Here is a 138,411-nt window from a genome sequence, read left to right as displayed (position 1 = left end):
CTTTGTAATTAATTATTTTCATAACTTTTAAGAAATAGAATTTAAATAACAGTATTATTTTTTTAATTTACAATTTAACATTAAATAATATATTGAAACTGTAATAACTTGATCAAATAAACATTTGAAAATTTTGAATAAATGAGATTTATTGAAGCCCATATAATATGTTGGACCGTTGAGGGTGAAGTTAAACCGGGCGCTACAACTCTCGAGACGTGGAAAATTGACAACCGCCGGATTAAAGAATCTAACGGATCTAAAATCGGTTCGGTTTCGGGGGTTTGGTCGTAATATATGTTGGTTAAATGTATCCGTTAGAAAATTATTGCTTAACAAAGACGCAACGGATACATAAACAAAAGCAGAGGATCTCTCTCCCTTCTTCGACGATTTGTTCATGCGGGGGAACTGGTGAGATTCTTAGATTAGTAAGTTCTTTTATTTCGATCTGTATATCGTGAATTTGTTTCTATTTTGTTCTTCATCTTGGTTAGGGTTTGCGATTCGATCGGTTGGGTTTCGTCATCCTCTTTGCGATTTTCGATCTAGGGTTTCAATTTTACTTAATCGTTCCTTATTATATTTGTTGTAGTGATGTTGATATCTACAAGGAAGCGGGTGAAACCGTCGTTGAGGTATATGATCTCTTTGTAAAGTTTGATTGTGATTTTCGATTATTTGTGAGATTCGAGTTCTAAGTGTTGTTTGCACCGTATAAGTAAATATTGTCTCTCACTTGTTTCTTTCTTTCAGAAGCCATAACAACTGAAGATAAATTTGAATCTGTGAGTCAACCAACAAAACAGTTAAGCTCTCTTTTACTTTTCTCTTTTACTGGTTAAGTTTTTTTTTTTGGTTTATTGTTTTGTTGATTCAACAACAAAACTCACCTTTTGATAACGATTTTTCAAAGCTTGCTGCCGATTCTTACCTTTTGTTTTACTTTTTTTTTTGTTTACAACAACAGAGACTGTGATTGTACCCACGGCTTGCCAAATAAAGTCTTTCGACAGACAGAGGGACTAAGAAACGTTGGAATGATCAAAACGACCCACGACTTGCCAAAATAAAGTCTTTAGACAAAGACTAAGAAACGTGGGATGGATTAAACGACCCACGGCTAAAAAAGGTTGGATGGATTAAACGACCCACATGCTTGCCCAAAAAAAGTTAATAGACAGAGACAGAGACTATGAATGGTTGGATGGATTAAACGACCCACGGCTTACAAGAAAGTCTTTAAACATATAAAATACAATGAATATATCGATGGATAAAACTGACAAACGGTACACCGTAAAGTCCTTAGACAAAGACTTTGAATTACACTTATCAAAAAAAAAAAAAAAAGACTTTGAACACTCGGCTTGTAATGACTTCGAGTTACCCACAACTTATAAAGTCTTTAAACAATGATTTGAGTTACCCTCTGTCTTTGTTGGTGGTAGTGCATGTCTAAGCAAAGGATGTTTGGGGGTTGTATACGATACTTTAGTTACCCACGGCTTAAGAAAACAATAAACGGCTGAAGAAAAGACTTTAGACCGAGACTGATTATACCCATGGCTTCGCTATGAAACGTTTGGATGGGTCAAACGACCCACGTCTTACCAAACAGTCTTTAGACAGACAATGAATTTTTGGATTGATAGAAGGACCAACGGCTTACAAGAACATCTTTAGACAGAGAAAGGCAATGCATATATTGATGTATAAAACGACAAAGTACGGTAGACTCTAGAGAAAGACTGTGAGTTACTCACGGCTTATAAAGTTTTTAAATAAAGACCATAACTCAGAAACAGTCTATAAAGAGTCTTCAGACAATATCCACCCACGGCTTATGAAAAGTTTTAAGACAGAGACTTTTGACTTGCTTGCTTGCTACACACGGCTTTTGAAAAGTAGCTAACAACGACTGAGTTTAAAACGACTAATAAAACAAGAATACTACCCACGACTTTATCAGAAGTCTTTAGACAAAGACTAAATCTTGACAATATTACCACTACGCACGGCTTTAAAGAGGGCTTCTAGACGAAGAAGCAACTTTGGACAAAACTACTACCCACGGCTAAGACTGAATCTAGACAAACCTACTACTACTACCCACGGCTTTATCAAAGTCATTAGACAAATTAGACTGTGAATCTTAAAACAGACGAAGACTAGGGGTTGGTTTTGGACTTATTGGATGTAATGAAAAAAGTCTTAGTCAAAGTGTAAATGCTGCTATACCAGTTACCCACGGCTTCAAAAGAAGTTTATAGATAAATCCTATCAACTGGTTTTTAAGTTGTTGGATGGACAAAACGACCAACAACTTGAATGATACCATGTATTTGGGAGTCGGTTGGTGCCATTTGTGGCTTGTCTTGTTTCTCCTAGGAGGATTCATGAGAGGCTTTCTCTGTAACTCCTCTGTTCTTGATATGAACTGTGAAAGCGACCACCGGTTTAGAGAGAGGTCAAAGGCAAAACCTATTTACTTGTTGAATGGAAAAGGCTACCCAGCGGCTTAGAAAAGTCCTACACAAAGACATTATGGTTGTTTTGAGTTTTTGTACGGTAAACAAGACCAACAGGCTTTAAAGAAGACTTAAAACAAAGACTCTCCGAATCTTTACAAATACCACAAGGCTTGAAAAGAGTTGCATGAATCAAAATCAGACTCCTTACTTCAACGGCTTAAACCTCGATAACAAGGGTTTAGAGAGGATGCAAAGTAGCTTGCGCAAGTACAGTTTTTCAGTTTTAATTATAAGAGAAAGTGCAAAAGTGAGACCGTGTGGCCTTTTTTTTTTTTGAAGCAATCTAAACGCACACAAAGGTTGCTGCACACTTGAAGACATCCTGAATAATGTTAATGCAGAATAAGATAAGCTCTCAAGTAAGAAGAAACATGCTGGTCCTCTGAGTAGCGCAGGAGAACTCTTTTATCTCTTCTTTTCAGCCTTGATCAAAAACTGGATATAGAGACGGACTCCTGCTGAAACACAGCAATGCCCTCTTACGAGCTCTTCGATGTTTCCTTGAAGATGCGAGGTAGAATCTCATGTGCGCCTATATCTAGAGCTTGAGGTTCCCTGTAATCAAAATCCCACAAAAAAGTTTTAATCCCAGGAAGGATACAACAGCTCATTGCAAAAACCAAGAAGAGGGTAAGTTTGAGAGAAGGAGGAACCTGCAAAACGTTTGACCCTTTTCTTTGGTGCTAGGAATGAACCAAACACTTCGAATACAAGGAGACTCAAACTGAACAAAGATCCCATCGTTTTGTCCCAGTTTCCACTTCCTTGAGCCTTGACCTTTCCACACCTGCGGATAAGATATACTACTCTTTGCTGTTACTAAGCAAGCAGCTTTGGAGAAGGAGTCTTCTGCGTATTGCCTCAGATACGTAAAGCAGTTACTGTGTGTGTTTGGTGACTCAAAAGCCTGTCAAAGAAACAAAACAGTTTTAGCAGACAAAACAAATAGTCACGTAGAAGGACTCTTGGCTCATGTCCTTCATACTACCTTATCGATGTTGACTACTGGTGCGTACTTATCGGTTTGCGTTTTCTCATTGTCAAGAAGGAAATAGACTCTAGTATCGACTCTAGATGTCTCGTGCCACGACTTCACAGCTGTTTCCATAGTCTCAGCAAGAAAAGAAAACATCTCTTTCCAACACTCTTCAGCTCCATAGTTTGCAGACTGCACAAGTAAGGAGACAGTTAAATTTCTAAGAATCTGAGCCGAATATGCAGCGAGGAAGGTTAGTAAACAGAAACGAACCAATTCAGATTTAAAGCTCTCGAGATGCTTAGCCATGTTGACATTAGATCTCAAACTCTCCAGCTCTTGAGCTCTCTGTTTCTCCTTGTGCAACTGGCCGAGCCTCTTGATCTTTCTTGAAACTTCTGCGCTTTGTGGATTGTGCTTCAGAGCCATTTCAAATGCAGACAAGGCCTGTCACAATCATCAAAAAAGAGATCTTAACTACCATATGATCAGAATGGAAAAGGTAATGAAAAAGAAGTAAAACAAGAGAGAGAGAAAAAAAAGATCACATCTTGGTATTTTTCCATGGCTTCAAGCACAGAACCTTTCCTGAAGTACCCCTGAAGAAGGTAGATAGGACATATTATGAGTAAAACAAACTCATTTTCATTAAACTCAAGTCATAATGTACAAGTCCGGGTTTATTATATACAAACTAGACCAGGGACTAGACACAATGAATCAAAGACTAAAAGTGACAAATGAATACAAGTATATGTATTGATATTATATGTTACTGTGGAAGAGATAGAGCACAAAAGACAGAAACAAAACATTGTCTTGTTTGGAGTTTACCTTCTCCCATTGAGGGTTGAGTTTGATGGTAGTCTCAGCAACAGCTAAGGCTTTGCTAAGCTTAACTAGACTCAAAAATGCAGCAGCTCGGTTACTGCAACGTACATTAGTAGTCTGCTCAGCTCGATAAACTTTTAATACACTTTAAAGTCTGCTCATTAGTAGTCTACTCTGAGCAAAAAGCCCTCAACTTTAATGCCATTAAAGATCAAACAATTCAAGGTACAAAAAGCCTCTCTTTACAGGTCCTTAACATGTCACAAGAGAACAAAAGAGAAAAAAAAAAGATCTTCAACTCAAATTGAAGGAAACTCATCAAAGCCCAACAACTAGATTCACACAGATGATGGAGGAAGTTATCATCTTTGATTGAAAAGTTAAACTCGTGCCTGTAGAGAGTAGCGTTAGAAGGATCGAGCTTGATGGCTTGAGTATAGAGAGCTGCGGCTTTAAGGTAGTTCCCAGCTTTGAAGAACTCATTCCCTTTTTCTTTTAGAGATTTCTCCGATTCTCCACCATTAGACCCTGATTCCACTACTCTCTCCGCCTTTATCACTGTTTTCCAGGTTTGTGAGAAAGCTAAATAAACATGAATCGAAGAGAAATCTTGCAACTTTTGTTCTTGTTAGGGTTTATACTTTATAGAGTGGCGAAGACGGATGAAAACAAGTTAAGAGTCGTTAAATGTCCCCATCCGGTCCAGATGGTTTGGTCCGGAGATTGGATAATGTTCTTTTTTCGATAAATCAGGTCCGGTCTGGTTTGTTTAACTCTTAACCGATTGAACAGACCGGTTCTTATTTTGGTCAAATCAGTCTTAAAACGGACCGAGACGGGGACGGTTAGCAATCCCACTGCAGCTATTAGGCCTAGCAGCTATCAACGATTCTGGGCCTCTATGAATGGGCTCAAATGTCAACTATTAAAGCAAAATTGGGTCTCACCACGAGTTCAACAAACAGTTATAATCATAGATCTAAAAATCATCGGTTTACTGCATCTATGCCGCTGCTGCAGATCGGTTCTAATCGAAATAACTTTCATAAATTCCAACCTATACGATGCAAATTGATTTAAACTATTTTAAAACAGTTTAAATTGTTTTAAACCGGTTCAAATCGATATAAAATCCAATATCCATACGAAAATATATTAGTTGATTTGTGAGATGGTGATTCAACTTGAAGCTACAAGAAGAAGCTTGAAGGTTGAAGCATGAAGAGGTCAGTTTTAGCTGTTGTGACACAGGGAGTTAGTGTCTTTACTTGGCAGGGAAGATGATTACTCTTGGTGAAACTGATGGTGGAATCAGTGGTATAGAAACCTATGGTAAAGGAAATTGGTTTCTAGTTTACGTGACCGGGTAATACGTCAACCTAGATATGGCGTTGCTGGTTATATGGAAATCTTGACATGAAGCTTCAAGAAGGTTAAGGTTTTGCTTAAAAGGTTCCAAAGCAATGCTCAGGTGTTTTTCAGGAAGCTTCGGAATGTTTTCTTAGACGTCCACAGAAGTTGGTTCGTAAGCATCCGAAGCAATTGAGGTGGTAGCAGAATTATTGTTCTGAATGGTCAACGTTCAGTGACAAGGAAGAGTCGAGATGTCAAGGAGATATATCAAGTGCAGTCATTCACTTGGTGGATCTTCTGGTTTAAGCGAATTTGTTGCAGTGGCTGCAAAGATATTGAGTGTGTGTCATGAGTCTGAGACACATTATCAAGTATTACAACATGATTAAAGATTGAGACAGTGATGATTATCTCTTAAGGTGGAGCTAAGTCAGAAAAATATATGAAGCTTTGAATGATTCAAGCTTCAGGTGGAGTTTCTGCAAGTAAATGAACTACAAAGCTACCTAGTAGAAGTTTGGTCGCAGGTGGAGTAGTGAACTCAGGCGGATGCAGAAATCAGGATGGCTAGTTCACGGAGGGTAACAGTTAAAAGGGAATCACTGGTTTTTTCAATAGGCTTCTTGAAGACAGAGATCCAAGGTCAAGGAAAAGATGTCTACAAGGTTCAGTCACAGGTTGGTTTCGTCAGAGATAAAAGTGGAGGCTGCTCAGGTCTGGTGGAGTGATTGATGGTGGTGGGGACATCTGGTGGTCAGTTGCAGGTATCTCAAATGTCAATGAGATGGTGGTTAAGTATCTGAGATGAGGGCACATTGAAAGAGGCTGGTTGCAGAGTTTGCAAGGACAGTTTCAGGAGCATCGATGAAAGGGTTTCAATGTTGAGACTGAAGGTTAAAGAAGTTCTGGTCATCTCAGAGAAGTTGAGCAACTGAAAGGCATTCATGATTGAATGGAAATGCAGAGAAGTCAAACTGCATTTGGGTAAAGAACAAGTGAGGTCTACTTGTGTCTTTGGAGCATCACAGTAAGGTTCTCATCTCAGGAATGACAGAGAAGTATTCACGTGAGGTTTATAGATACTAAGGCATGCTTGAAGAATGAAGATAAATCAGAATGAGGTACTGATTGGGTCTGTGAGATAGAATGTGATGCAAACACCAAGTCTGGTGTGATTTCTCATACAAGTAAGGGTGTGAGAGGGTGGCACAGAAGAGAAAAGATATCAGGGTTCTAGAGGAGATGTCTTGAGTCTGATGCACAGAGAAGTCTCAGGAGCACTACAAGAGGCTGTTAGTGTGAGACGTGGTTGAAAGGAGAAATCAGCAGTGAGGTTTCAGCTGTTGATAAGTTTCTGTTGGAAGTTGCCTAAGCGAGAATTGCATCCAGAGTCAGTCTAGCAGAGTTAACAGTTAGATGATGGGTTCATTGTACTGATGGTGGTACAAAGGGTTCGCAGCAAGTATGACGCAGAAGGGTTTTTTGAACAAGGTTAAGCAGAGATAATTGCTTCCAAAGTCTTTCTAGCGAGGTGGAGTTAGACTGCGTGTTCTATTGAAAACAATAGCGGAGCAGAGTGATGCTTAAGAGTTTCAAACAGATCACTGTAAATTCAATCTCAGGCTTGAATTAAACTGACATATTGTTAGTTGAGATTGTTTTGCAGGTATGAATCAAGGATTGCTTCAGGTTGAAGCATGTGTATATTACAAGAAACCTATTACGAAAATATATTAGTTGATTCTTACCAAAAACAATATTTAGTTGATTCCAAGAAACCTATTACAAAAATGAAGTATATGCTTAAAAGCCATGTCATCCTATACAAAACGTCCTTACAGTTGTGTAACTAAAGACACACTGTCAGAGGACTTCAGGAGAGGGCTCTCTTGACTCTATTATACATTTTAGTATATTTTTATACAAGTAAATCATATTATTTGGAACAAAAACACCTAACGTGAGGCTTAAGCAACTGAGATGCATCTACGGTGCCCTACATTTCTTCTCATCTTCTGTCGCTTAGTCTCTTCTCTCCACACGTTACCAATATCTTGAGCTATATTAACAGCATCTGCAGATGCTCCGGCCAACCCTTTCCTCGTGAATCCGGCCGCATATAAACCCGACTTCCCTTTCCAAGCTTGTGGAAACGGCGATTTTGGGAAGCCACTTTTCGAAAAGAACTCACTTTCCTGAAGCCAAGAAGGGACGTTGCTGCGATAGCCGGTGGCCAGAACCACCGCGTCAATGTCTAGCTTCTGACCATCTACTAGCTCCACGTGTCTTCGTGAGAACCGTTTGATCGCAGGGACGATTCCTACGTTGCCGGACTTTATCTTCTCTAGAGCACCGATGTCGAGAACCGGGGTCTTTCCCGTCTTGCTTTTGAGCTCCATTGGGCCTACGCTGGGCCTTTTAAGCCCGTAGTTTGTTAAGCTACCTAGAACCAACCATGATAAAATCAGTAAAAGCTTGTCTACGAGCCATAGAGGCAGCCACTTCATCAACATCACTGAGATTCCGAATGTTGACTTTCCCATAACTTCTCTAGGTAATACATGAACCTGGTCGCGTTAAGAAACACAAGAACATGGTTAGCTTAATGTTTCAAACATTATTATATAGTTTGTAAGAATATAAATAAATAAATAAATATTTTTTGTATTTGTTTTTGCTTACCGAGCTACGAACGACCATGGAAGTAATAGCATTGTGATTAGCAAGATCAAGAGACACTTCCATGCCAGAGTTTCCACATCCCACGACAAGAACTCTCTTCCCTCTAAATTTTTCACCGGACTTATACTCACAAGCGTGAATCACTTCTCCGTTGAACTCCGTCTTAAGCCCATTAATCTCGGGCACAACACGTTCGGCGTTTTCTCCCGTCGCCACAACCAACCACCTGCAAATATACTCCATCTCCTCTCCAGCAGCAGTCGTCCTAACCCGCCACAACCCGCTCGTTTCATCAAACCGAGCAGACTCGACGGATTTATTAAACTCCGGTTTAATATCGAAATGATTTGCGTAGGACTCAAGGTAATCGATGAACTGTCGTTTTGTCGGGTATTCAGGGTAGTGATCCGGGAAGGGCATTTTAGGTAATTGGCAAAACTTCTTGGGCAAGTGAAGCTTGAGTCTGTCGTAAGTACGTTTTTGCCATAGTGAAGCTATGCAGTCTGATCTTTCGACCACAACGAATGGGACTCCTTGATCACGAAGACAAGCTGCTGTAGCTAATCCGGATGGACCGGCTCCGACGATAACCGGACCGTTGACCCATATACACCTACGGTCTGATACATATTCTTCACGTGCCATTAGGCTAAACATATTCTCCATTTTTGAAGTGAGTTTGAGCAAATAATGTTTGGGGTGGGTTTTGAGCGATTTGAAAGTATAGGTAGTGAAGTTTGAATGTTTTTGTTGTTGTTGTTGTATGAAAAATGTGATCTATTGGTTTGGATTTGGAGGGAGATAGAGGTGTGTATTTATAGGAGTCGATTTATGATGAGAATGCATGTGGTTTGCGTCTTCTTAGGACTGATTATTTTTATCAGTGAATAACTTGTATGCGATATTTTATTCAAGACCTAACTTTTGTCATATGCTTTTGCTTAAAATGCGAATACCTGACATTATTTATTACCCTTTTCAATAAAATTATTCGATTCTCTTATTGTATTATGTGTGACTTAGAATATAGTATCTCACCAAATTAATCAAATTTTCCCCGTCTTTGTTTATATTTGCGGCTGATAGTTTAATTGATCACCTCGCGATCTGATTATTGGTTCTTGATGTTGATTCACATCAATTTCTATTCTAAAATTTACTTGAAATTTAGCTATGTGAAAGAGTAATAATTAAATTGAAGACTGGACCAAAAGATAAATGAGTGATAGATGTGTGTACTGAACTGCTGAACGTTTGGCCCAGTCCATGAGCTTTGCTCTGATTATTCTTCCGCAAATAAAATTGACGAGTTTATATATATGCATGGCACAATACATACGGTAACGGTACTCATATAACGTAGTAGTACTTTTCACTCGTGCTTGTTATTTAAATGGTTTGTTATGTTGATGGGATCATGGGAACGGAGTTTGAAAACCGAGGTATACATGTATTTCAGAAGAAATCTGGTTTAAAATTTACTGGTTATGAAATGTATATATAATCCAATGCGTCGAAAACATGCGAAGAACTAATCAACTTATAGTGAAATTTTAGACCAAAAAAAAAAAACTTATAGTGAAATTAAACTAACCCTTCAAAGGGATTATATAGATAATAATTAAGAGTCTTTTATGGCTCCATTGATTTTCTTTTATCTATTTCTTTATAAACTCTTTATATTATGCCAAAAGAAAATCTATATGTTTTCCACTACATAGTACATACATCTATGATCTATTAGAATATTTCATATGTTTCGAAAAGATATATATTTTATAGTTTTCACATTTTTTAAGAAAATACAGAAAATTTGATAATTGATATATTATTTTATGTGTTTAGTTATTTTCTAAGATTTTTAACCAATTAAAATTCAATAAACATAATTAATGTGTTTGGAATTTACAATTTGCTATTATTATATATATTGAAAATATAAAATATAGATTTTTTTAGAAACAATTATTTTTTAAATATGAATTATTCTGAAACTTAAGGAGTACATTATAATCTTTTTAAATTAATATCTTTATAAACTAATATAATTTTATAGTCTCAAATTGAATTTTTGGTTCAATTAATATTTTGATAAACTAATAATTTCTATAAATTAATAAAAAATTATAGTTTTGGTGTAATGCCAACACTATTAATTTATAGAGGTGAAAGTAGTTCGCAATTGCAAAAAGAAGAAAATTGTTGTGAGTGTGTATTATTAATGTCGAATATAAACTCCTTATATAGGGAGTTACAATGTCTGAAACCCTAATGGGCCAGTTACAAGATGGACCACTAATGGGCTAAAGCCTACTAAGTATCTTTTGGATAAACATCCATCTGAACAGTCGGTTCATAACACTTCCCCTGGATGTTGAATCCATCTTGAGTTCGCCAGATACCAAATTCTTTTTGGGCTCGTGATACATTTTACCAATTACTTGGTGTTGCCTCATTAAAACCTTACCAGGAAAACCCAGTGGGACAAAACCATAGTGAAGGAAAAAGAGTACAACATGTATCACTTCCCCTGATTTGTACCTCCGTATATGCTTCTGAGGTTGGCGCATGAGTAGACTGGTGGGAACTCCATGGGAGCCAAGACTCTAAGCTGGTCTTCTAATGTGCACGTCCTGGACTGATAGGAAGGTCTCATGGACGTGGTGTTGATGTAAAGGAGCTGGCTGACATGTCTTTGGTTGGACTTGTACTTCTTTATCTTTGTTTCCAACGTGTGCATACTGCTTGTTTGAGATCTATCCATGTATAGATCCAATGTTATAACTTGTATCATAATCAAAAACAAAACCAAGCAAACACATCTTTGGGTTTGGTTAGTATAAAATAATCTCAAACATAATAAAAGGATATTTCAATCCTGTCCCATTGCCTTTATATTTGGACATAGCTTAAGCTTAGTTCAAAACTCATGTTCGTATGTGTATAACAAACACATCAAGGCAATGCGCCAATGGCACCTTTGGCAAGGGACATGTATGGTTTTATTTCCAATGCCTCATGGTTTGATCATTTAACAACATATATGATCATACTGCACTTTGAAATTATTTAGATGTATAGTACTAAGTTTAAACTTAACAATAGTTTCACTTGTGAATATTTACATCCGGATGTGCATTGAGTCTTTTCTAGACCAAGGAAATATGTCTCTGTCCAATCTAGGATCAAAGGATCCGTGACCTATCTTAGGTGGTCTCGTGACCATGTTCCTTCTTAGAACAAAGTGGGTCAGTACTTGGACCAAGTGAAAACATTCGACCATGAGTCTTGCATTGGATTGTATACGGACTAAGGCACAACTTTCTTGTCGTCCTTATGACCAAATGGGTCTATGTACAGATATAGGGACTATGGACTATGTTACCATACAATGGGGCGAGCCATAGACTTTATAGTAAGCATTTAGGGTCAATGAACCTTATAGACTTTACATAATGGTTCACGCCTATCGTTTTTTTGACATCTTTATGTATGCCTTATCGATGCACAAGGATTTCATCTTTAAGTATATTTAAGATACTTACTTTGTAGTCCCAAACAATCTTTGTTTGTCCCAAATTTAATCTTTCCCAAAACATTCATTTCAATGCTTTCTTTAGATAGTCTTTTGGGAAGTGTCTCCAGAAGTTCTTAGGATATTTTCTTTAGATCAAAATATTCATGTATACTCTAGTTCTCGAAAACTTTGTTGCTTTAGACAACTCTATATCCTCTGAGACTTATATATATTATCCAGTGGACTTATATAATTAGGCGGTTTACATCCTTGAACCGCAAGTATAAGTTTTTCTTTCTTATGTGCCAGACTTATCTAGGAATCTTAATGTTTGTTGCATCCACCATAAGGAACTTATCTCCTTATAATTGATTCCTGGTCTTTGTGAGATCCTTGTGCATATGGTCGTGCCTTATACTTGGCTATCTCACCATGTTTGATTTCTTTTACTCACAAAGAATCATTGTCCAACTGGTTTTCTATCTAGAGGTGTCCGAACTATAGGACCAAAACCTCTCTTTCTTAACTCCACGTCTTCTTATCCATTTGATCTTAATCTCATGTTGAATGCATTCATCTATGGATGTGGGTCTCATGATCCTCATTGATCTCATGATCTTTAAGTGCTACATTGTGCATTGTATATTGTTAACTTCGAGTACTCGTTTGTTCCTTTTGTGTCCTAGACATGACATAACTTTATTGAGGTTTTATTATGACCTTTAATACCCTGAAGCTTGGCGTCCCAAGCATCATTAGGTACCTTAGGTACAACCATATCTTATGGTTTCCTCATCCGTGGCCACGGCTTTTAGGTTTGTCCATCTTTGGATCGACTATGTCTAGGAGTCCCTCATCCACGGTTTCATTTGCACCTTTCTATATTTATCCGAGGGATCTTATCTTTAGAACTTATTAATCTAACTTGTTTAGATTCAGTAGCAACTTGATTGTGTTCTATTGAACATCAAATCTTACTTGGTGCATTCATAGCTGGTAGAAATGACTTAGTCATTCTATTCGGGTCAGGAATCTGGCAACTGTATTAAGCTAGCTTTTGTATAAACTTTATGGACTTCTAGAACTCATTCTAGAGTCTGAGGATCTTGCCAATATAAGGATGTTTTGATTCCATATAATTTTCTATTATCCAGCTTCCCTTTAATGTTGGATGTTCGGATTCACTGAGGTGACTATCCGTGTACCTAGGCTTTAAACAACTTGTCCGTGGATAGCTCAAGGTATTTAGAAACGTGGGGAACTTATATAAAAACATATCCAACATCTATTCCCATCCTCTCATCTTATATTTCTATGGTGGAGCGATATAATTTATAAGTGGCACTTCTTTATGTGCTAAGATGAGGTGTGTCTGGCCTTTGACCCGTTTCAATCAATGGGATGGGTATCAATATTCATTTCTGTGTGTGTATGTCCATGTAGAATAAAATGTGGGTTTTTTATTATTATCCTTCCCCCATGGACATATCATACATTCTTAAAATACTTTTAGAATGTGAATCATGTAAAGATATGTAGCCTTTTTAGGTGATTTTTCTTTCTGTTCTTGTCCTTTCATTATGAATATTCGTGTCCTCATTGAGTCATGAGATGTTTTTCTACATTCTCTATGATCATATAATTTTAATCAAACCCTTTGGGACGTGAGCACTTTAATCTATATTCACTTGGACGTTTTGAAGTAACATGTTTTCCTTTATCCTTAGTTTTTAATCTGAATGGGATAAGTCTATCTTTATTCTTGTGAACTCTTTGATGTTTCAATATTGTGTATGTCCATGTTACATGGAGTGATTAACACTTACCCCCATGGACATATCATATTTGGATACTTTTAGATGTGAGTTCACTTAGCTTTTACCAAGACTTGTAGTCTTTGCCATCATACAATCTTCTTTTGGGTGGTTTCTCTTTAAGGAAAAACTTTGTTTCTTTTACCCATGGATTCATTATGAAACTATTCATTCATCAATTCTTGAGTCTTTCACTTATAATAATGATTATTGTACACGTCCTCTCTTTGTGTACATAGCCTCAAATGTGAATACAATGCACACGACCTCTATATTGTACACTCCTCTCTTTGTGTACCTTTGAGGCAATAGGATATTTGATCGTGGATTTTGTGTCTTAAGATGTCTGTGGTTTGATCCACTGTACATCATAAGGGTATTCACATGAATGGACGTTTTGTTTATGATATAAAAGCTTTTATTTATTGATTCTTTCAAAGATAGCAACCAAAGGAAGTGAATAATGTTTAAAAGGAAAATAATAAGGTGTGAAATAACTAAGTAAGAACACTAAGGGCTTGATGTCGAGTCAACATGTCTTACTCCATATGGTGATCTATTCTCTTATGCTTTGTTGGATCATCCTTTCTTGTGATCCATACGATCACACTTGTCATGATCCATGAGAACATCTTTGACAATTTTCCTTCATCTTTCTGAACCATCTTAGCTTTTCTTTTAAAGCTTTGCTGATAAAGAGTAGCTAGATACTTAGGAGTTCTGCATCTCTTAGCCAAATGGTTGTCCATTCCACAATTATTGCACAACTTAGACCATCCCCCATGTCCATATCCTCTCTTGACACGGTTGGTTTCTAGATCAGCCCTTTCGGCTGGTAGTGCATTAGCTGGTGGTAATGGAGTTGGCCTCGTAAACTCTCTTTCACTACTGTTCATTAGCAATTCATGATTTTGCTCAGCTTGCAACAATCTTGCTATTAAAGATGTATAGGTAGTGAAGCCCATTTCTCTATATTATTGTAGTAACAATAAGTTGGTAGGGTGAAAGGTGGAGAATGTCTTTTCCAACATATCTTCATCAGTCACTACCTCACCACATAGTTTCATTTCGAAAACTATTCTGAGTAGTGCAAAGTTATATTCTCCCACAGATTTATAGTCTCAGAATCTGAGGTTTATCCATTTTCGTAAAGTTTTGGTATGTATAACCTCTTGAATATAATTTCTATTATCTAGATTTGTCCAAAGCTTCGAGGGATCATCGGTCAGATGTAGACTTTTGAGTTTTTCACAAATATGATGGCGAGTGTTCAGGAGTTCTCTTGCGATGCTATCATCTGTTATGCATTCACTGAGTTTATTAGACTCAAGTGTGGTTTTAATATCTTGTGCCCATTGCACATATTACAAGTTGTTTTCTCCTGAGATTATGATGGAGGAATTCGACATCTGAAATATTTAGTGTTTCATAGCTTAGACCTTAGTAATATGTTCTGAGGAACTGATTTTAAAATCTAATTTTAGAGAAGTTTTCCATAAAATTCTATAAAATGGAAATTCCAGAAAAATAAATTTCTATAAAAATGGAAACTTTCTAAAAATGGAAACTTTCTAAAAAATGGAAACTTTCTATTTTTGATTTGGTCTATCAACCAAAATAGGGTTTATAATATCGATTGGTTTAGGGATTTATAAACTGATTTGGTTTAATGTTTTCACAATTCAGATTTGGTTTTTTTTTATAAGTTTCATAAACCAGTTTAGATTAGGGTTTAATAGTCGGATATGGTTTAGAGGGTTTCATAATCCGATTCGGTTTGGGGTTTTATACAAGTTTTAAAATTTCATGAACTTTAGGGTTTGTTTATTAAACAAATTTATTATATCAAATCTAGCAACCTAATGATTCAATCAACCAGGGTATACGAGTTCTCTAAAGTTCTAATCTCAACCTCGAACATTTTTATAAAAATCGGATAATTCAAACAATTAGGGTTTCATGACTTACCTTTGGATTAACTCGATCTGCTCCTTAGTTTCTTTGGAAATATTAACATGATCTTACTGGGATCTTTTGTTTTCCTTAAACAAATTTATCAAAAAAATAGTTAGTAAGATTAAAAATAATCGGCTGTAAACAAAACTATAGAGAAAAGTTTGCAGCCTTAGGTTTATTTCTGGTTTTGACGGCGCGGCTTGTAGCTATCGTAGAGAACGCGTCTGATCACGGATTGAGGTGAGGTCTGCGGCGTTGGATTCTCCTCTTCAATAGCTTCAAATTGATATATCGCACGTCTTCTGGATCGTTACGGTTTGGGAGAACGATCGATTTGAAGTTGAGTCAAAATTAGGGTTCTTGTGCAATTGACGGCGCGCACTAAAATAGAGTTTGGCGGGGCGCCTAAGATCTGATCGACGCGAGGTTTTCGGCTATGGATTCTCCTCTTCAAGATCTTCAATTTGGTATGTCGCACGTCGTTTGGATCGTTATGGTTTGAGAGAACGATCGATTTGAAGTTGCGTCAAAATTAGGGTTCTTGAGTAATTGACGGCGCGTACTAAAACAGAGCGTGCCGGCGCATCTGAGATCGGATCCTCGCGAGGTTAGCGGCGCTGGCTTCGTCTCGTCGATATCTTCAGATTGATAGGTGGTTCGCCGTCTAGGTCGTTACGGTTAGGGAGATATGACTGTTTTAAGATGCGGCTAGTTTTTAAGGTTTTTGGTGACCTACGAATTTTGCTAGGGTTTTGAGCTTAACTCGTGCTGATAACGTGTTGTGAGTGTGTATTATTAATGTTGAATATGAACTCCTTATATAGGGAGTTACAATGTCTGAAACCCTAATGGGCCAGTTACAAGATGGACCACTAATGGGCTAAAGCCTACTAAGTATCTTTTGGATAAACATCCATATGAACAGTCGGTTCATAACAAAAATAGTTTTATGAGTTGTTACTGCGACCTAATTGTGTTTTTCTTTTGCCAACCAATGTATATATATCCACATAAATAATCCCACTGGTTCATTATTATTACTAACCTAATAGAATCATTTAATGTCTTTCACGTTAATCATTGGTCATATGAATCCACGTGGCACATCATGCTCACAAATACTCAAACACGTGGAGAGTTTTGGCCTAATCTAAACTTCTCCGCCGACTAACTAATCACATCAAATCAAAATGCAACTTTCTTAATTTTAAATACCATTCTTATTATTGCGATTTTCTTTTTATAGTTTCTCTTTTGTTTTTTTCTGTTTTTTTTATTGCTCTTTTGGTACTTTCAAGTTTCATATTAGTTTCTTTTAAGCTCGTCACAGAATATATATATATCTTTTATTTCTAGAGGGAATAGTTTCTTTTCAAAAGGTTTACCAAGGGGAATAGTTGGAAGTTTATTGCTTCCTTTCTCAATTTGTTAAGATTTAGTGGATGTTAATAATAAAAAGAAATGCCACTTCCATGTAATACATTAAATTGATCGAAGACTTTCGTTGGAAAAACTAAAATAAATTTGGCACTCATTCCCTAAATGCGAATTTACTATTTATTTTATCACATAAACAATAAATACGCATATACTATAATATTAAGGTTATAAAATTTTCTTTGAATTCCCAAACTTTGCAATACATATAATAATGTTATGGAGTCTGAGAGGAGATAGTTTTTTCTCTCTCTAAATTTTTCCTCTAACCTCTTTCTAGTTTTCTCAGGTGATAAACGCATTTCCGGCTGGCGGAGTGGCGTCCTTTGTCACTGCCGGTCCGGCTTAAGTTTTCTCTATTTTCTGTTTGTGTATACGCGGTGAGAGAGATGGATTTTGCTATCTCTCCGTTTAGTAGGTTATAGTTTCGACTCCGGGGCGGAGGGTTTCAGATAAACCGCCGTCGCTGGCTTTTGACTCCGGGGAGTGGAGGATTGTTTCAACCTCGCACCGCCGGCTTGTGTTTGGAGTTTGATTGGGTGAACGGCTCTGTTTTCAGTTTCACGGCGTGGCTAGCCATGGATGAGATCTCGACAGGCGATGGAGCTCTCCACTGGGTGATGCTACGGTGAGAAAGACGGAGGCTGTTGTTGTGGTGCTGTGATCTCGCTTCTGGTGGTTTGCGATGAAACGTCGGCGATTTCCGTTCCCGTCGGTGGTTTCTCGAAGCGTCGAAGCGGTGGAGTTGAAGGGAGCAACGAGACACGTGTCTCCCCTGTCGGTGGGATGACACACGTGGAGCGCAGAGATCCAGTGGGTGGATTCTGTGTAGGTTAATGTGGGCCTTGTTCGGTGAGCCTTTCGTTTGGGACTGTTGGGCTTCGACCTAATTATAGATCCCAGTGTGTTTTGCCCTTTCTTGGCTTTATGTATTTCGAATGAGCTTTTACCTTTTAATAATATTATCTTAGTGGAAAAAAACATATAATAATGTTATGGGAAGTACAAGTATATATGCATGCATGGATGTAATCCACTAACTTCAAATTAGAGAATAAGATGGAAAAATATTTATGGGAAATTGAAATATAGATATGTGCATGAACCTGTTTTCCCATTAGCTACTAAGTTATTAATAGGTTTAGTTAGAGCTTTTTTGGGGTAAGGTTTAATTAGAGACCAACGTTGAATTGGTCTAGTGATAAAAGAATTGCGGTTGGAAAGAATTATTTACAAAGTTTGGATTTTCGGTAAAGAAGTAAAATGATCTTTTCTTTACCAAGAAAAGGTTTAGTTAGAGTTCCATTCATTTTACACGTTTCCATATTTTTCATATAACGAGAAGTTTTTGTTTGTTTGTAGAAAAACATCTTTTCTCAACAAAAAAAAAGAATGTAGAAAAGCATCTCGCTATGATTTTGTTACGGTTTTATATAATTTAGATCAACATTTCACGCTATACAAATATGAATCTCTCTTGTTGCATTCATAAACATAACCAAACCATGTCACTATTTTGTTTAGTGATGAATTTTGTTTACAAATCAAAATGTTATATGAGGCAAAGTATTTACTAAATTAACCATGTTTTACTGTTGACTTTTTCTCGAATCTGTTTTGTTTTTAGTGAGGACTTTTTCTTTACGAAATCCACTAATCGATTTATATGGATTAGTAATGGGGGTTTCTATAGAAGTATTAGGCTGGATTGAATTTATTAGAGTGTATAATACATCATTTATACTGTGTACAAGAGGTATATACTAGAACTTAGACAATGACTTAAGCGCCCTTAATTACATTAGTTTTACCCACGAAATTGTCATAAACTTTTTTAAAATTCGTTATTTTAACGCTGGAAATATTATGCTATTACAAGCTATGAGAAATATTCTATAGCCGACAATTCTACCTGATAAGAAATATGATAAATAATCAAAATTATTGTCATTTACTTCCTCCGTTTTATATTAAGTGTCGTTGTAGAGAAAAAATTTTACGGCAAAATAAGTTTCGTTTTAGTATTTCAATGTAAAGTTTATTAATTTTATTCTTCTGTTTATTTTCTATTAGTTGAAATATAAGTAGGTATATGGATAATGATGGTTTTATATTGGAAATATACAAATTAAATGATTTATTAATCTGTGTGTAGAAATCTAAAATGAAATTTAATATGAAACATAAGGAATATGTTTTAAAAAATGTCATCAGTTATGAAAATTAGTAGCATAATTTATTTGTTTGGAAGCTAGCGAGGTTCGAGAATATGGGAATGGGATCAAGTGGACGTAAACTATGAATATCACATAAAAGGTAGACGTGAACTCGAATTAGTGGAGAACTTAATTAACTAAATATATAAACATTTGTCACATAGCTTTTTTTTGTCATTGTCACATAGCTTTATCTAATTATATCTATAACAATTTTTTCTATATAATCAAATATATATATATAGACAAAAAAAACTATACATTTTTTAGATTTTGTTTCCGAAAACGAAGTAGATACATCTACATGATCTCTTACATACATCGTTACACTTTGGCATGGCATAACATTTTAAATGCGAATGATCAGATATACCAACAGAACATTATCTTGATCAAATTTATCTAGAACATACATATAATTATTATATATGTCATAATATTGTTGCATAATGATTTGAAAAGCATAAGAGTACTATTAATAATGTTTTTTTTGCTTAAACTATTAATAATGTTTGAATACATAAAATTATTGTTCTTTAGTTTTCGGTTAGGTTCAGTGATCGTCGTTTCCCTATAAAGGGACCCTCGTAGATACTCCAAAAGGCTCTATTATTGATCGTTGTGCAAAATATTTATAGTTTCTTTTTTTTTGAAACCCAAATATTTATAGTTTCTTTCATTCTTATACTAAACCTATATAATAACACAAACATGGTGGATTTTCTTTTAACAAAATTAATCAGGTGGATTTATCAAAATTGCAACAAGGACATATACTATATAATTAAGATAATATGTTCACATGGCTCCTACCCAAAAGCTGCCCATCACAGTGTTTATATATTGTTAGTACAGTGTTTATATATTGTTAGTTATTAAGAATACCAGTATAAGAAATGAGACATGAAAATATAAAGTTACTGAAATCCAACTAAATATCCATTTTATAAAGTCCTCTCCAAATCTTATGTTGAGAAGATGACTCTTACTAGGAAACGATTGAGAAATTATTATTATGGAAATTAGAGTTGGAGTCGTTAAGTAATAATGTAGGAAGTTTAGCGTAATGCATGATTGCATGTGACGTGATCGATCTATCATAAATTTTGCCTTAACCACTGCTCGGATTCCTCAACTACAAAGTCAAACTTGTTTCTTATACATGTATTTTACAAATCGATACATCTAGATCATGTGTTTTCGGTTATATAATACACCTATTTTTTTTCTTCAAAAATAATGCACCTAATTGTGTCAGAGTAGTTTAAGTTAACTGTTTGTAGTAGTTGCATTTTTTTTTTTTTGAAAAAAGGCTAGTTGCATTTTCGATCAAGTTAGTAATCTATATATTATGTTTCATGTAATATGTTACATTGATCTAAAATCAATAAAGTTAAAAAATTAATAAAGTTAAGATGTTATAATCTTATATATACTTTTAAATATTTTGTAACATGAATTGATTTTATTTTAATTAATGTATTTTATATTATTAAGATAAGTTATGTATGGGAAATTTCGAGTATATCTTTTTAGTATACTCTACTATAATATAATATTATATAATACACAATTATATACTATTCCCTCCGTTTCAAATTATATGTCGTTCTAGAGCAAAATTTTTGTTTCAAAATAAGTGTCGTTTTCGGTTTTCAATGCAAAATTTATTGAAAATATTCTCTATTCTATTTTTATATTGGTCGATGTGTATTGGTAATAGTATTTTTATTTTGGAAATATGTAAAATTAAATGTTTTCTTAATCTGTGTGTAAAGACTTAGAACGACAAATAATATGAAACGGAGGGAGTATGAGTGATAGTTTCCATCTTTATTTTTTTCTGAACATAGTTTCCATCTTTAGTTCATATACATAGAGTGAGAAAATGAAAATATATTACATATATTTAAATCATAGTCTTTCGGTTAATCATTTAAATGGAGCACACTCTTTTGGAACATGACAAAATATTTGCTTAAATGTGCTTATCTAGACTAATTTTGAATTAATTGATTTGGTTTCTTAATTTCTTGCATTAAATTGTATTCTTTGTAAGTTAGTTCATGTTTGTCAACTGTTAATTAATTAAGTATTCAATCAATAAATAAACCACACACATTATTAACAGAAGCACAAAACACATGAGACCACATGAAATTACGATTTTTAAAAGGTAAGAGAATAACAATATACTACTTACTATATCTATATGTTGCAATAATGACCCGTTATGCATGGTTAGCGTTGTAACTTGTAACCGGCTGGTCAAAATTAGGATTATTAAACTGAGTGGTCAGTCAAAGCAGATAGTCGCAAAATTATAACATCACACACATTGTTCTCTGACTAATTAATTTTAAAGATAACATAACTAATGCAAGAAATTAAGAAACGGTATTACCAGAATCCCAAAATTGCCACACATGTATTTTTAAAATCGTCAAGCATATCACATGATATGACCTATCATACACATAATTGATGCATTGCCACAAATTTACTTTAGTATTCTATCTATTTTATAAATAACGTTATTTTGATATTTCTTGTTAAATAAATAATATTACTTTAAAATTTCAAAATAATTTGTATTTATTTTATATGTAATATTAATTGTTATTGAGAAATTCCATAAATAGTCATATAAACTTATATTCCTAAGATTAACTAATCTGTTGTCAAAAAAAAAGAAAAAAATTAACTAATCTAAACTTATGGCTTAGAATTAAAGAGTAAAGTTTTGAGAATAAAGTTTCAAATTAAAAAAGATAAATATTTAAAATTAAAAATTTTAAAATAAAAAAACTATTTTATAAAAAGTTATTTTGATGATAAAACTTAAAAATGATTATTTGAAAGAATTACGTATTATTATTTACATTTTATAATTCAGAATTATCTGTGAAATTTAGGTCCAACTAATTAATTTTCTGAGAGTTTATATATCGGTGTTAGATAGATCTATTTGCTCGTAAAAAAAATTAAATATCTATACATCAGACCACACCCATGGATATATTTGGGATGGTGGACTTCAAATCCAAAACGTTTAATATTACTTATTTAATTCACTGATCTTATAAATAATTTTGAATATGAATATTATTAATTAAATATGTGTAACTAATAAAACTATAAATGTATTTCAGTTATTTTATAAAAAGTGTTAAAATGCCACTATTTATGAAATATAACTAATTTTGGTGCTCTGAGGTGGTCACAATAGTCGCAGCTGAGCACAGGCCATAAATGAACAAGTCAATAGTTAGGCCCATTTACAAGTAAATGACATTATAGTTACATACTTACATCTATTTTTGTTTGTATACCCATAAATGTATTACTGGACCAATATTTGGGTAAGTGATCCATGGCTGTGCCCATTTCTAAAGTAAAGACTGAAAGAGATTTATTTTTCTTGTTTCTTTGCAAAACAAGAAATATCAATGACATCGGTTAATTTGTTAACCCCAATCTTCTACAGACTACACTCCAAACTGAATCAATGATATCTAATAATCTTCAGTGTGAAAGCAGTAAGGAACTAAGGATGTTAGTTTCATAGTTGAAAAGTTCGTCTGGACTTTTTCTGAAGTTAACTTATTGGGTTAGCAATCAAACAAACTATATTATAACTTTAAGCTGTTGTAAAATGAAAATTAATAAGGAGTATGTAAGAAATACATATATTGTACGGAAACATTTAGACAAAGTTGAAGCCATTTGAAATATCATATTGAAAACGAAACAAGTTGTAGAAATGGGTCAACGTCATATTCAAGGCAGAAAAAGACCGAGATAAGTGACCTATAATACAACCTTATGGAATGTTTGAGATGATAAGGACATTCTTTTTTGGGATTATGATTATCGTATAAGATCAGGATGTCAATAGGTAGGAAAGCAACGATCTGAATTTGCCAACTCGACAAAGAATAATCAAAAATTTGGATGAAGTTTCTCTTTCAGTGTGTTAAAAACAACAGTTGTAATTTGGTCCTCATGGTCCCCAATTAAACATGTGAATTCATAACAAAATAATACAAATATTCCCTTTTGATGTGATAAGGTTAGGTGCAAGTACTAACTCGTGGTTCCTAACTCGGTTTGGACCGACACACCAATGGCCAGTGGAAGTTAATACTACTCCCTCCGTTTCAAATTATATGTCGTTCTAGAGAAAATTTTTTGTTTCAAAATAAGTGTCGTTTTCGGTTTTCAATGCAAAATTTATTGACAATATTCTCTTTTCTATTTTTCTATTGGTTGATACATGGTTAAGTGTATTGGTAATAGTGTTTTTATTTTGGAAAGATGTAAAATTAAATGTTTTTTTAATCTGTGTGCATAAGGTTAAAACGACATATAATATGAAACGGAGGGAGTATTATTCATGATAAGTTAATGATACAAACATTTCACATTCGTTGGCAGTGGCATTATATCTTCTTGGATAATTAGGAGCCACGCTGCTATCTTTTTCTAGATAATAAGATTGACACTGAATCACTGATTTTTTGAGAGAACATAAAAATATTTCAAAATCATTTTTGTAAATTTCACCAGTGTTACTGAAATTCCCAAAGTAATTAAACAGAGAAGTTAACTAAAACATGAGACAAAAAAATGTAACAAACATCTAAGGAAAAACACAAACAAGAGTAAACTAGTAACAAATGGGTAGGTAGGTACTCTCCAAAAAACCCCAACATGAAAATTAAGACAAACACCACCTCATCAGAAAGGTGAAGGAGGAACTTCAATGGTGGTTCCAGCTTGAATCTGACCCCAACCTATCAAACGCCAATGCTTCTCCACACGCCTGCTCAGAGCCACTTTCTCTCCTTTGCTCGTGCACACCGGTGCGGTCAGTTGCAGCTTAGCCAGATCGTTCTTAACTCCCACAACTTTGGCTCCAGTGGACATGGAACCGATGTTGAGCATCAGAATCTCTCCCTTTGTTAGCTTTGACACTTTTCCTTGCTTCTCTGATCCCTTTGTTCTCACTCCCAACAGTCGCCTTAGAAGAAAGAAGTTCACCTACAAGTTTTTTTTACATTAACCAAATTAACTAACCTTACCACCACACAAGAGAGTAAGAGATCCCATCATGAGTTGTTTATACCTCGAGCTCGACAAAGACATCAGGAAGGGAACCGATTTCACCAAGGACTTGACCCACCAAACGATCAGCACGAGTAAGAGTAGGGTCCATTGTTGTTCCAACTCCAATTAGACCTCCAGGAACAGCAAACTGAAGCTCGTTCTGTTCCGCGTAGAGTGAAATGATGCGGGAGTAAATTGGAGTGCATTTTGGGTTGCCACGCTCGTCTTTCACAACAATTCCAGGTCGGATTTCAATCAATTGGTTCACTTTCAATACACCCTACAAATAAATAAAAAATGTACATGTACTGTGATCTGTCTTTGTGGAAGTATATGTACCATACAAAGAGATAATATGCAAACACAAGTAAGTTGTACTTGAGAGAGAGAGAGATACCCGGAGGATACTTCCACCTGCAACTCCACCTTTAATATCATCAACCTCAAACCCAGGTTTGTTGACATCAAAAGACCGAATCACTATCATATTTGGTGGCGACACAAAATTCCTCTTAGGGATTGGGATCTTCTTGACAATGTACTCGCACACAACATCGATGTTGTATTTCAATTGAGCCGACACTGGGACGATTGGGGCACCATCTGCGACAGTGTTCTGCAAACAGGATGTGATGAAAATATGAGTACCGACTTCCCCAAAACCCTATTCCTTATAGCTAAACCAAGAGATCCATAAGAGATAAAAAAGAATCGAACCATTATAAATTTCTGAATGGCCTCGTGCTGGTTGATGGCAACGTTTTCTTGGATAAGATCAATCTTGTTCTGAAGGATGATGATATGCTTGAGTTGCATAATTTCGACAGCAGCAAGATGCTCGGATGTCTGTGGTTGCGGACAAGTTTCATTTGCAGCGATGAGAAGCAGTGCACCATCCATGATGGCTGCTCCGTTAAGCATAGTCGCCATGAGAATATCGTGTCCCTGAAGAATAGAACACCAAGATCATCAACAAGAATAAAGCCAAGGGTGGGGAAAATCTTATACTTCTTCATTAGCCCTCCCTCTTTAATTCCAGGACCCAAAAGTATGTAGGTGGAGTACAACATTCGTACCAAATAAAAGATCACTGACATAAGAAAGTACTATACTTTGAGAGATATCACTAAAGAAGAATGAAGAGAAGCATAAAACTCATCATACCGGGCAATCAACAAAAGACACATGCCTCAATAGTTTCATCTTAGCGTTCTCAAACCCAGGGACATCACAGTTCGGGCTGTCTTCCTTTCCACTTCCATACGCCCTAGAGTAACAAATACGTTATTAAGACTCTCAAACTCAAGTTTATATTAGAAGATTAAAAGAAAAAAAGAAACAATTGTGCAAGCAAAGAACTCACTTGTAGCACATTGGTCTAGGGCATTTCTCATCCTCGCATTTGTAAATCTTGGCATTCGCATAACCAAGCTTAATAGTGATATTACGCTCCAATTCGTTCTTGAAACGGACAGTCTGCACAAGAGCAGGAAACCATACAAATGGAAAATGGTATACATCAACTGCTCTACTAACTTCAAAAAGATGAATCGAATTGGTTGGAAAAAAAAAGAAGAGAAAATGGATAATAAAATCACCTGGACACCAGAAATAGCTTTGACAACAGTGGACTTCCCGTGAGCGACATGCCCAATGGTTCCTGAGATATAACACTTACACAATCTTAGCTTCTACTATGCCCCAATGGTAAGTAAACACACACAAGGAGAAAGTTTAAACAAAACTAAAAAAAAAAGCCTTGCTATGTAGGCAAAGAGTTTTACCAATGTTGATAGTAGCCTGGCGAGAGATGACCTCAGGAGATAACGGGTGAAGCACAGTCACATCCAATTTACTCAGATCTTGCTCCGCCAACCCCTTGCTCCTCGACATTTTCAGACGCCTTGATAACGTTTACTCTCTCCTGCTCCAATACAAGATTCAATCAGAAGCGAAATCAATCACGCGAACGAAGAAATTAGGGTTTTACCAGATCAATCCGTAACATAAACATCAAAAACCAATTGGATTCCAAATCTAAGACTAATCTAGGTGAAGCTTCTACGGAGAAAAGGAATCTCGCGACTTAAATTTTATCCCTGAGAAGATGTGATTGGAGATCGAGACGAACCTGAGTAAGAAAGCGGCGCAGGTAGAGGATGAAGAAGACGACGAAGAAGAAGATAACAGATGGTGGTGGTGCTTAAGGTTTCTACTAGGGTTGTTGCTTTTCTATTTTTCTTTTTCCTCTTATATAATTATTATTTTTTATTAATAATCGACAGATATTAATATTTCTTATATAGCCCCTGGTCAGAAATATTAATTACCAATTGGAACGCTATTTTAGTTTCTATTAATCATATCCACCATGTGAAACCACAAAGATATATTTGATGAAAATGCTAATTTCTACTACTCCCTTACTGAAAAGCAATTAGAGAGATTTTACAAATATAAATTCTTCTGTACAACAGCAAAAAAAAAAAACATTATGTAGTCACTCTACATTCATTCAACTTATTAAAACTTGAGTGAATCTAAAAAGAAGTAAACATGTAATATATTGAGGTATAAAAAGCAAAAAAAAACTCTGAAGTGAGGTCAAAAATAACAAATGAACGAATTGGTGAAAATCACAGAGGTTTTTGCAAGAAACAAACCCCACCAAACAAGTGGAAAATCTACACTTTGTTCCCATCTTCTGGTCCAAGAACTGGTGCAAGAAGACACCTCTCTTCCACCTCAGGCTAAAACAACAGAGGAAGAGGTTTTTAGAATCTGATAGAGCTTCTCAGTTCCAAGAAACTCAGTGCAAGAAAACAAAGTCTGGATTGTCAAGAAGCTCTTTTGCAGGTTTCACACTCGCAAAGTCTTTTTCCTGCATGGAACTTGATATTTCGTCCACTGAGAAGGGAATGCTGCAGAAAAAGACAAAACGAGAAACCAGTTAGAGGCGCTTATAGCTCTTTAAGAAATGATTGAGTCCACTTGCTTGAATAGAGAGTTCACCTGGAATTATCATCCAACAAGAAGGAATTGCTGTCTGCATCGTTTGATTCCTCTGTCATGAGTGCACGCATGCTCGATATCACCTGTTAGAGAAAGTGTCAATACTCTGCTCAGGATCTATAAAGGGTTTTCATGATATTGTTTTTTTTTTCAGTTAGGTACCTCTTGAGACACACTCCGGGTGTTATAGCAGTCATCCCAGTATAATGTACATATCCGGTAAAGTTGTTGCACACTAAGGATCTGACAAAAAAAACAAAGAAAATGAATAAAGAGAGCAACTTCGATATTCTCGAAATGGGTTTATCTAATACTAAGACGGAGCTTTACCGGGCAAAGATCATGTACTATATCATCATATGATACTCTATACTTCTGGTGGATAACCTGCAGGGTAACGAGGAGAAGGGATAGCTTATTAGTATGGTTTTAAGAGAAACAGATGGGACAAAGAAAAGCTATTTCACTCATATAGATTGAAAAAAACATACCAGGAAACCAACAGCTTGTCTGATGTGTTTTAGTTCATCCCAAGATGGCCCAGCATACTGCAAATTCAAAGAAGGAAACTAAACGATAAAATGAACTGAAAGAAATATTTGTTTCGTAATAAAACCGCAAAGGTAAAATTTTTACTTCATTGACTTGGCCGCACCACAACTCTAGCTCTGCAAGCCCAGCTTTTACAAATTCTCCGTTGCTGAATGTACAGCATTCTTTACGCAGGAGAAGGCTGTATAAGATGTTAAGTAAAAAAAAACAAGTAAGATAACTAGCTTCCAATAAAAACAGCCCACTTGGTTTACTTGTACTGATGAGTATCAAAATAAAATGCGTAGAGATCATTTATATGTGATTTTGAAGTGTTGTTACCTGTTAAACAGTTGCACATTGATGAACGAGAAAGTTTGAGTGTGTATCTTCTGGATGAGTACCAAAGGAACCTGTAAACCATCAAAAAAACACATGAGAATTTGAAAAAAAAAAGATCGATGTCACCGAAGCTTATACTATTTTCCTTACATTATTTTCTTTCAAAATAGCAAGAACCGAATTGAGACCATCAATAATGCTCTGCCAGTGAATAGCTGGGGAGTCTTTTCCAGGTGTCCTTCCAGATCTTTGCATCCCTCCTTTTGAAACTCTCGGTGCCTGAAGTTTGATTGGTTAACAGAACAAAACTTGTTAAGTATTGAAGTGCAAAGTGGTCACAACATTAGGACACACGTATATATAGAGAAAATGAAACCTGAATGCACAGAGAAATCAAAGCTGAGAGCTCTTTCTTCAAGTTATCCCTAATCATCCCAAATATTTTCTCAACATAAGCTGCAAGCTGTTGCTTGAAAAGTAGAGCCGGGTACTTTGCCTCCACTGGGCGGATCACTGCAAGAGCGGCAGCGTCAGCCGCGGCAGCAAGGTTCGGTGACGAGCGGAAGCTCTGGTTTAAAAAAGGATAGTTATTAATCTTGACGCTGAACCATAAAGTCATATACTTACAAACAAATTATAATACCAAGGCCATTCTTCCAAACAAGGAAGTTGTGATGGGTGGCTTTTTGCTTGCCGTTGCTCCTGCGCCACCAGTTTTAAGACTCTTCTGTAGTAAAAATAGTAGTGCGGATGTGTTTGTCAACCAATACGCCAAATGAGCATTGTCATCTTCAATCTGAAAATAAAATAAAATCCATTCCATTTTTTGGTCAAGTTAGAATGCAATGGTTAGTTGGAATCTGACTCAAGCAGATGACTCAAGCAATATCTTCATACTGCCAGGAAATGTATCTCAACTTACCTCAATAGCGGAACCAATCATCTCAATAAGACGATCAAACGCATTAGTCTTCTCAGATTCAAAGCATTTCCAATGAAGAAGACACTTGTATATTGTAAATGCAGCAACAGGTTTGCCATTACTGAATTCGACTTTTCCCTTGACACAGTCAACGAGAGTATCAACATTCTCCTGCAGAAGCAGCAGCAGCAAAATATCAGGTTATCAGAGTTGCTCACTAAAGCTGTGCATATATATAGTATAAAGTATTAGCCAGTACAAGTAGACGTTCTGCAGTAGATTTCCCAGTATTTCCAGCGACTTCAGCTTCCTGGAAAAGTAGATTCTCAGATGAATGAACCAGAATAATATGTTTAAAGAAAAAAGAAATGAGGTATCTTCAATGTAGCCCTACATTTAACTGGGTTTCCACATTTGTACGCTGGCCATTTTCCAGATTCTGCAAAAAGTTTTCATATTAAGCACAAGTAGAAGGTAGCAAACAAGAAGCATATTTTAGAGTTATCGGAGAAACATTATACTTTAACATTTACAGTTGGAGGATGCCCTGATACAGTTTGCACAGGAGTGTTTAAGATTGTCTGACGCATAATTTGTTTCTCAGCTTCCATTTCTGAAATCTTCTCTTCAAGCCTGCAAATGAAAAAAAATCAATTAGGTATATATATTACTGCTAGTGCTAATTGTTAGATTCTTGCAAACGGTACCTTTGCATTGCGGTCTTCAACTTCTCTACTTTAGATTCTGCCTTCAAAGCTTGCTTTAGTCTATCCTGGCTAATTCTGCTCGTCTCCTGAAGTTCTTTTGCTGTTTCATCTATCTTTGTTTCCAGCGAACTCACCATCCCCTACATAAGACAAATCATTAAATATATAGGAGATCAACATTTTTTGCTAGAATATTTTTATTCGGTGGATAGTTCATAGATAGTGTTACCTTCAGCGTTTCATTTTCGTTTGTGAGTTTCTCCATTAATTCCTGGTCAACTACAGGAACCTCCTTGATAATAGGGAGCACCTCGGAAACTTCCTTGGCAGTTTCACGCTCTTTAATAAGCAGTGCCTCGGTTTCTTTGAACTTGTTTTGTATTTCCTCTAGAGAAGCCTCATACTTTGCATTTTCTTGTTTCTTGGCCTCTTCCAGGTCAGTCTGCAGCGTTGAATAAATACAAAGAGAGAGTGCACTCTTAGAAACTGCAAGAAAAATCAGAGATTTGATGAGTGGAAAAAAAAGTAGAAAACGCTCACCCTCATTCGTTTCTCTAACTGCAATCTCCATGTGAGTTCCTCGACTTGCTTCTCTAGCTTGTTTTTAGCTTCTTGGAGGGCTCCTGTTTCTTTAGCAGCCTGTGTGTAGCATGAATATTTATATATCTAAATCACATTGATTTTTTTGGGCAAATCAAATCCAAACAAAGAAAGAAACCACAACTCACCATCTTAAGAGTTTTGAGTTCTTTACGCGCAACCTTTCCTCTCCACGCACACTGTGTTGTGATGGCTGCTTTCCTCAGTTTTCTGTAATGCAGCCGAGCCAAGAACACACGGCACCGGTTCTGTAATGGTCAAATTGGCGTTGTCACGATTAGCAGTGCCACACAGAAAACAATCATTATTCTCCTTGTAATTCAAGGGTTAGTATCCAGTCTAGTGTGTAGTATTGTTCCATGAAACAAATCATACCTGGATTATTGTTGCAGCTTTAGTCTGCCTTCTGAAAGACAGTTCCTTACGCGAAACCATACCACGCATAGCCGCTTGAATTGAAACAGCTGCAGAGAACATATCAGTGTAAGCTTTCCTAGCGAGAAACTTGCGCAAGTCTCTCTGGATTTTCAAAGCAGCAGCTTCCCTGCGCATGCTTTCATATACACCTCTACCAATATAGCCTGAAAAAGATAGTGACGCATTTGTTTGCAAGTTAGTTTCAAAAGTAAATTAAAGAAAAAAAAAAAAAACAAAGACAAGTACCTCTGCAAACAGCCTGGATCTGAGTAGCAGAACTACGTAGCTGCATAAAAGCTTTTTTGGCAAGATATGATCGTACTTTTCTCTGGATAATACTAGCTGATCTTCCCAGGATTTCAGTTCTTTTAGTATCCAAATCTGCCATTTGTCCGGCCCTAAGGAAAACCTTTGTCTTACCAATCTACAAAAGTAAACACTTCAAATCTCAGGTAACACATCACAGAAGCAGCCTAAGACTGAAGATGATATTTTGATGATCAAAGACATTACTTGATATCCTTCAATTCCTGCCTTATCAAGAAGTTTCTTGCAACCAGCTGGTTCATCAGAACTAATATAAAAAGAAGTCAGTAAGATAATTCATTAACTTCGAATGAAGACATATCCGGAGAGAGGAAGAGACATCTTACTTCTTGTCCAACACTTGTGGAGAAATGATACTAAATCTATTCAAGAACTCGCCAAAGTGCTTCCTAGTAGGATAGCCAGCACAACTAATCCGAATAGCTTCCATGACTCCCTGAGGTCACAAAAAAGAAAAAATCATCATTCTTATTGAACTAAAACTTGTAACGAGAAGCTTTTGATTATTTGATGTCATACGCACCCCACAACGTAATTGCTGGAGAACATTTTTGTTCTCAAAGATTCCAGGCTTCAATAGATTATTAGGCTTTATACATCTGATATAATGTGGCTCCGTTGTATTGAGAATCTCAAGCAGTGATACCAGTTGTTGCTGCAAAGAAGCAATGGGGTTTAGTACATGTTAAAGCTGACACAAGTGGAGACAAAACAAAAAATAAATCAGACATACCTTGAAACGAGTACCGATAGAGGAGAATTTTGATTGTTTGGAATCGTCAGTTGCTGGTGGGAACAGATTTGCAACGAAGGAACATGTAGAAGCATTTAACAGCGCTTGATGCTCAGCAATAACGTAATCCTTGTTCTTGTCTAGGAAAAGTTCTGTCTGATAAGTGACCTGCAACAATGATATTTACAGATCATTTACTGACTTTCACAATCATGTGAACAAATGAACGCAGCGGATAAGCAAAAGAGGCTCACATCACCAGCATAGTGACAGATTGTGAAGTCACTGCGAGCCAGTTTCGGCTTGGTAAAGCGTTTGTGGTTTTTGTATGTCTGGTATAGCTTCTGTGCAAATGTCTCGTGTGTTGATCTAGGAAACATGCTGCAAACCAAAGGCATCACTTCAGCTACATTTGTTTTTATAAAAGAAGGGAGTAAACATCTAAGATTGGGTTTCAAACTCACCAAGCTTCATCTAGAAGAGCTATAATACCTCCAGGTTTCTGAAGGTTTAAATAAACAAACAAACACCACCAGTTAGCAACTAATGAAATGACACAACCAAGAAAGGTACTACAATTTGAAGGATGACACTAAACCTTTTCTATTAGGTCCAAGATATCTTGATTGTCCACAAACTCAATATAGCTCCAGTCGATCGCTTCCTTCTTATACTCCTCTTGCTCCATTTTAAACACATGCTGCATAGTGGCGGTGTTACGCGCAAGTTAGAACTATGGCAGAGATACAAGGTCTAAATTGAAAGAGCTGTCAGATCAAAACCTGATTAAAGTGCTGTTGAAGTTTCTCATTAGTCAAATTGATGCAAAATTGCTCAAAACTGCAAAAAAAAAATGCTAGAAACAGTAAGCATTGGGCCAATGAACAATGACAGTGAAATACTAGTAACCACACAAAGCTTAAACAACAATAGGAAACATAATATATTTTCTACCGTCTACGTTAGAAGCAGCACTGCCTTGGTGAGATATGATATTGAGCAGACCAATACAAAAAAAACACTATGTAAAAAGCAAGTTGAAAATTCCGTATGTTAACTCAAACTATTAATGGTAGACTTGTTATTTGTATAGAACCTATCTAATTCAAACTGAAAACAACAGGCATACCGGTAAAGCACCTGTTTGTCTTGAAACTCTCGAATCCATAAATATCAAGAACACCGATCAAGTACTTCGATTCAGGATCTTGGCCAATTGAACTGTTAATCTTCTCAACGAGCCTGCATAGACAGAGAAAAAACAATTAGTACAAAGAAGTTATGTTGGTCAAATAAGAAGAGAGAGAAACTGACCAGTCAAACAGTCTTGAGTACATGACTTTAGCCAAAGCATCTCTGCTGAGAGTAGCAGCTTCTGGATCGAGATCTTTTGTGATGGTCTCATCACGGGTTGCCATGATACGTTTGCATAGAGAATCCTCAAGTGACTTTGCATCACACCTGCAAAAAAAACAGAAGTTTATATGCACTTGAGTCACATGCACAAAAGCAGCCCAATTCAATTTATGAGTCAAGCCATTTACATGAGAAGCTCAGCGGCAGTTTTCAGATGAAACCAAGACTTTTCATCTTTAGGGACTGATGAATCAATCTCTTTTCCTTTACCAAATTCAATATTCCCCAGATGCAAAATAGAAGCTACAACGCGGAAAATTGCATCCTGAAGACATTACCAGAAAAGGATTAAGACGTTAGTGACTAAAGACAATCTTGCAAGTTTAAGCTAAATTTAAATGATGAGTTAGTTACCTGCTCTTCAGAATTGATCCCAACGACATCCATAGCCTTTCTTGTTGCATGATATTCCTCAGCGTCGTTTATACTCTCCAATGCAAGACACTTGGATTGATTGAGATAGTGGTATGTCTTCGGCTCACCAAGCTTGAACTTCTTAACATCCTGACAGTAGATTAAAGAAATAAGGTGTACATTAGTAGTAATACGTCATGATGAACAGGCAGTTTACTTCAATGATGAAATGAAACTTACTTCTTCAGGTGCAGCACAAAGCATGTAGAAACAATGATAGTTTCTTTCGGGGTCAGACAACTGGCAAACACGGGACCTTTCCAGCAAATAAGTTCTTATAGCAGCTCCAGATATCCTCCCTGATTGGTCAAACTGAATCTCCACGAACTTACCAAATCGACTGTAAAGATACACAGATAAAGAATTTAAAAACCTTTCACACAGAAAGAACACTTAGAACATGATTGAGTATAAGGAAGCCTCTATTACCTGGAGTTATTGTTCTTAACAGTCTTTGCATTTCCAAATGCCTCTAAAACAGGATTCGACTGCATTAAACAAAAAATATAATAAGCAAAATATGAAACAGATCAAAGCATAAAACATAAAAAAAAATATAGATAGATACAATAAATACAAAAGGAACTGAACATGTTTCAAGCTAGCCTACTAGAATATAACTTTTATGAAGTTTTGGTGTAATTATCCACAATAGTTTGCAGAATAAGCTTTGATTATACGGGGAAAAAACAAACATCTTAAGTATCTTTTCACCTCCAAAACTTTCTGCTCAACACTCCTTCCCTCAGAAGCACCAGCTCTCCCTCCCATGTAAGCAAGATATTGCATAAGCGACTTTGTGCTTTCAGTTTTACCAGCCCCACTTTCACCACTAACCAAGATAGATTGGCTTACTCCTTCGTTAACCATCTGTCTGCAATAGAACAAACCAAAGCAAACATCCCATTCACATTAAAAAAAATAACAATAAAAAGCAAAACATTGGGTAAGTGCTAAAATTACCTATAAGCAGCATCTGCAACAGCAAAAGGATGTGGACTCAGCTCACCAAGGGAGGCACCTTTATATTGAGTCATCATATGGCTACTATATAGATGTGGAAGTCTTCTGAACGGGTTAACAGCAATCAATATGCTTCCTGTGTATGTCTGATAGCAAACAGGATTCAGTCTAACAGAAAAAAAAAACAATAAATAACTTGTGAATATATACTCACATAAATCTCATTTATATCATATCTTGATTGCAAATTCTGAAGGACTCCAGGCTCATGTAAATAAGCCAGCCTTGTCATATCCTCCACCCCAGATGCTGGAGCTTCCACATCTTTCGGGTATATATTTGAAGCATTAACTGTGACCTGTGTTTTCCAACAAATAAACAAGAAAAGTTTCATTAAAGCTTCTCATGCTTCCAAAGCCAAACATAAACACACGCAATGCAATGCAGAGAACATATGAAAAGCACATACTTGTTTCCCTGAAGTGCAGAGAACTTTGATCTGTTCACCACTAATCTCTACGACTTCACCATCTAGCCATGCTTCATCCGCGTCCTCCACCCACACACGGGACCCAACTGCAGGACTGAAGGTAGCAACCTGCAAAAAAAAAAGAGTCAAAATCCATAAAAGAAAAGTAATCAAACAAGTTGTTTTTATCCCAAGGAGAACCTTCGCTGTAAACATGATCTTAAAACTACAAAGTTAACAACACTGACAAACTTTGAATATTGACACACTCTGCATATAAGTATCTCAATTAGTATTGCAACAAAATCAAAGCTTCAAAGACGTATTAAGAGGATTGCATCTCCATAATGACTACCAACAAAATCCACACCTTTCCCAAATCAGCTATGCAAAATTAATAACTCCATAAATGTACCAAAGAGGCTTTCTGTTTTTTTTTCCCAGCCATACACATAGAAATTAAGAATATTAATTGAAGTTGTGCCTAAATAAAATCAACTAACTTTCAAATTATCGTCCAAAAAGTCATACAGAAAATTGCATAACCACCACAAGTAGCTCATGCAGAATCAGACACAAGTTAAGAACTAAGCACCAAACTCTTGATTAAAAAATGTCTGAATTGAAAGTCAAAATCCCTATCGTGTTACTGTTACATACATTGACTTTGTTGTGAAACGTAACGATGAGCATGGCTCAAAAGAACATTTCAAACATTATGAGAAAAAAAATCACAATCGCTAAACACAATGTTCATCGTTGCATCAAATTCAAAACTCGGATTCAATCAAACGACAAAACAAGAGAAAGTTGCACCAAAACATAATAAACCAACAAATACAAAAAAAAAAATGCAATCAAAACATAAAAAAGGCATTACCATTTTGTTAGATACGCAATGTTCTTGCTATCTCTGGATCTAATTTAGAGATCAAATATCAAATCAACATTGGAACTTCTCGTAACGAAAGCCTCGAAACACCGAGAATGCTAATATACTTGCGATAATTTACGAGATTTGATTCGATTCCCAGAGAAAAAAAAGTGATATCAAAAGCGAAACTCGTTTATGATTTTGTAATGTCGAAACTTTTTTATTTGTATGTTCGTCGCTCGTTTGATTTTCTTTCTTTCGTGCTTCCCTCTCCTTCTCCTGGGATTTGTCCGGAGATTTTTTTTTTTACTTTAATTAAAAATGACAGCATCATCATAACTATATGCTAAATTAAGCAAGACATTATATATCCCCGAAAAGGCCCTCGTCTCTGCCTTTATATTACGTGCTAGTATTTCGGACACGGAAAAAAAAAACTAAATTTGCCCATTTTTTCTTACAAGAAAGTCCATTGTAATGAAAAGCACTAAAAAGCATATACGGTATCTTTCGCAAACAACAGTTTCTGGGCTTAGTATAAAAAAGCCCGTTATATGAAGTCGTTAGTAAGTATCATTGGCCCGCTATTTTCAACTTTCTTTGTGGTTCGTTTCTTACTGGTAAACTTCGTTTAATCAGGAAAATAATAATTACGCTGTAAAAAAATTATTGAACTGAATTTTTTTTATAATTTACTGAATGGCAGAGTATAAATTAGATTAACTAAATTATTTTATATAGTATTTATTTTATTATAAGACAAAGTAAATTTAAATAATAAGCTAACTACTACAAAATATGAAAATAACTAAAAAAAAATACTTTATTTCTTATTATAAATACTTAGCTTAGCTTATTTTGAATATATTTATAATAATAAATTGACATCTTGTATTATAAAAAAATTATAATACAATTTTATCACTAAAATATTTATTGCTATTTATTTAAAATTTTGAAATGGTGTTATGGTATAATTTAATTATATGAAAGAGTTTGTTATGATATATTTTGATACCAAATGTATCAATACATTGGATTTCATATCAAACAATACCTATAGATCTAAGTTGGAACAAAATCAATGTAATACAACAAAGAGAATTGGTGTATATAATGAAATTAAAACAATCGATCAACTGTTTTTCCATCGTTTTTAGTAGGGCTGGGCGTTCGGGTACCCATTCGGGTTTCGGTTAAGTCCATTCGGGTTTCGGGTTTTCGGGGTCAAAGATTTCAGTCCCATTCTGATATTTCTAAATTTCGGTTCGGGTTCGGTTCAGATCTTTTCGGGTTCGGTTCGGGTTCGGATAACCCATTTAAAATGTTTTTAAATTTTCAAAATTCATTATATATTTTAAATTTTCAAAATATATAAGAAAGATAATATATTACATATAAATTTTCATAACATATATGTCAAAATATCTTAATTTAACATATAAATTGTTTTTTTTAATATTTGGATAAAGAATCAATAAATATTTAACTATTTTGGTGTTTTCAGTATACTTTAGCTATTTTAAACATTTACTTTTGACTATTTGCATATATTTTCTGAGTATTTTGGAAAACTTAAAGGTATCTTATATATTTTTAATATTTTTAATATACATTATATATAAAAATAATGTATATATTTAAGTATATAAAATTATTTCGGATACATTCGGGTACCCAAAATATTTTGGTTCGGATCGTGTTCGGTTTCGGTTCTTTAAATACCGAAATTTTGAACCCGTTCGGATATTTAATCAATTTCGGTTCGGGTTCGGTGCTACTTTTTCGGATCGGATTCGGTTCGGTTTTTCGGGTTCGGATTTTTTGCCCAGTCCTAGTTTTTAGCTTATCATGTATAAAGATAAGATCTGCGCTTTACGTAGAGTGAATTTATATAATAAAATTAAATATATAGTATTGATAAATTATATATATATATATATATATATATATATGGTTGTATTTTTTTTAATATGCATACAATTATGTTTTCTTTATAAAATAACTAGATATGAGCCCGTTGCGTTGCAACGGGTTTTGTTTATTGTTTTAGTTTTGTAAAAACCATAAAAATGAAAAATATTTTTAGTGAAATTGTATGATTTTTCATATATAATGTGAAAAATATTTTTTGCCATTTTTAATAGGTTCCATTTTCAAATTTCGTTTTTTTCAATATCACTAATATTTTTACAATATTAAAGTAATGACATATTTTTATTGACACATTCATTTTTGTTTAGACTTTTGAAAATGTTACTAAATTTCTAAATCAAAAGGTCATAAACCACAAAAAAAAAAATAAAGCTCGGTTCTTCAAAGTTATTAATTTTCCTTTTCTAAATCTCTTTAAATCAACAAAAGAGAGTTGTATCATATTTTTCTACACATGTCACAATGTTTTTTTTAAATAACAAATAAAATTCAATTCCTTTTTACAATTAATTTTTGTTTAGATTTTTTTAAATTGAAAATTACTATAAAGTATTTTTTAACAATATCTTATTATTACTACAATCTTATTATTGACATATTAACACGATTTGCAAAACAAAGTTATAGTAATTTTTTCGTTTTTTTTTGTCATCAGTAATTTTCGTTTTTACAAATTCTATATCAAAACCAATTTGTACAATAATATTAACATTAATTTTCCTTTTCTAAAATCATAAAAAGATAATTGTAAAAAAAATATCTTATGATAAAGCTTTTTTTTTTTGGTCAACATCTTATGATAAAGCTAGTTACTATTATTTACAATACTTTTTCTCAAAAAAGGAAAATTACTATTAAATAATTATTTATATAAAAAAATATTTAACACATGTCACAATCTTAAATATAAAATTGACATGTGTCACAATCATGTTAATTAGTAACTTTGAAGAACCAAGCTTCACATAGCTTTTATAATTTTCTTTGTTTTGGATATAAAGAAAGGAAAATATCATTAAATAATTGTATGTATGAATTTTTTTTGCTTACAATATTTGTTTAAAACTTAAAAAAGAAAAATTACTATTAAATAGTTATTTTATAAAAATTAGATTAAAATATATGATAGTGACTTTTAATTCTATATTTTTAAAATATATGATAGTGACTTTTTCAAAAGTCTAAACAAAATTAGATTGTGAATTTGTCAATAAAAATCTGTCATTACTTTAAAATTGTAAAAATATTAGTGATACTGAAAAAATGAATTTTGAAAATGGAACCTATTAAAAATGGCAAAAAATAATTTTTCACATTATATATGCAAAATCATACAATTTCACTAAAAACATTTCTCATCTTTATGGTTTTCATAAAGTTAAAACATCAAACAAAACCCGTTGCAACGCAACGGGCTCATATCTAAATATATATAAAATGTTTGTGAGTGAGTTATTTCAGCTCCATGTTTTTTTTCCTTTGAACGAAAATTATTTTCATATAGCTTATACAATTTTATTTTTATTATTCTAAAAAGGAAGCTTACTATTAAATAATTATTAGCATAAATTCTTTTTGTTAACAATATTTTGTATAAAACTTAAAATGGAAAAATACTATTAAATAACTATTGTAATTATATTTTCATTATTTTTTTAGAAAGGAAAATTATTTTCATATAACGTTTACAATTTTCTATTTCTTGGACACAAAAAAGGAAAAATAATATTAAATAATTACGAAATTGTTTTTTGTTTAAAACTTAAAAAGGAAAAATACTTTAATTAACTATTTATATAAAAATTATTATTTAACACTATAATTCGTTTAGAAAAAAATAAACTACTATTTTCTTTCATAATTCTGTTTTTCATGATTTAGAAAAAAAAATAGAGTTTATTAAAAAGGAAAATTATTTTCATATAGCTTATACAATTTCATTTTTTATTATTTAAAAAAGGAAGCTTACTACTAAATAGTTAATTATTTTTGTCAACAATATTTTTTTTTGTTTACAATATTTTGTTTACAACTTAAAAAGGAAAATACTATTAATTAACTATTTGTATAATATTATTGTTTAACACATGTCACAATCTCAAAGTTATATTTGTCATGTGTCACGATCGTGTTAATTAGTAATTTTGAAGAACCAAGCTTTATATAATAAGATTTTTTAACAAAATTTGTTTTTGTTATTATCTTAATATATATTTTTAATTATAATATAGATTAACACATGTCGCAATCTTAAAAATTTTAATGACACGTGTCGCGATCATGTTAATTAGTAACTTTGAAGAACCAAGCTTTATATAAAAAGATCTATATATTGGGCTTAAACTATGCTATTACTTATCGTTTTGACCTGGATAAGATACGCTGACCGAGGGAAACTAGAGAAATTATTGGTAGCCTAGTTAAACGGGCTAGACAATGAAAAGGTAAGGGATCATGTTAGTATTTTACGAATATTAAGAAAAAACATTAGAGAATATTAACATCGTTTAACAAGCAAATTACTTATAATATATATTTTGAAAAATTTGAGTTGTGGTAAGAGTCCAAAATAGACAAAAGAAAACAAGTAGCATTTCCAAGAAAACAAGTAACTATAAATTGGTTGCCACGTGGCAGACATTAACAAGGTTGCATTCACTAATATGTTTTGATTTTGTTTTCAATAACTTCATGCATGCACAGAGCAAAACATGTGGAAGAAACTGAAAAAGGTATTTTTGCAAAGAAAAAGAAAGAAGAGAAATTTAAACGGAAAAATAAAAAGTGAAATTTAACGAAAAAAGAAACGTTGATAATCTAATAAATAACGGTAATAAAACATGCCGATAATTTATTTACATGGGAACTCTGAAAAACAAGAAGAACGTTGAGCAACACAATGACAAACTTGCAAACCAAGTCCTTAATAACTTTTCTCGTGTAAATCAAAAGGGATAATATCTAATTATAGGATACTCATGCTTACCAACTTCATTAGTTTCTCAAAGTACTTTACACAATTTAAAAGTCGACGTATAATAACATGAACTCATTAATCATGATTTATGTAGAGAACAAAATTCAAAATTAGAAATTTCCTATATACTCTAGGCTTTGCTTTTGTTTCAACAAGAAAATCACGAAGAATGTTGAAACATAAGGGCATCATTATTGGTGGGCAGCCCTTAACTTATGTGCCTTTAAGTGTTTGATGAACCAAAAAAAAAAAAAAAAAAAAAAAAGTTAAGGGCTGCCCACCAATAATGATGGCCTAAGAACAAATGAATAAGATATTAACCCCTGACAAAATACTACTCTTTTGAGACAAATTGCTGTTCCATAGACCTTTGAGGTTTGACCTGCCCACGAGGATTAACCGAGCCTCCTCTTTCCATCATTTCACACTCGCTACCATCGGCGCGTGACAACTGCCTCATCTTTAAACGTCACGAGTCACGCGACTTACCAAAAAGAACCGAGTAAAACTGTAAAAGTAAAAAAAGAAGGAAAGCGAAAAGCGGGTCCCAGCGGATCAGGAGGAAAGCAAAAAGCATACGGTAAGAGAGTGGCAGAAGCAGAGCAATGTCACTGGTGAGAAACGTCGTTAATACCACGCGCGACCACCGAGCGTTAGTCTCGAGGATGTTCTGTCCCTTTCCCTTAAGTTCCCTTCCTTCTGTTCTCTGTTCAATTACTCTATACAAAAAGCTGTCTTTGGTATATTCAATTTTATTATTTAAATCAAAAATATTTATTCGAAACATTCAATACCTTGACAGAAACTTTATTTTAACTTGAAAAATATTTGAGAAAATGAGTTTAAAAATATTCCTCGTAATAAAAACACAAAATCCAGATTCTCTTCCATAGCACGCTCTCTCTTTCTTTAATCTTCTGCACACACACTTCCCTCCCTCTCTCTACTCAACTGTCCTTTCACTTGCCTTGTGCTTTCAATCTTTCTTTCCCTCTCAAGATCTTATCTCCATCCTTTCTCTTGCGTTCTCTTTTCCGGTCAGTCATGACGGTCCCGGACGCAAAAACCGGCACCGGCAACGAGAAGCTCGTGGTGGAGATTATAGGGGCCCACAACCTCATGCCAAAAGACGGCGAAGGTTCTTCGTCACCTTTCGTGGAAGTCGAGTTCGAGGACCAACGTCTGCGAACTCAGGTCAAACGCAAAGACCTAAACCCGATATGGAACGAGAAGCTCGTCTTCCACGTCATCGACGTCAACGAGCTGCGTTACAAGACACTAGAGATCAGCGTTTTCAACGAGAAGCGTTCTCCCAACAGCAGGAACTTTTTGGGTAAAGTCAGAGTTACGGGGTCTAGCGTTGGACGAGAGGGAGAATCAGTGGTTCAGCTGTACACGCTCGAAAAGAGAAGCCTTTTCTCGCACGTGCGAGGAGAGCTCAGCGTAAAACACTACGTCACAACTGATAACGATGGAGATCTCGGTCGGGTTAACGGGTCGGGTGGTGCAAAGAAAAGCAAGAAAGTGAGCTCTTCGGTGGGTAAGCAGCAGCAGCAACAACATATAGCTCTTCTCAATCACCAGCAACAGAATCAACAAAACGGTCAAGGACAGAGGATGCTACCTTTTTATCCAAACCAAGGAGAGATGAAACCTCTTGTGATAACCGCTCTTCCCGGTCCAAGACCCGGACCCGTCCTTTACTCAAACGGGTCGAGTGAGTTTTCGCTTAAGGAGACAAAGCCTCGTCTCGGAGGAGTTGCTAGTGGTTTGAGCAGTCACAAGGACAAAACAAGCTCGACGTACGACCTAGTTGAGCAAATGCAGTACCTTTACGTAAGAGTCATGAAAGCTAAAGACTTGTCTTTATCCAGTGAAGTCGTGTCGGAAGTGAAGCTAGGTAATTACAAGGGAGTTACTAAAAAAGTTAGTTCGAGTAACTTGGAGTGGAATCAAGTGTTTGCATTTTCTAAAGAAACCATTCAGTCATCTGTAGTTGAGATTTTCCTCAGAGAAGTTAACCGAAACGAATATTCCGGTCGGGTCTGGTTCGATTTAAGTGAAATCCCCACCCGGGTACCTCCGGATAGTCCGTTAGCTCCGCAATGGTACAGAATAGAGAGTAGAAACGGCGGAGGAGAGCTTATGGTTTCAGTGTGGTTCGGGACTCAAGCAGACGAGGCTTTTGCTGAAGCGTGGCATTCAAAAGCTGGTAACGTCCATATAGAGGAGCTCTCTTCGATCAAATCTAAGGTTTACTTGTCTCCCAAGCTTTGGTACCTTAGGGTTTCGGTCATCGAGGCTCAAGACGTTGCTGTTATGAACAAAGGTTCAGGTCTCGTGAGGTTCCCTGAGCTTTCAACGAAGCTACACGTCGGGAATCAGATCTTACGGACAACAGTCTCCACCGCAAACCCGACCCGGAGCTTCACGAATCCGTATTGGAACGAGGATTTGATGTTTGTGGTTGCGGAGCCGTTCGAGGATTGCATTACAGCTGTCGTGGAGGATCGCGTGTCGGGAGGGCAAAACGATGTTTGTGTCGGAAGGGTTCAGATTCCGGTTTCGGCTGTTGAGAGAAGAACCGGAGATAAACCGGTTGGTTCGAGGTGGTTTACATTAGATAACGGTAACAACAACAACAACAACAACAGTAATAGCCAGTTTGGTTCGAGGATTCATCTGAGGCTGTCGCTAGACGGTGGCTACCATGTTTTGGACGAGGCAACGATGTATACCAGCGACGTTAGACCGACGGCGAAAGAGCTTTGGAAACCGCATGTCGGGCTTTTAGAGATTGGGATTCTCGGTGCGACGGGTCTAATGCCTATGAAGGTTAGAGACGGGAAAGGCGGTGGAACCGCTGACTCGTACTGCGTGGCTAAGTACGGTCCTAAGTGGGTGAGAACAAGAACCGTTGTGGACAGTCTTTGTCCTAAGTGGAACGAGCAGTATACTTGGGAAGTAAACGACCCATGCACGGTTGTAACCATCGGTGTTTTTGATAACGCTCGAGTTGACAAGAGTAACAGCAACACGCGAGATGCGCGGATTGGGAAAGTCAGGATAAGGTTGTCTACGCTGGAGACAGAACGTGTTTACACGCATTCGTATCCGTTGCTTGTGCTGCACGCTACTGGAGTCAAGAAAACCGGTGAGCTTCATTTGGCGGTTAGGTTATCGTGCGGTAACGCCGTCAATATGTTTCAGATGTATACACTGCCTCTGCTTCCGAAGATGCATTATACACAGCCGTTAGGCGTTCACATGATTGAGCGTTTGCGTTACCAGACGCTAAACGCGGTTTCGGCGAGGCTGAGTAGAGCAGAGCCGCCTTTGGGACGTGAGGTTGTTGAGTACATGCTTGATCACGATTTTCACGTTTGGAGTATGAGAAGGAGCAAAGCTAATTTTTTCCGTCTGGTTAACGTTGTTTCGAGTTTGGTCTGGGTTGCGAGATTGGTCGAAGCTATGAGAAGTTGGACCAAACCGGTTTGCTCGACGGTTTTCGTTGCGGTGTTCTTGTTTATGGTTTTGTTTCCGGAGCTTATATTGCCGTCTTTGTTTCTCTACGCGGCTGCTGTTGGCGTTTGGCGTTTCAGGAAACGGCCTAGGCATCCGCCGCACATGGACGGGCGTATCTCACACGCGGAAACCGTGTTTCCCGACGAGCTTGACGAAGAGTTCGACACGTTTCCGACGAGCAGAGGGTTTGAAGTTGTGAGAATGAGGTACGATCGTGTCAGGAGCATCGCCGGGAGGATTCAGACGGTGGTCGGTGACATGGCGAGTCAGGGAGAGAGAGCACAGGCGTTGCTGAGCTGGCGTGATCCTCGCGCGACGTTTATCTTCTTGGTGTTCTGTTTAGTCTCTGCGGTTGGGTTTTACGTCGTGCCGGTTAAGTTAACCGTGGCTATTGCTGGTTTGTATTATCTGAGACCGCCTCGGTTCAGGAGGAAGCTACCGTCGCGTGGGCTTAGCTTCTTTAGGCGGTTGCCGTCTAGAGCGGATAGCATGCTTTAGATCTTTGTTTTTTAAAAAATGTCGTACTTTAAGTTATTTACTAGTGGTGATTCTAGCTTTCGGTAGGTTTCATGGTTCAATGGATTTGTTTTGGTTAAGTTAACCGGTGTAGTGCTGTACCGACAAGTTGTGTTAATGATTAGGAGGATGGTTTGTTGTTTCATTGCAGAAGTTTTCTAACAGCTTGTAGTTTTTCTATATGGTCCCCGTGAATGACTTTGTTTTACTCTCTGTGACATAAAAGAATAGGCATAACTCAAAGCACCCTCTTGATTTGTCATAATTAAGGAAATGCTAACATTTTATGACTCCTTCATCTTTTCTCAGTGGTCATTCGTCAGCCAAATGATAACTCTTTTTAGAGGTTGAAATATATTTTTTGTTAACTACTAATATTCTTAAACTAAATTTTATTGACAGTACAGTAGTAGCGTTATTCCCAAAATAACTTTATTAAAATCGTGTATGTTTTACATAGAAAAATAACATGTTTCTAGTTCTTTGTTCTAACTTCTTTTGTTAAGGTACTAGTACGAACATGGAAATTTTTCAAATATATGAACTAACCCTCAGTTTTATAAATAATCATGCAAAAAGTAGAAAAAATTAGTCTTGAGGTAAAAACTGAATGAAATATATTCAGATTTTATATATTGGTAAAATATCAGAATTATAAAGTGTGTTATTATCAAAATTTAAGGTGTAATTTCAAAATATGAGAAAGTATAAGGGTATTATTAAAAATTAGACAGAAGGTGTTTTAGACAATCAAGAACAGATCTTTTGATAATGTTGAGCAGACCGCATGGCATCGTGTTTCTCCTTGGCATGTTTCTTCATCAAATAATCAACCAATCACGAGCTCGGAGCCGCGGGCGAGGAGATTAGGGAAGATTAGATCGACGAATTGAGCTCGCTTTCCACGGAGATCGCCGTCCTCGCATCTATGGATTCGCTGTGAATTTCGAGATGACGGAACCTATGTGGTCAGACGATCAACCTTCTCCGACACCATCACCAGAACCTGTGGCTAATTCCCATCGCCAAAGGTCAGAACTTTCTCATTTTTGATGCTTTTTCTGCTTCTGAATTATAGAAACTTTTTGGAGCTACTTCTCTGTTCATGTTATAGAGATCCATCCAGCCATAGCTAGGAGGGTTATGTTATGTAAGAAGATCGTTGTATTCGAACTATGTTTTAAAAGACAAGACAACTTTGGAGAGGCTATAGATGAATCTTAATTAGTTTCAGATAAATCCTTCCAGCTTCTGATATGGTTTGATTGAGCAGGTGTAGGAGCGTCTTCGAGTTACTGGTCCAGAGAGAGATTTCACCTAGAACAAGAAGGTCTGTGCCAAGGAAACGATGGGGAGTTAACCGATGCGGTTCTGCTGCTGATTCTTCCTGTGGAACCAGTAGCGAGCTGGGACATAATCTTATTTCATGGTACCTTTACTTCCAATGTTTCCTCAAGATTTTTACCTCCCTTCGGGCTTCTGAATGTAGATTACTTTCCTTGTATGTAGGGTCGAGGCAGACTCATTGCAGCATTTATCTGCTAAGTACTGTCCTCTTGTACCTCCTCCACGGTCAACTATTGCAGCAGCTTTTAGTTCTGATGGAAGAACTCTTGCTTCTACTCAGTAAGTATATTTATGAGTCGTATTTGTTGTACTATTGCTAAAGATATTTACTTAAGTTTTAAAAAAAAAAAAAATCTTGTAGTGGTGACCACACTGTAAAGATCATTGATTGTGAGACTGGAAAATGCTTAAAAGTTCTGAGCGGCCATCGGAGGACACCCTGGGTGGTGAGTTAGAGAATGCTATCCCTTTTTTTTCTCTTTGCGTCATTGATTTCCCATGGCTACTAGGTAGCGCTTAGCTAGACCCATTACTATCTCTAGACTAGCTAACCTCATCTCATGTAGTGGAATTTTGGTTGCTATTTTGTCACTGCTTCATTGGTTATGTTAGGATTGTTGATAGGTGCCAACTTTGTTATGTTTTTTGTTTGTTAGACAATGCTTTAAACGTTAGCTCACTGCTTAGGTGTCTAATGTCGTTGAGTTTTCTGCAGGTCAGATTCCACCCACGCTATTCAGAAATAGTTGCTAGTGGAAGCTTAGATCATGAGGTGCGCTTATGGAATGCAAAAACTTCCGAGTGTATTAGATCTCATGATTTCTGTAAGTGCTAATGCATTTATTGTATTTTCTTCTTTTTCCTCTTCTGCTTTTTTTTTCCACCTCGTATGATTAACTTTCGTCCTCTTCTTCTTTGCCTGAAACCAGATAAACCTATTGCTTCTATAGCTTTCCACGCTGAAGGTGATTTACTTGCTGTTGCATCTGGTCATAAGGTATCTTATTACCTTTTAAATATCTCATGAAGCGCCCGGCCTATCCGTCTCAGAATAAGACTTTTCTTTTGTAGTTGCACATATGGGATTACAATAAGAGAGGGGAAGACTCATCGCCAGCAATTGTATTGAAGACAAGGCGTTCTCTGAGAGCTGTACACTTTCATCCACATGGGGTCCCTCTTCTCTTAACAGCAGAGGTGAGCTACATATTGAGGACTCGGTTATAGTTCGGCCACTTTGTGGGCTTACTCTGTCAACTACAAATGGCAGGTTACTGACATTGATTCATCAGACTCCGCAATGACTAGAGCAACATCTCCAGGTTATCTGCGATATCCGCCCCCTGCTATTTTCTTCACCAACACGCAGAGTGGCAGTCGTACTAGTGTGGCAGCTGAACTGCCACTGGTGCCACTACCTTACTTGGTTTTGCCTTCATATTCTGCTGATGATCCAAGAATCCAACACTCAACTGGTACTACTGGTCCAAGGAATGTACAATCAAGGTTTCAAAGTAATCAAAGTTCCAGCAGAACAATGTCTCCTCCCACTCTTCCCTTGGCTATGTCCGGGGATCTTGCGGGTTCCTTTCATGTCCCAGAAAACTCTTCGAGCAGCAGTTTTGCTGCCCAAGCTGGAGCTAGAACTTCGACCACTTCAGTTGATGCCATGGATATAGATGAAGCTCAACCTACCGGACGAAATAGAATTCCCAGTCAATCGGTACCACTTGAGTTTGGACAACTTCAGCAATTAGTTCACCTCAGAGACAGAGTTTCGTGGGAGTTACCTTTTCTACAAGGGTGGTTGATGGCTCAGAGCCAGGCTGGTGCTAACTCTGGGGTTCTTTCTACTGGTAATAATAGTGGTCATGCGAGCTCAACTCGTCATACAGGTTCTTCAGCACCTCATTCATCCACAGCCAGTCTAGAGGCTGCAGTGGCGTCATTAGAAATTCCTGGTGGCGTTAACTTATACGGGTCTACTGCAAGAGGCGACTCCCGGGACCGAAGTTCACAGTCCCGCTTTTCAGGATCTGGTTTAGCAGAAGGTATTTCCTCTCGTAACACTCAACACGCAGGAACTGATGCTCAACCTGTCGTTAACAGAATCCCGTCTGAACTGGCTTCTTCGATTGCTGCTGCAGAGTTGCCTTGTACTGTCAAACTGAGAGTGTGGTCACATGACATCAAAGACCCATGTGCAATACTCAAGTCTGAAAAATGTCGATTGGCAATACATCATGCTGTTCTTTGCAGGTAATTTTTCTCTGTAATAAGTTAACATCGTGATGCTAAATAATATTTACACTTTTTGTTGATGGGGGATACATTTGTGTGTTAATCTTTGCAGTGAAATGGGAGCCCATTTCTCGCCATGTGGGAGATATTTAGCAGCCTGTGTTGCGTGTGTTATACCTCATACTGAGACTGATCCTGGTTTGCAGACTCTGGTCCAACAAGATTCAGGGCTTGCAACTTCCCCTACTCGACATCCTGTAACAGCACACCATGTCATGTATGAACTTCGTGTGTATTCTCTCGAAAAGGAAACGTAAGTGGTGCTAATTATTACATTTCTCAAGTTTCACAAATTGCATATGACAGATCACTAACGAGAGAGTTTTCTCATGTATGTCTACAGATTTGGTTCAGTACTTGTGTCAAGGGCAATTAGGGCTGCACATTGCTTGACCTCTATCCAGGTTAGCTAACTTCAGGGAATACTTATAATCGTGTAGGGGTAAAGTTGCTCACTGATTAGTATGATTGTGATGAAATACTTTATAACTAAAAGTTTCCGTGCAGTTCTCACCGAACTCCGAGCACATATTGCTCGCATATGGGCGGCGTCATGGTTCTCTATTGAAGAGCATTGTGAGTGATGGAGAAACAACATCACATTTTTTCACAGTGTTGGAGGTAAAACGTTTATGCTTCTGTGGCCAGAAATTAAACTTTTTTGTAGTTGTTATACTGACTTGCCCTTTTTACCTCTTCTATTAGATTTACAGAGTTTCAGATATGGAACTGGTGAGAGTACTACCTAGCTCAGAGGATGAAGTTAATGTTGCTTGCTTTCATCCTTCACCAGGAGGGGGTCTTGTTTATGGAACAAAGGTAAGTGATCTAATAATGTGGAACTCTTTTTTGTGCCTCAATTATACATTTACTAAAACCCTCCTGAATACTTTCCCAGGAGGGGAAGCTAAGGATCTTCCGGTACAACACAGCTGTTGCTTCCAACCTCACTGCACCCAACAGCTCACCTGAGAAGAACCTGGCCGAGGTAGAGTTACTGAGAAGGTTGATCTTCTTTAAATAATCAAAGTTTAAAAGAGTGAGAAGGATAAAGTAATCTTTTGAACTAACATATGAGTATTTCAATATCATCCTTGAAAAAAATATGAACAAACAGGTGCAGACCTATGCATTAGAATGCTAAGCAGAGAAGAATTCAGGTCTCAACCGTTTACAATATATACACACAGAAGGATCTTGCATTGTGGGCTTATTCATTTTCCTCAGCTCTTCTGGGTGTACGATTATAAATCTGAGAAGCTTTTTTCCATCCACAAGCTGGATACCTTTTTACACCGTAGAAGGTCGCAACGTTGGATGGCCTTCTCAGTTTGAAGCAGGTTTCTTAGTCAGTTATTTGAAAAGACTGCAGAAAATGTTTAAAAAAAAAGTTATTGTTGTGTTTGTTGTTGTAGCTTTGTAACTAAGTTTGTAACCACGTTTTTCCTTTGTAAGTTTATCTTTACTTTGTAAGAGTCTTGCCCAAAAAGATGTTATGACTTTCTATCAAAGACGTTTGATCTTATACATAGCACTGAGATTGAGAACAATAATCTTCTCAAAGTATCAAAATCGATGCCACAGAATGTTCATTACTCTTACAAGTACACAAGTTCGAGGTTTCATTCAAACATAAAAAGTATCCAAACTGTATAACTCGCTGCTCAACTTGGCGGACTCCATTTCCCGGCGGCAAAGTCCTTGTAGAACCTGGACCTCTTCGATACAATGTAGAAGACTAATAAACCAACAAAAACAAGCATGAGATGTAAGATAAGTTGATGCAAACAAAGCCGAGAAAACAAAGTTCAATATGATATTACAGAAACAAACCAGGGATCTCAGGGATGACGAAGTTAGGTTCTTTCAACACGTCATGCAATGTTCTTCGCTCGTTCACTTTCACCATACCAGACGAACCCCTTCCTCCTTTCACTGTTGCCACAATTCATAGAAAATGTTTGAGCATTTAGAGTGATTGACAAAATATTATCATGAGTTTTAAGATTCTTACCGTTGTAAGGTGTTTTAGTTAAGGCTGTGTCCTCATCTCCAGTGGTTTCGGCTTGGGAACCTTTTGTCCCTTCTAGAAGGTACTGTAGAACTCTACTCCTAGGCAATGGAGTTCCCGAACTCGCCTAGAGAAAATAAGCAAAGTGAGGAGAATGTTCAACGTGTTAACAGGAAACGCATCAGAACACAGTTAAGTTAATTCTTCAGTAACTTTTCAACGGATCTAAAGCCACCTTAACTTTGAATTTTGGGTGGCGTAGGAGAAGTTGGTTACCTCGTAGTAAAGCTCGATTGCTTCACGTGTGTACTCATTGTTTTCATCCCATGGCAGAGGTGGGCTATCATCTGAAAACATGTTTGGAGCGCTAAGGAGGGACAAAGAAACTGATCTTAACAAAGTTAATCAGTGGAAGTTATCGAAATGAGTTATTGAAAAAAAGGATATCATATCAAGATGGGTTGCAAACATGTCAGTTTCACAAAAGTCCTCAACAAAGTCACTTGTCATGGCCTCTGCGTATAGAAGCAGTACAGGCCAATGCAAGATGTTGTTTCGATCCAACACTGGCTTCTTCAGACCCGTGAGTTCCCGGTACATTGCTTTGCCAATCTTAACACCTCTGTTTTCGAAAGCAGAGAGACAAGCCTGCAGCAAAACCCAATGTGAAACTGAATTAAAAAGTTCAAATACTAGAGCTTTCTATTCGCTTCTTATGTCATTAAACCAAACCTTGGCTTCCACTACAGCCCTTGAAACTTCAGCCTCATGTTCCTCTTTCTCTCGCTTCTTCAAAGTAACCACCTTTAGAAGCTTCTTCATGTCCTCATTCCCCGGATCGTTCTTGATTCCCTTCTCACAATAAGACTTCGCTTCATTCAGTAAGTCCAACGACAACGACGCCTTTGCAGCTCGATACACCGCCTTTCAAAGCATTGAAACATCATCAGAAAACGCTCAACAACGAAAGATTAAAAAGGATGTGCCTTTTTATTTAATAATACCTTGACGTTATCAGGACATAGCCTGATTGCTTCCTCAGCATCAGTGAGAGCACGACGATAGTTACCTAACAGAAGATTAACATGAGCTCGATTCGAGAACAGGATCGAAGTCTCTGCGTCACTCAAAGCTCTTTGATCAATAGCTTTCGTGTAGTTCTCTACTGCTTCCGAGTAATGCTTCTTCCCTTTCCTCACGCATTCGTTTCCTTGTTCCTGTTGTGTTCGAACAAAAAAACACGTTTTGAGCATATCGGAAGTGATAAGATGGTTCAGAGGAGAGGAGAAGAGAAGGAGTGGAGACTCTCTTTACTTTGAATTCGATGGCGGCGGATTCTTTGAGAGCGGAGATGGCTTCGAGGTCAGCCTTTTCGTTCTCTGTCATTGGTTCCGAACCAGCTTCCATCCATAACGCCATTGATTCGCAGGAGAGAGATTGAGCTCGATACTCCTTAAGATTCGATTAACCTAGATGAAGACAGGACCAGTAGAAGAAGAAGAAGCTTCGAGTTCTTTGGAGGGACAAGGAGACAGACCGGTGAAAAGTACTATATTTAACCAAAGACCGGTTTAAATCCCAGTGTTCCTGTTCGTCAGTAAACCAATTGGTCCAATTCATTGAACGAATTAAAAGTGGGCCTAAGGTAGTCAGTGTAGATGGGTCTATATATTGGGCTTTGACGAATCATATAGAGCCCAATAAAATAGTATACGACGTCGTACTATGATGCCGGACCCGATGGAAAAATTCCGTATCTTCACCCTCTTCGTCTGTTTCTCATAAACCTGATTTAGGGTTTATTCCATTCTCTCTCTCTCTAATTGATTGAATCAATAATGGAGAGTAGTAAGATGATTTGCTCGGGCTGCGACAACGACGCATTCGAAGAAGAAGATGGTTTCTTCTACTGCCTCCAGTGCGGCGTTCGAGCGGACGATATAATCGCGACCGCCGTCGACGACGAGGACTTAGCCGGAGATGCTCGCGGCGGCGCAACGTATTCGCAGCTCAACACTCGCCGTATAACAACGCAACCAACAGCCCCTCCTTCACATCCCGAGGAAACGAATCAATACTCCCAGTTCCGCTCTCAGCTCAAATCCGCCGCAAGCAAGATCTCTCAACCTAACGACCTAGGAGGGCCAACGGATCCGGAGGATTTCGGAGGAGAAGAAGCTGCCGTGGCGGCTTTGAGCTACGAGGATTGTTACCAACAGACGAGAGAGAGATACGCTAATGGTCTTATAATGATGATAACTTATCAGTGCGATGCGTTGGTTGAGAAATTCAATGTGACGCCGTTGATTATCGGTCTTGTGGCACCCATCTGCTTACGTTTCTTGGCTCTCTCTGGTGCCTTTGATCAAGATTGGGCTGATAATGCTATTCGTGATTCCGAGCTTCAATCTCAAGGTAGCATAGTACTCCTTTTTTTTAATTAATCGCTGTCCTCAAATCTCAACCGTTTAATTGCTGTTCTTTAATTTCAATTTTTGTAGAGACAAATGGAGAAGTAAGAGAGGTTAAGAAGCGGCGTAGTAACAAAGGTGACTCACAACATCGTAGCTTTGATGGTAAAAGAGCAGTTATGATATGGCTAAGTCAGCTTAAGAGCTCTCTGCCACTGTCCAGCTCTCTTGCTATATCTTTCCTCGCTTGTCACAAAGCGGGAGCACCGGTTCTACCCACTGATATAGTGAGATGGGCGCGAGAAGGTAAGCTCCCTTACCAATCGTGTTTTCTCAAGATTCAAGAACTGATGGGAGAGCGAACGGCCGCTTGTCCCGTGGGAGCTAGAGTCATGTTCAGCCCCGATGAGATTGTTTCTGCTCAGAACTTGGAAGCGCAAGCGGCGTCCATTGCTGATGTTATCGGTTTGGTTTTGCCTCCTGTGAATTTCCACGGCATTGCTTTGAACTACCTGGAGCGTTTGTCTGTTCCCGTCGATAAGGTTATCGATCTTGTGCGTCTCTGGGCGATGCCTTCTGAGATTTACCTGTCTAAAAGCCAGCACAGGCTTCCCACTCGTGTCTGTGTTATGTCTATTCTTGTTGTAGCGATACGGATGCTTTATAACATCAATGGTTTCGGTATGTGGGAGAAGAGTTTGGGTGATGATGATGATGATGCTGCTTCTGAGGAGTCTGGTGATGATGGAGAGTTGGTACAAGTGAAGAAAGTAGCAACTGAGTTTGACACTGAAGAGCTTATGAAGACCCTTGAAACGAAATATTACGAGCTCGAGGCCGAAACCACCGCTGATTTTGAAAATGATCTTTGTTCATATTTATCTCACGGGAAAAACGAGATCTTTGCTGGTTTAGAAGCGGCATCAGCTGATGACACGTACAGGACCGTTGGTAAGCTCTGGAACAGTTACCAGAAGGAATCTGAAGGGGTTGAAACTCCATCCAAGAGTGGAGAAAAAACTCCTCGTGAGCCATCATTGGAATGTTCTCCATCACGAGATGATGATAATCAAGAAGATGGTAGATCCAAGGAGAGAGCGATAAGCAGACTAATAGCAGACATGGGAGAGAACTATTTCGTCTACATACCGCCACGAGTGAAGGTAAAGAGACAAGGGTATATTCAGTATGTGAGGAAGAAAGATGATGGAGCGTTAGTATACGCGGTTCACGCTGATTACTACATTCTTCTGCGTGTTTGCGCTCGGGTCGCTGAGATTGATGCTAGGAATATGCATAGAGGTGTGTTGAGCTTTGAGAGAAGATTAGCTTGGATTGAGAAACGGATTGATCATGTCTTGCATCTAACTCCAACTTCTACTTCTATGAAATGTAAGCACTGTGAGTATAGTAACGCTGATTCAGAGGATCAAGATGACGATATGGTTTAAGTCTGAGTATCATCATCATTCAACTGTTCGATTTTGAATGACCAAAATAAAGTCGATGTTCTGTCGCTTTCTGCTTCAGAGCCATGGAACAGGGTGGAACAGGGGATCTCTGTTGTCTGTGCAGCCGGGAACAACGGTACTGTCCACAGCTCGGTTGCAAGCACAGCTCCTTGGGTCTCAACCATTGGCTCAGTCACGCTTGATAGAAGGTTTCCAGCTGTGGTTAGATTAGCTAACAAGGAGGCTTCTCTATGGATAGTCAATTGTATCCAGGGAAAGGTTTAGAGAGAGCATGAGGTGGTTTACGTCAAGGGAAGTGAGCTTTGCTAGAGAGGGTCAGTTCCAAGAGATAAGAACCAAGGCAAGATGATGATATGTGACTGGAGTCAGTGGAAGATCAGAGAAAGGTTACTCAGAGTCAGTTCTTTTGAAGGCTCACGTGAACGCTACGGTAAGGCGATTAACCCGGGATTGGTTTACGACACTGAACCGGTGGATTACATCACTTACCTCTGCACTATTGGGTTCACAAGATTGATTGTTTTTAGTTATTCTAAGCACGGGCTGTATTTCATTTAAAAAATAACTAGATCATGACCCGTGCGACCGCACTGATATTAATTTTCTATTTTACATTTTATTTATTTATACTAAATTATGTATTTTTAATATTTGATCGTTTTACATTACTAAGTTAGGGATGAATACTTGGATATCCACTCGGATTCGATTAAAATCTATTCGAGTTTGAGATTTTCGAGTTTAAAAATTTCAGCTCTATTCAAGTATTTATAAATATTGGTTCCGGTTCGATTTAGATATTTTTGGGTTCGGTTCGGCTTCGGATAACCCGTTTAAATTATTTTAAAATTTTCAAAATTTATATATACTTTTAATTTTTTGAAATATATAAATTTAAGTAATGTAAGCCAAAACACCTAAATTTTAAATTAAAACAGGTCTAGCTTGAATATTTGGATAGAAAATAAGTATATATTTTAAGTATTTTTGGTGTTTTGATTATTGTTTACCTACTTTAGATGTTTACTTTTGACTATTTTAAATATTTTTAAATATTTTAGACAACTTTAAAATAGTTTATATTTTGTATATTAACCCGATATCTATGTATAGTATACTTATATCGGTTTATTTATGAATGAAAAGTAAATGAAAAGTAAACGATGATTTTATATAAACCCAGAACAGTGTTTATATAAACTATAAAATATAAAATAGGGCAATTAAAAAGTTAATGTTTATAGATGACATTTGGTGAGACATACGAAATGTATGGTCATTAGTGAATGTTAGTTTTCGACCTACCAAAAAAAAAAGTGAATGTTAGTTTTCGTTTTTAATTTGGAAACATACGAAGTGTACTGTGTACGCATCTATATTATAATTATAGGTAGGATGCGGAAGAGAATGTTTATAGTTATTAGTGAACGTCATTTAAGGAAATATATTAAAATTGGTTAAGATAGGTAAAATAATAAGAGGACCAACTTTAAAATCCACCTAGAAGAAGTTGTAATGTTTCTGTTTTAATAATATAGATTGTACATGAAACTACATGTGTTTCTACCATTTATGGTGAGCCATAAGCACTACTGTATACTCTTTCTTCGTTTAATTTATATGCTTAATGTGAACCCTTTAGTTCCTTTAAATTTTCTTGTGTAACCAGTACAATGCATGGGCAAAAAAACCAAATCTGAAAAACCAAACCGAACCCAAGACCCTAAAATATCCGAATAGTTCTTATGTATTTCTATATCCAAAATAACCGAACCGAACTGTAATTGAACCGGAAACCGAACGGGTACCCAAATATAAAAGATATACATATAACATAACCCATAAATAAATAACTAAAAACTTTCTTAAAAGAATTCAAAATATTTAAAGATAATTATACTATTATAAAATATTCGAACTATCCGAAAGTATCCGAATAATTTTATCTGAAATATCTAAAGTAATCCAAAATATCCAAAACTTTTTTATTTAAATCATCTTAATTATTTGATATTTTATCCTAAATAGCTAATATTTTATCCAAACTATCCGAATTATCCGAACCCGACCTGGAACCGAATGAAAACCAAAACTTTTTTAGGTATTTTTCGGTTTCTACTTTTTTTTTTTTTTTTGTCATCCTCGGTTTCTATTTTTACTATTCGAACCGAACTGAATCTGAAATTACCCGAACCGAACCAAACCGAAAACATGTTAAGTAATAAATGGATTTTCTAACCTCTTATCTAAATTACTCGAAACCTGAAATACCCGAACCGAATTGATACCCGAAATGCTCAGGGCTAAGCCTAAGTACAACAAATGCAAAATTACCTACTTAACCACGTCGTTTTGTGTTTGCTAAACCATTCATTTACTCTACTAAATAAACATTAGTTACGAACCACTCTCAGTTTGTGAAAAAGGAAATAATGAATATTTTGTCAAATGTTCACATGGTTTGTTCATGTGAACAGCTGATGGCAGCTCAGATTGCCGTTGAACCGAACCACTTTCTCAGTAAAATTAATTTATTATGTTTGCAACTATAACTAATTAACATGTGATTAAACGACCTATAAGTGGTTAAAAAACTATTAACAATTCGCATCATGATTTCAAGTGTGGATCGGTATGATTTATTTGACCACGTCTCTTTTTTAATTTATAATTGTTTGTCTACGAATATAGCCTATACTCTAAAGTTAATATTGATTTATATGTATATGTTTATGTAATTATGTGTGTGTGAAATTTTACTAAATCATTAAATACCGAGGTCTAAAATGAGTTATAGTACTAGTTCAGCATAGAAAAGACTGTTTGTGCTATTAGAAGAAAAAAAAGTTATAGTAAACGTTATCTTATTATATAAAATTTCAAAATTGCTAACAAACATAATTGTGACACATGACAATAAATACTATCTGTGGTAGTTTTTTTATCATAAGCATATATATATATATATATATATATATATATATATATATATATATTTAGTAAAATATTTTATAGTAATTTCTTTTTTTAAATCCTAAACATATAAAAATTTGTAAAAGCAATTTTAGGGTAATTTCTCGTTTCCATCGAGAATTCAAGTTTGTGATAAGAAACACTCAATTTTGCGTCTTCTTGTGACGGTTTAAACGATTCTCTCCCGATAATTCGTTAGGATAGCTTTAATGTTCTGAAGCTCCATATGAAATGTGGAAATGGAAGTTCCATAAATAATTGATAAATGTAAATAAAATGACATGTGGGAACAAGTATGAGTTGTTATCGAAGGTCATGCTTAGCCACTTCCAGTATGTATATCGTATATGTTTTGTTGTATATAAAACTGTATCACTTAAATGTTGTCCCTCATATACTAGCAAATCACAAATTCAATTGGTTTTTCACTAGCATTTATTTATTTTATTAAAAAAAAAAACAAACTCCATGTGCTTGCATTTCCACTCCTCAATCAATTTGTCACCATAACCTGACCTTGACCACGTACCTCTAGATCTACATTTCTCTTGTCTTTTCCATTTCATATGGACAAAAAAAAACGATGAAACATTTTGTTATGTGATTACTTTCAATGGAGAATTGATCGTTAAATGTCTCTGGTGGTATCGTTTGGTTGGATCCTAGTTAATCTTAACAGTAATACAGTCATGAGTCATGTACCCATGTAACCATTTACGTTGAAGCATAAGTAATAGTTCCTATTAGTACAATGTGTATACCATTTGTGCCAAATAGTCAATTAAATGAAAATGTAGTCTCGTGACTCTCGTCGTGTAATGCTTTTTGACAACTATAACGCCACTAATCAAGGAGATCAATTGCTCATACACAATCATGCTTACTTAAAATTAGTTTTAATTATCCACATCCTTTTGTTTCTCCCGCATATTAAGCTAAACTTTCATAATTGTGTTCCCCTAATATTTAAGTGAAAAAACAATTCCCCTAGTATAGTAAACAACGATCTAAATAAAGGCTGAATAATGAAGTTACAACAAAAATATTTAAAAATTAACGAAACGCCAAAAAATTGGATTCAGATTTGTGTTTTTATTATCTTTATTGTTATGGCCACTTTAGCTCTTCTATGCCTATAAATCCTCTTTACATACACACTTGTGATCAGATTTTCTCAAAGATCCAAAGTACTTCTTCTCAAACATGGACCGATCCATCTTTCTTTCTCTAGCACTAGCCTCACTCTTAATCGGAGTCGTCTCAGCTCGTGACTGGAACATCTTGAACCATCTCAAATCACTCGGTTCCTCTTCACCAAGCCAACACGGTCTTGTTTCTTCAGGGCTCTCGACGAACCTGAAACGTTACTGCGAAAGCTGGAGGTTCAACGTGGAAGTACACAACATCAGAAACTTCGATGTGGTGCCTCAGGAGTGCGTGTCTCACGTCCAGAATTACATGACGTCATCGCAGTACGAGGATGACGTGGAGAGAGCCGTTGATGAGGTCATCCTTCATTTCGGGAGCATGTGTTGTGGCAAGAGCAAGTGTGATGGTATGGACGCTTGGATCTTTGATATCGATGACACGCTTCTCTCTACCATTCCTTACCACAAGAGCAATGGCTTCTTCGGGTAAATCTAATACTATTAGCTCTCTAATTTTCGGTTTAAGTTTAGACTAAACACATCGATTAATCTTGATTGTGGAATTGGAAACAGAGGAGAGAAACTGAACTCTACGAAGTTTGAGGATTGGATAAGGAAGAGGAAAGCACCATCAGTGCCACACATGGTAAAGTTGTACCATGAGATCAGAGAAAGAGGCATCAAGATTTTCTTGATCTCTTCCCGGAAAGAATATCTCAGATCTGCCACCGTTGACAACCTGATCCAAGCCGGTTACTATGGCTGGTCCAACCTCATCCTCAGGTACAATAAACTCTATTCGGTTCTTACATTACCTAAGCATTGACTAGTTTCATTATGACCGATGACATATTTACACACTCAATACTAATGTTCAATAAATCGGCAGGCGGTAACTAAGCATATTATTCGGAACCTATGTGGAAACTAAACATATCATTTGTTTATTTATTTATATATATTTATATTAGATATTTTAAATTTTGAATTAATTATAAAGCTATTGTGATGAACTATAAAGACTAAATATACAAAATAAATAAAATAAATCAGACATTGTTAATTGATTTAACCGGTTCACACCAATTTAAATCAAATTAAACTAATTTAAACCAATTTTAACCAATTTAAAACAGTTTAAATTGATTCAGAGGTGTTTAAATCAAATTTTAAACCGGATACTAAAACCGACCTCTACCTCTACATGGTTCATAGTCTCTAAACCAAATGAAAACGAAATTGAACCAAAAGCTAACCTTGTCCATTAGAGCAGCTGCAATGGTGAGACTGCTAATAAAATCCTTAGCATTATTAAACTAATTTTTTCTTTTAATTTTTTTTGTTTAAATAGTTAAGGATCTTAATTTAAATGGTATGTCCAATGGTGAGACTGCTAATGGAATCCTTAACAAGGAAAAAGAAAAAAGGTAGAATAAGTATACCTCTTGATAGCTCCATAACCATGGCTAAAGTCCAGAGCTGTTGCTATCTTAATTCACATTTGATTGTACAGGCTGCATAACGCATCACTCAAGACTCCCGAGGTGAGATAGCAATGTACAAAACCCATTGCCCTATGAATCTCTTCTATCCTCGCATCATTTTCTGTTTCTTTTTTTTTTGTGAAAAAAATCTAAAAAACCACAACACTGGATTCTTCAAGAACAAGCATTTATATAACATATAGTGATAGACATCAAGATCGACAGTTCAACACTAACATCCATGGGAAGAGTGATTATGATAATTCATAACCAAACAAAAAGTTCAAAAACTGAAGCAAATAAAAAGAGACATAAATTTCAAAATCCTAACTGGCTTCTGCAGCTTCTCGAACTGTCTCCATGATCTGCTGCTTCTCCAGGAAGCTTAAAACAGGGATGCCCCCAACACTTATACTCGACCACAACGCCACCGAACTGTCTCCATGCTCTCCCACGATGAATGCCTATAGACAACAACAACACAGACTGATGCGTCTGTCTCAAGGCCTTGCTTCTGCAAAAGTAGAGAGACCAATCCTCTTAAGGTTAATTAGATGAAGATATCATCCACCAGAACCACACAATTCTTATCACTGATGAGTGATGATTGATGAAGCTCAAAAACTTTTTCTCTTTTAACATAATAATATACAGAGAACAGAGTCATCTTCAAACTTGCCATGTACACATGAACATTACGTAATGGTTGGCCATAGCAATAGAGACAGTGCCAGTCCAGATGTGATCCTACAAGACAAAATCATAGGACGCAAACAAACTCTGTTAATAATAATCAAAAATCCACACACACCAAATGCATTGAATCAATGACTAAGAGAGAGAAAGAGAATAATGCTTACAAGGCAATGTTGAAGAAGACGGAGAAGCTGGTGCTTTTGAACAAGACAGAGTTGGGATCAGATGGATATTTGCAGATAACCACTCCCTTTCCGTTAATTGGAGTCCCAGACTCAGGCTACGACCAAAAAAGAAAAAAAAAACAAAGAACATAAACAAATCTCACAAAATCAAACAACAATTACAAAAGAGAAAGCCTAATAGAGACCAATGACATGTCAAATAATTGTGTACACAGATGACCATTAGTTTCGGAGTGACAGATGACCAATATTATTCAGCAAAAATCGCAAGGAAAAACACATTCGAGAATTCAATATTTACTCAGAAACATAAAAGAGAAGATTGAATAAACGAACCTTCTTGTTCTCAGCGATGACTCTAAGAAGGAAGGACAATACGCCGAACAAAGAGACGATCAAGGACATATGCTTCATAGTAACCGCCATCTTTTCTCCCCCTTCTCTGTATATACCCTATGGAGATATAAAATTCGGTTTCACCACAAAAACAGATAAAAAGTTTCACCAAAGAAATAGAAATCGAATCAACGAAGAAGAGCTGCGAAGGAATTGAAAAAGAAGGAGAGGTTCGTCGTCTTTGGTTTGATGAGATTTGTTCTGTTCATCGACCACTCACGCCTTGCCACATACTTAAGGATTTGATCCTTAAACCCCTTAGCTAAGGATCAATCCTTGGGTTATCAATTTTTTTATTATTATTTTAATGTTATTTGCCTATGTAAATGTGCTAAGGATTCATTAAAACCAGCGTTGTGGCTGCTCTTAACACCTTCACTGAGGTTCCAATATATTGACTCCAGTTTAGCTAAACACGTATTTATACATCCCTCTAGTTATTTATTCTGGTTTGCTCCGACCAGATTAGACAAACCAATGTACTAAAAGCAGAAAACACTGCAGGGGGCTAGAAGATGAACAAAAAGAAGTCAAACAATACAAGGCAGAGAAGAGGACATGGCTAACGAGTCTTGGTTACAGAGTTTTGGGAGTGATGGCAGACCAATGGAGCAGCTTCGCAGGCTGTCCTCTTCCCAAGAGAACCTTCAAGCTCCCCAACTCCATCTACTATGTCGCCTGATCAAAACACAATAAAAACGTTGGTTTTAGCTTTCATTGTACAAGAAGAATAATCCATAAATAAGAGAGAACAGTTTTGGTTCTGATTCTTGTTTTTTTGCTTTACTTTTTCATGTTATTTTATATGGATAACAAATGTCTTTTTCAGTAATACTACCACACAAACAAATATGCTAGAGAGAGAAATCAAATCAAAATCAGACACAATCAAGTGAGTGTTGAAAGAGTGCAGCACCATTATTTATCTCTGTTCAAAGCTTTCTCCAGCCTTGCCTCAAATGGTGTTGAATGCCAATTCACGCTTCTGTCCTGCATTTCCACAAAACATGTCATTCTCAAAGGAATAGAAAGGACACTTGATTGATTATATTACTGGTTTAAGCGTACCTCTCTGTACTTGCTGGTGGTGTTTGGTATCCCCTTGAATGAAGAAGCAGAGCCGCAATCTACTGCCTTTGAGTGATTACCCCAGTAACCACCGACTGTGCCTATAATAGGTGTTTCATCAGGACTCTTCCTCGGTGACTTCCTCGGCGTGGATGCGGCAGAGAACTGTTTGATATCCTCCGATGTCAATGCACATAGTACAGGTCTATCGTCATGGCTGTTTATAACCCGTTTTAAGTAGCTTGTAGACTTGTTTTTCTCGGGTGTGTTAGAGACACTGTTGCACTCACTACCCGTCTCAGATGCTGACAACCATGTTGAAAGGCTAGCATCAACAGTTACTTCTTTGTTTTCAACCTTCTTGGAGTCCTGTTTGAAACTGAGCGTTGTATCATCAGTCTGAGAGTCTGCGCCGAAAGAAAAGGAATCCTTTTTTCTGTCTTCTTGATCTGAGATGAGGTTATTAGAGTTCTCCTTTTGAGACTGTTTATGTACTGTCTTCCCGTTGGATTTAGCGGATTTCCACTGAGTGAGATTCTCAACGGGGTTAAGCACTCCTTGAACACTCTCATTAGACATTCTCAGCTTTGCATCTTCTTTGGTTTGAGTATGCAGCTTATGCTCCTCACTAAACGCTTCGTCACTATAAAACTCATCATCAAGGTCGCTTTCACCACCGCAGTACAACAACTCATCCTCCTCGATTTCATCATCGCTCTCTCTGCAATTCTTGTATCTGTCACCTGAGGGGTTCGAGGCAACCACACTGTTCTCAGAAGAAGACTGAACAGCCGCCTTGTCTGGAATCACTTCTTCTTTCTTCTCTTGCAAGAGTTGAGCAGATTCTTGTGACTCAATAATGTGCTCGTGTGTTTTGACATTGGAGTCAAAAGTGACTCTCTTCCTACTATTAGGACTTGGACTACTTTTCTCCTCAGCCTCCTCGTCACTGACCAAAAAAAAATCAGCATATGTTTAAGCTTTAACAGAAGCTCAAAGCTTGAATCTATAAGAACAAGAAGCATCCAAAAAAATCAAATCAATCACACACACACACACACACTCTCACCAAATATCAGTAGTGATTGGAATGACAGAGCTTTTAGGGATCTCCTCAACAGTAGTAGAGACTCTTCTATCATTGAGATGAACAGGTTTTGCATATTCCACAGAGAGATTCTACGCAACAACAAAAGCAAAAGAGTTTCCACAGGTCAAATCAAACTAAATACGAAGATGATCTATTTATCTATCTATCTCGATTCTCGATATAGGAATCAAAAGAAAAGCTCATGCAAAAAAATAAGAAAGTATTTCTCAGGAAGCATCAGAGAGAGAGAGAGAGAGAGAGAGAGAGAGACTTACGTTTGCTCTAGCCTGATCGGAGGACTCTCTACGTTTCTGACGCCGGCGATTCTTCCGTCCACCGAAACAACCTAGGAAGCAACCCATAACTCTGAGAAGTTTTCAAGGCCTAGCGATAGATAGCGATAAACTCGTTCGTTGGGTGTTTGAAGGTCTTTGATCAAGATATAAATGGGTCGCAGTCGAACATCGAAATTGAGGAAGGAAGGGGGGGAGCGTGGTGGGGACGACGATCTGATTAGGACTGAGAAGAGCGGGGGAATGCAAAATAAGCGTCAACTTTGGAATTGGTATTTTTTTATTAGGGTTTTAATATCCACTTTTTAATTTTCTAAATAAATGTATTTTAGGGATGATAAAGTAACTGACCGTTACAATGCTGACCCACCAATCAAAGGGCTCTCTAACAATAACGTTGAAACTATCTTTATTTTTGTTACAAAATTGTTCCATTACTTCTTTTAATAACTATCATCATAGATCTACTATATTAATTTAGAGTCCTAAAAAAAATCTACTATAGAATGTTGTGTTTAAATTTTGGACTCTTTTCTACCAGACGCATATATTACTCGCTACCTACCTTCACAAGTTTGTTATAATTTTATTTTACTCGCTACCTACATAATAGGTCTGGTATAGTTTAAATGAACCAAAATCTAATTAGATAAACCGGTTAAAATAAAACCATCGAAAATGAAACATATTTAACCGATACATTTTGATCGTTTCTCTTATATACCAAAGCTCCATATACAAGAAGTCCAACTATACAATAACACTAATTGAAGATCATGTTTATAAACGTTAGCATTTATTTGTCTTCTCCGATCACTACCTGCCCACATAAAGAAATCAAATTAGAGTTTCAATTTGGATTCATCTTCAACCATAAGAAACATTACAACTAATTGCTTCAAACAAATATATTTTATACACAGTTCATCATTGACATTACATAAACCAAAGATAATAAAGACCTGATTCATATCCATTATGTATTCCAAATTATTTTTGTTTCTATTAACATAATAGAATATTCTAATCTCAATAAGAATAAATATATCTGTTCTTAATTAACGTGGCCTCCAAAAGATAAAATATAATTCTTTCTCATCTTGAAGATATGCTTCCTTATATTCCGAGCAGAATATTTATCAACTTTCACTTAAATGATTGCATATCTTAACTTCCTAAAACATTTCCTAAAAAATATGAAAATCGAAACGTGTTTTTGATCTAATGAATTACGAAAAACAGCATATTCTAACGATATCTTAACTTCATAAAACAGTTCCTAAAAAATATGAAAATCCAAACGTGCTTTTGATCTCATGAATTAAGAAAATCAGCATATTCTAACTATATTCTCATAATCTGATCTTTAGTACCAAATCACTATAAACATCTACCATTGCTTACTATTTTCTACACCTCCAACGAAAATAAACAGAGACTCAAATGGCTATGGTTACATCAGACCGAGTAACTATGTTGAAAAATGTCAAACCATTTAAATCAACTTGGGTTGTCGAAGTCAAGGTTCTGCATTCATGGACACAGAAATCTAATTACCCTGGTGGAGACCCTCTTCAGTTCATACTCGCAGATAGGACAGTAAGTGTTTCTATTTGTTGACATTCATGTTTCACAAACGTTCCTATTCCAATCGTCTTAACTATATCATATCTAATGCAAATGTAGGGTGTTAAGATTCATTGCACCTGTAAGAGACTCTTCTATCCTCGTGTCAAGAAGCTTCAGGCTGCTGGTCAATGGAGGTTCATTGAGAACTTCTCTGTAACTCCTGCTGGTGGAAAGTACCGACCTACGAGCCATGAATACAAAATCTCCATCACCAATCTGACCAACGTCACCAATTCATCACTGAAAATTGATGATAACTTTTTATCATTAACCACTTTCTCAGACATCATTAATGGAAGTCTCGATTCTAATTTTCTTATTGGTATTTAATAAATAATTTCTTTAAAATATTTATGTTTCTCCTTTAATCTTTAGATAATCTTCTTTATTTTTAAATATGTTTGTAGATGTTATTGGGCAAGCAATAGATATTGGAGATATGCAGGTTGTGCCAGTGCAAAGCAGGGAAACCAAGAAGCTGGAGTTCACATTGACAGATACAGAGTAAGTTATGAAATACCTTTTATAATTAGATTTAACATATGTATCAAAAACGTATGTTTAATAATTTTTTTTTTTCATATGTTCTCAGTGATCACCAAATAGCATGTTGTTTATGGGGTCGTTTTGCTGAGCATGTTTATTATGCATACAAAGTTGGTCAACTGAATAAGAATTTCCTCTGCTTATTGAGATTTGCTAAGATCAATGTTTACAAGGGTAAGATATATTCTAAACATACGATAAGTTTATCTTTATAATATGATCTTCATTAATTGCGATTGATATCTTTGTTTGCTGTAGGACAAGTCCAGATAACTAATGCATTTGAGACTTCAACTCTTGAGATCAATCCACCTGGATTTGATGTTCAAGATTATCAAAGAGTGTACGTTTTGTTCTAATCTCATAACTACTTTTTAAAACGTCCTTATGCAAATTTTTTTTTTGTGATTTAGGATGCCAAATAATGATCTTGCGCTCACATCTGTTAATCGTGAGGTTGTGAAACCTAAAGGAAACCAACGCCAAGCTGATAAGTGGTCTCTTTATCCAGAGAGAACAGTCTTGGATATCATAATGGCCACTGAGGTTCATTTTTTCTCTCTAAATTTTAATCTTTTAACCTACCTATTTACTAACACTCATGTAATTATTTATAGATTGAAAAATGCATTGTTAAGGCAACAATTTATGCAATCGACACAGACTGGGCATGGTATTATTTTGGGTGTGTTAAGTGCCACTTCAAGAAGGTGACTAACATCACTAAGAAGGATGTCGTGCCGGTGAATCATCTGTGGTATTGCGATTCATGCAAACAGTCGGTTACAGATGTTGCACCGAAGTATGTTTCTTAAACTTGAAAACATGTTACTGTTTTGCATATATTTTACTTAACTATTTTATTTTCTTCTAATAGGTTAAAGTTGCATCTACTAATAAAGGATGACACTGGTGAAACTAAGGTGATGTTGTTTGATACTATTGCTGAACCTATTGTGGGTTTAAGTGCTGAAGTGCTTTTAGATGGTTCTCTAGAAGAGGTAGCAATACTTATCTTTACATTGTTCTATTATTGGTTTTATTTTGCGACTTTATAATGAATATATATATATATATATATATATATATATATATATATATATATATATATATTTAATTTATTAGGTTGAGGATCCTGAAGATTTGCCTGAGCCTATTAATGGTTTAATTGGGAAGACTTTCAAGTTTGGTGTCTATGTGGGCAAAGAAAATGTTGACTATGGATCTCATATATTTACTATTGGGAAGACCTGGTCAGCTGATGAGATAATATCTCAATCTGACGATGAGAAAACTGAAGATACATTGACTATCCTTTCATCTGATCGTTCATCAGGACAGGTGTGTAAATTCTTTTGTCGTTTTGAATATATTGTATCAAACCTTGAACTTAATATATTTTATATGATTTTTGTTTTAGGTATCTTACGTCACGATAGAAAGCGAAGATAACACATGTTTGTCTTCTAATCCACTATCCAAACGAAAAGGAGACAATGAAGTTGATGACCTTTCTTCTACTTCAAAGAAACAATGCTCTAAGATAATAAAAGTGGAAAAGAATGCTGATGAGTAGTGGAAAAGAAGGCTGCGTGGAGTTATGAATTTGGTTGCATCTTATTTCATTATCATGTTTTATGTTTTTCAATTATTTGGTTCTTTTCAATTTGGAATTTTTTTATTTTTCAATAACTACAAGTTCTAATAAAATTTCCTTTTAATAAATATGAGTCTAAATAAAGATGATATTCATTTCCACTTATCAAAATAAAATTTATTTCTTTCTAAGAAATTATAGCATACTACATTCAAATTTAACACTAAGCCTTGAACATTAAATAAAAACTTACTTGGAATATGATGTAGTTGGAATCCCATGCACATAACCGGCTACTTGGCATATGTTACTTCATGATCCATTTATTAACTATACAGAGAATAAGAAATTAACGTAAGTTTATATGTAACACAAGCTATGTATACTTCATGATCCATTTACTATGTATCAAAAACGTATTTTTATATGTAACACAAGCTTTAATCTATTACATTTTGTATTTTTTCATATGTTCTCAGTATGAAAAAATTAATGTAATATTGATAGCACTCTAAAATGTTTTTCTAAACAAATATAGAAATAATTTTTAAGAGAAACGATTTTAAAAATAGCTGTTACGATTTATCTGAAAGTCTAAAATATGAGATCTACAATTAAATATTATTGTGATCTTAACTAAAGTAATTGTACTATCTGTTATGTAGAGAATCTTAACTAAAGTAATTCTCAATTATGATAGTTATGTAGAGAATCTTAACTAATATAGGACTCTAAATTTTGTGGACATTATCAAATTTTCTATCATCCCGCCCATAAATTTAATTCAAAACATTTCGTAACTCTATCCATTAAGATAAAATTTACACTACATGAACAGAATGTGCAGCAGTCACTGAAGAATTACAAACCTATTTCAATTGTTGATTCTACTATCCAGTAAGCTATCTGTTATTGGTGATAAGTTTAGATTATAGTATAGTTATATACAATGATAGCTAATGATCTATAAGCCTCACTATATTCACAGGATATGAAAAGAAAGCATGTTGCTCCTATTGGAGCTGATGGTCATTGGAAACCTTCACGATCTGAATTTAGTCAAAGAACTCGTGTTTCCTCTCAAACCAAAGATGTGCCCTTGCAGACAGTTTTTTCAAGACTTTTATATGATGTCACCAATAAAAACTACAGATCAAGGGCTCATCCACGAGTAACTGTGTCTAAACCTAAAAACAAGCGAGGTTCTTCTCTATTCTAAACTATGTCTATGTTGACTTACTAAGTTTATATTACCATTCAACTCACATCTTATTATTTGGTGTAGTTTTTTCTTTACTAGAAACCAATGATAGTCCTAATCAAAAGAAAAGAAGTCAGTTTAATAAAGGTACATCCTTCATACTGCCCCATTATCAGAAGTTTTAACAAAAGACTCACCGAGATGCATAGACCTTTTTAATTTCATTAACTAATTCATTTTATAATGCACACATCTCAGCTATCTACACTGGATCATGTCCGAGCCAGCTCATATTTGAAAGACAACAAGTACCAATCCCTAAAGGACCAAACACAAAGACCAGAGAAACGCCTAGAGATTCAGGAATGTCCACTTTTGAAAGACAACATAGAGGTATTTTCATTAATAAACTACCAGAATCATTAGTTACTCTTTTCAAAATAGTGACTTGCTACCATGCCTACATGTTGATACTTTAAATAACAGATTCGAGTTATCCTGCAAGCATCTCAGCTACCTACATTGGATCATGCCCAGGTCAACTTATGAATGAAAAACAACACACACCAGTTCACAGAATGTCAAATGCAAAGACCACAGAAACGCCAAGAAAGGGCGGAAAGAATATATCTGACGATTTAGAACCAAACGGTTCACGTGTTGATTCATTTGATGAAGGTATTTTGTACCACCATGTTTAAACTTACATTTCGTTTCTGATACTCTGGCTATTTTATATATACGTGCAGATTTACAGGGCAACATGGATGAGTTTGATGATCTAGAATTTGAATGTAGTAGTGACGAAAGTTATGATACTGATCATTCAGATGGTGAACAATCTATTGAGCTTCAACCAGAGATTGTCGACCAATCTGAACGAGTTAGTTTTCTGGCAGCCATGTTTAAAAAAACATTCTCTGAAGTGAAGAAAAAGGTCAAACCAGTGCCGCCCAAAGAAGATGGTTAGTTTAATTACTTAAGTTGTATTTTAACAGTGGAAGATGTTTTCCTAACCTACATTTTTTTAATTTACCAGACTATATTGATGAGGGTGACCCAGATCACGCTTGTGTTCATTGTGGAGCTATTATGTGGTATGGTGAACGCATAAACAAGAGCAAATATAGACGCAAACCTATATTTACTTTGTGTTGCATGCAAGGACAGGTTCAGTTGCCATTTTTAAAGAAACCCCCTGATCTTATAATGAACCTTCTAACAGGAGATGATAAGCTAAGCAAGCATTTTCAAAAGAATACGAGAGCCTATAATATGGTTTTCTCTTTCACATCTCTTGGTGGGAAGGTAGTGAATTCTCTAAACAAGGGACAAGGACCACAGATGTTTCAGCTTCATGGTGAAAACTATCATTTGATGGGAAGTCTAACACCACCTGAAGGAGACTATGCTAAATTTGGACAGCTATACATTGTGGATACAGAGAATGAAGTTGAAAACAGATTTAATGCTCTAAGGTAGTTTTCTTTTTCCTAATATGCTTCTATATTTTTTTTATACTACGGTTCTATTTATAAACTAACTGGTTGTTATTTTCTATGTTACCAGCAAGTCCAAAAAATCCTCCTCGCTTAGTAAGAAAGATGGGTTGAAGAAGGAAATTATTCTTCCTATTATCGAGATGTTGAATGCTGTTAATCCATATGTTGAGCGGTTTCGATCAGCTAGAGAGAGATTTGTGGAGAATCCTCAAAAGACTTTCCATATGCGAATTGTCAGTAGAAGTGATAAAGATGGTAGGACATATAATATGCCAACTGCATCTGAGGTGGCTGCGTTGATTCCTGGGGATTTTAATTTAGGAATGGACAAGCGGGATATTGTTCTACAGCATAAGACTGGACGACTTACCAGGATTGATGAGATTCACCTCTCCTATCTAGCACTGCAATATCCTCTAATATTTGTTTATGGTGAAGATGGTTTCAAGGTTGGTATTAAAAAAGGTGTCACAGAAGCTACAAAGAAACTCAAAAAGGATACTTCAGTATGCGGCAGTTTTTTGCTTTTCGGCTGCAAGAGCGGGAAAATGAGTCACATATTCTGCTTTATTCAAGAAGGTTATTTCAGCAATTCATAGTGGACGCCTATACTACTATCGAATCTAACAGACTGAGGTATTTGAAGTTTAACCAGACATGCTTGCGTTCAGATAGTTATGACTCCATTAAGGAGTCTGAAAATGCTGGGAACTTGGACATGGATGAACAAGGTCAACAATTTGTTCTACCAGCTACTTTCACTGGGGGTCCAAGATACATGAAGAATATGTACTTAGACGCTATGGCCATTTGCAGACATTTTGGTTTCCCAGACCTTTTCATCACATTCACATGCAATCCAAAATGGCCAGAAATTACCAGATTTCTTCAGAAAAGAGGATTGAATTCAGATGACAGACCAGAGATTATTTGTCGAATATTTAAGATGAAGCTCGATGCTTTGATGAACGATTTGACAAAAAAGAATATCCTCGGAAAGACATCTACGTGTAAGTTTTCCTTTAATTATCATTTTTAGCGATTTAAGACATGTGATAAGTTCGATATTGAATTTATTGTTTCTATCCTGTTCTAACAATACTTTTTCTTTTTGTGTTTTTTTTATATTTCAGCTATGTATACTGTGGAGTTTCAGAAGAGAGGATTGCCACACGCTCACATTCTGCTTTTTATGCATCCTTCATCCAAATTTCCAAAAACAGAAGACATTGATAAAATCATATCAGCTGAGATCCCAGATAAATCATCTGATCCAGATCTTTACAATGTTGTTAAGGATATGATGATTCATGGTCCGTGTGGAGCTGCTAATATGAACTCTCCTTGTATGGAAAATGGGCAGTGTTCGAAGATGTTTCCTAAACCTTTTGCAGACAGTACTAGAGTGAAAAAGGATGGATTTCCGGTTTATAGAAGACGCGACCAGTCAACCTGTTTTGTTGAGAAGAATGGTTTGAAATGTGATAACAGATGGGTCATCCCTTACAACAGGACACTCTCTCTTCGTTACCGAGCTCACATTAATGTTGAGTGGTGCAACCAAGTTGGTTCTATTAAGTATTTATTTAAATACATTAATAAAGGATCTGACCGTGTTACAGTAGTCGTAGAACCACCAGAGCCACAAGTTCCGAGCTCAGCAGGATCGTTCTCACAGACAGCGAATGGTGGTGAGCCACAAGTTCCGAGCTCAGCAGGATCGTTCTCACAGACAGCGATTGGTGGTGACGTTTTGACAGGGGAGATTAAAAAGAATGAAATAAAGGATTTCTTTGATTGCAGGTAATTTAATAAGTGACTTTGCCAATGTGTACGACGTTCACAGATTCTTATTCTTTTATTTGGAATCTGTCCTAACTTCTATATTTATGATTTTTGTAGATATGTTTCTACTTGTGAAGGAGCATGGAGGATTTTTGCCTTTCCAATACATTACAGATCCACAGCTGTTGAGAAACTTTCATTTCATCTACCAGGGAAACAAAATGTTATTTTCAGAGGGAAGGACAAACTGAAGGATGTTGTTGGTCGTAAACTCATCGAGAACACAATGTTTTTGGCGTGGTTCAAGCTGAATGAAGTTGATGCTTTTGCTCGGACTCTGACATATATTCAGATTCCCAACTATTACACCTACTCGAAAAGTCAGAAGAAGTTCACCAGAAGGAAACAAGGCTTCAGTGTTGGAAGAATTAATTATGCTCCACGTAAGCAAGAAAGTGCTTATTATTTGAGAGTATTGTTGAACTATGTCAGAGGTCCTACCAGCTATGATGATATTAAAACCTACAATGGTGTGGTTTATGCGACCTACAAAGAGGCATGTTATGCTCGGGGGATTTTGGATGATGACCAGGAGTACATAGATGACTTAGTGAGGCGATCTTATGACAGTTCTGCAGCTGTTGTTCGTGGTCTTTTTGTTCTAATGCTTCTGTCAAATAGTTTGTCTCAACCAGAGGTTGTTTGGGAAAAAACTTGGGAATTGTTATCTGAAGATATTGAGTACAATAGAAGAATGCATTTCAACAGGCCAGGTACTATATCTTATATTTTTAGTTTAACGTTCTTTGGTTCCTTAATCTATACGTTATTTAATATTGCACTTGATATAGATGGTGCGTCATTAAATTTTATAATTTTTTCTAATTTTGGCAGGACTTATACTCAGTGACAGTGAGAAGAAACTATATGCTCTTATAGAGATTGAGAAGCTTATGAAAAGAAACGGGAGTTCACTGTCAGTATATGAGTCTATGCCTAAGCTGCCTCCCGAATTCAAACCGATTGAAAATGTTTTGATCTTGGATGAGCTAAATTACGATCTTGATGAATTGCAAGCCACTCATGATAGAGATATTCTGTTGATGACTACTGAACAAAGAAAGATATATGATGAGATCATCGGTGCTGTTTTTGAAGAAAGAGGTGGAATGTTCTTTGTTTATGGGTTTGGTGGCACTGGAAAAACTTTTCTTTGGCAGATTCTATCAGCTGCGGTTAGGTGTAGGGGAGATATTGTTCTTAATACTGCATCAAGTGGAATTGCTTCTCTGTTGTTGCAAGGTGGTAGGACTGCTCATTCACGTTTTGGCATACCCATCAATCCAGATGAGTTTACTACATGTTCATTGACTCATGGATCAGATAAATCTAATTTGATAAAAGAGGCATCTCTAATCATTTGGGATGAAGCACCAATGATGAGCAAGCATTGTTTTGAATCTTTAGACAGGAGTTTAAAGGATCTGATGAAGATGGTGAATCACGACAATAAGCCTTTTGGTGGGAAGGTTATTGTGTTTGGAGGTGATTTTCGACAAGTTCTTCCTGTGATTACTGGAGGTAGTAGAGCTGAGATTGTGTTGTCTGCCATGAATTCATCATATCTATGGGATCATTGCAAGGTTCTGAAACTTACTAAGAACATGAGATTGGCTTCAAACAATCTCACTGATGTAGAAGCAAACGATTTGAAAGAATTTTCTGAGTGGATTTTGGCTGTTGGGGATGGGAGAATAGCAGAGCCGAATGATGGGGAGGCCTTAATTGATATTCTAGAAGAGTTTCTAATTATGGACCCAAATGATCCTATAGAAACTATTTGTCATGCCATTTATGGAGATACTGATTCACTAAGAGGAATTAAAGATCCTAAGTTTTTCCAACAGAGAGCAATCTTGTGTCCAACTAATGAGGATGTGAATATGATTAATGATCATATGTTATCTAAACTTGATGGTAAGGCAGTTGTGATATTTTATTACATGTGTTTCGTTATCATTTACTTACGCTAACTTATTTTTAAATTTTGTTTTTATTCTTCAGGAGAAGAAATGGTTTATACTTCATCAGACAGTATAGATCCATCTGATACTGCTTCAGTCAACAATGACGCCCTCAGTAAAGACTTCCTAAACAGCATTAAAGTTTCTGGTCTACCAAACCATAGTCTGAGATTGAAGATTGGTTGTCCTGTTATGTTGCTTAGGAATATTAACCCTAACGAAGGTTTAATGAATGGAACAAGATTGCAAATAACTCAGCTTATGGATTTTATGGTGGAAGCTAGGATCTTAACTGGTAAGCAGGTTGGTGAAATCGCTTATATTCCAAGATTATTGATCACTCCAACAGATAAAAGACTTCCTTTTAAGATGCGTAGAAGACAATTGCCTTTAGCAGTGGCTTTTGCAATAACCATCAACAAAAGTCAAGGACAGTCATTGTCTGAGGTGGGATTATTTCTTCCTAGACCAGTATTTTTTCATGGACAGCTTTATGTTGCCATTTCAAGGGTTACATCCAAGAAAGGTTTGAAAGTGTTGATCGTGGATAAAGATGGGAAGCCGCAAAGGAAAACTACTAATGTTGTTTTCAAAGAGGTTTTTAGTAATCTTGAAAACAGAGTGTAGTGATGAAAGTCTTTCAAACCGAGTTTGTTTTGTTTCATTTTGTTTGCTTAGTGCTTTATAAACATTTATTGGTTTGTTTTGGATGGACTACATTTGAATTGATTTTTCATAGTAGTTTCGTTTGTGAAGCCTAAATAAATTCAGTTTGTTGTTCTATTTTGATTTTTCATAGTAATTTCGTATGTGAAGCCTAAATAAATTAAGTTTGTTATTCTATTTACCAACTAAAAAGATAACTCTACTTTTTTCTATGAACCTAATAGATATTTTAAATCAAATGACATGTTTCTGATCATCATGTTTTGATCGAAAAGAAAATATAGTTTGTTATCCACTCAAACTAATCCTAAATCTAAGACATTTTAAAAATAGATAGAACAATCAATCATAAAACCAACACCAGATATACAACTACCACTGTGCTTTTAATTTCAAACCAGTCAATTGCATATTTAAATCCAAGTATTTGTACAATCCTAAACAATGTGACACCTATGATGATTTTACTGTTTATTTCTAAATTCCTCAATTCATCAACATTGAAGATAGTACTAACCTTTATTTCTGAATTTGGTTCTGTGGACTATTCCAATGAATAATGCGATGTTTGTCTTTTATCCAATCCTCACCAATAACCTAACCAATATATATATATATGTCAAGGAGTTTTATTAGTTAGCGAAAGTTAATCAAGAACACATAATTTAAAAAAACAGAATAAGAAGACAAACAACAGAGTTTAAAATAGGAAATATAGATATCTAATATGTAGAAATAAACTCTCGCACTTAACTTTTTGGAAGATGAATCTTTGGAAGATGAATATACGTATGCTCTTCTTATGTCTTTAGAAAATGAATCTTTGGTTACCTGTCCACAAAAAAAAGACTACTCCATTATTCATGGACATAAACAAATGTTTCTCAGTGCTGATTAAACAAGTTAATACAACGAAAGTAAATAAACTTATCTTTTTCATTGAAGTCCCTTCACCCCTCACTGATGCAAGTCGACAATCACTCAAATACATGAAACATGCACATATTAACAAAGATATAAGTCATATGAATATAACCTGTGATCGTAATAAACTATTGTAGATATCTAATTTGTAGAAATAAACTCTCGCACTTAACTTTTTGTAAGAGGAATATCTATGCTCTTCTTATGTCTTTAGAATTACCTGTCCATAAAAAAATATTACTCCATTATTCATGGACATAAACAAATGTTTCTCAGTGCTAATTAAACTAATACAACGATATTTAAAAAACTTATCTTTTCCATTGCAGTCCCTTCACCCCTCACTGATGCAAGTCGACAATCGCTCAAATACATGAAACATGCACATATTAACAAAGATATAAGTCATATGAATATAACCTCAATAGTAATTACAAAATTTGATGTCTATTAAAACATTGTTATCTAAGTCCCAACATTCAAACAATACAAAATCGTTTTGTCAAGTACAAAACAGATAATTAATACTAAAGCCTGTCAATTTTTTATAAAAGATTTCAAACGAATACACATCTGAATAGTAATACCAAACGACTGCAAATTTTAGAAAAGATATAAAACCCAAACTTTATATATATAATTTTCATGTCTAAATCTTTTTGAAAATATCAAACAGAAGGAAAAGGTAAATATTTGCTTCAGATGATGTCTACAGAGACTTACTTTTTGGTTGCATGTCTTCGAAGAAGATGGTGATGGTCCTTGGAGCCAAAGAATGTTTTGACAGATTATTATTCTGGTTGATCTAGAAGTAGAGGTGAGAGATCTGTCAACATGTGAAAGATATATAAACAATTTTTAGGATTTCGCAATTGCTTAGTATTAATGAAAACTAACAAAATCTAAATAATCTAACCTTAAATCAGAACTTCGAACCTGTTGGTGGTGATAGAGAGAACGCTTTTGATTCTAGAATTTAGTGAAGAATGAGTTTGATATCTGGTCGTGAAACGCAATTGAAAACAGAACCACCGACTGGAGAAGACGAAAAGAAAAGTAAAGTTGTTGATTTTTTTACCAACACGTTAAAGTAGTTGATGTTCCCGGAAAAAAAAAAGAAGTGGGCTTAACTTTATTTGATTAAACTATATTGTATTTAACTAATGGGCTAATCCATAATAATTATGATCTATTCTATAATATGGGCCTAAAGTTCTAAAATATATTATTCTCAAAAGCATATCTCTTCCCAATTGTGTTTCGTAAATTAAAAACTTTGGCCCATCAGATTATATACACATCAAAAACAAAACAAAAAAACAAAAATTAGTTACTTATGGTCGAATTATAAACAAAAACAAATCATATAATCTAATCTTTATAGTTAGCCACATATTTGTTCAAATAATATCCGCGCACAGCGCGGGTCTGGATCTAGTGTAACTTATAAGTTATAACAATCTTAAATATATGGTGTGATGTAACTGAAACATTTATTTATCTAAGTTAGCTGATCATAGGATGTAACTTATAACTAGCAATGGATTTCAAGAGCCAAGTGTGACCAAACCATCCTTGACCATGTTTTGCTTGATAAAGTTTCTGCTTCATTTGCTCTTTGCCAAATAATTGTCACTTCTTCACCTAAACCACATCCTGGTGGTGGATCAATGTTGTACACCACAATTGTTGATGATCTTTGGTCATCCACATTGTCTTCTGCGCTTAGTTCATCCTCTGTTTTCAATATCGTACCACCTGCGACTTTGACTAGGTTCTGAAGGTCCTCTTTGTACCTTTTGAAAAAATCTCCGTAAAAATAGAATTTCAAGCCATCAAAGAGCTTTAGTTTCTGCTTGACAAAGAACAAAACGAGTGAGATATCCAAACATAACACTTTCAAATTTTTTTTTTTTGTTTGATTTACTTACATTAGATTCTGCTCCGAGTCTTGCGGTTTTTGGTCCATCTTCACATCCTTGAGTGTCGATATGAATTTCATATTGTTCTTCATCAACAGGTAGAGAAGCTTCAAGGTTTGCTTTCATCCCTGGAAACAATTACACTTGATCTATGTAAGATAACGATTTATATTACTGGCAATAGTAAAGATAAATGAGCAATCTAACTTACAGTTTGCATTGATAATCCACTTCCCGCTGAGAATTCCAATAAGCACCTTTAAGGTTCTTGTGCAAGCTCCTTTCTCGTTTGTAGAAGCAATCACATGTGTAAGACTTGGGTTCCAGTATCTTGATATTGTTGCATTGAATTTAGCAGCTAACTTTTCTATCAGGCGCTGGGGAATAACAATGCAATGAAAAATTTAGTTTTTTTTTGTTTGAAAGCAAAAAGTTTATTAACTTCTTTTTCGAGTGTGTTATGGTAAGAAGAACATCTTAGAACTGACCTTATCATCTTGAGAGAGTGCTGATCCACACAGAACAATGTCTTTTGTCATTCCAGGTTTGTTTTCCAGCGAACAAAGTTCATCAATTTTTTTGAGGGAACAAATAAATGAGAATCATTATTCTATTAGTAATATATCAAGAAAAACTGATAATATGCTGAAAATGATTTCATATGTTTCCGGTAAGGGGTCAGCTTTAGGTAGACGACTATGAGGTCTAGACTTCTCGCTTGGGAATTTGACTGAAGAATGAGCCGGACAAAGCAGAAGAAAATCTTCATGTAAGGAGTAAGGACCAAGAAATCACTTTCACATTAAAATTGGAACTTTGGTAAGTACGTAATTACTATATGGAGATGATAATGTGACGGCACATATATTATCCCACCGGCATCTGGACATCTCCCGTGCACATGAAACATGGTAGCTCATGCGGCAAGACTTCACATAGCAGCCTAAGGCAGCCCCTTTCAGACTACATTTGGTGCACTTGATTTTCATTCCTCTAGCCAGCTCTGCTTTCAGGTTCTTCACTGTGTCATCTTCGTAGTAAACTCGTGGTGCCCTGAAACATTCATTTAGCAGCAGCTTTAATATATTTATCACTCAGAAATATTTAACATTCTCGCTTACATTTTATACATGAATTTCTAAAAACGATTTTAAAGTTTGTAGGTTTTGTTTCGTTTACCATTCAATACATGCTGTGGACATGGATAACATTGGATCTAAAGATGTCATCTCCAACCACCGGACTTCCTCTGGAGTAATGCAGCATTTCTCCAGTGGCCTAACGAAACATCGCTCCAGCCAATTGAGTTAAGACCTTACAGCAACAGAATACTCAGTTAAGATCAGAGGACATGAGAAAGATTTTTTTACCTCAGATACCCTAGCAGATTGGCAGAACCCACATATGGTTATATTGGATGATGGTTGATCTGAAATTACAGATGGGGTCAGATCTGATGACTTTGAGGTATTCTCAATCAGCTGATCATCAGAGTTTGCAGTGTAGTTGTTCTTGAAGTCTACATCACCATCTCTTTGCATCAAATTTTTCTGCCTCTTAGGGACCTTTTAGCGATTTTCCATTGCTTCATAAGCAGTGATGTCACACTTTCTTTTTAGAACTTGTTCTGTGTTACTTTCAGGTAACTGCTGAAGAATTAAGAAAAAAAGATTGATGCACATCTTAAATGGGGATATCTCAAGGGCAAAACATAAACTCAGATAATAATTCAAAAACTGAAGCATACCCAGTTTCAGTTTGATTCAACCGTCTTGTGGGCTGTTGGAACTGTTATGAATCTGTAACTGTGGGAGATAAAGACCAACAGCTGCGTTCAAGCTTTTGTATATGCTTATAACACTCTCCATAGAATGCAGATTCCTCCTAGCTGTACATGAATAATTGCATACTCTTTCAACATAAATAATTCCAAGAAAGATACAAATCGATTATCATTTGATTATATGAATATTTAATTGAATTTACCTTCTTGGGATGTTTGGATTTGCAAACGGGACAGCCTGATTCAACATGTGACGATTCATGGATACATGAACTGCAAAATTATTTCCGGAAATATAAGAATCGATTTGAAATCAAAAACTTAAGCGAATCTTTAAAAAGTAACAGATAAGTATAGTTGGATTCACTCGCAGAAGACGTGATCACAAGGAAGCAACACTGGTTGGTTAAGCAATTTCAAGCTGCGATTTAATGCAAATCAGTTGTTACGATTCCAAGAACAACATGAGAGTAATTAACTAAAAAAATTAGGAAGCTATAGACTAACCATAGAGAGCACTTGAGCTCCAGACCGAGCTTCTGAAGATGAAGAATCCATGGATTCATCAACATACTGGTGAAATTCGCCATTACTGTACGGAATGAGATCTAGATGACAGAAATCTCTTAAAGCCATAGTTTCGTCTCCGTTCGATGGGTATTTACTTAGAGAGTGAAGGATACGTGTCATGCCCATATACAATGGTGAGAAGAAAGAAGGGGGAGATGCTAATTTAATTAGGCGGGAGAAATGCGATTTAAATAAAATCCGCTTGTTTGCTAAAAAAGTTGAAATATTTTAAATTTTCTAAGTAAAAGGCCCAGTAAAGCCCATTAGTTTGCTAGCATGTAACCCTCTCGATCACTACGAAGGTTATCGCCTTGCATCATAGCCACCACGTAGGGGCATAATTGGAAAGTTAGGACGCTTCCAAAAACTATTCAACTCTCCACACTCTCTCTCTCTCCTCTTTCCTCCAAAAACTCTGGCGATGGAATGAGACGTAGTTAGATACGACAGCGACCGATGGCAGCTGATTTGAAATCTGTAACGGCCTTATGCACCGTACTCGCCGTCGTTATCTTGCTTTTCCGTGGCGGTGCGGCGGTGGAGGATGAGACCGAGTTTCACGGCGACTACTCGAAGCTGTCAGGTATAATCATTCCGGGATTCGCGTCGACACAGCTGCGAGCGTGGTCGATGCTCGACTGTCCATACACTCCGCTGGACTTCAATCCTCTCGACCTCGTTTGGCTAGACACCACTAAGGTACGTGATCTTTCGTTTCACCTCTTTGTTTTTCGATTCGAGTTCCGTTGTTGATGAATCTCCATGCGAGATAGTGCAACGAAGCAAGTATCATATCTCTTATTGACTGATCAGTTTTTCAACGTTTGAGGTCTCTTGTTTCCTCGTTTATCTTGTTGAATAAATCATGCTGATCTTTTCTCAATAGAGGTGAAGAGAATAGCTGAATCTGCGTGATCTTTTTCCTTCGCGTTTGGGCTCACTGAATGCGTTCGACCGAATGTGACTATTTGCGTATTCTTAAATCAAAATGTTAGGTCGTTATAACTGTTGTTGGAGTTACCACTCGTGGAATCTTCGAAATGTTCTTCCTATGCATTGCGATTCGTTTAGTAGTTTTTATCACTGATGGATTTCTTGGATTCCTTTTGCAGCTTCTCTCTGCTGTCAACTGCTGGTTTAAGTGTATGGTGCTAGATCCTTATAATCAAACGGATCATCCCGAGTGTAAGTCACGCCCTGACAGTGGTCTTTCAGCGATCACGGAATTGGATCCAGGTTACATAACAGGTAATTTTTCATTTTTTTTTAATCTTTCTTTGAAGTTTCTTAGAATTCAAACTCGTTTTGTTGTGATAGTACGGTTAAGTAATTAGCCTTTGGTTAATCTTCAGGTCCTCTTTCTACTGTCTGGAAAGAGTGGCTTAAGTGGTGTGTTGAGTTTGGCATAGAGGCTAATGCAATCGTCGCTGTCCCTTACGATTGGAGATTGTCACCAACCAAATTGGAAGAGCGTGATCTTTACTTTCACAAGCTCAAGTTAGTCCTCACCAGGCTTATGTTTTTTTTTCTCTCTTTTATTTATTTACTGTAAGATAAGCAAAGAACTCTGGTCTTTTTTTCTTTTTGCAGGTTGACCTTTGAAACTGCTTTAAAGCTCCGTGGTGGTCCTTCTATAGTTTTTGCTCATTCTATGGGTAATAATGTCTTCAGATACTTTCTGGAATGGCTGAGGCTAGAAATTGCACCAAAACATTACTTCGAGTGGCTTGATCAGCATATCCATGCTTATTTCGCTGTTGGTACTGGCCAATTATTTTTACTCTACATTTTGCTTGTCCTCTAAGCTGGAGAGTCCACCTAATATATTCTTCATGTAGGAGCTCCTCTTCTTGGTTCAGTTGAGGCAATCAAATCTACTCTATCTGGTGTAACGTTTGGCCTTCCTATTTCTGAGGTTACCTCTGACTTCCTTTTAGTATCAGGGAGTTAGTATCCACCAGGTCTTATTATACACTTCAAAAGTATTGTTTTTGCTGATCGAGCAACTGTACTTGATATGGTATATATGTAGGTTTTGAATTGGGTAGTTATCAGCCAACATATGTGGGTAATATGTTTGTCCTAATACAACCGAACTGATGTACTCAGATTTAATTTCCATATTACTATGGTAGATTCCTAGTTGAGAAGAAGCTTTTACTGAGATCTTTAAACTCAGTATTCCGGGGTTTGTTTATGAAAACTATGTGAGATATTGACATGCGCCTCTTATGTTGGCAAGGCTTCAGGGAACTGCTCGACTGTTGTCCAATTCTTTCCCTTCTTCGTTGTGGCTTATGCCATTTTCAAAGAACTGCAAGGGTGATAACACCTTCTGGACGCATTTTTCTGGGGGTGCTGCAAAGAAAGATAAGCGTGTATACCACTGTACTGACGAGGAATATGAATCAAAATATTCCGGCTGGCCGACGAATATCATCAACATTGAAATCCCTTCCACTAACAGTAAGACTTGGTATATGCATTTTGTTCATTCTGATATCTTGGTTGATTTATTCAACACAACTCAATTTTTAGGCCGTGATGCGTATGCGTCAGTTACAGAAGCAGTTCAAGCCAACATGACGAACTTGGAATGTGGTCTCCCAACTCTATTGTCTTTCACTGCACGTGAATTGGCAGATGGGTCTCTTTTCAAAGCAATTAACGACTATGACCCTGATAGCAAGAGGATGTTACACCAGTTAAAGAAGTAAGCACCTTTCTCTATGATGGCAAATATTTCTCATTAGTCATCACATGTTGACTCCTTGAACTTCAAGTTTCTTTTTGTTTAGATCTGTATATCAACTGTACATATGCTTTATCCTTCTTAATATAAGAGAAAACTGTGATCAGAATTCTTGGTTTTGATATTCAATGGTGCTCTCTCATTAACGTTATGGAATATCTATGTTGCTTGCAGTTACGATTAAGAAAGTACGTATTTCAGAATGATTCACATTGAACATTTATTCTTTGTGTAGTTATTTAGACTCTGGCATTGAATAACATGTGAAATTTATTTTTTCAAATCTTTGTCAATCATCAAAGAAAAATATACATAACATGCAAACTATGTTTTTATAGGTTATATCATGATGACCCTGTGATGAACCCTCTGACTCCCTGGGAGAGACCACCTATAAAAAATGTGTTTTGCATATATGGTTCTCATTTAAAGACAGAGGTATGACTACATATCCTGTCTGTTCTGTTACTATATTCCCTGCTTTGTTCTGCAAATTTTTTGTTTGCGCCTTATCCTCTTCCTTGCATCTTGTGCTTTTAAACGTTAAAGAAACTAAATGTATGAACATGTATTAGGTTGGTTATTACTTTGCCCCAAGTGGCAAACCTTACCCTGATAATTGGATCATAACGGATATCATTTATGAAACTGAAGGTAACCTCGTATCAAGGTAAATTCTCGCAATGGCAGCAAGTAAAATAGATGCAAGGCTTTTGTATGAATCTAGTGGCGTGTTATTTCATTTGCATCAGAAAGTTGTTACATAATTAAAATTTTAGTAGTCTTACTCGTTTACACAGTCGATGATCAGTGGGTATGAGAGGGAAGAGATGTGACATACTTGCATGAAAAATGGCACTAACATCAAATATTAACTCCAGTTTTTAACTAGGAGTGGTCTTCCTTTTTCATATTTTTTTCTTTGGAAACCATAGACACATCTTCACGCTGCTAGATCTGCAGGTCAGGAACTGTTGTTGATGGGAATGCTGGACCTATAACTGGGGATGAGACGGTAATCTCAGAAGTTGTTTTTAAATAACATTGTAGGAAAGCTACTGAAGACCAATATAATATTGCTTCTGGATGACTGCATGTTATGTATTATACTGCCGTCTCCATATTTTTGTATTGATAATCAATTTATCTGTTATAGGTACCTTATCATTCACTCTCTTGGTGCAAGAACTGGCTCGGACCTAAGGTCAACATAACAATGGCTCCCCAGGTACTCTTTTTCAGTTCCCCACCTTAAAACTCAGTGTGGGTTGTAAATTTTTCTATCTTCCACTTAAAAGTTACTTTTTTTTTGTTTGAACACAAAAAAGTTCCGGAGATACATACCACTTAAAAGTTGCTATATACCGAATTGTATAGATAATCTACAAAATTCATTTCAGTCGCCAACAGTTTTTCCTTTCTGTAAAAGAACATATCTATAGCTAACAGAAATTTTTCATTGAAAAACAACAGCCAGAACACGATGGAAGTGATGTGCATGTGGAATTAAATGTTGAACATGAGCATGGGTCAGACATCATAGCGAACATGACAAAATCACCAAGGGTTAAGTACATAACCTTCTATGAAGACTCTGAAAGCATTACAGGAAAGAGAACTGCAGTCTGGGAGCTTGATAAAAGTGAGTAACAAACATACCACTTTTTTAGAGTTTACATTGTTGTGGAGCACAACTTATTACAAAAAAAGTAGAAGAGGGAGCAAAAGAAAAGAGAGAGAGTAGGGGAGACTGTTGTCTTTGTCTCGGCTTTCTGTGACTGCTCCTACGCCATCTTTACTTGAGTTTGTATTTTTGGTTTCTATCCCCTTTTAGTTAATGCTACTCTCTTACTCTCTCTTTTCTTTGGCTCCCTCTTCTAATTTCTTTGTAATAAGTTGTGCTCCACAACAATGTAAACTCTAAAAAAGTGGTATAAATCTTAACATTTAGACCCAAAAAAAAGTATCATGCATTGGTTTCTGACTAATCATTTGTGTGCAGCAAATCACAGGAACATTGTTAGATCCCCAGTTCTAATGCGGGAGTTATGGCTTCAGATGTGGCATGACATTCAGCCTGGTGCGAAGTCCAAGTTTGTCACCAAAGGTAACACAAATGTTATTGCCTATTATTCTATTGTCTTTGGGTTTGAATATAAATACCGTGTTTCACAGCCAAGCGCGGGCCACTTAGAGATGCGGATTGCTACTGGGATTACGGGAAAGCCTGTTGTGCTTGGCAAGAATACTGTGAATACAGGTTTCCTCTCTCCCTCCTTCATCGAAAATTTCATATCTTTTATTAAGAAATCTGTAACAGTACTGATTTGGTTGTAAATATTCATGAAACCTGATGCAGATACAGTTTTGGGGATGTTCACTTAGGACAAAGTTGTAGATTGAGGAACACATCTGCGAATATGCTGCTCCAGTACATATAGATTACCTCCTTCAGGTCATTATAGTTCCCTACATTCAAGTCTCTTTCAGATTTTATACCAGAACTTTATGTTCGACTGATTTTTTTTCGCTTCTTAAATTTGTTACAGCAAAGGACCATTCCTTACTCTCTATTCTTCAAAACGTTCAAGTGCTCTCTATTTTGCTACACATTTGTTTTCTCACGCAAAGGTATTCTTTTTGTGATTATATTTTCCACTCTTTGTTGTTCAAAAAAAAAATTTATTGCTCTTGTGAGCATATGATATTTTGGTTACAGCTAGAGTGCAAACTACTTTGAAATTTACGCTAAGGTAGTTAAATCCGTATTAAAAAGCATATTTGTTAACTACATCAGCTTTTCGTGTTTACAAAACCGTTCACGTTTCCAGTTGCGTTTGAGTTCTCAAGTGCTTGATTGTTTCAAATGCAAGCATTTGAGTTGGCACTCAATCATAAACACGTTATATTTTGCATTGTTCTTATATCCTTATATATGTTATATAACCAAAATTCATTTATATAAAAGTTGAACTACAACAGGTTAAAGTAATTGTATATAAATCATATAAACAAGAGCAAGTGTGAAAATTTTACTAATTATGGGTTTTACGGTTTTGATAAGAAATTAGAAATGGGAAAAAGCGTAATTAGGTGGGGGAACTAAAGTTCTCAGTGGTTTGATGGTTTGGTTGAACATGAGTTTTGAACTTTTATACGAGTCTATACTTTATATATCGAAATTAAATGTTTTAGTCAATTTTATGGTCCCTCTCAAACTGGGGTCCTTTATCTATTTTTATTTTACTTCCCCCCCAAATTTGGTACCCTTTAAATTATAGACATGCGTTATTTTCGTGTTATTTTTTTTTCAATTTTGTTTTTGGTGTAAGTATGGCATTCTTCTTCCATTTAGATGGATGAAAGGTGGCAAACTTAATGCCAAACTATCCAACACCCAACAAATTGCATAACCTCAACTCTACCAAAATAATCTCTCTTATAGTTCCTTTGTTGTTGTTTAATCTCTCTTTGTTAGCTATGCAAGAATAAAGGTGACAGTTGTATTGAATCTGAGCGACTTGTAAATCTCCATGCCATTTTTCGGTTTTCATCATTATGCTGATAGTTAAATAGAATTAACTTCTTTTTCTTATAGATCTAAATAAGATAAAAATCAAAACATATTTCCTGTGTGATGTGTTAATTAGGGAATTTAATATACGTTTGCACTATATTAGCTATATTATATGTATGATTAGTACATCCTACTTATCAATTGATTGAGGCTGCGCCTTACTGTTATTATTGTTTAAGGTATTGTGTTTTATTATGGTCACAATAGTAAGTCGGTTTTCATATAACAGGACAGATCCCCTATATATTAATCCTGGAACATTACAACATGTTTTATAGCCACGTGTCATCACTAGGATGATTTTCAGAAATCCTTAGAAAAATATGTTGGTCCATATAAATATATATTATACTTTTTATTAAACTAATTATCATATTAATTAGTAGTCTTAAATTCTTTCCTTAAATAAAAGCTACGTAAATTTATTTCCTTAAATAAAAGCTACGAAATTACCTAATATGATTAACGTATATATGATAATTAATGATTACAAATCAAAATATTTGATAAAAAATTTTGTATCCTCTACATTTTATTTTAATTAATATTATCAAAAAAAATCACTTAAACATATTTAAAAAAAATAGATTTTTCATATATGTTATATTTTAAATTTTTAAAAACGTCTATATATTACCAAAAATTGTAAGATGTTAGTAAGATGATATTTCTTAGAACGGAACCTGATCCGAAACGAAATATTTCGGATATCGAATATATCGAAACCAGATTTATATATTTAAATATATTAATTATTTTTAGAATTTAATATCTAAAAGAATATACAAAATATATAAAATGTTATTAAGTTGTCCAAAATACTTGAAAATATTTACAAATAGTTAAAAATACATGATTAAAATAGTTAAATGATATTCAAAATACCAATACTTCAAATATCTATTGATTTCTTATCCGAATATTGAAGCTAACCAAATTTCATGTTAAGTTTAAGTATTTTAGCTTGCATTATACACATTTATATGTTATAAATAATTTTTTATTTTTATATTTTGAGAAATTTAAAGTATATACGAATTTTATTTTTTTAAAAATAAAATGAGTTATCTGAGTCCAAACCCAAACCGAATCCGCAGATCCGAACCGGATCGAACTCACGAAAAATCGAAATATAACTGAACCGAACCAAACCAAACTGAACCAAATGGTATCCGAATGTTCACCCCAAATCAAATGTAAAAAAAAAAAATTTGATAACAAGATGCATTCTAATTGTAATATTTCAATACAACATATTTTAAAAAATTCACCCCGTGCATAGCGCGGGTTATCATCTAGTTATAGTGTAAAAAGACAAACTAGCTAGAAAATATATAAGGAATTCAAAATCTACAGTCATTAAAGTGTGAAACCCATAAAAAGGTTTATCAGAAATTCAGAATAGTAAAGTTTTTACTAATTTGGTCATTTCTTGAATTCGGTTTCTCTCCATCGTTGAAAATATACAAAGTTTAGGTGCTAATAAATAAATGAAAAGTAAACGAGGAAAAAGTCTAGCATTAATCAATTTTCTTTCTCCCTTGTAATTAGCGTGTTAACGCGTCTCTTCATTTGCATATAGCCACAAATAGAAAGGAAGAATTTCGAAATTTTGTGTTATAAAGGTTGCAAGGCTTGATGTTCAAAAAAAAAAAAAGGTTGCAAGGCTTTGATTAAATAAAATTTAATAGCAGATGTAGATGTGGTCTGATCAAAATATATATTTTACGAACTGAGTTCGTGATTTGATGAAGCCACATTTACCCAGTAACAAAATCAATAAAGAAAGGAGAACTTCATTCTTACTAGAAAGATAACAATTTAAATATTTTCGGTATTTAGAAAAAAAAAGAAGCTTTTTCCATGTATGATTTTACAAATTAGATTCTGCTATTCAATGTAGTTTCGATATTTATCACTTGTTCTTATAAACTTTTATATTTATTATGCCTTTAGTCAAAATTTTGTTTTTTATTTATTTATGCCAAAGAAGCCAGATTTCAGTTAATACGAGACTATTCAAAAAAAAACAAAAGGACAATTCGATTAATTTATTTTCGATGGTGACACAAAATTGAAGAAACGGTAAAGCAAAATGAAGAGTAATTTGGTCATTTCATGTTGAGTGGCAGTTTGGTAATTTTATAGAACGTCAAGGGGAATCCAAGCCTCCCAGCCTCTATAAATTGTCACAACATACCCATTCCCGTGAACTTTCTTCTATCCCTTCTCGTTCTCTATCTCCTTCTCTATCTCTCCCTAGACGCTACGATTGTTCTCTCTCTCCAGAAATAAATAAATTATTTTTTTTCTTTTTTTATTTCACCCGAAGATTTTGATTGTGTACTGTTTTACTGCAGTTAATATTTTATTTTTATTGTGGTGAGTGCTGACGTGGCATGCAACCAATAAAAAAGCACCATGAACACCAAAACTATGCGTCTTCCGCCACGTCGCGTTCTAACGCCAGACAAGCGCAAAGAAAGAGACGGCGTTATCTCCTCCGTCGTCCAAACACCGCCGGAAACCACCGTGAAAAAGCTTCCTCCGCCGCCGAATCATAATCGTCCGCCGGTTAATTCCATCACTAGTAAATCTCTAATCGCAGCCGAGCCAGTCGGCTCGAACCAGCTAATTTTAGCGGGCTACTTGAGTCACGAGTTTCTCACCAACGGCACACTCTTCGGGGAGCAATGGGATCCGGCTCGAGCCCAAGCCGGTCCGTCCGAGTCGAAGAAGTTGAAGCGGAGCCATATTGCTGAGGAAATGGAGCCGAAACGGAAGAGGTATGTGGAGGTTGCTAATCTTCTACGGTCAGACGGGGCCCACCTGCCCGGCATCGTCAATCCTGCCCAGCTTGCCCGATTTCTCAACCTGTGATCGTGTGTACACGTGTACACGGATCATTGGTCTGTGTTTTGGCAAGCAAGACAGCTCTAAAACGAGAACCTCCCTCTCTCTCTCTCTCTCTCTCTCTCTCTCTCTCTCTATCCATTATTTTCCTCTCAAATGAAATGTCTTTAAATCATCTCTATGTAAAGCTGAATCTCTCTCTCCCTTGATCGTCTTCCTTGAGGTTGATCGAGAAAGTTTAGGGTTTGTTGTGAGGTAGATGTCCATGTATTTGTACATCAGACATATCAACTAGCCAATCGATTAATATTCGCTCAAGTTTTAATTTAATTTTTGTGGATTTTTGATGATGGTATGATGGTGAATCGTATGAATCCGATCCATACATGACGCCAGTTTATGATAAATATTATCTGGATTATTCAACTCTGTCGATGATGATGATAGTGATTCATATAGAGGTGTTTATCTATGTCGCTGCAGTACACATGATCACAATCTTGCTTTTAGAGCTTCTTAGTTGAATTCGGTTTGGTCTTCATTAGTGACAGGATTGTTTTTGGAGCATAGAGCTTGTTCTTGCTTTCTTTAAGGACATGAATCGTTTATGGCTGAAGTTTAAAAAAAAAAGAACATAACTTGAAACTTAAAACATGTCTCTGTTGGATATGCAGTAAGCAGTGGGCTGAGTGAGTCGTGATCATGAGATTAATTAACACCAATAGCTGTAAGCAGAACACTTGCATCACATACATACAAGTCTTTCCATATCCGTCAATAGCTTTTTCCTTTTCTGCTGCACCCATACGGCAACATCCCATTTGATACGCCGTAATTGAATGAATGAATCCAATACTTTTTTCCTTGAGACGACTCCAGGTGACGCGTTCGTGGTAAGTAGAAAAGCCTGCGGATCTTTCCTCCTTGGTTCCACTACACCTCATCTACTCCTGCCGCAACTGAGATCCTTAGTGCTTGCTTCAGCCCAATTGTCTGATTCTCTACACGTCTTTGCTCGTGATGGCTTAGAACCCCTCTTCCATCAATAGTAACTCCCATCGCATCGATCAATGCCCTAGCATAGCCTTTCCGCGGGAACATCCACAATAGATCCAGTGTGCTTCCAACACCTTTGTTTCTCACCATTACAAAAATATAAGATGTTTTTGCGTATTTTGGCCGAATATCTTTCATCATCTCCAGTGTGATGTTAGGTGTTGTAGATTCCATTTCAACACACAATGTAAGGAAAGTCATGATCTCTCCCTCATGGCAGAACATAGCCAAGATTATATGAACCTAGTATTTCAAATTTCACCTTTGATATTCTTCGCTCTAATTATTATTTTACGAGTGGTTAGTCTCTAGACATGATAATCTAAATATGACGTCTATTGTTTTTTATTATTATTATCAATTAGTGGCGAATAATTGATCTGGTTTTACTAGACAACTGCCGAGTCTCTACCGTTTTACCAAATTAAGAGCATCTCCAATGTAAAACACCATTTTTTCCTCCAAAATGGAGTAAAAGTGATTATGGAGTAAAAATGCTCCAACTCCACTCCATTTCTCACTCCATTATGGAGTGATGAACAAAAAAAAATTAGATTACTCCATTTAGGGAGTAAACTCCATTATGGAGTGAGAAATAGAGTGGGGTTGGAGCATTTTCTACTCCAAACTCACTTTTACTCCATTTTGGAGGAAAAAATGGAGTTGGGTTGGAGATGCCCTAAGAACTAGGATTACGATAAAGAACAAATACATATTAATTAGTTTTAATCCACTTTCAAAACTAAATATCGTTCACTTATTAGTTTTTCTTTCTTTTGTTCTCCTCTCCACGTTATTAGTTTAATATCTGGAAACCAAACATTTTGTTTTTAGCTCTCAACATTATAATTTTTTTTGGTTAAAATAACTGAGTTTTAATTTCATTCGTTTTTATATATTTCAGAAGACAAAAGATAAAGCACGTACATAATAGCAGCTTCATCCTCCTCCTTTTCTTTCTTAGTGACTATTTTGATTTAGTTTGGAAATTACATTATGTCGAACTACAAAATGAAGAGCTTCTTGAAGGGTATTAGGTACATTTCTCAAATATTTGGTAAGTTATTTTTTTTGTGAATATTCGTTATCGGAATATTGTTCTTTGTAATATACTACTTTGTTGTTCAAAAGAAAAACAAGTAATATACTACTTTTTAATCACCAAAACTGATAGAACTAATTAATATTTGTGAAATTGCAAAATGCAGAAAACGAGAAAGAGCCAGAGATGCAAATTGGAACCCCAACAGATGTAAAGCATGTTGCACACATTGGTTGGGATGGAGATTCTATCAATCAAAATTCACCTAGCTGGGTATTTACATTGTTTTTTTTTGTGTTTTTCAATATATATATATTTTATAAATATATAACATAACTATAAAATAAAAGTAAATTCAATGCAGATGCATGATTTCAAAGAATCAGGTGGATATTTATCGACGCCCCTAGGGAATTTTATCAAAGAGGATGGCTCTTACATTTCCGAAGGTTAGCTTAATCTAACATATATATATTACAAAACATTATGTGTATTGTATAAGTGTTTACGTATGTGCAGATTCAACTCGATCACGTAATACACTAAGACATCCAATGTCATCGAAAGACCGTTCGAACAATGTGGATTCACCAATAAAAGGACGATCACGACGTGGAACCTTAAGCTCTAGTGGGAATCCAAAAACTTCACGGAGATCAAAAAAGACTTGTGATAATCCTGAAGATAGTTCTATAAAATATCGTAGAAGAAAAACTAAAGATTGTGCGAGTGATGGATCTTCAAGATCTTCGCGTACAACATGTGGATCACACTCGCAGACAGAATCTATAATGTGTAATGCAGAATCAGTGCTATCAATCTCAACTGATGTTTAACACGCAGTAATAGAAGCGTGGTCCACAAACTGTTCAAACGTGATGCCATGGGGTTTTTGGATTTTCTAGATCGAGAGATAATTATATGTAAATGGATCGAGGTGTCATCAACTGAATTTTGGATGTGGAGTTCTGTTGATGCTTTGTCTTTCATCTAACCGGTTGAGTTATTATTAATTACAGCTGATTTAATTTACAAGATATAATAAGTAATTTTTGATTATAATCATGTTTTAGAGAAAATAATGACGGTGTTAAGAGGTTTACGTGCAGTCATGTATGAGGGTGTTAAAACAGATGGTGAATAAGGCCTCGATTGGTACAGCAGATGAAGAAGAAGCAGCAGAATGCTGTAAAAGCAGTATGTTGTAGAAGCTGTATGCTCTCATTAAGATTTTTAATAAAGTGATTGGTAGAGCAGTAGCATTATACAATTTTAAAATTATCATAAAAGTTATTATATAATATATTTATTTGAAAATAATATATATTAAATTATAATATATATTAATAATATATTTGTTATTAAAAATAATTAATCTTATTTAATTTTATAAATTAAATTATTTTTAAATGTGAAATAATATTATTAAAAAAATAAAATTTATTTAAAAATAAAATTTATTTTTGGATATAAAAATAATTTGATATAATTAAATAAAATAAATTAATTAAAAATAATTTATATAAAATCATCATTATTTATTTATTGGTTGAGCAATAAATGATCCATATATAATATTATCATAAAAATAATCTATGACATATAATTTATTTATTTAAAAATAATATAAATGTTTTTATTTTATAATATATAAATATATATTATGTTATGTTTTTTATTAAAAATAATGAATGATATGTGTAGTTATATAAATTTTATTATATTTTAAATGTGAAATATTGTTATTTAAAAAAATAATAATAATTAATCACAACTTTTAGTTTTTTTGAAAATATAATTTTTTTATTATAAACATAACTTTTATATTATTAAACATATATAAATTAATTATATAAAATTATTTTTGAATTTATATATATTCTAAATGCAAATGCTCTTCCAAAAGCTTCATATGAGAGCATTGAGCAAAAAGCATTTGGAGAGCATTAGCATCATGTAAATGCTTTTCTAAATGCTTTTGTTATCAATGTTGATTGGATAATAAGGAGCATAATGCTAATGCTAATGCTCTACCAATCAAGCTCTAAGAGGAATAAATTATCAGTTGTTAACCATCGTTTTAATGTTGTTTGTTGATTTTAATTAGTCTTAACTTGCCTTTTAATGCGATGCATGTGTACATGATCGTCCAGTTGCATTAGAAAATTAGGTGTTTTAATTATTTTCTTGACATAGGTTTGGTCTTTTTCTAGGAAGAGTTGTGTATAATTTAGCATTTTAGCCATTTGTATTGGTCAAGGTCAACAATTATAAAAATCAGAAATATTACCAAACCGAACTAAACCGGATAAATAACCGGATGCAATCCGCGGTTAACACATTATGAGTCTTCTCCACGGGGGAGAGGACAAGAGAATCCATAAAATCCGGGATTTTGAATTCAATAGAGTCTTCTTCTTCTCTTGAGCGAATACGACTCTTATTAGAAAACGTTACGTACATACGGAAAGCGTTTACGTTAACAATCTCTGAGTTCCTCTCGCCATTGTTCTCAGTGAGCTCTCCTCCCTCTACTTTGTTCTTCCACCACGAAACCTTGTCGTCGTGGTGATAATGTCGACGGCGAGTTTGTATCGGAGGTTCCTTCCCTCTCCTCCGGCGATAGATTTCGCTTCTGTTGAAGGCAAGGTGCGTAAAAATATCATATGATTTTTCGAAATTGAAATCAGGGGGTTTAGTGTTATCTACTGCTTGCTTGTGGTTATTGAGACGATCATTGATGTTGGTTTCCCGTGGATTGACTTAGAGGTTAGATCTGATAGTATGTTTAATTAGTAAAACATACAAATACTGTCTTTTCTTCTTCTTCTTTTTTTTTTTTTTTTTTAATTAGGGGTTTTAGCTTCATCCGGTAGTGTCTACTGCTTATGGTTAGAGAGATCTGAGTATGTGAATTAGCAAACATCAACAGATTGTTTTGTTGCAATTTTTTATTTTTAAAGATAGTTCGCTTGACAATCAACACTCAATATGAGGACTAAACTCAAAACAAGCCTCTCGGTGTCAGTGCCTATTAAGTTATTTTTTGTTTTGTTTTCTTAAACCTAACTGAAGAGTTTGAAAATAATCCGCAATCTGTGATGCAGAAAATATTCAATGAAGCGCTTCAGAAAGGAACAATGGAAGGATTTTTCAGGCTGATTTCTTATTTTCAGACGCAGTCCGAGCCTGCCTACTGTGGATTAGCTAGTCTTTCTATGGTCTTGAATTCTCTTTCTATTGACCCCGGCAGAAAATGGAAAGGTTTATATATATATACACACTTCATAGAAGAGACACTTTTTTATTTTTTTATTTATTTTATTTTCTCTCGTATAGGGCCTTGGAGGTGGTTTGATGAATCAATGCTGGAATGTTGCGAGCCGCTTGAGATTGTCAAGGATAAGGGCATTACGTTTGGCAAAGTTGTCTGTTTGGCTCATAGCTCAGGTGCTAAGGTCCAAGCTTTCCGCACCACTCAGAGCACTATTGATGATTTCCGCAAATACGTCTTGAAATGTTCCACTTCTGATAATTGTCATATGATCTCTACCTATCATAGAGGAGTTTTCAAGCAGGTACACCTCTCTCTCTTTTTTTTGGGGGGGGGGGGGGGCTGAACTGTGTGCCTGCTGGATGTTTTTAAAGAGTTTTGCGATTGCTCCAAAATTCTTTAGTTTCATGTTGATTGAGATTTTAATTTAACTCTGATTGCAGACTGGAACAGGCCATTTTTCACCTATTGGTGGCTATAACGCTGAAAGAGATATGGCTCTGATTCTTGATGTCGCTCGTTTCAAGTATCCTCCTCACTGGATTCCTCTTAAACTTCTTTGGGATGCCATGGACAGTATTGATGAGTCAACTGGGAGACATAGAGGGTACACGGCTTTTCTTCTATGATTCAAGAATGTAATCCTCTTTTTTTCTTACGGAATTGGCTATTCTGATATTCTCTTTTACTTCCAGGTTCATGCTTATATCTAGACCCCACAGAGAACCAGGATTACTCTATACTCTCGTAAGTCCCATTGTCATGGTGCTATTTTTAGTTAGTGCTAGTTTATCTTATATCCTTTCACACTCTATCTGTTGTTAGTGTTCTTATCTAATAACTATTTTCACATTATTGACACGAATGGAATCATTCTTTTACGTTTTGATGCGAGTGTGATTTTTTAAGAGAACATATACTGTCAAAATTTGAGTGAGTGATGATTCCTGATTATATATATATATATATATTTCAGAGTTGTAAAGATGAGAGCTGGACCAGCATAGCAAAGTATTTGAAGGAAGATGTTCCTCTTCTTGTAGGCTCCCAACATGTTGATTCCATCGAAAGAATCTTAGATGTTGTTTTCAAGTCACTTCCCTCAAACTTCAACCAATTTATCAGATGGATGGCCGAGATAAGAAGAACGGAGGATATAAACCAAAATCTCAGCTCAGAAGAGGAATCAAGGCTCGACCTTAAGGTATTATTCTCTTGTTGATTTTTCTCCTCAACTCAGTTTTTCCAGTTTATATATTCCCACCAATTAATTCATCACTGTTTTAATGGTTCGATTACACTGTAGCAAGAGTTGCTGAAACAAGTGCAGGACACTGAATTGTTCAAGCACGTGGATAAGTTTCTATTCTCTGTGGGCTACAAAGACAATCAGTCATATGTTCTTGCCAAGACTGGTTCCCAAGGATCTGAAACAGAATCAGATGAGTCTTGTTGTTCGGCAACTTGTGTGAAATGCATCAAAGGTATGCTTGTTCTTGAACTTGGGGGTTATCTTTGCTAGTATTGACTGATCGATGATGTCTCCCTAAATTGAGTTCTTATTAGTCTAGTTTATTTTGTTTTGCATCGAAGGTGTTGGTGAGGATAAAGTGAAGGCTTACCCATCCGGGAATGATGTGTTCACTGCTCTTCTGTTGGCTTTACCTCCACAGACATGGTCAGGTATCAAAGACCAATTACTCCTGCAAGAGATGAAACAGCTCATTTCCATGGTTAGCTTCCCAACTCTGCTTCAACAGGAGGTACAAATAACTACACCAACTTTTAATTATTGTTGTTAAGATTATCTGGTTCTGAGGATTGCCTCGTGAGGTAAAGGAAAACTAAACAAAACAAGTAGTAAAAAAAATGGTATTGGTTAACAGGTGTTGCATCTACGACGCCAACTTCAGCTGCTAAAAAGATGCCAGGAGAATAAAGAAGACGAAGACCTCTCTGCTCCTGCCTGACACTAATCACTCTCATTTTTTTTTCTCAAACAACCAACAAAACCTTAAGCAACCATTGAATGTCTAATTTATCCCGCACAAATTTAGAAAAAAAAACAATATATCCTTCCTTACGATCTCATGCAAGATGTATTTGAATCTGGCAAAAGCTATGTACTAACTATATCACCATCACATTGCTTTATATATCATTTACAATACATATTAATCAAGTCCAGACATCATTGTTTTACCATTACAATCCAAGACTTAAATAACTGTTATTTTACCATTCCAAGGAATGCATTTTGTTCTAAGACCGTAACAATGATGGTTCATGTATATTTATATACAGAAAGAACCTCCAACAACAAAGTCGTTGTAGTATAGTGGTAAGTATTCCCGCCTGTCACGCGGGTGACCCGGGTTCGATCCCCGGCAACGGCGCTTAATTTTTTTTTATTTTTTTGTAAAATCGAACTGGGCTTGTTGCTTGTACATGTTCTTGAAACCCAATATCAATGCCACTGCACTTACTCTATCCGGCCTAGAAAAGCCCAACAACTCAGAATTCGTCTTGTTGTCCTCTTGGCTAGTTTTTGTTTGTAATAATAAAGATGGTGAACACTTCTACTTCCTTGAATCATAAATTTTCATCCTATACATAGCCCCTAAAGCTCTGTGCCAAAAGTGTTTTTACATCATACATAACCAACAACAACTGGTTTAAACTATTTATAAATCGTTTGTACTGTATATCTTAAACATATCTTCTCTTACATTTGTTTTGTGTTTTACTTGGTTCGTTTGTATAAATGTCCCTCTTTAAAAAATTCTCAAGATTTTCGAAGAGAGAGAAGCTCGAAGCTCCTCCTTAAGGGATCTTCTTCCGTTGTGTTTCTAGCACCACGGGAAAGAGTCGAACTCTTCTTGGATTCATATCCTCCTCCTGGTTGCATTCTCTGGCTCGTTGATCCCCTAATTCCACCTCCGCTTGAAGTCACCACCAAACGGCTAGAAGATCTGCTGCTATCACTAGGTCCTCCTCCAGCAGAACTTGGACGTGAGCTTGAAGCAATTGCTCTCCTTGAAGAAGAGCTTCCATATCCAGACGAACTGCCTCTTCTTTCTGACTCACCACCACCCACCTGAGGATGCTGCACATCATCTGAGTTTCTTGATGCAGAACGATCACGCGGTGTTACATGTCTTCTTGTGAAAGCTTCAACCGCTCCTGATAACCTATTGCCACCCGTTCTCTCCGGTTTTCCTGCGGTTAACTCCGGTTTTGCAGTTGTATGATCCTGGTAACACATATGTATTTATACATCATCCCCACTAAAACTATCATATAACATCAAATCCCCACTGAACTATAACTTTGTGCCAACTTAAAATTACTAATTTTGTATTCTACAAATTAACAATTTCAAATTTATTTCTCTCTGAACGGATAATTTTAAACCGGCTAAACCAAACCAAAACATTTTTTTTTTTTAAAAGAGAGAGAGGAAAGAAGGATACCCGTGTTCTTGAACTAGAACTGGAGGTAGAACCAGTTTGTGGATGCTTCAAGATTGTCCAGTCGAACACATAATCAAACTGATAACCTGCGCCATCATGAAAGAACAAAAGAAGAGCATTTAAGAAACTGAAGAGACTCAACGGGTACTATAATAAGGAATGTGTGTGTGGGTAAGAACCACCTTCTCTAATAAACAAGTCTCGGAATAGCCTCTTAAGGTAAGAGTAATCAGGTTTGTCATCAAACCGTAGAGACCGGCAGTAACGGAAGTAAGAAACAAACTCAGACGGTTGGTTTCTACACAGAACCTGTTCTTCTAAGTGTCATTACAACTAGCTTAGAGAAAAAGAAAGAAAAACATCAGCATTATCACATATACCTCTATAGGAGTTGAGACTTTCTTCTCGCTTATTCTGTCATACTTCTGCTTCCTTGTCCCAGCTTTCAATCCCTGCCATGGTAAGCTGAAACAAATACAAATACATCAAAAAGGATTCTTCAACGTTTGTTGTTACAAAAGATTTGGTATGGAAGGAGTAAGAGTCTTCTTACCTTCCTTTGAGGAAGTACATAAGCACATAACCGACTGCTTCCAAATCGTCTCTTCGGCTTTGTTCTTTTTGACAAGACAAATGTGCCAGTATCAGACCTGAATACATAATGGGTTTTGCTAATATAAGATTCAAGAAGAAGAAACAGTAGTTACCTACTCCAAGGTGTGTGTTGACACTTGCATACCGAGCTGTTCCAGTGAGGTTTTTGTTTTCTCTGCCCCCCCCACATAAAAGTTTACTCTTAAGCTACACACTAGAATAATAAGAGATGCATGCATGGGTGTATGAAATAAACTCTGTACCTGTAAGGAATGTGCCTGTGAGTCTGAAGGTCTCTATATTTCTTCCCCAATCCAAAATCAATTATATAAACCTATAGTAGTATCAGGACCATTATGATTTTTCCTGCTAAGTAGTTCACACTGAAGATTAGTCAGCACAATATCTCAGAGATGATGATGATACCTGGTTTGATTTGCGTCCGAGGCCCATCAAGAAGTTGTCAGGCTTAATATCACGGTGAAGGAAACCTCTGGTGTGCATATACTCGACTCTGTTAATCTGAGATGGCATTAAGAAGATGTTTTTCTTTTTTTTGGGTTTAGGGGGAAAGAATACTCGTTCAAAGACACGAAGATGTGGGGAATGTAACTCACAAGTTGATCGGCAAGCATGAGAACGGTTTTCAAAGAGAGTTTTCGGTTGCAGTAATTAAACAAGTCTTCAAGACTTGGACCTAAAAGGTCAATGACCATTACATTGTATTCTCCATCAACTCCATACCACTTGATGTTAGGAATACCACCTTCAACACAACACAACACAAAAGCAAAAGAATAAATGTTAGGATGGATAAAAAAAGAGACGTCAATGAAGTAGTAGTAATGAAATTTGAAACGATTTTAGAAAAAGAAAGAGACTATACTTCCTCCTTGAAGTAACATATACAACTTGGACTCATAGTGAAGCTGGGGGTGCTTTGTCTTGACAGATTCCTGAGAAAGAAGAGGAAGAAAAAAACAAAGAAGGCTGATTCAAACAAAGCAAAACAAGAAAGACGTCAACGTCATCTTCTTTGAATGTGAATCAAACTCAGTTTTGCCATTAATGTTAGTTATAACAAAGGTCATCCTCAAACAGTCTCTGACATTAAAAAAGAGCTTGATTACCAGCTTAACAGCAACTTCTTCTCCGGTTTGGACATTTACACCTGCAACAAGAATAAAACCTGAAGATTCCAGCAGCCAGTGAGATAAAAAAAAAAAAAAAGATTTGTGGTTACCAAGATAGAGCTCTCCAAAGGAACCACTGCCAATTTTTCTACCAAGTTTGAATTTCCCACCAATTACAAGATCCATTGATTTATTTCTCTGCAAAAAAGTTTCAGACACTTCTAAAATTCAGAAGACAACTCTCAACTGCTTTCTTGTTTGTTTTATACAGGGAGGGGGCGTTACTTAATTTCGCCATCAACGACGACAAACCCTCGTGGGTCGAAATCTCGATTTTCGAAAAATCCTTAGAGGGCCCCGCAGGCTTAGATTGTTTCTCAATGTAACGCAAATCGGTTAGCTATTTGAAAACTCTGGTTTGATCAGGATGATTCAAACTAACCTCATTCATCAAACGTAAAGTCGTAACTTTTAGCTGGATTTGACCCGGCAAAGTTGGCAACACGTCAGTGTTTCGCTCCAACTTAAAAAAAAAGTTCTGTAATAATTATTTTTATTATTAATACAAATAAGCTTGGGATAATTAAAGATGAAAGGGAAAAGAGAGAGACTTTTTGTGACATTTTTGTGGTTTTTTCCGTTGGCTTTCTGTTTCTCACTGACATTATTAGGACCAGGCTATTTTTTTACAAAACGGAGAGACTCAAGAAAGAAAAAACAGACAATTTTCATTAATTTTTTATTTGTCGGCAGATAGAGTTTTATTATATAAAGAGGAAAATAGAGATATACGACATTGCCATGTAATTGTCGACACGTCAACTACGATTTGGAACAACTATCATTAATTATTTATCTTTTATCAGAAATATATGATTTTATATAAAAAATCATATATCTATATTATTAAAAGAGAAGTACCCATATAAAATAACCCTTAGTTTTCAGTTTTATTTACACTTCCATGCCACTGACATTAAATATTATTTCTTATTTTAATACTGTCTTTTCCACTTTGATTAATGTGTTTTCCAAAATTAAATTTGAATTAAATACACAATTAAATAATACTTCATATTTTAATGCTTTGTCTTTTCCACTTACATTAATGTGTTTTTAAAAATTAAATTTGAATTAAATACACTTCATTAACTTCTCAATTAAATCAGTGTCAAATTCAAAAAAAAAATATTTTTATTGGACAAACAATTAATGGAAATTATAATATCAACTCTTCATTGAACAAATCTAAACAAAAAAATATTACCAAATTTGAACCGAAACTAGATAATATCCAAACAGATTTACCATTTTGGTATCTAGAGAACCATAACTAAACCTTATCCGATCGAAATATTTCAGATATTCGAATATATTTAAATCATATTTATATACTTCAATATGTTAGCTATTTTTCGAGTTAATATCCAAAATATAAGCTATTTTAAGTTGTTTAAAATATTTGAAATATAAAAATAGTCAAAAGTAAACATCTAAAGTATATAAACAATAATCAAAACACCAAAAAAAATTAAAATATATATTTATTCTTCATCCAAATATTCAAGTTAAACCTATTTTAATTTTTAATTTACGTACTTTAGCTTACATTACTCAAATTTACATGTTATATATTTTTTTAGATTTAACGATATTTAAATATATATAAATTTAAAAAAAAATTAAAAATAGTTTAAACGGGTTATCAAACCCGCAAAGATCCAAATCAAATCGGAACCAAAGCTTATAAATACCCGAATAGAGCTAGAGTTTTTAAACTCAAAAATCTCAAACCCGAATAGATTTTAACCGAATTCGAGTGGATACCTAAATACTCATCCCTAGCTTAGTCAATATAAAATGATCAAATATTATAAATATACTATTTAGTATAAATAAATAAAAACTAAAACTGAAAATTAATACCCGTGCGGTCGCACGGGTCAAGATCTAGTTGATCTTAATCAACTAGCTCTTAAATCTTTTGAGCTCTAATAATAGTGTCACTCTTTGTTGGATAATGAAATCTGATGTTGAGCCCCAAAAAAATTCTTCACTAGTTCCATTTATAATTTACTCGGATCGAGAAACTCTGGTTAATGACCCTGATTTGCTCTCTTGAGCTTGGAGAAAAAAAAGACGGAGATGAAAAGATTGTATAATAACTTCTACTCCACTACTCGAGTCTGATACCAACATAATCTTTTTTATAAGCATAACATAATGTTGAAATCTCAACCTAAACAATTTCACGAGACAACTCACATTCACATGTCTACACGACTACACCAATTTCTCCACGTAAACTGATAAATCACCTTAAGAAGTAATTACACGTTCACCAACTCCAGATTTTGTTAGCAAATAATCAACATCACATTTTGTTAGCAAGCATTTAAGTTTTTGAACTCGTCACATTGGCAAAACTGATGTCTACTCTGTTATGTTTGATAATGATTTTAATGAAAAACAGTCCAACATAATACTATGTATCGCCCTTTTGTTACAAACAAAACACCTGCCAAAGTATTACAACTGCCAACTTCGTAGTAGTCTCCGTCCAAACTCCGATGAGTTTATCGCCTGTAACGATGTCGTTTAAAGTTGATGTACAAGTGCAGAATCCCACGCTCAAACGTGCATTTGAAACCCTTCTTGTGAGAATACTCCCATTCTTTATTCACAATACGGAACGCCTGCAAAACAAGAACATATTTTGATCACACCACGATAACACAATGATGAAATAAAACCAGGGGTGATGGTTCTGAGTACTTACAATGTCTTCATAAGGTGGACCAGCATGGAACCGGATCATACAAGTTTCAGCGCTTGTCCCATCTTTTTCTATAGTGTAAGTGGGAGCCTTGATCTTATCCACCAAATCCGGGTAGAAGATGTTAAACTTGTACCCTTGAACGATCTTTGGAGGCGGGTTGTCGTGATCATAGTGCGTTTGGTTATACTTGTTCCACTCGTAACCCGTGTGAACTCTGTTGAAATACTTCGGTTTTCTTGGCCGGTACTTGTCATGCCACCAGTATACCTATAAGGAGACAGAAGTTTTTCAATATTTCCACTTTGAGAAGAAAGGGATAGACAAGATTAATTAGCAAAAAGGGATACCTCAGAATCAAGGTTCACTTCAGCATTAGAGCCAAACACAGCATCACCTTCCTCCATTGCTCCCATTGCTTTCATTGCTTTAACCTTAAAGTTATCTTCCGCAGGTGCTGGTTTAGAGTCCATAGCTTCTTTGATCCGCTTCTTCTGTTTCTCCATCACAACCATCCGCTTCATTTCCTGTTATAGCCATGAATCATATTTTAGGTCAGAAAAAGTATCGATGACAATAATTCAAGGGTAAAAGATGATTGTAGGAATAAGTTAAAGTGTACCAGTAGCTTCTTGTCTTCCTCGGGGTCGATTGCTTCTTCACGATCATCACCGTGCATGAGCTCTGGCGAAAACGAACCAGCCGCTTCTGCTTCCACATCAGCTTCTTCTTCCTCCTCCTCTTCCATAATAGGCTCCGGAGAGAATGCTTCTTCAGCATCTGAAAGATTTCTATCGTTCATCTCCTCCTCGTCTTCTTCCATCACAGGTGCTAAGCGATGATGGTTAACTTCTACATCTTCTTCACCCTCTGAAAGTTGCTCCAGGCGATGTAGATGTCTCCTCAGCATCTCAGCGTGTATTTCCTTCAAGCAAGCCTATTTAAACATCAATATAGTCAGTGACTATGCGGAAAGAAAAAAAAACCCTCTTGTTTTCAAAATCTAACACCATAAGATCATCCATAAGTAAATACCTTTGCCTTGTATATATCGAGGCGTTTTAGAACCGCTTCCCAATACTCTACTACTTTGGCTGACCCAGAACGCAGCTGGGACTCAATGTCCAACTGCAGTTCTAGAAGCTCCGAGTGAGTCTTCCCATCAAGAAGTTTCCTCACGTCAGCTTCAACACCAGCGTGTAGTCCCCTCTCTTGAGCTAGCAATTCAGCAGGAGGCTCCTCCCCTCTAACTCTAGCTCGACCCAAGGCATCCCTTTTACGAGCTTCAGCTAACTCCCAATCGCAAACCACAATAAGTGCCTGGAAAAGTCCAATGGTATTAAGCATACATGTAACAGCATGAAACAAAGAACAAAGAATTATAATCAACCATCAAAAAGAGACAGTATAAGGGTCCGTAGAGGATATCAAAATTCCATACGTGCACAATCACATCATAGACACGTTGAAGAAAATACCTCCCAATACTGTACGCGTGTTGGAGTTGCCCGATCTGAATCCAGATACATTTTGATATCATCGCGAAGCTCTTCCATATCTTTAACAGTGAGTCCCTGCATCACACATGTCATGAGTACGTCTACTTTATTCAAAAGTATCACAACAATCTGAAGAAAAAAACAGCGAACACTACAGAGGTTGTCTATGCTGAGCTTATAAAGGTTTTTTTGGGGTAGTTAGATTATGCATAGGTTGGTAACATACTAACATGTATAAGAGACACCAACATAGGAGCTATCTCAACATTCTAATGGCTTAGAATTGCGCAGTAACTTATCTAATCTCAAGTTTTTTTATCTCCCCACAACCCAACTAGTTCTAAAGACTGAAAATGTCATGGAACTGAACAAGGAACACGAAAGTAAAGACCAAACTGAAAATGCTTAATCACAATATGGAGCATAAGCCTCTGTAAATACCTTGAAAACCATGTAAGGTTCACTGAGCTCGATATCCATATCATCAGAACCATCCAAGTGCTTGCAGAGGACGTCGATTGGCTTCAGCCGTCCTTCACGCAGTCTGATCTCTGACCTGACCTTGCTCTGATCGAAATGGAACTCGTCCTCCTTCTTCTCCCAATCTTGAAACTCAGCCCGAGCACGTTCTCTAGCCAGCAACGCCATTTCTTCCTCGTGACGAGCCTTCTCCACTGCCCGCTCTTCTCTCCTCTTCTTAACCTTTTCAACCTCCGTCATCCTCTCCCCGCGTCTTCTCTTCTCAGCTTTGACGGAGAACTCGTCCAAGGGCACTCCGTGGTGAACATCTTTCTCGATTTTCTTGCGCCACACAAAGGTCTCGGTGAGGTTGGAATCCCCAAATGGGTTTGAATCGTTGGAGTAGCCAGAGACGGAGTGAGTCTTGAGCTTCTTTGCTGCACGTAATGCCTTCTTCTGAGCCTTTTTAGCCATATACTCCTTTATTTCTTCCTCAGAGGGCTTCTTAGACGAACTTCTCTTCTTACTCTTCCGTCCACCATCATCGCTATCAGAGGAATCATCACTCGAACGAGCGCGTCGACGACTGCTGCTGCTGCTTCCCTTCCTTCTCCTGGGAGGAGACAAATCATCAGAGTCAGACTCGGATTCATCTCTCCGCTTCTTCTTCTTGTGTTTATCTCTCCCACTCGATCCCATACTTTGAAAAGTAACCACGCTGTCAAAAAAAAAGAATACCTTTAACATTGCAATATTCAAAAGAGAGGAACGTCTTAAACCCTAAAACAAAAAATTCTCCATTAAAAACAAAACGAAGCTAAATTAACCAATTCGAATTGGTTAATTTAGTTTTTTTTTTTTTTTTTTTTTTTTTTAGCAAAAAAAAAAAGCTAAATTAACCAATTCGATGATAACAATTGAAATCGAAAAGATAGACAGTTGATTGATGCATAAGAACGAGAAAAAAACAAACGAGAGTAGAAACACTCAGAAAACCTAATCCAAGACCACACGATTTGTTTGGCTAAAAACGATTTCAAGTAACGAAAAGACAAGGCTCCACCCCCCAGCAGTAAGGGAATCTAAGCATATGCAGAAGCGTATAAGAGAGAGAGAGAGAGAAGAGGTAATAAATAGCATACCTAGTTGGTTGGATCTGAATTCAGTGGCGACGGTGGAGACTTCTCCTCCCCCGCATCGATGCGACGTTGCTACAATATATATATAGGGTTTAGATATTATTTTCTTTCTTATTAGATCTGTGGGGGTACTTTCGTCATTCGAATGTCGGTTATTATCTCCCCCGGTTAAGGATAAGTCGGCCGTCTCAGTACGTAAACTGACCGGCTCCTACTAACAAACCCGGGTCCTTTATCTATTCTGTTAAATTAGAACTAGGGTGCGCGGGATGAGAATATATAAAATAAATAATATGCATTTAAATTTTACATAATAATTTCAAATTTACTTGTGGCCAATAACTTTTTTTTATAGAAAGTTTGTATTGTTTGAGTTGTAAAATAGTTATATCCCCTATATATTAATCCTGAAACATTGTAATATTGTTTGGTAGCCACGTGTCATCATGAGAATTATTCTGAAGATTGTTAGAGAAATAAGTTGGTCAATCTACACATATATTATAGTTTTTATTAAATAACTATTAAATCAATTATTAATATACAAAAGAATATTCTCTGTTGTTTCCTTAAATAAAAGCTACGGAACTTCCTAATATGATTGACATATATATCACCATTAATGATTATGAATAATAAAGATTTAATAATAATTTTTTATCCTCTATACTTTTCGTTTAATTTTATTTGTTAAAATAAATTAAACAATCACATTATAATAAAAAAAAATTATATTTTTTCTTATATGTTGTATTTCGAATTTTTTAAAACGATTATAAATTACTAAAAATGGTACAAGCCTCACATTGAAAATTTTGTGATCAATAGTAACTTTTTTTCAGTTCAGCCTATCGTTTTTAATGGGTCTTGAACATTTTTTTAATGATTAACTAAATAAATCACGTATATAAAAGAAAGTGTTTTGGTTTAAAAATTGTTGCATACCCAAAATCAGTATGAACCATCGTCACTTTCATTTAAAATTTGGTTACAGTAAAAAAATATATGGTTGGGAAAAAAATCCGAATCCAAATAACCGAACCAAATCCAATATACAAAATAGTATAGAACTTTAATCAATTTGGTTAGATATCTGAACATGTTTAAAATTTTGGTATCTAAAAACCAGAACCGAACCCGATTCGGACCAAAATATTTTGGGTATCTGAGTATATTCGAATCAAATTTATATACTTAAATATATTATTTAAAAAAATTAATATCTCAAAGAAATAAACAAAATACTTAAGATGTTTTTAAATTGTCCAAAATATTTAGAAATATATAAAAATAGTAAAAATTATATATTTAAAATAACTAAACATTACTCAAAATACCAAAATACTGAAAATATCTATTCATTTTCTATCCAAATATTTAAGTTAAACCAATTTTTATGTTAAATTTAAGTATTTTGGTATACATTATTCAAATTTATATGTAACATATTATCTTTATTTTTATGTTTTGAGAAATTTAAAGTATATATGAACTTTTAAGTTTTTAAAAAATTAAATGGGTTATCTGAATCTAAAACCAAATTGAACATATAAAGATTCGAACCAAATTTGCAAAGATCCAAACCGAACCTAACCAAACCAAATGATACCTATCCATATGTCATCCCTAATCAAATGTAAAAAAAATTATTGATAACAAAAAAATATATTATTTATTTAAATACAACATATTTAAAAAAAAGTTCATCCCGCGCAAGGCGCGGGTTATCATCTAGTACACATATTATTAGGCTTTACCTAAGATAAAAATGATAATTTTGTATAAATACAATTTCCAAGGTATAAATATAATTTATACCAATTCATATTAAAATATTGTGCGTTGGAGTCACAAGTTCAACTTTGTGTTTATTCCAGTATAGAATGAATGATGTGTCAATTAGATTACTGTTCTTTTTATATATCTAAAGATTCTAAAATTACTGTTCATTTGTAATTTTCGATAATTATTCAGATTTATATCAATTTTTAATTAATTTAATATAAATTAATTTAATATATTTTATCCAAAAGAAATAGATAAAAATCTATCTAAGATTATAATTTTAAATATATACATATATATTCTTAAGTATAATTTAAAATTAAACAAAAATTATTATTTTATCTTAATTTTATGTTCAATTAAAGCAAAATTTATATTATAATATTGATAAAAATAATAAAATATTTAATAGTAATATAATGTTATTTTAAATATGTTTTAAATATAAAATTTTTACTACTGCATATGGTTAGTAAAATGCCTAGTCTTATAAAATAGATAAGTTCACGATCTTTATGTCCTTATATTTCCTTTTTAATAATTTTTTCACGTTTCATATGTTAAGTTCAAACGTCGGGTTTTATCTTTCTCATCACATGTTTACCAATTAAATTAAATTTCCTCTAATTCCAGGAAAAGAGAGTACGTAGTGTCTTACAATCTAAGTCTTAGAAAGGATGTATACAATTATTCGAAGCACAATTTCTAAAAACAGAGTCTCATACATGTGTTGCCATTACATGATATCTTTATCAGGGCATGTCTGGCTACCGACTGCGAGGTTAGTGTCAGATTTTCTTAATTAAGACTCCAGAATTATTTTTATACAGAGCACAACATAGTAAATTTAGTTTGGTTTACATAAAATCATAATTAAGACTGAAAGAAAACTTTTTTGAACACAAAATAAAACTTCCATACAGTACGTTTCCACATTAAAAATCAACAAAAGCAATATGAATAACTAAATCGATACTTCACATGTTCCTCTCTGTCTTCAGTACTGCTTTTGGAATTCTGTAAATAATTTTCAAGTTGTAAGGTCATCTATTAGCTGAGAAGAAAAAGCAAGAAACAATGAAGTTATTATATATATATTAAAAAATTGAATGTTATTACTTGGATCAGAATACTTGTATTTCTGAAATTTCAGGCTCAAATAAAATTCTTTAGAACCCATCAATGGTAATCACATGGTTCAAGCTACCTACATATGTAGTACAAATAGATTATTACTACAATGATCATGAATATATAAACAATAAGGGTCTAACTGGTGACCATATCGGGAATAGTAGGAACAAAAAGGAAAAGAATTGATGGGAATAAAATTATGTGAATGATAAGGAATGGTTATTCCATATCAAATTTAGTGAAGAATAAATTTGTTCTTTAATTCTCTACAATAAAAGGAATGAGAAAGAATGAAAAGGAATGACTATTTCTAATGAATGGTAAAATTTGTTAGGAACATTAAGGAATGCATTATTCATCTTCATTTCTTGGTCACCAGTTAGACCTTAAGTGTCAAAAATCTTCCATTCGTAACATACCTAAACCCTATTCAATACGCCAAGAATTCCGCACAACATTAGCGTCAGTTCCAAAAAACTCTAGTGCAATATTCCCATAAGCAATACACTTCACTGCTACAAACCTGCGATCAAAGGTATATAAGAATAAAGCTTAATTTCATGTATTTGAATCTGACTCAAAACACTAACGTGAACTTTTCAGAGATGTTTATTATTCGGTATTGATTAAGGAGAAGTGAATTTTGTAGTTCACAAAAGCAATACCACATGGCATAACATCTTGAAATTCTTCTTCAATTTCCACAACACCAACCAAAATATCCATAGAGGTCTATAAGATATGTGGAAAAAAATTGACAAATAGTCACGGTCCAATAAGAAACAAACTAAAAGACAGAATAATCTATATATATATAAAGAAAATGTGTCTCTCTTCTCCTCTTGCCAGCTCAGAAAATAGAGAAAGGAGGAGCCAACAGCTGTTCTCTTTTACAAAACGCACCGTTCCATTTAATCTGTTCTTCTATTCACTCGGGCTATAGTTTTTGTTGGACTGTTTCTTCTCTTCGTGAGCCCATACCATAAGATATCAGCTTCACCTAGATGAAACGCTGCGTCTGTTCATCCTCGCATCTCGAGAGCCCGTGGCGATTAAGGTTTCGAGATTGCTCTTTCATCTTCTTCTTCATCTTCTTCTTCATGATACAAAATAATACCAGTTACAGAATAATCAACTAACAACCCTCCATTACCCCATCACCCCGATCTCTAATCAATGTGAGTCCCGATCTTCGAAGATGGTGGAGATTCGAATATAGAAAAGGTGAGCTTTTTTTTTCTTTTGCAGTTTTTGTTTCTCGATCTACTGCTACGAACTTTCAGCTTGGGGTTTGTGGTTTCAGTGTCAGAAGAAAGAACAAGCGCTCTTCGACGGTGTGTTTTCAGGTTTGAATTTCTCCAGATTTCAGTCTAAAAATTTCCTCAACATCTTTGGAAACCTGCTTTTGATCTTATATAGATCTCTAATTGTGTTTTAATGGTTTCTGATTTTTAATATTAACTTACCATGAAATCAAAACTTTCTCTTTATTCCTCCCATCTCAACTGCAGTCTCATGCTGAATTAATATATGACGCCTTTTGCATTTGTCTGGTCAGATTATGATTATGACGGCTCTTTGATCTAGCAGTTTCTCATAGACTCACGATTGCAACCTTTAAGATCTTTAAATGTTAATCCTTTTCAGTAGTAATCGCTGAGCTCATATCTATAAAAGTATTATAAGTGACCCTTCACAAGGAAAAGCCTGTGTCATGGCTACCACACTTCCATAATCGTATAGGTAAGTATCTAATCCATATCGAACTCACCCACACTTTCATAATCATATAGAAACTTTTCAGAAAATAAATGTTCAGCATTCCTTAACACTGTTTTTCTCTTCGCAGTGATGTTTCTGGGACGTTGAGTATGTTTGACTCACATGCTGTATCATTCCATAGCCACCTGGACGGATAGCATAAATCCCAAATAGTAGGAGGTACTCTGTCACGTATACTCCATGTTGTTTTACTGAGATCGACCCTAATACTTCTTGGAACACTTACAACACTACTGATTTGCAGGCGTCTGTTCCTGAATGCCACATCTAGGAGACAACTTTATTTCGACAAGGAGACTAATGCAGAGGAAAACTATTTTTACAAGTAAGTATTTGGTAGTTCTTTCATTTTTACGTCCAGAGTTGGTTTGTTCTATGAATTATCCACAACATACTCTGACGGGTTACTGTCCATCATTACAGGCTGGTCTCTTAAGACACTGGGAACACATCATCAGCTTCACTGCTGAGGGGCTATTCCAAGGTTGAGCCTGTGACCATAGGCTGAACTAAACGAGTTATTCCTCACTCCCAGCCCCAGGTTGTACAATGATCTTTAGTATGATTGTATTTTGAATTTTAAAAACTCTGTATGTGATTCTGTTAATGGAAAATGTAGAGGTTGAATTTGTCTGCACCAAGAAGGTCATTGGATTTAATATGGACAAAGGCTGGTGCTATGTCTCTTGCTTCATATGTACAATGAAGCTTCAGTGGACGGTCTCATCTTTTACTTGGCAACCTGCAGTAACACCAATGCAGTTGGTGTCCTTTGGTATGTTGGACCCTGCAACTACTTGATTTTTTTGTTACATTAGAACGAGGTCCCATAGACACATCAGCAACTAACATACATTTTAAATATTTTATTTTATGATCGTGTTTTAAGTAAAATAGCTGTCTCATCTATCTTGCTCTCTCATTTGACAAAGTATAGCAACATAAACAATTGCAGTGATTTGACAGAAAAAACAATTGCAGTGATTTTTATGTTATTTTCCATTACTTGCTCATGCCATCCATATACTTGCTTATACCAGTGATTTGATAATTTTATTTTACAGGCAACCACCACAATCAAGAGCACCATAAGAGAAATCTTACGCCAAATTGCGGACAATTCACCGGTACTTGGAAACCAACAGCTCTTCAGCTTACTACGAAACAAGATGTTGGACTCTTTTAAATTACCCTCCTACATGATACACCACCAACAACTTTTAAAGCTCAGGCACACAAGTTTTGGCTTCTCTGTTTTACAAGGAAAGAATCATAAGTGAAAGGTTTTTTTTTTTTTGGTTTGCAGTTTGTAATTATTGTAAGAAAGAAGGACATTTGATAATATTGGCATCGTTTCGCCGCTATTAACATGAGTCTCGGGGCTTTACGGTGTCCTTGGGAAAGTGAGTTGTTCACAGTCGGTCTTTTTGGTTGGTCCATGTTTGAATGCACAACGGTCGAGAATTTGGTGTGAACAGATTACTAACGCATAAAGTATATCAAGCTTGAGACGTCTATTACTTGAAGTAGGTTTTTCTAAAGTTTTTATTTTGCACATGAACTGTTTCTAAGTTGAATAATCTTTTTCGCTAAAGTCAAAAACTTTTTAATTATGGGTTGCTGCTATGTCGAACTTTAGTTTTAGTTTGTTTTCTTCCTACTTGAAAACTTGTATTAATCACTTTCTGGTGTGCCTAGGAATGTTGAATGTTTTGTTTCTTCTCCATTTGATTAAGATTAAGCTATCTTCAGAAGTTTTAAAGTATGACTTCTGGAGCACTTGATTGTTTTGTAGAGCATTAGTGACTACTCCCGAGTGTCCATCAACTTTCCGTTCCTAACGAATTTTTTTTGTGAATTATCTTTGCAATTAGAGGAAAATATGTATTATCGTGTTCTTTCACTTCAGTGGCTAAACTATGTCGATTCTTCCGTACAAATGGTTCCTCTAAACATATTCTCATTGCTCCGCACCTAAGACTGCTGGTAAAAGACGGGGACATTGTTGGAGTCCGGTGTTATCCTACTGCAAGGAAAAAAGGTGCATTGGCCATGTGTTGGTGGAGAGGCGATGACTTTCATGACAATTATTCAGCTGGAAGGTTTCACATAAGACTCTAAGAACTCCTTATCAATCCAACACTGATATTAGGAGTGATCCAATTTTCACTGTGTTACATAGGAAGTTCATGTGGTGTATGAGCTAATCTTAAATACACAGGTTAGTTGCTAATCAACTATTTTCATTCCTTATATATTTTTATCCTATAGAATTTCACAAAGTTACTCATATCCAAAATTCCCACTATTAGAATATGAAACTGACGTGTGTATCTTTTACAACGAACGTCCAACAGAAAAAGAGATAAACTTTTTTTAAGAAAACAACTTAAAAAATAATGATTCTCATAAATTATAGAAAAGTTCATTTAAGCTAAAAATATTAAAAAAACAAAAAATAAAACAAATTCCCGCGCGGAGCGCGGGCTTCCCCTAGTAAGTTTAGAAAAACTACCAATAGAATACTCGGGATGTGCAAGACCACGAACAATGGTAAAGAAGTTTACAAAATGTATCAAACTGATCACCCACCAAATCCTTCTTATTAGTTGCATGAATCTTGTCCAAAAAAAATACAATATGAAAGGAAAATATATCCTTATAAGTAAACATATATCTCTGTCCAATAAAACTATTTTGGTTGTCTCTCCACCGGCCATGGAATACTGTTTCAGACTGATATTCTTAACGCTTATCGTCCATATAGGTTTGAAAGGCTTCAAATACCAATCGTGTTGAGGGCTGCCATAACTAAGTAGTGATATTAGCTAAACTCTTAATTGAGTGTCGAGAGTGTATGAAAAGTGACACTGGCGAGGTTTGCTTAAATAGTAATCGTAGAAGCCCTAAATTTAACACGGATTATATTGTAGAATTAATAAGAAGATTTGGATTTTTAACGTAAGATAAGAAAATCGAATATTGAGTTCCCACAATTTAGCCTAAAATTTTGTTAACAGTAGCAGATTAAACTTTTGATTTGATTCTCATGCAGACACCTTACCAAATATTCGATTAAAATAAGGCAAGTGTTAATCTTACGTGATAGCAAAGCTTAGCATTAAAAGTTCTTCCTTATTTGATAGAATTTCAAATTTTCTAATCTACGATCAAATTAAATGCTAGAAGAATCAATTTCTCACAAAAAAAATTTCACTCAAGATCACAGTAACTATGCTCACAGTAAAAAGAACCAATTTCTCACAAGAGATGTTATGACTGATGATGATCATCTCCATTTGAACTTTTACTCATTTTTATGGGCATGTTAATGTGATCCAGACTAAGAAAAATACAAAGAATTATTGAGGTTAAAAAACTGTAATTGCACTTTTGTAAATTTATTAGATGTTCATAGAAAACATAAAATAAAGTGAAATATTCTGTCGATACTACAGTTAAAATCCATAAGTTTAATAGATGTTTGTAAGAAAATCATAAGATAGTTGAGATGAACTACATATATGTTTTTAATAATTTAAGTTTCATCTTAAATTATACAATATGTGTTTCGTAGGTAGATGTTTCAGTGGAAGCAATCAATAATGTTAGATTCATGCAAGAGGTGTAGATTATATTATATGAATACACGACATGATGTTGGGTGTGCTGTAATATTATTTATTTCTATATGAATGTCCAGAAATAATGTAGTGACCAGTGACATATTATGTAATTCTTCTAGTAAATATTGGTCCATTGTCAAGAGATGCTGAAGATGCATGTGATGCTGACACCTCAGCAAGAATGGCAAATTTGTGAATATAGTACCAAATAAAGATTACTCTCTCAAAATGCTTCTTCTTTAATAGTAAGGGAATTACGACAAATTGATATATGTTCAATCTAATTAATTATTTTATAACTATATCTAAACAATTATTTTCTAAATAATTATTTTCTAAAACTAAAACAAAAAATACATCCTTCTTTCAAATGACGGATAACAATCTATTTGTAATTTTAAAAATTTGGTGAGAATTTAATCTCTCTGCTAGCTTCCTCTGTCTCCGAACATGATAGTATAAAACTCTCCTCACTTATAAATATATTTAAAAAAATCTTGTGAACCAGCAGATTTAACACTAACAAAGATGATATGGGAAAGGAAAAACAGATATTACTACAGAGAGTGTTGGGGTTACAAAGAATCCCACACATCAATTTACAAGTAACATACAGCACATATATAATACAACTCATATTGTCATTGATATCTGGTGTAACTGCCTCTAATGTTTTCTTTTCGAGTTGCCTTCTTATAGCGCACATGAGCGGCTTATGTTGTGCGTTTTTGGATCCATGTCCTTCTTAATACATGTAAGGATGTTGGCTCTGTTTACTCGCAACACTTGTAGTAATAAACTAAAATACTTGTCACTGAAACTTTTGTGAAAGTCCCTTCTTATTACATCATTAACTCGAAAATCTAAAAACATCGTAGAAACAAAGACAAAAGCTTAAGAGCTTGATGTCATAGCCAACATTGTCTCTTGCTGACTAAACTTGACCCGCTTCGCTTCTTCCTCGGTGACTCCATACGCAGCTTTGATCACATCCACGGGAACCGCTCTCAAGTACGATGTTCCACCGCTGAGTGTGTTCATGTAAGTGTTGTCGTTCGTCTTGAACGCTATCCACTCGAACCCCGTTTCCCCAGCGGTTTTGGCAACCGCAAAGCCTTGTGGAACCACAAGAAGCTCTCCTTGTTGCACTTGTGCATTGAACACGGACTGACCGTTGTCGTCCACTACTTGTATCTTCGCTTGACCGCCTGTAACGTATAGCACGGTGTGTGCGTTTGCGGTCCAATGCGGCAACATCATTCCTCCCTGTCTCCACAAAAAAAAAATCATTACATTAACACATATTATGGTTCAACAGAACTATACAAAAAAACCAAAAAACTTAATTGTATTATTTGCATACTAATGAGTAACCTGAATACTAATACAAGAAATATCATTACAATTAACACATCATAATTCAACAAATCTTTAAAGGAAATTGTACACTAACACTCAAGAATTAATGGACCTAAACAACACTTACGCTGTAGAGAACGCCTCTAATGGCGTTAAGCCTAACTAAACTTAGAACAGGGAGATTGAAGCTGTTAAGAGTGCTGATTCTGCCAGCTCGTGTGCTGAAAAAGTCGCTACGTTCTGGATCGTCTATATTCTCGTGTAGCCTCTCTGTGCAATACGTCTCTTCGATGCCATTACCAGTGCTATCTTGTTGCCATTGACGTGACGGGGAGCTGATGAAATGTAGCGGACCGTTTGCTCGGACTATGTTTCCTCTGTTGTCTTTCTGGTTCTGTAGTTTCTTTGCTGTCTCGATGTCGATCTTGAATGCTTCTGCGATTATCTTGGGGTCGAAACCGCTGAAAGCGTTTTTGCCTGAAGGCCAAGTCAATGGTTGTTGTTGTTGTTGTTCTTGCGTCTTGCTCCCTGCTATTTGGAACATCTACAAATGTGTGGTTCATATGATCTATTATTCTAGTAACCATATTGATAGCATGCAATAACAATTTGGAGTTTCTTGAATAGTTACCCTAGGGACTTGGTCAAGCTGGTTTTCTCTGTTGGTAACATCAAGAACGATCACGATAACTACGTCGGAATTGCCGCGGTTGTACCACCACTGTGAAACTCCTGCAAGCGAAGCAAACACATCTCCTCGCCGGAAATCCTCCATCTTCTGGTGCATGTCCTCAAAACGTCGATGCATGTCTCCTCCGCCACCTTCTTCATAAGTCTCGGGACAACCAGAAGCAATTGTCCCCATCACTCCTTCTCCTGTAAACAATAATTAAAAACTAAACTCTATTAATTTCCGTCACAAGAATATTTTGTACTAGAAGAAATACCTTGGACAACGTAAGCGAGGGCAGGTGGGCTGAAGAAAGAGGGCAAGAAAATGGAATTGGCTTGAAGAGTAATGCGAGCTACGGTCACACCAGCGCACTGGAGCTCGCTACTAGTGTGATCCCATACTTCCATCTGCCCGGCTTCGAACTTAGTCGCATGAGCCGGGCCGGGGCTGTCGATCTGGCTGAAATGGCATGCGTTGGGCAACGGCAGCTCTCGCTGGCGTGCCTCGCTGCCGTGGAAGAAGAGGAGAAGTGAGAACGAGGCAGCGGAGAGAAGAGAAAACAAAAGCTTATGCATTTTTTTTCTTTTTCTAATATGGAGTTATAAAGAGACTTGGATAGGAAGATGGTATTTAAAGGAGGTGTTGATGTTTTACTATACGGTTGCATTGCATTTGTATTCATACCAACAATAACTATTGATTTTGTTATAAAAATCTAAATTTGTCTACTCGTATATATTTTTGAACCGAGACTATGACAAGAGATTTAACTAGTACATAATCTAAATCTCAGTGTATATTTAAATTTGTATTTTTGAATAAGATTATGGTAGGATGCAAATTAATCAATTATGTAAGGTTAACATATGGGTACTCAAAGAGTGACACATTGTGGCATGTATAGCCACAGGAGTCACATTGCATGGCAATGTCATAGTTATCATTTTAACACATCATTTGACATATATGCCAAGTGTCCCCACGCACGTTCAATGCATATGAAATAAAAGTAAGAAATAACATATGTGAAAAGAAAATTCCTTTCAGTAAAAGAATACTGTACATATGTGAAAAAGAGAGAAAATGAGTACAAATAATTAGTTTACACACGGTGACACACGTACACACGTGACAAGAAGAAAAGAGTATCTGATATAATGGGTCTAACGAATCATATTTTTATTAATGGGCCTAATAATTTAAACCTTTGGAAGATAATTTGCGATATACATATCAGAAGTTCACTAGTCAATTCTCAGTTCTAAAACCCTAAGCTTTGCCGACTGCTTCTGATCGTGATCCCCTAACATCGCCGGTGATTAAGAGCCTGAGCTAAGGTGCCTCTCTCTCTCTCTCTCTTTAGATCCCCATTTGTATCTCCGATTGTTTTGACTGTTGTTTAGTTTGATAATGGTTAAAGGCTCGATCGATTTCAGCTTCCATGAGATCTTTTTCGAAATCCATGTTTCTGTTACTGTGTTAAGTCTTTTGAATCTTTGTATTATCTGCTGAACACAACGATTCTGTGTTTATTGTTTTTTATTTATGTCAGGTGTTAAAGAAATGAGTTTCAACAAAGTGCCCAACGTCCCTGGATCACCAGCTCTCTCTGCGCTTCTTAAGGTCAGCGTCATTGGTGGGCTCGGTGTCTACGCTATTAGTAATAGCCTCTACAATGTCGAGGGTGGACACCGTGCTGTCATGTTCAACCGCTTAACTGGTATCAAGGAAAAGGTTTTTGTATCCCTCCTCCAATTAACACAATTGTTAATTTTTTGTATACAAGTTTTGAGTTTCACTCTTGGATTGTTTTTTTTTTTTCTTTTTTCAGGTGTACCCGGAAGGCACGCATTTCATGTTGCCATGGTTTGAACGGCCAATCATCTATGACGTCCGTGCACGACCCTATCTTGTGGAGAGCACCACCGGTAGTCATGACCTTCAGATGGTATTGCGTTTTGTCTTTCTTGTTGCTTTTACTGTATTATTATTCATGCCATGCTTCAGTGTCTAATGCTATCGCTGAATATGAATCAATGTGATCATGCTATAGATATTTTGCTTCTTTTCTGCTTTTGCTGAGATCCCTAAATTGCAGCATTAACATCATGTTTTCAAGTTTTTGATATAAGGTTTAGAGCTATGGAGCTGTAGTTTATATTTCTATTGTCCTGTTGGCATATTATATGATTAGTGTATTCCCTTATATGATCTGTGTTAGTGTATGGATAAGGGGGGAAAATCTGATTATACATCTTTTCGCTCTCCTTTTGTTTCTATCGGAGTTTGTGGCTATGAGACGACAAATCATATCACATTTTCTTTAGGAAGAGATTACATTAAAGCTGGATCAGAAAATAACATAGTGTCACTGGTGTCTGATGTGTTTATTTGTTGTTGCACAGGTGAAAATTGGACTTAGGGTTCTGACACGTCCCATGGGTGACCGTTTGCCTCATATTTACCGAACCCTAGGCGAGAACTACAGTGAAAGGGTTCTTCCTTCCATCATCCATGAAACTCTAAAAGCTATTGTTGCTCAGTACAATGCAAGCCAGCTCATCACTCAGAGAGAAGTATGTATCTCGACAATCTTGTTTCTACTCTCTGTTCGTAATGGTTGACTGGCTGTTTTTATACTATCCTCTAGGCTGTGAGCAGAGAGATACGCAAGATTTTGACTGAGAGAGCTTCCAACTTCGACATTGCTCTCGATGATGTCTCCATCACGACTCTCACATTTGGCAAAGAGTTCACCGCTGCAATCGAAGCTAAACAAGTGGCTGCGCAGGAAGCTGAGCGTGCTAAGTTCATTGTGGAGAAAGCAGAGCAAGACAAGAGAAGTGCGGTTATCCGTGCACAGGTAAATAAATGATTGTTGATCTTTAATAGAAAAATCTAATGACAGATATAGGTTTCTCTGCTAGAAGCATTAGGTGTGATTGATTGATTCATTGTGCAGGGAGAAGCTAAGAGTGCTCAACTTATCGGACAAGCAATTGCAAACAATCAGGCATTCATAACTCTGAGAAAGATTGAAGCTGCGAGAGAGATTGCCCAGACCATTGCACAATCGGCTAACAAGGTTTACCTGAGCTCCAACGATCTCTTGCTTAACCTTCAAGAGATGAACTTGGAGCCTAGCCCTAAGATGTAATAAAACTTGGAGACATTTCCATTTGATTGGTCGGTGTATTAATCTGGAGCATCTCCAAAAAAGACAAAGACGTACACGAATTTCCACTAGTTTATATCTGAAGCTTAAAGATTTTCTACAAGTGTTACCAAAAAAAAAAGAAAAAAAGTTCTACAAAAACAAAGTTTCAAAATTAACTAGTTTATATCTGAAGCTTAAAGATTTTCTACAAGTGTTACAAAAAAAAAGAAAAAAAGTTCTACAGAAACAAAGTTTCAAAATTAACTACAAAATATTTGTATTTTATACCATGTTCCTAATATTTGTCAAATTAATTTAAATTTAAAAATTTTAATAAATACCTACTACATATTATTATATCAATATTAATTAACAAAATGTCACACTAAATATAAAATTTTACATAAAAATACATAACTAAATATTAAATACAAACAAAATATCATATCTATATCATAAAACTACTTTTATATATGGTTAACTAATGTATTTTTAAATCGAGTTTTAAAATAGGGGTATTTTTAAAATATTTTAAATTTATTTTAAAGTTTTATGTATAAAAATAATAAAAGAAAATTTAAAATATTTCTGAGAAATAAAATTTTTAAGGTATAAAACAATAAACAATAAAATATTTAATAATCATAAATATGATGTATAATTATAAAAACTAAAATTTAAATAAAATCATAAAACTTCAAATTTGAAGTTTTAACACATCAAATATGAAATTTGTTATTTAAAACTTTAAATTTAAAAATTTATATTTTGGAAATAAAAAAAATTCGTATTTGATCATATATCGAATGTTTTTTGGAGATTTTCTAAGACCATCTCCAAAAAGACATTATATTTTGAAGTTTGGAAAGTTTTTTTATTAAAAATTTAAAGATATTTTTTCCAAAAGCAAAACTTGAAAATATTTGTATTTTATATATTATGATCTTTATATTTATCATAATTAATTTAAATTCAGAAAATTTCTATAAATAACTAGTACACATATAAAAATATTACAACAATATTAAATAATAAAATGTTACAGTCAAATAATTTTTAATATAATTAAATATTAAATTATAAGCAAAATACCACCTTATTCCATAAACTTGTTTTTGTGATGCTTCTATATATAATCAACTAGTGTATTTCAAAAAATAAAAAATGTTTGGGTTACGAACTAAAAATTTATTGAAATCGGATATCTTCATTTCCCATCATTTCAACTGTTGCTTCTATCATTGATCTCGGTTATTTATTGACGAAACATACATCAAAAGAAACAACAACAACCATCTTCGGATGCACAAAATTTGTTTAGGTAATATTTTGGAGATTTCGAAGGTTTTGTATCAAATTTACTTTATTATTAGTTTTTGTGTATTTAATTTTTTGTAATAAGTATGTATTCATATACTTTTCAAATATTTTTTGTTAAGTTCCTTGTGTGATATTTATATTGTCTAAATCTAGTTTTAAAATATTTTAAATCTTACTTTATAGTTGTATTTAATTTTAAATATAAAAATTAAATGTATAAAAACAACTTTGAAATATTTATGAAATATAAAAAAATAAAGTTTAAAACGATAAACGATACACAACAAAATATTTAAAAATTATAAATGTGATGTATAATTATAAGAATCAAAATGTAAATATAAATATAAAACTTAAAATTTGAAGTTTCATTTGGAAAAACAAAAAAAAACTTTATATTTGAACTTAATCTTTTGAAGATGTTCTAAATGGTTGTTTAACCCATTTTGCCGTGCTATGTCCCGGAAATACTCAAGTGGACACATTGAGACTCAGATTGGCTTTGGTCGGTAGTTGTTATCGTGTTCAATGGAACAATTTGTTAATACTTTTTTATGTTTTCCAGAAAATTAAAACTTATATAATAGAATATCTTTTGAAGATGTTCTAAATGGCTGTTTCGTCCATATTATTGTGTTATGTTCTGGAAATATTCAAGTGGAAATATTAAGACTCGGATTGGCTTTGGTCAGTAGTTGTTCATCATGTTTAGCGAACAATTTGTTGATATATATTTTCTTATGTTTTCCAGAAAATTCGATGAATCTGGATTTAAAATTAATAATAATCTTATTCATATGATTTGATCCGTTTTGGCTCTGAGAATGGAACAGAACATTCGTTATGGCCCTAAAAATTAAGCAGTAGTAATATGTATCAATCATTTGGTCCAACATATGATAAGTAATAAGTATAGCTGAGAGTTTGTATTGTGTTCACGCCAATATTTTTATATGTCAACTACAAATTTTTTTTTTAAAACTAAAACTATATCTAGTTATCATTACCAATAACTATTTATTTCCTTTTTATGAATAATATTTATTAGCTTTTAGTTTTAGTTTTCTTTTTATAAAGCAACATAGATAAGAAAAATAAATATTACTCCCTCCATTTGAAAATAATGTATGTTTTAGAGTTTCACATATATTAAAAATACACGTAAACTCTTGATTATACCGTTGTTAACTATTTTCCACAATTTTTAACCAATCAAAATTCAGTAAATACAATTAATGTCTTTGAAGTTTACAATATATCATTATTATATGTATTGAAAATGTAAAATATATATATTTTTAAAACCAATTTTTTCTAAAACATAGATCATTTTGAAACGGAGGGAGTATGAAATATGAAAATATATATGACAAATTAAATTTACATTTGTTTTCCTTATATTTTTCTCAAAAACATAAATAAGAAGAGAGATACCTATAATTAAATTTATATAGATCTATATATATACTTGTAGCAAAAAAAAGAAAATATATTTATATATACACATATATAAAACAAAACTTCAGTTAACAAATTTAACAAATAAGATAATTTAGCTCTTAAAAATATAAGATTACTTTTATTAGCAATATATTTTTCTAATGTTTAAAAATCAAAAAAAATCAAAAAAAAATTACAGTATAAACTGATCCTATAATATCATATTTTCAGAAAACGTGTTTATATCATATGACTATCTAAAAATCAAATAAATAATTCAAACTTGGAGTCTAGCCCTAAGAAGTAAAAGAAGGAAATAGCAAGTTCCACTAGTTTGGTCGGTGCTAGGTCCTTGCAAGTGGACACATTGAGAGACTCTGTTTGGCCTTGGTCGGTAGTAGTTCACCATTTTCAGTCGAACTGATTGTTGACATTTTCTGGTGTGTTTTCGGGAAATATGATGAATTTAGATTACATATAATGATAACTAGATTCTGACCCGTGCATTTGCGCAGAATAATTTATATTTACAATTTATGTTTTAAATAAAATTATATATTTTATGATATTTTATAAATTGTGGATTTTAGTTTTCGGTTTAGAAAATAGAAATATAGTAATAGTTCAGTTCTTATGAATTTGGGGTTGGTGTTTTTTATTTTGGTTTTTTGGTTTTGTTTAAATAACAATGTTAATATTTCTATCAAATTTTGAGTGCAATTCGAACTTGTGGGTAGTATTAGAGATATTAAATTTTCAATCTTGATCTGATTTAGGTATTTATATTTTCGGTCACATTTTTAGTTTTTAATGAAATTTCAAATTTATTGAACTGAAAAAATACTATGTACAAATCAATCACTTGCTATGGACAAAATTCTGGAAGATGAAAAAACTGTATTTTTTTCTAAATTGTAACTTGGAACTATTTCTTCATTAATCCTCCTAATTTGTGTTGTGGCTTGTACTTGAGAGAGCATATTATATTCCTCACTGCCTTGTTAATTAGATTTCTTATCTGATAGAGTATAACCTTTATTTTAAAATTCAACCAGATATATTTATAGATCGCAGTCGTATTAAATTCATAAATTTGGAATATTTTTGGTGCACATCTTATCAAATTTTAATATGTTAATAATGATACATTTTAGTCGGTTGATATATGTATATAAGTGTATTCTGATATTAAATTTTAAATTTTATTATAAATATTTTGATTGCCTAATATTTTGATTATTCTCATTTTAAAAGACAACAAATATCAACCTATTACAGTTGAAGATTCCTAAAACTTCCGAAGTAATTGATATGTGTATTTTGATAGATTTATTATTATTGATCTATATATTGGAAAGTAGTTAGTAAATATTGAATATATGGAGATATATCATGTCAACCCTAAATTGTTTGTTAAGTTTTCAAAGTTTTAGCTTTAGAAATTAGAATACACAAATTATAGTTAACATACTGAATAAATATTTCATATCTGAACAGCTCAATGTGCTAATATTAGATACTATGTCTTTCCTATTTAATTGTTTTGCAGTTGATGATTTTGAATTTTAATAAATTCAGTTTAGTTTGCAACAATTTTTTTTTACGTCCAGTTTGCAACAATTATGTTTGTACATATTGTAATCAGTACGAACATATTCCATATTTATAGTGAAAGGTATGTAACAACATTTTGTGGGCTGAGTAATTAATTTTGCATTAATTATTGTACCAATAGATAACCAAAGCAGGTTCATAAGACTTTGGTTTGATTTATTAGCTGAAGTTGGTTTAATTTAAGTAGGTAGGTTTTATTTTAAGCAGCATGTTATATTATCTAAGCATTTATGATATGGTCCAAAATTTAAGTGACAACTCCTATCACTAGATAAAAATAGGACCTTAAATTAATAGCATTGATAATCATATTTGTTTCGATTTTCTTTACCTTGAGATTGGGAAACAATGTATACCCCACAAAAGTTAAGAAATTAGTTATATGTATCGACTATTTGGTCGTCAAGCTGTCTAATATACCGTAAAAATTCTATAAATTAATAATATCAAGACTATGGTAATTTATTAATCTAAAGAGTTATTAATTTTTAAAAATTATATCTTTAGATTTATTTTAAAAATATATATTCTATCTAAAGGAAATGAAGAATATTTTATTGCGTTATAATATTTTCTCTATTTCATAATAAGTGTCATTCTGACATTTTTTCTTGTTACACAAAAAGTATCACTTTATAATTCTAATACAAATTATAATTACTTTCAGCTGAAAATTAATTGTAAACTGTATTGATTTTATAAATAATTTTATTTATCTCAAATATTATTGGTCAAAGAAATATAATTAATAACAACTTACATATATTTCCGTCATTTTTTTTAATATGTGTAAAAAATGTCAAGGTGACACTTATTTAGAAACGGATTGAATATTAGTTAAACCTTTATAGAGATGAATTTAATCTATTTTATGAGATTATTTAATACATTTTTTGTAAGTTGAATACATTGGTGAGTATACAAATGAGTTTTTAAATGTAATTAGATAAAACAACACCAAAATATTAAAATAAAAATAAAAAATAGAGATACAATTCATTTTGAAGATTAATAAACAATAAAATTATATATTTATGTATATAAATTTATATATATCATAATTATTAATTTTTATTTCAATGAGAGCATATATTTTGCCAAGAGTTTTCTAAATGTTATTATCTTATTATTTTATCGAATTATGTCATATTTTATATCGATCCAACTTAAGATCGGAAAAATTTATTAATTTACCATGTTTATTAATTTATCGAGTATTAATTTATAAAGTTTCTACCATATGTCTAAATGATGTAATCTTTAAATTATAATCGGTTTCAACTTCATAAATCTTATGATTAGCCTTGCATAGATTCTCTAATCAAATTCCTCTCATTTATTAATTGAGTACAAAATATACAAATTGAATAGCTAGAGTAAGAGATATATAGTATGATACATCATGGTTATTGGATAAGAATGTGCTGGTTTTCCGAATATTTGGTCCATGCAATCCCTCTGCTTAAGATTATAAAATAAAAGTATTTTCCGTTTTTGTTCTTTGTTGTTTATTAACTTCCTATACATCTTTTTTTTCTTTTTTTCTTTTCTTCCACTAGTTGCCAACATTATCCACCTATCAGAAAAGATTTGTATGGGAGAGAATATAATATAAGTGCATACGTATGAAATTTGTATGAGCATAGCAACATGTGCCCTTTAATTTTAATGACGCTATGCCGGCGCCACCATGATTCAGACGTCTTTTTTATTTCTTTTTAGAAAATATTACACACAAAAACAGTTTTAAGTTTTTATTAACATAATGAGACAGTTTGCACTACTAAGGTAGTTTTTCTTAACCAAATCTACATTTTCAGCTAAAATCTAACTAAATAAATATCCATTACACTAACCAAATATAATATACATTTTTAAATTAAGAAAGAAGACAAAGTGGATCCCATGTTCTTCTTCTTCTTCATTTCTTATTCGTTTCTTCTTCTTGAATTTAAAACTTTTTTTGTAAAATGATATTGTTTTTTCAGAATATTTTTTTTCAGAAAATATGTTTATAATCAGTATTTTTATTATCTAATCTATCTTTTGAGATATGTGAAGCTATATCTCTAATGGTGGTATAATCATGATGTATAAAAACTATCTTTCAATGGATATATCTCTGACTCAAACTCTAAAACGAGATTGATCAAAACTGTGGCACTGGTTCTGAATCTCCCCAATTGTCGTCACTGTGCCCTGTTTTTTTTGTCACAGCCACCACCTGTGAAAAGTTCGATAGCAACAATGGCCAACTTTAGCATTTTTGAAAATCTGGTCCCTCATCTTTTGTATTATTTATTTTTGACACAGTACTTTTATTTGTGAAGAAGTTTGTTCTATTTTCCTCTCAAATTTCCAAACTTTTGTTTTATTAGGTTAAAAATATCAATATTACAAACAGAGAAAAAACAGAGTAATATATGGGGGGCTGGATGAGCAGATGTTGATGTCCAAAAACACTAACTTCATAAACATATATCCATGTACATTTGTACACATATACATATATAAACATGTACACATACACACATGTATGTATTCTAGACTCTGGTTATACAATTATGTATGTAAATATAATATTAACAATTAAATTATACTTAAATCATCTAAATCAACTAATTAAGTTGATTTACAAGGTGTTAATGTACATGTTGACGATATTTGCGGTGATAATATTTTGTAATCGCTGCTTTGTAATCGGTGTACACATTGTTTTTTAAACCAATGTATATGTCAAGTCAAGATTGTGTACACGTGGACAGTCAATCATCATGTACATTATGTACATATAAATGTTAATAAATTTTATACGTTACTGCAACGAAAAAACATTATTTATCTTTGTTTGTACACAGTTTCTTAGTATTAACCTTTAACTTTTATGTACACCAGCTTCAGTGTCCATTTTTGACTTTCATTATTTTGGTTCCATTCGTAAAATGTCTAATTGAATTTTGCACCATAGTATAATGTACATGTAGATATGTTTATTATCGAGCTACTTGTAATATTTTAAAATGTAATGCATTTCAAAATGTTTTCTACATTTGTAAAACAACATTTGTAATCTTTTTGAAGTACGTCTACATGTACATGAATGCTCGATATTCTGTATCTATACCATTTTACTTGTACATGATACACAAATTGAGTGATATTTCATGATTTTAATGTCATGAGTGATATCTGATGATTTTTTTTATTATCACATGTACAATGACATTAAAATCATGAAATATCACTCAATTTGTGTATCATGTACAAGTAAAATGGTATAGATGCGGAATATTGAATATTCATATACATTTGGATAAACAATGTACACATGTGCAATAAGCATGTTTCGAACATATGTGTACATTAATAATATATAATCTTGTACATAACATGGTTATACACATGTACCTAACCACAAATGTACACATGTGTACACGACCACGATTGTCCACCTTACGTAATGTATCTATCAGTATGTACATGTGTACACCATCAAAATACGTACAACCAAATGATGTTCATGTGTACAACCAACTGATGTTCATGTGTACATACAAATATTACTATCATGTACAATGATTCACTTGAATATTCACATATACACAACTTTACACTAACTCAACACATGTACACTAACGAATGTACACATATACACTAACGAATGTACACAACTATATACAACTTTACACATTAACATTTATTGTACTCATGTACACTAATGAATGTACACAACTTTAGAACATGTTGGGCATCTAACATATATCTCAAAACTATAGCTTCACAGATCTTAAAAGATAGATCGAGTGATGGAGAAAACGATTTCATAAAAAAAATTTGAAAAAAAGAAATTTAAGAATCAAATATGAATTTTTTAATAAAATAGAGAATGAATGAGGAAGAAGACGAAAAGGAAAAAGAAAGAGAAAAAAAGATAAGAAACTAGTTGATAATAGTTGGTTTCTAGTTACAAAAAACTACCTCAAGAGCATAAACTGCCCTAGATTGTAATTAAAATCTTAAAACTGCCTTAGAGTGTAAAAAACTCTTCTTTTTACCTGTGAGGAAAGAGTTTTATGCGGGTGACGAAATTCAGGCAAATTTTGCTTGTGATGATAAAAAAGTGTTTTATTTTAATATTTTGACCAAGTAAAACTCTTATCTAATGTCTTATTACCGACGGTTAATGCTAAGCATTTAATCCGTTAAATTTAATTCGATTTGTTATTTTTCTTGATCCGGAAAATCTAGATATCCGTAAAGTAAAGAAAATATTAAAAATCAATATCCGTTAAAAAGAAGCAAATCACAAATACTAAAAAAATTAGAAACGGATATTCGATCCGCTCCAACTTTTATATAAAAATATGTATCTACGAATTAAATATAGATTTTTAAATGTATAATATTATATAATTATTATTTAACATATATTCTATCAAGTTTTATTTTAAAAGTTACTTATAAAATATTAAATTAAAAAGAATATAAATCTTAATACAAAATATAGTTTTTCTAAAAGAAATTGTTTTATAAGAAAATTATTAATTTTTTAAATTAAAAAAACATATAGTTTCATTAGTTTTTTACTTTATATTTTTATTATAAAGTAAATTAACGGGTCTTTTCAAAACAAAGCAAATAAAAAAAAATAGATATTGGTACTTCGTCAAATACTAAAAAAATATATTATTATATGATTCGTGTCCAGGCCTATTGACCGCTGCTTTGTCATGTACTTCCTCTGTTTTTGAATAAGTGTCATTTTAGAGTTATGCACACGGATTAAGAAATTATTAAATTTTGCATATTTTCCATACAAAAACATCATTACCCATGTATCTCGACCAATAGAAAAATAAAATACAGAATAAAATTAATAAATTCTGCATTGAAATTCGAAAACGACACTTATTTTGCAACGAAAAAAAATTTCTACAACGACACTTAATATAAAATGGAGGGAGTATTATTAAATGAATGTCTTAAAATAGCTGGAAACTCTTTCTACCAAAAAAAAATAGTTGGAAACGAGCGATGGCCGTATTAATAAAATATTTGGAGTAAGATATGATTCAAACTAAATGCGTTGTAACTAAAACAAGGATAAACGACATGCTGTTTCGTAAAGTTAAAGGGAAACGCCATATAAGAAGGTTCAGGGCCAAAATCTGTATTTCTAATATCGAAATCAAAGCATGTTAAATTTTAATTTTGTCACAGCGGTCACTCAAACTAGGGACCTCTATCACAATAGTCACGACGTCAGCTGTTTCCTTTTGACGAAACGGGTTGTACTTGTAAGATTTTTCCACAAAATCGCGATGTCATCAACTTTGCTTTTATGGTGCTCGTGACGTTTATGCAATGTATTTTTTTTTGCAGATCTCTTCCAAGTTTCAACTACAATATACGATCTCTTTATTTCTTAATGTTAGAGAAAACAAGTCATGGTCATGACGTAATAAAAATGATCTTAAAATCTAATAGTCCACACAATTGATTTGCATTTATCCATACGCGTAACAAAATGAAAACAATTTAGATTATGACCTAAGTCTAAAACTAATAAAGAAATCTCCTGACATCAGCCTTGTCGTAAGCCATTTAGTATGACGTCGTCATCAACCGATATTAGAAAAATACTACATCGTGCAAGTCATTGATTTATCTATATTACAATGGTTAAACATGACATTACCTTAAGATAATAAAAATTTAACATTTAACATTTAAACAAAAAGAAGAAGATAATAGCACATTTTACCCCCAAAAAAAGAAAAGATAATAACATTGTTCATTGGTTTTACTGATGGTTCATTAATGTTTCTATACCAAGAAGTCTGAGTTTCAATTTCTGGAGAAAACAGAATTATACGAATTAAGAGGAAAAATGCTTACAAAAGATTCGCAGCATAGCAGAAGGAGTACCATGCGTAGATCCTATAAGATGACTCATGTAATGCAGTCAGACGTGAATCCTCATACGATAGGTAAAACTGTCGGCCGTGAAATCGTCTGTAATATTTCTCATAGTTATAATAGTATAATTATCCAGCGTTAAAAGAACAATTATACTTAAAATTGATCTGTCGCACTCTTGTTCCGACAATGACTTCAATTTTTTTCTTTTAATAAACACAATGTTCCAAAAAAAAAATTGGATGATTTACACTCAACCTTAATGAAATGATTAAGTATAGTCATAGATATGTATTATCGATACGGTGACATTGCTTCGGATATGATGAGAATACGATTTATACATGCTAACGTTAAGTTGACCCCAAAACGAAATGCCCTTCAAAATTCTCTATATAAATTCTCTAATCCAATCTATTACCTATCCAACCCAACCATACTAAACAAGACTCTATCTCTCTCTCCCCTCTCCTCTCTCCTCTCTCCTCTCTCCTCTCTCCTCTCTCTCATACAACAATTATGCAAAAAGCAGTAAGACCATACAAGTCATCATGGACGAAGACCATACCGGGCAATAACATTTTCCGTCCAAAGAATGAAGACAAACCATGCCCATCATCATCATTATCATGGTTAACATCATCACCACAAAAACCATCATCTTTAAGCACCAAGAAACCTAACAACGTATTGGTGATGGAGAATGCTGCGGTGGTGTTTGCCAGGAAAGGTTGTTGTATGGGACATGTAGCCAAACGGTTGTTACTGACACATGGAGCGAACCCATTGGTAGTTGAGATTGATGAAGGAGACAACAACGACGACAACATCATCATAAGTGAGCTGGGTAATAACGTGATTAGTAAAGAGAAACTACCAGTCATGTTCATAGGAGGGAAGTTGTTTGGAGGATTAGAGAATCTAATGGCTACTCATATTAATGGTGATTTAGGGCCTACTCTCAGACAAGCTGGTGCTTTATGGCTTTGATTCATCATTGCAATTCTCATATATCGTTTATTTAATTGTCTTTTGATTTTTTTTTCTATTTGTTGCATTTACTTGTTGATATTGTATGCAATTTTCTTAACCTATGTGAATTTGTGATTGTTATGTGATTGGTTTGATCATAAACAAAACAACAAGAAATATATATATAAAGAACAGAAATATATTTTCTTGTAATTAACAACTCTTGGAATATGTATTTGACTATTTGTGTATAGTAATATCAACAGTCAACTCTTTCCAAAATTGAAAGTCAAAACTCATCATAATATTTGGCTTTCCATATTAAATATGCGGCTTTTAGCTTTCGTTTCACCAAGATTCGAGCAAATGATCATCAATCATATTCCATCTGGTGAAGGTTTTTATAAGATGTTTTTTGCTGAGTTGAGCGAAGGCTTGAGAACAATGATTTCAATAATTTGCTCTTTGACCTTAGTTAAAGCCTCACCAATTGATACTTTCTTTTCTGTTGAAACAGCCTCGTTGGGACAGCAATATTCTTGACAAAAGTTACACTTAAAAATTAGGCCTCCACAGCCCATTCTTTGACAACTTAATGGATTAACATGTGACCCTATAAGCTAAGCCGATTGATTTGTGTAACAATCCATTGCAGACTGATCGTCTATTGGTCTATTGGATATGTCTGTTTTTGACGAATAATTCAATTTCTATGTAAAAAATGAAGAAACGTACGTTAAGAACTTTCTTGACACAAAAATAGTCTTGAAGTTTTTAAGTTACAAAAAGGAACTTACTTGACACACTTTTAGCAAAAAGAAAAAAAAACTTTCTTGACACATGTGAAGATCCTGTCTCATCATAAATTTAGTGCATGTGCATATGTACGTTTTCTTGGTCGTAATTTGTTTTTTAGATAATAATAGTTATGGTGTTTAGAGAAATTAAGTCTCAAGAAACCATGTAGATGGTAACACAAATACAAATAGACTATCTCTCTAGATATCTCTCTGCCTTCTCTCTAGAGTAATTTCACCGTGAACAGTAGCTCCGACCGATGGAGTGGGCTTCCATTTCCACGGCCACTATCGGCTTGGTTTGTATTTTTTTTTCTTTCTTTTTTTTCTTTTCTTTTGTGCATGTCTTGTGAGAGAAAGGAGAATTGTTGTTCCCCTTACGATTCCGGGATGAGAAGACTTCTACAGTTTTGTCGTCGCCGGCCAAAGACTCCGGGGGATGGAGGCTTTCAAAGCTTCGCATCGCCGGCTTCCATTTAAAGCCCCGTCGTGTGATGGGATTCTGGTTCCGAAGTTGACCTTTTCAGAGGAAGAGTTTGGCCTCTCTCGTTTTCAGTTGGATGGTTTTAGTCCTTGGATGAGACCTCGACTCGGTAGGTTTGATGCTCTCCGAGGACGGAGCTTAGCGAGGAAATGATTTGTGTTGGGCTTCCGTATGTTAAAGATCGGGATTAGTAGCTTGATGGCTCTGGATGAGATCTCGAATAGATCGATGAATTTCTCCGTTGGAAAAGGATAAAGCGAAGAAGATGTCTGTGGTGGTTTCCTGGTTCCGGTATACCTTCGGCATAACGCCACTCAGTTGCGGTGTTGAATCCTTAGGTAGTCAAGGCGGTGATGGTTCTGTAACGCGTGTTTTTCCTCCTTGGTTGAGATTGAAATACATGTTTCTTTCTCGGTTATTTGATGGACGCGTATATACGGGCATCTTTGTTAGACATTTGATTGGACTTTGCCTTTATGTTTTAGTTTCTGCTGTTTTGTTTTCGGTTGGGCCATATTTTTTGTGTTGTAAAAAGTTTGGGCCCTGTACTTTTGGGCTATAGCCTTTTATAATAATTTTTTTAGATGGCAAAAAAGAAAAAAGTCTCAAGAAACTATTTCTATACAAATGCGTGACACATCTGATTTTTTTTTTTTTTTTGCCATCTATTAATATTTATTAAGGGACAAAAGTCCAAGGGGAAACCCAACTATTACAACAAGCCCAAAATCAAAGGGCTAAGGAAAGATTACATGGGACAAAAGCCCAAGAAACTAAACGGTCTAGTCCACAAGACGTCGAGCCCACATGTCGAGTTTAGAGACAAACGATACGACGCGTGTTGACATCCTCACCTATGAGGTACACGCGTCCTCGACATCGCCACGTCACGTCACCACCGGCCATCCCACCGTGGCCGAGTCTTCACGCCGTCGCCGGAGCAAACGAAACAAACAAACTGTTCCGCCGAAACGCATCGGAAACTGCAACCCTCGCGACCAGTGATTTCGTCGGGATCCATAGGAGAGCCTCATCGAACAAACTCAAGATCTCATCCTTATCCCACGAAAACTCCATCACCATCACCGTAGCTTTTCTCGTCGGAGAACTCCACAAACCCGCGACTAGATCTCCTTGCTACCCGAATCCACTACACCGTCATAAGCACCTCTCGGAAAACACCGAGAATTCAAACAGAGCCGCAGTCGAAGACGGATTAAACTGCACGACTCGGAATCAAAATCCGACCGCTCACCTTTAACCAAAAGATACAGCGGCGGCGCAAAAGCCGAACGCCCATCAAAGGAGGATGCAACGTCGGAGCCGATAATAAACCTTTATATAAGCTAAAGTAACTAAAGCCGAAGGAAAATGAAAAAGAGCCGGACCGGCGGTGGCTATAGGAGCCACTCCGCCGGCCGGAAACACTGAATCACGGTGGTTTTTCTTTTAGAGAGAAGACGCTTTGTTTTTTCTGTAGAACCTTTGAATTCTTGACACATCTGATTTTAACTATACTTGATGTGATTTTTTACCAAAAAAGAAACTATATTTGATGTGGCCTACTTTTAATCATGAACGCAATAACATTTTAGTGACTTAATAAATTTATAATATATTATAAAATACCACTTTTTAAGTAATGATCAACAACTTTTTAATATGACTTTACAAGCTCAAATGCATCAACGAACCATTATGGATGGAGGTGGGGCAAATTTGACCGTTTGGTAGCATTGTTAGATATTCCAAATAGGGTTTTCCAATTATTATTCTTTATATATATATGCCATGTTTGCCAAAAAAATATATTAATATATGTAGCATGAAAATGCAATATCTCCTCATCACTCAATGATTTGTTGTAAGATAAGTCAAACAAATCATGGAGAAGGTTATCTTCTTTTGGTATGACTTGCTTAGCTAAATTCATGGTGATTTGCATAAAGATTTATGGATATACTATCAAAATATAATGGTAAAGCTTATAGTTTAGCTCACCATGTATATGCTACTGACTGCATCGCAAAACATATTAATTGTGTAGTCACAAAAATATTCTTAATAATTTTGACTTGATGATTCATGAGAATCATGGGAATCATACCTTTGACCAGTCTCAACTGAAAGACAGATTTAACCATGGTTATACACATGACAATGTTAAAAGGAAAAAGAAATGAAAGAAGTTTTTTAATCTTTACTTCTGAACTTTTAAGTTCAACCAATATTTGTTCAAACAGAAAAAATAAGTTTACCCAATAGTTGTAAATACATGTCACATGTATATATAGTCGGTAATGAGAATTTGATCGCTCAAAAGAGTTATATATATTATTGTAGGCATATTGTGAACTATTTAAGTTCGTGTTGCATGTGTAGTTAAGGGCATAAACAAGAAAATATTACATCCAATGACAGTTTTAAGTTTTTATTAACAAAAAAAGACAGTTTGCACTACTAAAATAGTTTTTCTTAACCAAATCTATTTTTTTCAGCTAAAGTCTAACTAAATAAATATTCATTACACTAACCAAATATAATATATATTTTTAATTATGAGAGAAGATAAAGTGGGTCCCATATTCTTCTTCTTCTTCATTTCTTTTTCGTTTCTTCTTCTTGAGTTTATTTCTTCTTTTGTAAAATGATGGTTGTTTTTTCAGAATATTTTTTTCCAGAAAATATGTTTATAATCAGTATCTTTATTATCTAATCTATCTTTTGAGATATGTGAAGTTATACTTCTGATGGTGGTATAATCATGATGTATAAAAGCTCTTTTTCAATGGATATATCTCCGACTCAAACACTAAAACGAGATTGATCAAAACTGTGGCACTGGTTCTGAATCTCCCGAATTGTCGTCGCCGTGCCCTGTTTTTTTTGTCACAGCCACCACCAGTGAAAAGCTCGATAGCAACAATGGCCAACTTTGGCATTTTTGAAAATCCGATCCCTCATCTTTTGTATTATTTATTTTTGATTCAATATTTTTATTTGTGAAGAATTTTGTTATATTTTCCTCTCAAACTTCCAAACTTTTGTTTTGTTAGGTTAAGAATATCAACATTACAAACAGAGAAAAAACAGAGTAATAGTATAATGTACACCAGCTTCAGTGTTAACCTTTAACTTTTATGTACACCAGCTTCAGTGTCTATTTTTTACTTTCATTATTTTGGTTCTATTCGTAAAATGTCTAATTGAATGTTGCATCATAGTATAATGTACATGTAGATATGTTTACTTGTACATGATACACAAATTGAGTGATATTTCGTGATTTTAATGTCATTGTACATGTGGATAATAAAATCACATGTACACACTCTACAATGATATCTGATGATTTTTTTATCATCCACATGTACAAAGACATTAAAATCATGAAATATCATTCAATTTGTGTATCATGTACAAATAAAATGGTATAGATGCGAAATATTGAACATTCATGTACATTTGGATAAAAAATGTACACATGTGCAATAATCATGTTTCGAACATATGTGTACATAAATAATATATAATCTTGTACATAACCACAGTTGTACACATATATATAACCACAAATCTACACATGTGTACACGACCACGATTGTCCACCTTACTTAATGTATCCATCAGTGTGTATATGTGTACACCATCAAAATGTGTACAACCAAATGATGTTCATGTGTACAACCAAATGATGTACAACCAAATGATGTTCATGTGTACATACAAATATTACTATCATGTACAATGATTCATTTGAATAATTGTGTCCACGTGTACACTGATGCATAGACACTCATATGTAACACCATTTTTTGTTTTTGAGCAATAATAACAAACGATATGTGTGTACATTTTGTGACGTGTACACGTGTAGAAACTTGAACAAATTAGAAGTTTAAAACATGCTTTCATATTGAAAGAGATTGTTGAATTTTTTTTATCATGTGTACACATGTAAAACTGTGTTTATTTTTGTATTTGGTTTATTTTTAATGTTTGAATACAAGTACATAGTATTTGTAACGAAATTGTATGTAAAATAATTGTATATGTAGACAGTGAAATACATGTGTACACGTTGGCGGTGTTTGCAGTTCTAATATTTTGCTCCCATCTTGATCCAATCAAATGCTTAGTTGTGCGTATTGCTGGTTTGTAATGTGACCTTTATCTCTTGCGTCAAAGATATCTTGGTCCAATGTGACTTTTCAGTTGTTTTCGTAGAATACTTACACAAGTCTTATCTCACTATGTACAAAGATAATGAAGCAAACAAATAAAGGAACCATGGAGAAATTGCTCAAATGATATATGAAAATTATTGTTTTCTGTTAAATATGAGAGCGTGTTTCCATCACTACTAGCTGGACAATACTATATATAATAGTGTACATACACGTTATTATCCATGTGTACATCCATGAACGTGTACATGTCTTGTTTATTTTCAATTTTTTAATAAGTGGCATTTTGGTAAATATCTCTTCGTCTTTCCCAGATTTTTTAGGGTTTTCTGCAATAATTTTTGCGGCCGCCATTGATTTCTTTTTCACAATTTTCCATGATTTTACACTTTAATTGCAGATTACACTTCAAGATCGTAGTTTTGTCATTTATAAAAAGTTTTTCAACTTCAAATTTCAAAAATAGTGAGTTTTTTTTTAGATTTGACAATTGTTGCAGAGAACAACGTGGGGGAGGAAGATGTTCTAATGGTTTCGCTGCAAAGGAGAAGACAAAACCGCGGCAGCTTCCGTTCGAGTTTGTCAATGATGACGAAGGAAGACCAGAAAGTACCATGAAGAGAAACTGCAAGATAGATGACATGATATCCAAAAATGAAATGGGAAGAAGAAGTTTTTTAATTTTTAATTTATGTTCGTCTGTTTCAAAAAAAAAATTAAGAAAATGGTGGGACCACTTTAGTTAGATAGAAGACTTTAGTTATAATAGTTTGGTTTCTAGTTGCAAAAAACTGCTTCATTAGCATAGTGTCTTAGGCCATCTTCATTAGGGGTTCAAAGCCCAAACTCTTAGTTTTTCACAAAAAAAATAATATTAAAATAATTGTAGATCCCATTTAAAATTAAAACCTGTTTCGCGAAACCTCTCCTGTATGAATCTGTCTCTTGACTGTTTGGCGGGCCCCACGTGACGTGGCGGCCCGCAATTGGTCGGTTATATATATATATTTTTTTTTTAAACCAAAAACCGAAAAAAAATTAAAAAAATATTTTTTTGTCTTGGAATTCGAACTACCTAAATCTCACTGATGGAAATGCTCTTCATATGTAAATAAAACTTGTAAACTGCCTGTAAAAAACTCCAGTAAACAACCACTTGGTCCTATTTTTAGGTATTAGTACTCTCTTTTTCTCGCTTTACACTATGGACAGTTTCAATCAACTTTGTGGAAAATAGTTGGAAAGCGACTTTAGCTTTTAATTACTTTTATGACCCATGAAAAAAGAATCTTTTTTTTAATGACCCATGAAAAAAGAATCTTGTAGATCTCATTTTTCAATTTTCACATGTAATTCATGTATAGAACGTGACCAGTTTTATCTAATAAATTTATCATAACATGTGTCTTTTTTTTTAATTCAAGACTTGAATACCATAATTTCTTTGAACCGTGGACAATGACCGGTTGCTAAATCTCTTTCCACACTCTCGAACAGGGTGTTCCGGGTACCATAACATGAGTTTCTATAAATGTGTGTATATAAACATTTAAATAAATAACTTCGGGGTCTCCATATAATTTCACGTAATTTATAAAAGTGTAGGCATATTCTTTGTAAATGGGGACCATACATATAATGATAAATATATTGAGAAAAAATATATCATAAATCACATATGTTATATTTTCTAAATAAAAATGTAATTTTCTTTGTAAATTAATTCTGGTATTAAACATCAATTAATTACAATAATAATAGCGATAGAGATAATTCCTTACAAATATGTCCTTTTAAATATATATATTTGGTTGACCAAAAAAAATATATTTGGCATTTTGCGTTATCCAGCAACGTAACAATGCATTCATTCATTCTTTTTTCTTGTTGTTTTTGCTTTCGTTGTATTAAGCAACAATAAACTCTAAAAGTTTAGAAATGTATAACGGAAAAGAGTAAGGTTAAAGTTTCAAATAAAAAGATTAAGGTTAACGTGGTTGAAAAAAAAAGCGATAAAAGAAATAGGCAATTTTGATTTGTAGAGTGTCAATATCAAATTTGACGGAAAATGTATTGGATTGGTCGTCCGAGCAGAGCCGTGCATACCCTTGTGCAAGAAAGGCAAGAGCCTCAGGCCTCACATTTAAGCATTGAAATTTAGGGCCCCATTTTTCAAAAGAAAAAACTTCGAGTAGCTCATGTTTTTTGAGGTCTTTGTTAGAACTATGTATATTTTTTATGCATGAGTTCCATTAAAATATTTTTTTCTTTTTCTCACAGCAAAAAAGTTCGTTAGTTATTCATTTTTATCAGTTTTATATTAATTATTTTTTTTTAATTATATTTTTATTTTCAAACTCGCCTTGAGCTCACGAAAACGTAGGCACGGCACTGCGTCCGAGTAAA

The 138,411-nt window shown here is 34.9% G+C and overlaps 20 protein-coding genes, 2 long non-coding RNA genes, 1 other non-coding gene and 1 pseudogene across 38 annotated transcripts; 14 read left to right on the top strand and 10 right to left on the bottom strand.

Moving 5' to 3' along the window:
* Positions 1-412: 412 nt before the first annotated feature.
* On the top strand, positions 413-1,684 carry LOC108860915 (uncharacterized). Its single transcript, XR_001950767.2, has 3 exons — positions 413-638; positions 757-808; positions 971-1,684. It is a non-coding gene; the product is annotated as an uncharacterized LOC108860915 (long non-coding RNA).
* A 915-nt stretch (positions 1,685-2,599) lies between these two features.
* On the bottom strand, positions 2,600-4,969 carry LOC108858485 (uncharacterized; the record flags this gene model as incomplete). Its single annotated transcript, XM_018632401.2, has 7 exons — positions 2,600-3,089; positions 3,188-3,441; positions 3,523-3,702; positions 3,784-3,957; positions 4,059-4,109; positions 4,345-4,438; positions 4,734-4,969. Coding segments are annotated over 7 exons (1,065 nt in total), but the record flags the coding sequence as incomplete, so codon positions are not given.
* Positions 4,970-7,449: 2,480 nt separating this feature from the next.
* Positions 7,450-9,199, bottom strand: LOC108860185 (probable indole-3-pyruvate monooxygenase YUCCA9). Its single transcript, XM_018634089.2, has 2 exons — positions 8,377-9,199; positions 7,450-8,261 (listed from the first exon to the last, which is right to left on the bottom strand). The coding sequence occupies exons 1-2, from the start codon at positions 9,040-9,042 to the stop codon at positions 7,662-7,664; spliced, it is 1,266 nt and encodes a 421-aa protein (XP_018489591.1). The 5' UTR covers positions 9,043-9,199; the 3' UTR covers positions 7,450-7,661.
* Positions 9,200-23,853: 14,654 nt separating this feature from the next.
* On the bottom strand, positions 23,854-26,678 carry LOC108805198 (eukaryotic translation initiation factor 2 subunit gamma). Its single transcript, XM_018577171.2, has 9 exons — positions 26,557-26,678; positions 26,210-26,349; positions 26,024-26,085; positions 25,789-25,901; positions 25,590-25,692; positions 25,143-25,370; positions 24,823-25,041; positions 24,445-24,705; positions 23,854-24,359 (listed from the first exon to the last, which is right to left on the bottom strand). Exons 2-9 carry the CDS (start codon positions 26,316-26,318, stop codon positions 24,057-24,059), a joined length of 1,398 nt encoding a protein of 465 aa, XP_018432673.1. The 5' UTR covers positions 26,319-26,349; positions 26,557-26,678; the 3' UTR covers positions 23,854-24,056.
* Positions 26,679-26,868: 190 nt separating this feature from the next.
* LOC108856996 (myosin-8) lies at positions 26,869-36,446 on the bottom strand. The gene is given in 40 exon segments (XM_018630913.2): positions 26,869-27,260; positions 27,262-27,346; positions 27,438-27,520; positions 27,600-27,680; positions 27,768-27,824; positions 27,929-27,985; positions 28,074-28,170; positions 28,311-28,381; positions 28,461-28,589; positions 28,687-28,878; positions 28,954-29,106; positions 29,233-29,403; positions 29,492-29,542; positions 29,627-29,671; positions 29,754-29,865; positions 29,940-30,079; positions 30,169-30,381; positions 30,480-30,578; positions 30,668-30,787; positions 30,915-31,120; positions 31,203-31,380; positions 31,470-31,530; positions 31,610-31,719; positions 31,807-31,938; positions 32,017-32,184; positions 32,271-32,397; positions 32,481-32,518; positions 32,615-32,716; positions 32,799-32,856; positions 33,157-33,258; positions 33,331-33,477; positions 33,561-33,697; positions 33,787-33,936; positions 34,027-34,186; positions 34,276-34,334; positions 34,561-34,720; positions 34,810-34,955; positions 35,024-35,167; positions 35,279-35,407; positions 36,159-36,446. Coding segments are annotated over 40 exon segments (4,563 nt in total). The 5' UTR covers positions 36,162-36,446; the 3' UTR covers positions 26,869-27,170.
* A 5,496-nt stretch (positions 36,447-41,942) lies between these two features.
* LOC108836151 (multiple C2 domain and transmembrane region protein 10) lies at positions 41,943-45,308 on the top strand. The gene has a single exon (XM_018609351.2). It carries the CDS (start codon positions 42,109-42,111, stop codon positions 45,085-45,087), a length of 2,979 nt encoding a protein of 992 aa, XP_018464853.1. The 5' UTR covers positions 41,943-42,108; the 3' UTR covers positions 45,088-45,308.
* Positions 45,309-45,864: 556 nt separating this feature from the next.
* On the top strand, positions 45,865-50,278 carry LOC108862767 (uncharacterized). 3 transcript variants are annotated; one of them, XM_057010980.1, is made up of 15 exons: positions 45,865-46,136; positions 46,379-46,534; positions 46,615-46,731; positions 46,814-46,898; positions 47,168-47,276; positions 47,382-47,449; positions 47,524-47,649; positions 47,723-48,503; positions 48,600-48,711; positions 48,806-49,006; positions 49,097-49,157; positions 49,261-49,374; positions 49,459-49,572; positions 49,652-49,758; positions 49,871-50,278. In XM_057010980.1, exons 1-15 carry the CDS (start codon positions 46,057-46,059, stop codon positions 49,887-49,889), a joined length of 2,250 nt encoding a protein of 749 aa, XP_056866960.1. In that variant the 5' UTR covers positions 45,865-46,056; the 3' UTR covers positions 49,890-50,278. The 3 variants fall into 3 exon arrangements, with proteins under 3 accessions (XP_056866960.1, XP_056866959.1, XP_056866958.1); XM_057010979.1 differs by having other exon boundaries at positions 47,723-48,711; positions 49,652-49,741; XM_057010978.1 differs by having other exon boundaries at positions 47,723-48,711.
* On the bottom strand, positions 50,232-52,296 carry LOC108862768 (uncharacterized). The gene is made up of 8 exons (XM_018637002.2): positions 52,079-52,296; positions 51,769-51,981; positions 51,497-51,688; positions 51,212-51,412; positions 51,041-51,121; positions 50,768-50,891; positions 50,587-50,688; positions 50,232-50,491 (listed from the first exon to the last, which is right to left on the bottom strand). The coding sequence occupies exons 1-8, from the start codon at positions 52,181-52,183 to the stop codon at positions 50,418-50,420; spliced, it is 1,092 nt and encodes a 363-aa protein (XP_018492504.2). The 5' UTR covers positions 52,184-52,296; the 3' UTR covers positions 50,232-50,417.
* Positions 52,297-52,515: 219 nt separating this feature from the next.
* Positions 52,516-55,297, top strand: LOC108835071 (TATA box-binding protein-associated factor RNA polymerase I subunit B). Its single transcript, XM_018608376.2, has 2 exons — positions 52,516-53,179; positions 53,266-55,297. Exons 1-2 carry the CDS (start codon positions 52,603-52,605, stop codon positions 54,624-54,626), a joined length of 1,938 nt encoding a protein of 645 aa, XP_018463878.2. The 5' UTR covers positions 52,516-52,602; the 3' UTR covers positions 54,627-55,297.
* A 3,421-nt stretch (positions 55,298-58,718) lies between these two features.
* Positions 58,719-67,880, top strand: LOC108836190 (acid phosphatase 1-like). Of its 7 annotated transcripts, XM_057010972.1 has the most exons (13): positions 59,411-59,551; positions 60,120-60,195; positions 60,282-60,312; positions 65,416-65,579; positions 65,667-65,931; positions 66,017-66,113; positions 66,202-66,329; positions 66,414-66,498; positions 66,569-66,701; positions 66,773-66,957; positions 67,033-67,156; positions 67,281-67,496; positions 67,576-67,880. In XM_057010972.1, exons 4-13 carry the CDS (start codon positions 65,424-65,426, stop codon positions 67,729-67,731), a joined length of 1,545 nt encoding a protein of 514 aa, XP_056866952.1. In that variant the 5' UTR covers positions 59,411-59,551; positions 60,120-60,195; positions 60,282-60,312; positions 65,416-65,423; the 3' UTR covers positions 67,732-67,880. The 7 variants fall into 7 exon arrangements, with proteins under 7 accessions (XP_018464882.1, XP_056866956.1, XP_056866953.1 ...); XM_057010971.1 differs by having other exon boundaries at positions 60,120-60,312; XM_057010974.1 differs by lacking the exons at positions 65,416-65,579; positions 65,667-65,931.
* On the bottom strand, positions 61,891-64,130 carry LOC108863167 (uncharacterized). Its single transcript, XM_057010977.1, has 4 exons — positions 63,963-64,130; positions 63,667-63,776; positions 62,598-63,546; positions 61,891-62,519 (listed from the first exon to the last, which is right to left on the bottom strand). The coding sequence occupies exons 1-4, from the start codon at positions 64,047-64,049 to the stop codon at positions 62,448-62,450; spliced, it is 1,218 nt and encodes a 405-aa protein (XP_056866957.1). The 5' UTR covers positions 64,050-64,130; the 3' UTR covers positions 61,891-62,447.
* Positions 67,881-70,018: 2,138 nt separating the features above from the next.
* Positions 70,019-74,903, top strand: LOC108825432 (uncharacterized). Its single transcript, XM_056985772.1, is given in 8 exon segments — positions 70,019-70,431; positions 70,523-70,953; positions 70,956-71,465; positions 71,589-72,258; positions 72,358-72,734; positions 72,879-73,013; positions 73,222-74,217; positions 74,305-74,903. Coding segments are annotated over 8 exon segments (4,092 nt in total). The 5' UTR covers positions 70,019-70,045; the 3' UTR covers positions 74,892-74,903.
* A 2,457-nt stretch (positions 74,904-77,360) lies between these two features.
* Positions 77,361-80,149, bottom strand: LOC108858483 (BRCA1-associated RING domain protein 1-like; annotated as a pseudogene).
* Positions 80,150-80,467: 318 nt separating this feature from the next.
* On the top strand, positions 80,468-85,677 carry LOC108857837 (phospholipid--sterol O-acyltransferase). Of its 2 annotated transcripts, none has more exons than XM_018631860.2 (16): positions 80,468-80,828; positions 81,242-81,377; positions 81,482-81,626; positions 81,720-81,889; positions 81,968-82,044; positions 82,379-82,595; positions 82,689-82,842; positions 83,220-83,319; positions 83,457-83,551; positions 83,845-83,896; positions 84,038-84,109; positions 84,355-84,523; positions 84,884-84,988; positions 85,057-85,141; positions 85,241-85,336; positions 85,431-85,677. In XM_018631860.2, exons 1-15 carry the CDS (start codon positions 80,586-80,588, stop codon positions 85,320-85,322), a joined length of 1,902 nt encoding a protein of 633 aa, XP_018487362.1. In that variant the 5' UTR covers positions 80,468-80,585; the 3' UTR covers positions 85,323-85,336; positions 85,431-85,677. The 2 variants fall into 2 exon arrangements, with proteins under 2 accessions (XP_018487362.1, XP_018487361.1); XM_018631859.2 differs by having other exon boundaries at positions 80,469-80,828; positions 82,668-82,842.
* A 2,993-nt stretch (positions 85,678-88,670) lies between these two features.
* On the top strand, positions 88,671-89,653 carry LOC130512634 (uncharacterized). Its single transcript, XM_057010813.1, has one exon. It carries the CDS (start codon positions 88,880-88,882, stop codon positions 89,336-89,338), a length of 459 nt encoding a protein of 152 aa, XP_056866793.1. The 5' UTR covers positions 88,671-88,879; the 3' UTR covers positions 89,339-89,653.
* Positions 89,654-91,553: 1,900 nt separating this feature from the next.
* LOC108858488 (CRIB domain-containing protein RIC8-like) lies at positions 91,554-92,245 on the top strand (the record flags this gene model as incomplete). Its single annotated transcript, XM_018632403.2, has 3 exons — positions 91,554-91,682; positions 91,774-91,858; positions 91,929-92,245. Coding segments are annotated over 3 exons (531 nt in total), but the record flags the coding sequence as incomplete, so codon positions are not given.
* A 1,189-nt stretch (positions 92,246-93,434) lies between these two features.
* Positions 93,435-96,837, top strand: LOC108859194 (glutathione gamma-glutamylcysteinyltransferase 2). 2 transcript variants are annotated; one of them, XM_018633063.2, is made up of 9 exons: positions 93,436-94,058; positions 94,517-94,673; positions 94,749-94,987; positions 95,127-95,290; positions 95,379-95,430; positions 95,660-95,887; positions 95,990-96,167; positions 96,277-96,446; positions 96,570-96,837. In XM_018633063.2, exons 1-9 carry the CDS (start codon positions 93,984-93,986, stop codon positions 96,651-96,653), a joined length of 1,347 nt encoding a protein of 448 aa, XP_018488565.2. In that variant the 5' UTR covers positions 93,436-93,983; the 3' UTR covers positions 96,654-96,837. The 2 variants fall into 2 exon arrangements, with proteins under 2 accessions (XP_056866913.1, XP_018488565.2); XM_057010933.1 differs by having other exon boundaries at positions 93,435-94,058; positions 94,517-94,987.
* A 170-nt stretch (positions 96,838-97,007) lies between these two features.
* Positions 97,008-97,079, top strand: TRNAD-GUC (transfer RNA aspartic acid (anticodon GUC)). Its single transcript has one exon. It is a non-coding gene; the product is annotated as a tRNA-Asp (tRNA).
* A 169-nt stretch (positions 97,080-97,248) lies between these two features.
* On the bottom strand, positions 97,249-100,403 carry LOC108859192 (casein kinase 1-like protein 9). The gene is made up of 13 exons (XM_018633058.2): positions 100,169-100,403; positions 99,994-100,081; positions 99,881-99,921; positions 99,637-99,706; positions 99,368-99,516; positions 99,177-99,272; positions 99,014-99,084; positions 98,864-98,925; positions 98,710-98,773; positions 98,537-98,621; positions 98,339-98,465; positions 98,157-98,242; positions 97,249-97,936 (listed from the first exon to the last, which is right to left on the bottom strand). Exons 2-13 carry the CDS (start codon positions 100,067-100,069, stop codon positions 97,469-97,471), a joined length of 1,395 nt encoding a protein of 464 aa, XP_018488560.1. The 5' UTR covers positions 100,070-100,081; positions 100,169-100,403; the 3' UTR covers positions 97,249-97,468.
* A 1,874-nt stretch (positions 100,404-102,277) lies between these two features.
* LOC108863030 (splicing factor Cactin) lies at positions 102,278-105,913 on the bottom strand. Of its 2 annotated transcripts, none has more exons than XM_056985974.1 (8): positions 105,760-105,913; positions 104,600-105,335; positions 104,138-104,233; positions 103,695-103,979; positions 103,282-103,596; positions 103,010-103,186; positions 102,663-102,929; positions 102,278-102,579 (listed from the first exon to the last, which is right to left on the bottom strand). In XM_056985974.1, exons 2-8 carry the CDS (start codon positions 105,314-105,316, stop codon positions 102,460-102,462), a joined length of 1,977 nt encoding a protein of 658 aa, XP_056841954.1. In that variant the 5' UTR covers positions 105,317-105,335; positions 105,760-105,913; the 3' UTR covers positions 102,278-102,459. The 2 variants fall into 2 exon arrangements, with proteins under 2 accessions (XP_056841954.1, XP_018492821.1); XM_018637319.2 differs by lacking the exon at positions 105,760-105,913 and adding an exon at positions 105,614-105,721.
* A 3,725-nt stretch (positions 105,914-109,638) lies between these two features.
* LOC108818478 (uncharacterized) lies at positions 109,639-111,872 on the top strand. 5 transcript variants are annotated; one of them, XR_008934484.1, is made up of 7 exons: positions 109,639-109,899; positions 109,979-110,021; positions 110,326-110,418; positions 110,525-110,616; positions 110,702-110,782; positions 110,881-111,232; positions 111,522-111,872. It is a non-coding gene; the product is annotated as an uncharacterized LOC108818478 (long non-coding RNA). The 5 variants fall into 5 exon arrangements; XR_008934481.1 differs by having other exon boundaries at positions 109,640-109,899; positions 110,323-110,418; XR_001944149.2 differs by having other exon boundaries at positions 109,643-110,021; positions 110,323-110,418; positions 110,881-110,998; positions 111,077-111,232.
* A 2,887-nt stretch (positions 111,873-114,759) lies between these two features.
* LOC108860931 (12S seed storage protein CRD) lies at positions 114,760-116,690 on the bottom strand. The gene is made up of 4 exons (XM_018634771.1): positions 116,390-116,690; positions 116,074-116,318; positions 115,570-115,986; positions 114,760-115,349 (listed from the first exon to the last, which is right to left on the bottom strand). Exons 1-4 carry the CDS (start codon positions 116,688-116,690, stop codon positions 114,978-114,980), a joined length of 1,335 nt encoding a protein of 444 aa, XP_018490273.1. The 3' UTR covers positions 114,760-114,977.
* Positions 116,691-117,334: 644 nt separating this feature from the next.
* LOC108857386 (prohibitin-2, mitochondrial) lies at positions 117,335-119,393 on the top strand. The gene is made up of 6 exons (XM_018631369.2): positions 117,335-117,452; positions 117,668-117,849; positions 117,947-118,063; positions 118,521-118,691; positions 118,766-118,978; positions 119,078-119,393. Exons 2-6 carry the CDS (start codon positions 117,679-117,681, stop codon positions 119,270-119,272), a joined length of 867 nt encoding a protein of 288 aa, XP_018486871.1. The 5' UTR covers positions 117,335-117,452; positions 117,668-117,678; the 3' UTR covers positions 119,273-119,393.
* A 10,608-nt stretch (positions 119,394-130,001) lies between these two features.
* Positions 130,002-130,678, top strand: LOC108838125 (monothiol glutaredoxin-S13). Its single transcript, XM_018611096.2, has one exon. The coding sequence runs from the start codon at positions 130,085-130,087 to the stop codon at positions 130,553-130,555; it is 471 nt and encodes a 156-aa protein (XP_018466598.1). The 5' UTR covers positions 130,002-130,084; the 3' UTR covers positions 130,556-130,678.
* Positions 130,679-138,411: the final 7,733 nt, after the last annotated feature.

The sequence above is a fragment of the Raphanus sativus genome, chromosome 5 (genome assembly GCF_000801105.2).
Source record: "Raphanus sativus cultivar WK10039 chromosome 5, ASM80110v3, whole genome shotgun sequence".
Taxonomy (NCBI): domain Eukaryota; kingdom Viridiplantae; phylum Streptophyta; class Magnoliopsida; order Brassicales; family Brassicaceae; genus Raphanus; species Raphanus sativus.
The sequence above is the reverse complement of the archived record's forward strand: the minus strand, read 5'-3'. Positions and strand labels throughout refer to the sequence as shown.

Coding starts and splice junctions, on each gene's coding strand:
- LOC108838125 (XM_018611096.2), top strand. CDS start 130,085: ATGCAAAAAGCAGTAAGACCATACAAGTCATCATGGACGAAGACCATA.
- LOC108862768 (XM_018637002.2), bottom strand. CDS start 52,183: ATGGCGTTATGGATGGAAGCTGGTTCGGAACCAATGACAGAGAACGAA. Junction 51,122..51,211: donor TTGCAACCCATCTTGATATG/ATATCCTTTTTT, acceptor AGCGCTCCAAAC/ATGTTTTCAGATGATAGCCC. Junction 50,492..50,586: donor CGTCATCCCTGAGATCCCTG/GTTTGTTTCTGT, acceptor TTGGTTTATTAG/TCTTCTACATTGTATCGAAG.
- LOC108859192 (XM_018633058.2), bottom strand. CDS start 100,069: ATGGATCTTGTAATTGGTGGGAAATTCAAACTTGGTAGAAAAATTGGC. Junction 99,922..99,993: donor CTTTGGAGAGCTCTATCTTG/GTAACCACAAAT, acceptor TTCTTGTTGCAG/GTGTAAATGTCCAAACCGGA. Junction 98,243..98,338: donor AGACTTGTTTATTAGAGAAG/GTGGTTCTTACC, acceptor ATGATGGCGCAG/GTTATCAGTTTGATTATGTG.
- LOC108835071 (XM_018608376.2), top strand. CDS start 52,603: ATGGAGAGTAGTAAGATGATTTGCTCGGGCTGCGACAACGACGCATTC. Junction 53,180..53,265: donor TTCCGAGCTTCAATCTCAAG/GTAGCATAGTAC, acceptor CAATTTTTGTAG/AGACAAATGGAGAAGTAAGA.
- LOC108863167 (XM_057010977.1), bottom strand. CDS start 64,049: ATGGGTTGCTTCCTAGGTTGTTTCGGTGGACGGAAGAATCGCCGGCGT. Junction 63,547..63,666: donor CCAATCACTACTGATATTTG/GTGAGAGTGTGT, acceptor TTTTTTGGTCAG/TGACGAGGAGGCTGAGGAGA. Junction 62,520..62,597: donor CCACCAGCAAGTACAGAGAG/GTACGCTTAAAC, acceptor GTGGAAATGCAG/GACAGAAGCGTGAATTGGCA.
- LOC108857386 (XM_018631369.2), top strand. CDS start 117,679: ATGAGTTTCAACAAAGTGCCCAACGTCCCTGGATCACCAGCTCTCTCT. Junction 118,692..118,765: donor AGCTCATCACTCAGAGAGAA/GTATGTATCTCG, acceptor ACTATCCTCTAG/GCTGTGAGCAGAGAGATACG. Junction 118,979..119,077: donor GTGCGGTTATCCGTGCACAG/GTAAATAAATGA, acceptor TTCATTGTGCAG/GGAGAAGCTAAGAGTGCTCA.
- LOC108805198 (XM_018577171.2), bottom strand. CDS start 26,318: ATGTCGAGGAGCAAGGGGTTGGCGGAGCAAGATCTGAGTAAATTGGAT. Junction 26,086..26,209: donor CCAGGCTACTATCAACATTG/GTAAAACTCTTT, acceptor GTTATATCTCAG/GAACCATTGGGCATGTCGCT. Junction 24,706..24,822: donor CAGGTGGAAGTATCCTCCGG/GTATCTCTCTCT, acceptor ATTTATTTGTAG/GGTGTATTGAAAGTGAACCA.
- LOC108863030 (XM_056985974.1), bottom strand. CDS start 105,316: ATGGGATCGAGTGGGAGAGATAAACACAAGAAGAAGAAGCGGAGAGAT. Junction 103,187..103,281: donor AGGAAGACAAGAAGCTACTG/GTACACTTTAAC, acceptor TGGCTATAACAG/GAAATGAAGCGGATGGTTGT. Junction 102,930..103,009: donor AAGTGAACCTTGATTCTGAG/GTATCCCTTTTT, acceptor GTCTCCTTATAG/GTATACTGGTGGCATGACAA.
- LOC108836190 (XM_057010972.1), top strand. CDS start 65,424: ATGGCTATGGTTACATCAGACCGAGTAACTATGTTGAAAAATGTCAAA. Junction 65,580..65,666: donor TCATACTCGCAGATAGGACA/GTAAGTGTTTCT, acceptor ATGCAAATGTAG/GGTGTTAAGATTCATTGCAC. Junction 67,497..67,575: donor CTGATCGTTCATCAGGACAG/GTGTGTAAATTC, acceptor TTTTTGTTTTAG/GTATCTTACGTCACGATAGA.
- LOC108836151 (XM_018609351.2), top strand. CDS start 42,109: ATGACGGTCCCGGACGCAAAAACCGGCACCGGCAACGAGAAGCTCGTG.
- LOC108860931 (XM_018634771.1), bottom strand. CDS start 116,690: ATGCATAAGCTTTTGTTTTCTCTTCTCTCCGCTGCCTCGTTCTCACTT. Junction 115,987..116,073: donor AGCTTGACCAAGTCCCTAGG/GTAACTATTCAA, acceptor ACACATTTGTAG/ATGTTCCAAATAGCAGGGAG. Junction 115,350..115,569: donor TTAGAGGCGTTCTCTACAGC/GTAAGTGTTGTT, acceptor TTGTGGAGACAG/GGAGGAATGATGTTGCCGCA.
- LOC108857837 (XM_018631859.2), top strand. CDS start 80,586: ATGGCAGCTGATTTGAAATCTGTAACGGCCTTATGCACCGTACTCGCC. Junction 81,890..81,967: donor CCATGCTTATTTCGCTGTTG/GTACTGGCCAAT, acceptor TTCTTCATGTAG/GAGCTCCTCTTCTTGGTTCA. Junction 82,045..82,378: donor TTGGCCTTCCTATTTCTGAG/GTTACCTCTGAC, acceptor GCAAGGCTTCAG/GGAACTGCTCGACTGTTGTC.
- LOC108860185 (XM_018634089.2), bottom strand. CDS start 9,042: ATGGAGAATATGTTTAGCCTAATGGCACGTGAAGAATATGTATCAGAC. Junction 8,262..8,376: donor CCATGGTCGTTCGTAGCTCG/GTAAGCAAAAAC, acceptor TAACGCGACCAG/GTTCATGTATTACCTAGAGA.
- LOC108862767 (XM_057010978.1), top strand. CDS start 46,057: ATGACGGAACCTATGTGGTCAGACGATCAACCTTCTCCGACACCATCA. Junction 46,732..46,813: donor AGAACTCTTGCTTCTACTCA/GTAAGTATATTT, acceptor AAAATCTTGTAG/TGGTGACCACACTGTAAAGA. Junction 47,450..47,523: donor CTGTTGCATCTGGTCATAAG/GTATCTTATTAC, acceptor TTTCTTTTGTAG/TTGCACATATGGGATTACAA.
- LOC108859194 (XM_057010933.1), top strand. CDS start 93,984: ATGTCGACGGCGAGTTTGTATCGGAGGTTCCTTCCCTCTCCTCCGGCG. Junction 94,059..94,516: donor TCGCTTCTGTTGAAGGCAAG/GTGCGTAAAAAT, acceptor TCTGTGATGCAG/AAAATATTCAATGAAGCGCT. Junction 94,988..95,126: donor ATAGAGGAGTTTTCAAGCAG/GTACACCTCTCT, acceptor CTCTGATTGCAG/ACTGGAACAGGCCATTTTTC.
- LOC130512634 (XM_057010813.1), top strand. CDS start 88,880: ATGAACACCAAAACTATGCGTCTTCCGCCACGTCGCGTTCTAACGCCA.